Raw genomic sequence first — 122,410 nt, 5'->3', positions numbered from 1 at the left:
GTTGTGCCGCCGTTTTTATTTTCCTTTTTTGAAGGGGGGGGGGGGCGGTGGGGGAGGGGGCAAGCCATGATTGTTATCTTGCGCATACATCAAGCGAGTGATCGGAATTTAATAGAACGATAGGCCGGGAAGCCTTGACGAGAGGGAAGTGAAGGTTTACTCTACTTTTTTACCCTTGTTTTAGACGGTATTTGCGTTAGTGAAGACAAACAAAACAATAAGATATAAAGTCGCATTTAACACAACGAATATATGAAATTCATATATCTGAACTGGGATTATAGAAACGTATTTGTGCACGATCCTCGCAGTGAAGAGCATTGTTTAAGCAATAGTGAAAATCAGACCTGAAAAAATTTATGCCGGTACGGGATTCAAACCACTGACCTTTGCGATACTAGTGCAGCGCTCTACCAACTTAGCTAACAAGCCAACTGGGAGCAGGTCATGAAATTAATTCTATATAAACCCATAAAAGTCGCATTTGTATACCAGCCGACGAGATCTGTTTTAAATATTTGACATTAATCTCTGTAATATTGCATCTTGAATTATCTGAATAGAAGGTTTTATGGAGAAACAACTATTTCAATCCTTAGAATAACCCCCGTAAACAATATCTGTGTTGTTCGTACCAAGACTGTAGTCTCCCTCGCAGCCGTTTTTAGTCCCATCATGCAATGCTTATTCGCCTAGCGTGACGACTCTAGAAATGGCTGCAAAGCAGTCAAACCAAGAAGAGGACTCTCTGTTTCTTGAAAACTTCGAATCAAAAGTTGTTTTTAAAACACAATTTACAGATCTTTTCGCCATATCGCTTACTTCCGGAGGTTTATAACCCAACTCGGTTGTTCTGACAGTCTTGTATTGTTGCCACTTGGTTGAAATTTTTCACAATCGTCTGGTTATGTTTTGCAATAACATTTTCAAATATTGCATTATGAATTAACTTAGTAGACAGCTTTCCGCAAATAAAACTTTTAATTTCCTGAATAATCCCTGTAAAAAACGGAAAGCACCTGTAGAGCTCTTATTAATTAGTAAACTTAAAAACCCAATTGTTACAGTTTATAACGAAAACTTCGATTCGAGCCTTTTTCTTTGTTTTTTTTTTCTTTTTTTTTCCCATAATGTTAAATCTTCATATGGCTTATGCTCTGACTTGTTAAGTATAGTTTTCATTTGGTCATTTTCAGCGATGAACAGTGGTAGAGTTTATCAATTCTCAACATTATTTATCTCTATAGGAACCCTGTATGCGAGAACGCCTTTTAGCTGATCCTTGTATCTGAAGGTAGAAACGTCGAAAGTTAGAATTAAGGATAAACTTTTGGGTTGTTTTGGTTTCCTAGAAACGTTCTTTCTTCTGTCATGAGTGCATTGGTAAATATTATCGTGACAATAGCGAAAAGTCGAAGAGAACTCTATCGCAGTTTTTTCCATATTGCACCAAAAAACTTCTACATTTTTTAAGTGATTCGAGCTGTTTCCATATTTTCTTAAATTAAAAAGATTTAACCGAAGGGTTTCACGGTTTCTGCTTGTCATGATCGTTTCTAAGCAACAGTGTATACAAAATAAATTAAAAATTCATCTTGGTATCTGAGTGGTTTGAATCCGCACAATCTTTCTCTTTGGGTTTACGAGATTGGTTTCGAGACGGGACTACATAGCGCCTGTGTTTTCAAAAGTCGATTTGATTGGTATCTGGTTTTGTTTCACAACGAATTAGTCATCAACGACATTGTACATGATATTTGACAGTTTTCGTCACACGATAGTTAAGTGACATCTCGAGAAGAACTGCTCTAGATATAAAGCGTCCTTGGCTTATTGGATGTCACCGAAGATTTCGTAAATATGAGGCAGTAGTTTCCGTTTTTCTGGTGTCCATTTCGAAGGTCGATTGTTTGGAATGTTTTCCCGCTTTTGTGCGTCATTCTCCCGCAAAATGCTTGCTCTGTGGTGAACCATGGATCTTCATCTTGAGTAACTCTTCGATTTCCTGTGGCAAAGATGATTGCTCATAAAATCCTCCCGATATTTTCCTTGGTTTTCGCTAGTTGTGGGAAGAGGAACTACCTTCTTAGCGAAATGAATAGAGTTCGTTCAACCTTGGGTGAAAATTCCTTATAAAAATCGAGATCAACCGAACGTATTTTAATATGGGATGTGGTGTGTCGGTGGAAAATGGAGACGATTCGAGCGTTGCATTGGGAAAGTCAGAAATAGGTGAATTAAGTTTGCTTACAAATATTTTTCTAATCAGGTAGCGCGGACGCATTTATAGCAAAGTTTAGGTGAAGTTATGTGATCTTCGCGAAGAGAGGTAAGCTTGATCAACTGAACACGAAATTGTCTCGTAGCAGTGTAGTAGTAGAGACGACTTATCCTATCAAACAATGCTTCGTGTGTGTCACGCAGTATTGTGGATATTTGAATCCGCATCATTTTATTGCCTTCACTTGTAGGATTAAGACAGCATTCTCAACACATTGGCTTTATTTACATTCGTCCTCTTGGTGAAGGTTTTCGTTTCCCTCCAATTTTTATCACTACAGTTAATGTATTTATATTTCTTGCAGCCATACGTTCAGCGATCTTAATTCAGAAATGGTTCCGACGATATCAGGCTCGCATCGAAGCCCGACGAAGATGTACCTGGAAGATTTTCCAGAGCGTTGAATATGCCGGTGAACAAGATCAATTGAAGGTAAACTATGGTCAAGTCGAGAAGTTATTCAGGATCTGAAAACTGCGTGATCGATTAGCTATAGATTACCTCGCTTTAATTCCTCTCCTTCAAGTCAGGTTACTATATGGCGCGCGTTGAAAATATTCTCCTGAGTTATTTATCATCACTATTAAATTCTCGCCCATATCCAAACTTCGCCGCCCCAACATTAATTTTTCATTTTATTTTTATTCAGAGTTCCTCCATCAAGGTGGTAAATTGAAAGCGTGGTTTTTATTTATTTAGCGCTTGACGATTAATACTTGCTGCATTTTAAGTTGTTAATAATTTAGTGAGCTATTTTTCAGCTGTTTGAAATGAGACAGCCAAATTGAGGGAATTAGCGCGAATGCTCACCGCTTTAGGATAATCTGAACGATTGCTTTTGTTATGTTTTGAATGATGAATTGTGATTCAATGAAAAATTCATTGAAGTATTTTTTTAGAAATGAATCCAGCTTTTTAAAATGCTCAAATCATCGCAGTGGTAGGAAATGGACTCAGACAAATCATGTTTTATTTGAGTCATTATGTTTTTAAATGGTTTTCTTGAGTGGTTCAATTATACTTGGTCTAATGTTTTTTACCAAAGAGGCGCTTGAATTTATGGGCAAATTAAATTGAGGTGGTCCACTTCTGTGGAGAAATAATCTCCTGAAATATATTTTTTCTGTGATCCTTTTTAGTGAAGACATAAATTCACATCAGGTGAACCAAACAGAGATTTTACAATAGCCTCTTAAATGAGCTCAGGTTGATTTGTAGCCCATGTTAGATAACTGCAAAGTCGTCTGACTAGACAATATTGACCATGATGTAACGAAAACATGTCCAGTACAATGAAATAGCGGAACATCAAGATAGAGGAACAAAAATAATATAATAAATAAATAATAAATAAATAATTTAGCAAAGGACATTCTACTGGGTGGCTCTTCCTTGTCCACTGTTTCCAGATCAAATTGGAATTTGGAATGTTGGTTTTTGCAGAGGGAGGAAAACTGGAGAACCTGGAGAAAAACCCTCAGAGCAAGGACGAGAACCAACAACAAACTCGACCCACATGTAATGCTAGGTCCAGGAATCAAACCCGGGCCACAGTGGTGGGAGGCGAGTGCTCTCACCACTGCACCATCCCTGTTCCCTCAAATATAGATAAACAAAGCAGAAATGGCTATTTGTGTAAAAGTACTAACCTGGATTAGTGTTTACATAAAAAAACTAAGGAAAATCCACCCCCTCCCCCTCCCCACATGTAAACGCTTACAAACATTTGAATTCTAAAGGGTTATACCCATCAATGTAGTGTTGTAACCCATATTTTAAAGAAATCTGAGCTGGTAAAGTGGTGCTAAGTGTGGTGGGTTTTTCTTTCTTTTAAGTTAAAGTAAGAATTAATCTTTCTACTCTCTAAGGAGATGATTTGGAGTGGTTAAGGGAAGGGTTGGGAGTAACATCACACTTCCTGTGTTGGAGAATGCACTGAATTGAATTGTCAGAGGTTATATTTGACAATTGAAAGGCTTTCATTTTAATTTTAGCATTAATGCATTTTTTTTTATTTATTAGCTATTCAACTTCTTTAATGACATGCTGAACCATGTTGCTGATGGTAAGTTTTCTGTTTTATTTGATCTAGGAAAAAATTTTCTTTTGTAGAAGTTTTGATTTAAGTTGCTTTTGTTTTTAAATGACAATGTATTACTATTTATTTTGTGCCCCTTTCTATAGCCTTAACCAATATCACTCCTGATAATAGAAATCAGTGTTGAAAATTTTCTCCTGAATGAAAAATTACTCTGAATATACATATTGTAGTTAACAGGGAATTCAATTCAAGTATTGCAGTTTGTAGTAAATTTAATTTGTATTTTGCCGAATATCTTTCATAGGTGATAATAATGCTGTGGATATCTTACGTAAGGGTTCAGCAAGTAAGTGCATGGTTCTCCTTTTTTTTTTTTTTTAAGAGAAATATTCTAGATAGAGAAAGGCTAAACTTTTATCTCATGATCACTATTTTCGTCAGGGAAATTCAGTCCACTGCTAGGATGAAAGTGTCCAAAGAGGGGAACAAACCACAGCTCTAAAGGCAGTTGAATTAGTGGTGAAGGTTACCAACCTAGCAACCTGTGTTTTGGCAGTCATTCATCAAGTTGTTACATGATATTGTTGCATGATGTTAAACCTCATGTGTGGCGCTTGCGACAAATGAGATCGAAACTTCAAGGGGTATCGCTAAGGCGTGTTAATGCTAAGTATGAATGGGACTATCTTACAGGTCATTTCGTGCTTCAATTACCAGTAACCACGGAAAACCAAGGTTGATGGTTAATGGTGATTTATTGGTGATCAACGATACACAAACCATGATAGACGATGCACGATCACAATCGTAAACTGAAATAACAATGCAATGAATTCCTATCAATTTACTTGAAATGTTGCTTAGCTCGTGATAAAAAATGCTCAGAGCAATTAACATGCCTCCGTTGATAACGCGATCAAAAATAACAATAATCAACAGGAATTCATGAAGATCATAATAATCTACATCAAAATAACTCGAGATTTCAAAGTTGCCGGATCACAAGATTAACAATGTGGGCGTTCCTAGATCCTAGATTAGCGTCCATTCTTTGATTCACTCTCTTGCAGATTAAAAACAATAAATTGTACTATTGTACGACTCTGTTCGTTAGCGTGCTTCCACCCAAAATAAGAAAACTAAACAAAAGAGGAAACTAACAAAATGACTCACATATCGGTCCCGCTTGTGCCAAAGGTTAGGAACCAAAAATGGCGAATCGAACAAATAGACAAATGGACAAGGTGAAATACAATCACACACTGGCTAAAGGGATGTGAAACGAGGCTTTTAGGTGCGCATAGGGACGCTAAAATATCTGATTACAAACCAATAGAAAATAGACAAAGTAACCACATTAGTTAAGTTAGTTAAGCCCCTGGCTCCAGGTTGGAGCATGGGCCATCGACAAACTGCCGCCACTGACGCCTCTTTTCTGCCAGCTGTTGTAGCTCCTTCCAGTTCTTCCCGAGGGCCTTTATCTCTTTTTCCGTATCCCTCCTCCAGGTATTCTTGGGGCGGCCCCTCTTTCATTTCCCTGTGGAATCCACAAAATAACCACATCCGTAACTAAAATAATGCGTAACAAAGAGATCAAATTCGACTTAGGCTAAATGAATCGTTTGTAGTATCCTTAACTTCATGGGTTCAAATCCCATACAGGCCTGAACTTTTTTCAGATTTAATTTTCACTACTGCTCAAGTGGTTTTTATTGCCGTGAAGATCGCCTTCGTACATTAAATAACTACTGTATTTATTATGTATGACACACATCCTGCATATACAGCTAGGATTGGCAATATCTCAAAAATGAGACTCAGAATTTTTTCTTTGATCCATACTCTTAACAAGTTCTCTGACTAGTAAATTCTTTTTTTTTGCATCTTGTTATCTTCTCAGGCAGTTCTACATCAACTATATCAAAAACATCAGAGAAATTGGAGATGCTTACTGATCCATCGAAGATCACAGTTGAGGAAACTTACAAGGGACCTCATGTTGCACTACCACTTACGCTTCTCACTGTGCGCAACATCATTGAGCTCTATAAGTCTCACAAGGTTGGTACAGTGCCACTGGAAACTAACTAAAATAACCTGTCTTGACTCAAAACCTCATCTACTGACTCTTAAAACTTGTAAGAGCTGCAAAGGGTTGAAATTAAGGTATCCAATTAGGAGGCTGTAGTGTTGCTATGGTAATCCATTATATGTCCAAAAAAATGATCAACATTATTTGATAAAGAAGCAACAATTGAAATCTTTTATGTAGTGTTTTCCAATCAGTGAAGGAGATAGGTTATGTAACGGCTTTGATCCACTTTCATCTTCTTATTGTCCTGTTGTGTTTTTGACAGCTCCTTCATGTTAAGTATGTCCTCCTTATTCTTCGAGAAACAAGGGAAAAGCTCAAGGTATTACCTAACATCTACAGGGCTTCCACAAGGATCTCCAAACAGATAACAATTTGTGGTGAGAATAATGCAAGGTTTATTTTAACTTTTCAACAAGAAATTGATTTCAGGTGGTTGAGGTGCATCCGCTAGGATTTAAAATTAGTGTTTTGGACTCTAAATGAAGCAATTCCACAGCGTTTTGAATGTTGCTACCAAGTTAAACAAGCTACTTATGAGAACAAACCATGTGCTTGTGACTTACTTCATATCTACCGCAAAGGGCTGTTAGTTCTTGCAGTTCACCGCCTTCCTCTTAAACCTCTCTTCACACCTCCTTTCTCTATCCCTATGATGTAGCTGCACTGATGAAATTAAAGGAGGTTTGTACTTACATTTGCACCTAATGCTGTTTTGATTGATAAAGGATGTGTGAATTTTGCACTGAGGCTCCCATCAGCTGGGCTGGAGTGTTCAAATCTGGGTTAAGATAACCCAGGGTTAGTGTGAAATCTTACTGCAGATCTCAAAGCTTTAAAAGAAAATTCAGTACTGTAACAATTCTTTTTACCTACAATTTGATGATTGGATGCCCTTCAAAAAAAGAGAGAAAATTATCCAAAAATGCTTTTGAACAAAGGAATAATAAAAGAAACTCAGATTAAAATTTAACCCTGGGTTAGTGTCAATCAGCCTTTGCACAACTGGGCCATGGGGTATAAAGAAATATACTTAAAGAAAATAACAAATGAATACCATTTTGACTTCCTACAGGTGACCTTCATGGGAAACTGGATGACCTGTTTGTGATTTTTCACAAGGCAAGCAAATTATGCTGTGACTGTTTAGTAAAATAAGATTAAAATTAGAAAAGTGTAGATTTTAACAGTGGCACTTCCATGAAAGGGTATTAATAGTCATTTGCTGGTTTTCAGAATAAACTGGAATTTGAGCTGTAAGACTGAAAACCTGTAAACTCAGAAAAACCCCTTTGTACAAGGATGAGAACCAACAAAAAACTGGACCCACAAATGAATGCAGGTCTAAAAATCAAACCCACCTTAAGAATTGGTTTGCCATTTATACCCCAAGTTCATGAAATTTTTCCTTTTGATATGGATATTTATCAATGCAATAATTTTTTTGTACAGAATGGTCTTCCTTCAGCTGAAAATCCTTACATCTTCAATGGTGACCTTGTGGATCGAGGCCCTTACTCCGTTGAAATTGCCATCATTTTATTTTCATTTTTCCTGCTTTATCCCACTGGTGTTTACATCAATCGTGGTAATCATGAGGATCATATAATGAATCTCAGGTGTGTGGACAAGGACTGTGTTCTAGAAGTTACATGTAAAGAAACTTTTCCTGAGGCTTGGGAGATGCAGTGATCTAATAGTTAGCCCTCTAGACTCCTGGTGAAGACACTGTGGTGCAATCCCTTGCATTGTGTTCTTGGTAAAGACACCTTAAGGTGCCATTTATATGGTCTTGGGTACCCGAGACAAGCCCCTTCCTGCCCCCTCTGAGTTACTCTGGGGAAGCTGACTTTTCACTTATCTCTTTATAAAATTCAGCCAATCGATTACATGGGGTTGTGAACTTTTCTCAGAGGGGTTGGGGGGGGGGAAGGAGGGTTGTGAACTTTTCTCAGAGGGGTTGGGGGGGGGGAAGGAGGTGAGTTGTCTTTCCTTGGCAGGCAGGACAACTTTCTCTCAGGTAAACACCATGTCTTACCCACTTGACATGAGACAACTTGGACAGAAAATGCATGCCCACACTATAACTAGAGCCTGAGTGTTTTACAGCTATTCTTTTCCTGTCTTCTACTACTTCTTTAAATATGTAACCTGGCCTCGTAGTTACTAAAACAAGGAATGACCGACAATGACCTACAATGAGCTACAATGAGTTACCGTGGGGACAAGTATAAAATGATCCACAGTGACCTACAATGATTTACAATGACCTACAATGAGGTACAATGACCTACAATGAGTTATTATGAGTGTTACGAAAAATTGTGGCGTGACTTGCATGACTTTCTAGAATCGTCTGGAATTTTCTTCGTATCACTGACAGTGACTCAGCATTTTAAGCCACTTAGAGTTGGATATCAAATGTGATCAGTCGAGTGTGACGAGACAGCGTTTGTCAAGTTTGGTGAAGGCCATGAGTATGTTATTAAGTTGCTTGAATTAAGAGGCCTTGTGTATAGTTTTCAAGTTGTATTAAGTTGGTGGAGGCCGTGTAAGTTTACCGAGTTACGTGTTACTGTCACTAGAGTTTACTTCGTGGAAATTACCTTATTAGAGGAAATTAACAATGCACGTTGACAACGCGAAGACTGACATAGCCTCATGATGGTGTGATGACCTTTTTATTTTGCTGTCCAAAAATATCAATGAGTAAAAGGTGTTGACAGGTCAAATACGACTCAGCCTCATGATAGTGTGAAATTATGAGAAGGTTGGTTGTATAACACCCTCAAAAACATCTTAAGCCAAAGGTTTTCGCATTTCTTTTTATCATTATTGTCATTATACATGTCTCATTATAATACACCGTATTATAATGAGACATGTATAATTTGCCTGTTATTCAGTAGACAAAAAGCAAACATGTTATGTTAATGCACACATGTCTCCTGTTATTTTTTTTTTGTTTTGCTTTTTTTCTTAAATCTTCATCAACTTCATTACAGGGATCTTACAGTAGCTCATTGTAGGTCATTGTAGGTCATTGTAGATCATTGTAGATCATTGCAGATCATTGTAGGTCATTGTAGGTCATTGTAGATCATTGTAGGTCATTGTAGGTCATTGTAGATCATTGTAGATCATTGTAGGTCATTGTAGATCATTGTAGATCATTGTAGGTCATTGTAGATCATTGCAGATCATTGTAGGTCATTGTAGATCATTGTAGGTCATTGTAGATCATTGCAGATCATTGTAGATCATTGTAGGTCATTGTAGGTCATTCTTTTTTTTAGTAACTAAGAACTTGGCCTGGCCAAAGGAGGGTTAGCAAAGGTCAAATTTTATATAAAACTCTGTAAAGTTGTCCTGGGGATGGAGAGTTGTTTCAGGTACCTGAGACCATATGAATGGGGCCTTAGTCTTATAAAGCCTCTCAACCAACAATACAAATGGGTAGCACATGGCCATCTGTTAGAGAAACCTGATGAGGTAATGGAGGTATATAACCTGCAATGGATTACACTGCGTGGCAAAAGTAGCTGGTACAGTACCTCCCTTTAGCAGGTGCTCAACAACTCTTCACTGCATGTCTGTTTAAGAACTTTGCTCTTACATACTCAATTTGATCTAAAAAGTCAGTTTAATAAGAACTTTGCTCTTATGTACTCAATCTAAAAAGTCAGTTATAGTTAATCTTTGTGATTAAGTTAAGATGACAGGCTTCCTTACAAAGTGAGTAGTTTACTCTGAAAGATATTCACACAGACTATGTTTGATTATTTCTAAATTTCAATAGATATGGATTTGTCAAAGAAGTAATGGACAAGTACAAGGTAAATTGATCAGGCACTGTGGAAAATTTATTTTAATTTAATAGTCATACACCACACAAAACTGGATTAAATTCCACTAGTTGTGCCAGCTGGGGAAACAGTTGGTGAAGCTGACAAAATTCAGGCTTCAATTACTAGATTCAAACCTATGGCTCCCAGATACTAGTTGGTTGCTACCACCAACTGAGCTACAATGCTACAATTTTCCATTTCAACTTTGTTGATATATTCAAATTACAAAGCCACAAGTTGGGAACAAGGCAAATTTGAGTGGATTTTTCTTACCTGTGGAGGAATCTTCTTTTTGTCTTTGGAGTTTGCAATTGGCTGTCTTCTTTATCATCAAGCAATTCCCCCTTTTTGCTCCCAAAAGAAGTTTTATTAAAATTAGTGAAAGGATAGAAATAATCATGCGCTGAAACAAAATGCAATAGAACTACAAATCACACTAAATGCTACAACTATCATAATTGCATATGATCAGAAATGAGAGAGGCTGGGTGGGTACAAAGGTAGCTGGCAATCGACACAAATGAATTGGCACATTACAACTATAGAACTAACATGAAGCCATGCAATGAATGATGCCCTAGAATACAATCAATTTGTAGCCAAAATACGACACTGGCTGAGCCTGCTCAATGCTCAGGCTGCTCTAAGCTGGCTAGACTCTGTAAAAATTCAGTTTTGCCTTGATCATGCACAAGTATTCCTGATGGTATCTTGGCAGGAACATTCTTCAAAAGTCATGCAGTTGTTTGGAGATATCTTTGGATGGCTCCCCTTAGCTACGGTAGTGAACAACAAAATTCTTATCACTCATGGAGGAATATCTAATATTACAGATTTGTCATTCATTGACAAAATTGACCGTCACAAGGTTTGTACCCAGTTCTCTCTGTTCTATCTATCTTCTCAATGCTCATATTGTAAAAGGTTTTTTCAGACTATGTTGATTACATATTTATTGATGAACACCCACAGAGGAGCTTATATTCATAGTCTAGTGACAAAATAAAACCTTAAGTTGTCTATTGGTAGCACACAAGTAGTATCCTGAGATTGAGACCATGTTGTTTGTACCTTGATGATAACAATAGTGAAGGGGCCTTACGCAGTTACAATGACAAAACTGGGAAAACGTCATCTTAAAAGTGAAGTAACATTCATGATAGGAATTTCTTGAGAGGCCATATGTGTGTACTGTGCTTTATGTTGAAAGACTTCCTTTACATCTTAACTTGTCAAGGAAAAGCATTAAAAAAAATTGATATCAGGGATTTCTTCCTTGGAGTACATAACATTTGGCAATTTCACTTCTCATTCAACCTTTTGTTTACTTAAATTCACATTGCTGGTGTTATCATGGTTGTGTAAGATTGCTAATAATGTTAGCAGTAGTACTGGTGGTGGTGGTGGTGATGATGATGATGATGATGACAGAAATGGTTGTGGTCAGTGGCTTTGAAAAGAATGGGGATGGTAGTGGCATTGGTAGTAGTGACTACAATTGTGACAGCATGTGTTGGTGATAATAAAATTAATAAATGGTGGTCTTCTACAAACTCTAATTTGTTTTATCTTCTTATTATTAGTATGTGTCAATACTCAAGCCACCGGGCATGGACAAAGCACATCCAGATACTTTTGACTTGTTGGAGTGGAGACAGGTGATTCTTCTTTTTCACCTTTAGTTTTATGCTCGAAAGGCTTTTTTTTGTCACACCTTTCATTAGAGTGGTGTGGTAAATATGCTAATTAAAAATAGCTTCTCGTACTAAATTCATCACCATCTTATTTCCTTTTATTCTGTTAAGCTAGCCTTTTTATTGGGTCCAGGTTTTGGTCAGTTTTTGCCACCCTCTGCTTGTGAATTAAACTATTTTGAAATTGCAGGCCACCGTCTATTTCAAGTGCACCTCACTTCTAAAGCATTTGTTTATAGTTCAGTTTCAATCTTTGTAATTCCTTGTTATGCAGAAAGACCTGATTGTGGTTTCCACCTGTAGGTGTTGGATCTGCTGTGGAGTGATCCCAAACCCTTCCCTGGTTGTAAACCAAACACATTTAGAGGAGGGGGCTGTTACTTTGGTCCTGACATTACAGACCGCATCCTGAAGAAACATGATTTGGAGCTTCTTGTGCGTTCTCATGAATGTAAATTTGAAGGATATGAATATATGCATGGTGGAAAGGTATGGAATGGTTGAAATTTTCGAAAAAATGTGCTAAATTTTAGGCTTGCAGTCTGAAATAAGTTATCATATTTTAAAGCCTGGGAAAACTTTCTTATAATTGCCTATTAACTACAGATTTAAATCCTGTTTCTCTTCTATTTACGGGGAAAAAAGGTTGTTCTCTAATGAGGAGCATGATAGCATCCCATCCAATATTCATCATCACTTGTAATGAGGCTAGGATAAGGGTAGTTATGAAAACGAAGACCCCTTATGAAAAGAAAGACCCATTACGAAAATGAAGACCCCCTATGAAAACGAAGACCTGTTACGAAAACGAAGACCCCTACGAAAACAAAGACCCATCACGAAAATGAAGCCGAGATATTGCATGCTGAAATAAATAACAAAATAAGTTGAAATTGGTCATTGACTTTATTTTTGTGGTGGTTTCCAAAGGAGTGGTTTGTTGTTTTCGGCGCATAGTAAATACGGCTTACTGTTTATCCTCTGTGTCGGCATCGAATTCGTTGTCCTTCTCCTCCTCATCTGCTAGTTCTCCTGTTTCTTCTGAGTAGATAGCTTCATCTTCTGTGCCGTCTGGAGTATAGATCTTGCGAAAGTGTTTTAAGAATTTCGAAACTGACCAATCAGAATTGCCCATTCCCACGATTGGTAAACAAACTCGTCACATATTACAGCGTTGAAATTTGCAATCATGTATATCCTCTCAGCTTATTATAGCCAAGTACTTTCAATTTACATGTTTTAAGAACCTTCCCAATTAAAATAGACCGAAGTTTAGGGTCTCAGCTTATAGCAGAGTTGGGCTTATAGACGAATAAATACGGTAATCTTTGTCCACAAAGGTAATACCAATCTCTTGAATTTGTTTTAGTAATGTGTCTTCTTTTTCGTAGGGGGGTCTTTGTTTTCGTAATGGGTCTTCATTTTCATTATGGTCTTCATTTTCCTAGGGGGTCTTCGTTTTTGTAGGGGGTCTTCATTTTCGTAAGGGGTCTTCTTTTTTGTAGGGGGTCTTCGTTTTGGTAATGGGTCTTCATTTTCATATTGGGTGTTCATTTTCGTACTGGGTCTTCATTTTTGTAATGGGTCTTTGTTTTCATAGGGGGTCTTTGTTTTCGTAGTGAGTCTCGTGAACATAATCTTTGTCCATATAAAGGTAATACGAACCTCTTTTGAATTTGGTTTAGGAATTTGTATTCGTTTTTGTGATGGGTCTTCGTTTTCATAGGGGGTCTTAGTTTTCGCAAGGGATCTTTGTTTTTGGGGTCTTCATTTTTGTAACTACCTGGGATAAGTTGTAGCACTGAATTAAAAGTATCTAATAGTATATTGCTCCAAAGATTGAAAATTAAAATTATTAAAAACTTTCATTTTTTGTAGGTCATAACAATATTCTCAGCATCAGATTACTATGAGCAGGGAAGCAACAGGGGTGCATACATGAAGATTGGACCTGATATGAACCCTTACTTCGTTCAGTATCAAGCTTCAAAAGCTAAGAAGCATCTCACCTTGAAACAGAGGTCAGTATCAATAATTATAATGATCAAAGCTTCTTGCAGAAAAAATGGCACATAAATTCTTTTATCTCATGAGCATTATCATTTTTGTATACCTTAAAATCCTTTAATTAGTGCCTGGGGCAATTATTTCAAATTCAGGTTAGGATAGGGGAAGCTAATATTCAGGGAAAGGTAGAACATCTCATCACAAGAAATACTCAGATATTCTTGGTAATCAAAAGATGCTTTAGCTTGTGTCAAAGTCATTTTCACAGTTAAGTTTTAAAGGGACCGTTGTTATATAGTTTGTAGAGCTGCTGTAAAACCAAACTTTGATGTAAATTGCTTCAATTTGTTTCTATAGGATTGGAATAGTTGAAGAGTCTGCAATACGAGAATTAAGGGAAAGACTTTATGCTAACAAGATAGCCTTGATGGCTGCCTTTGAAGAAAGAGACAAGGGAAATACAGGTAAAATATCAAATATTATTGGAATATTACTGAAATGTTCAGAGAACCTCCCCCCCCCCCCCCCACACACAATTCTCTTTCATTGTATACACAGCAACTGATTTACAATGAGGGGGTAAAGGGAGAGGGGGGTCATGCATACTTTTCAGACAATTCAAAACGTAAAAAAAAACAGGTCACGAAAAATCGATACCTAATCAGGATTGTGAAAAGCAAAAAATTCACAGTTCATGGGTTTTACTTTTGTATTTCTAACAGTTATGAAAATTATGAACACTTATCCTGTATCATGCAATAAGCTCTTCCCCTCCCACCTCTTCAATCCACTGAATCCAGATTGAAAGTACTGGGGCCTGAGTACCCACTGTGTCAAGTGAAGGCCATGCCTTTCTCTACCAAGGATTATAAATGAGTAATAGCTGGCATACATATGACAAGATGCTTGGAAAGGAGGGGGGAGGGACCTTCAGTGAACTGCTATCAGATCCATGGGGGAAATATAGTTGTAGCATTGCTTCTTGCTACCGAAACTGAGATCAGCTTCAGTGGGATGCTTCTTTTGCATTATTATAACTTAGCCTGGAGCTATTTTTTAACCCTAACCCTTTTGATGCCTGTGAGTGATGAGCATCCAATTTCTCTTTTTAATATCACTCTTGAATCAAACATTCAGGTAAGGAGAATAAGGGGAAATGATCACAAACTAAAAAAGCACTCAATTGTTAAATAAATTCTCCTTGTTTGCACCTTAGGAAATGTGTAGAGAACAGTATGGAGAACATCCATACTGATCTATGGGTGTTGAGGGCTACTATAAAATTTATTTCTTTTTAAGTTTTATTTGGTGGTTTTGAGCACGGCCTTTGATGTAAGATATGATTGCGGCATTTCTTTTTAAGGATATTTGACTGCAACTCAGTGGGCAAGTGCAGTGGAGAGTGTGTTAAAATTAGATGTACCCTGGAACATGCTAAGACATCAGCTTGCCCATGTTCTGCCTGATGGAAAAGTGGAATACCGTTCCTGTTTTGACCAGTATATCATTGAGACAGGACTGCACAAGGTAAGTACTTATAAATTTTTAAGCTGATAATTATCAGGATATTGAATGAAAGGTAAGTTTTTTTTTAAATCTATTCAATGAAAACTTGACTGGAACAGTGGATGCCTTGTAGGAAAGTGAAGTAACATGTGAATATTAATTTTATTGGTTGGAGTATGAATGGAAATTATTTTAGTCCCAGAGAGGCCCATTATGGAAGGAGTTTATTACCCTTATAATGGATATCCGTAACTGATTTTACAATCAGGGTGTATCATTATGATTTCATCTATGCATAGTGAATTACAGTGGCATCAATTAGATGAGCATTTAAAGTTCTGTGCACAGAGTGAGCAGAGCTGAAAAAGGTGCCACCACCCTTTAAGATGACTTGGACAATAAGTAGGAGATAACTTTTCAGGAACTATTTAAGCAATAGAACACATTTTTCCGGGCTCGATAACATGATAAAACCATGCAGGATGTTGGGAGAACACAAGGAAGGCTTATAAACCATGAGCCAAAGGGGAGTGATCCATAAGTTTTTCACAAAATACATATTACATGGACTCTACCTTTGCCTCATAACCCTAATAGAACATTCGTTGTAATTCAGACATGGAACATAATACATTATTGCCTCATGCACAAATGCCCTCAATCTACACATACATAAATATTCTGTGTTTTAAGCAAAGGCTAAAGCAGTATACCAGTATTTTAAAACTAGACACATGGCACAGCTTTTCAATATGCATGCAGTTCTTTGTTTGTCTAATTTCAACTTTTCTGGTATAGAATGGCCCAAGCATTACTGAAACACTCTACCGACATAGGTCAAATTTGGAAACAATATTCCGCTTAATGGATAAAGACAATTCAGGTAAGCTGAATGTAGCAAGACTTTGTAATATTTATATGTCATGAACTGAAATAGTGTTATTGTGAAGAACAGCATCCCTGACTTTCAACTATTGGTTAACTGTTGGTATAAAGATTATCCATAGGTTAACCTACATATGTTACACACGGGGTGCCACAGGATACCTTTTCACTGCTCCCCCCCCCTCTTTTGACATGATTGTTTAGACTGTCAGAGAAAACTTTCTTTCCTAATTTCCTTCAACAGGGTTTGTTTCCATGGAAGAATTTGAGGAGTGTTGTCATCTCCTGAATGAGCATACAAACTCTAATATCCCAGTGGACTCTATTGAAGATTTGGCAAAAAGTATAGACATGGATAAAGATGGCCACATTGACTTCAATGAATTCCTGGAAGCCTTCAGGCTTGTGGATCATTCCAACTCTAACCATTTGTCTTTCAAAGAGCATTCTCCTGTCAATTCAATACACATTGTTTCATAGAATATGCAGCAATCAGATATGAAAGTTTTGTGAACTGTAGGTGAACAAGTGAAAAAAAATGTGCAGCAAAAGATTTCCTCCATTTTGATATGAATGAGGTGTAAATAACCATGCATACATGTACGTATTTATCCACACTTGAAGTGTTCATACTAAACATTTTAATTACTATTTATTATTCTGATTTGTACATACCAAATCAGTTTTTTTAAGAGCAAAGAAAAAAAATTTTTAAGGGCCCAACTGCATGGGTTTATTGCAAACCAATGGTTTAAAAGAAATTCTGAGTCACTCCTGAACATCCTCTTACATAGCAAAGCAAATGAGGGAAACAGAAAATTCAAGTGTTGAAGTTCTGCATGAAGATGCTGTCACACTGCATACAATGGAGGGGGGAGAGGAGATAAACGCATGGTTGATTATCAACTAAAAGCTGGTTATGGTAGAAAAAATCATTAGATTGTTAAGTGGCAATTGTGGTGTGATGAAGGGGTACTTGTTGCTTTAAAAAAGTCAGCTTTCTAAATTCTCCTGATAATGATAGGCGGAGGACCTGTGAAGAGATTTATGTTTTGAGTTTGTGTTCTTAGCATGTGATACCGATGCTTTCAATTCATTTGGTAACTTGACACAGTTCTTGTTCTTGTTCAAAATCTTTATGAAAGATTGGCTTTTCTATTAATTTTTTTTTTCTTATGATATCCAAAGCTTGGTATTTCAAATGACCACACCACTTCTGATTAATTTATGCCAAGCATGCCAGAGAGTTTGAAAGGAAATTTTGAAAAATAATGTAAAGTAGTGAGTTAATACTGTATTTAAAAATTTTAAATTAACAAGCTTATATTTGGGTACTGGCATTGGAGTAATATAATTCACCATCTACTTTGATAATGAAATAACATAATATTGCAGCCTCTTCAGGTTCCTTTTTTAACCTTATCCGCAAGAGATTGTACCATGTAACTGTAACTGAAATGTAAAGGGAGCAAATCACTTCGAGAGTAGGGGAAACACAACACTGCTGTGCAGGATGTTGATTACTAAATTAATAGGTATTATAATTGTCCCTTTACTCTTTTTGCCAATTCCTAAGATCAAATATGCAGGCCCTAGCTAGCACTGCTAAACCATTTAACTCCCATGAGCGACCAAAACAGAATTTCTCTTCACAATAGTGATACACTATCAACCAGACAAGTTATGAGAATAGAGGAAAATATCAAGAAAAGGATTCTCAGTCAATCCAAAACCAAATTCTTCAAACTAACAACATTAGCATTGTATGGCAGAGAGTAGTGAGAATTGCTAATGAGATCTGGAAGTGAAAGGGTTGAAAAAGAGGTCAAGTAGGATTGAGAATATCAAGTGTCTGCACAGATTCATAGAAATAACCTTTTTTCAGACACAAGTTGTTGATGTGTAGGCTTAGACTCCAGCTGTGGGTATGTCCCTCTCAAAAGGGTCCTGAAGTCCTCTTCTAAGGGTTATCATGATGGTTGCATTAACTGACTTGGGGTCTAGTGTTACTTCCTCTGGATAGTAGGATGTAAGTCAAACATACACTGTAAGCTGCTGTCGTGGGTTTCCCTGGCAATAAATTGGTTCCCATCTATACTCATGAGAAATCAGTACCACAAAAGGTAAGACTTGTGAAGTTACAGGTGAGTTAATTTGCATGGGGAAGTTTCATCAAAAACTTGATTAAAAATAAGAGTAATGCCATCCAGCCAATGTGTTTTTGCAACCTCAAGGGTCTGGGCCTTATTTTCCATTAATTTGGAGATTAGAAAATGCAGGCTTACTAAGAAATGTCAATATTAAATCCTGCTATGTTCCATTACATAATATGTACATGCACATGCATCTATGGCCCCTTACGCCATGAGTTTGACTCAATATTGAAATAAAACTTGTTGTGTCATTGGACTGGATTCTTCTGTTTTTTTACATCTCAAAACTCCAGTGCATTACAAGTTACCAATTATGAAGCACCCCCGAATGCTTTCAAAATGTGGGTTAGAGGGAAGACAAACCTGCTCTAGTCCACAAGTTCAACTAAAAATACCTAAGTACTCAGCCAGGATAACAGTACACAGCAGCTTTTCAATGCAACATGGCTCCATTCATGCAATTACTGAGACTGATTAAAACCCTAAAAAAGCAACTGAGGATGGAAAAAGTTCTGCAGCAATAATCCAATCCCTTTTATCCCTATAATTTGGATATATCAACAAAGTTGAAATGGTAAATTGGCCACCGTAATGATTACAAAAGCTGACGTTTCGAGCGTTGGCCCTCCTTCGCTCCGAAGAAGGGCCAACGCTCGAAACGTCAGCTTTTGTAATCATTACGGTGGCCAATTTACCATTTCAACTTTGTTGATATATCCAAATTATTTCGTTACTCCCACCGACGCAGCCCCAAACAGTTTCTTTCGAAACTATCAGCCTTTATCCTTTTATCCCTACTTTCACATGATGAGCACTGTCCTAAACATGTATGTTTAAGAAGCAATGGTATTAAGAAGAGGAATATGATATGCTATGTGAAACCTACCATAAGATCTTATAATTAATTACTACAAGATAATGCAAATAATATTTATAATCAAAATATTCAATAGTTATTTCATTTCTACAAATCCATGTCATGCTTCAAATTTCTTGTTTAATCTTACATTTTTAAACCAAAGCAAGAGTAAACTAAAAGTAAGCTTTAACCAGTTATATTAAAAATATGTCATTACAAAAATTATCTACAATATACTAGTACAAAAGATTTCATCCCCACCCTACAGGAGAACATTGATGGGGACTGGCTTAAAAGCCAAGAGGCTACATGTGAAATTTCCAAAGGGAGTAGGAGGTACTTGAGTAGTATGAAACTGTCATCCAAATAGCAATGGATATTCTCAAGAACAATACAATAAGAATCCACAACAATTTCCGTCTATTTGTCACAGCTGCCATTGAAATGAGCACTGGGCAATCACTGACAGTATCGTGTTTTCCCTTTGATAGCATTTGACTGGTCAAAAAATAAATTTTTGCTAGTCCAGTTTCCCTTAGTAGCGATAAGCTAGTTTTGGTAAAATTTTGCTCTGAAGAGTTCTTGATTTTTGTTGATTTTTCTAAATAAATGTATTAAAGAAAGCTGTTTTCCTCAACCACTAGAGACAATTTGCAAGGAAAATTAGTAAACTAGTGCAAATGTGGGTTTAGAGAAAATTCTTAATCTAAGTTAAAGCAGGGCAAGTGGTTTTTCCTGCAGCCAACTCTTAAGTGACCATTCTTTGCCTTAAGAAAAAGTTTCAAAGGTCACTAATTTTTTTCCAGGCTTCTTGTTGTGGATGAATCCTAATTATTCCATCTAAGCTGGCATGACTCTTATTTAGTGGATATGTATGGGAACTAAGAAGAGAGCAAAGTGTTGATCCATGATATGTCCATAATTAATGTCCAGGAAGCAGCTATTTACATTTACAGGTGTCTTTATCAAGGACCTGTTTTCCTCTGCAGTTAGGGGTAGGTCGGAACTTGCATGCGCAACCACACTCTTCAACATTCCATTCATGAAGAGGATTAGGGCACACCTTCTCAGCCTTGTTGCAGACACAGCCACACTTGTCTTTGTCAAACTAAACATTAAAACACGCAGTAATCAACACTGTAGTAACAATAAACAGTCACTATATATGCCCACATCATTGGACCTTAGAATTTAGCTATTTTCCCTAATGGTGGCTTTTTCTTAGTCTCAAAGTTCTATTTTTACAATAGTTGTACCAGTCAGACTGACTGAATTGGAATTAAATAAGGACAATATCTGGAAAGAGGAAACCAGTATTGTAGCAGTTAATTGTGCAAACACACACCTGCCTCTTAGGTTTTCTTAACTCTTTCCCGTAACTTCCCCTGAGCGTTCACCAGATTTAGATGAACTATTTCTCAGAAAGCACGACTCCAAACTGTATTTATATAATCTCATCTAAGCACACACAAATGTCATTAGGGACTTTAAGCAGTCAGGATGGCAACGCCACGCAAGACGTCGATTAAAAAATGAGTTTCTACTTTTAGTTAGAATTTCGAAAATGGCTGGATGTGTTCACCGTCTCATAGGGTGCCAGACCTCAAACTCAACATAACACATAAAAGTAGCGTTGAGTTCCAAATGTAAATTAAAATAACTTGCCGCCACGGTTTAGCTTCACAGACCACGCAAATTTTGGTGATTTCACGTTGTTGTTTTGCAAAGGACGGCTAAGAAATGTACAAAGTTTGAAAACGCACATCCTGGGGTATTGTTCTGCCAATTAGATCTATTGTTTTTCCACGTTCTCGTTGCCGTAGCCGTCATGGTTTGCTTAAAGTCCCTATTATCTCTGACAATGACTATACCTTAAAGGAATGTGGACATTTCACCACTGATTCTTGATATTCAGGCTTGCAATTACAACTACATGAGTTTTCATCCCACTCATGTTTCTTTGGATCACAAGACTCGGCTGTCTTAATACACTCACAGCCACACTTAACATGCTCTTCCATCAATGTAGAACCAAGAACATAAGAAATATCTAAAGGAAAAGATAGCTTGCTTAATGAAATAGAAACTTGATGATAGCCAAACTAATTGAAACAAAATACTGGTTTTCTAAATTTCCTGTCTGAAGGCAAAAATTTTGTTTTGAAAAAGAATAGTGTTAATAATAATAATTGATTAATTATTATTATTAATAATTAATAAATTAATAATTAAAAACATTAGTAAATTAATAATACAAACTGTAGTTTATAAGCTGAGATGACAGAGAGTGAAGAGGGTCAATGGTGGAAATAATTCAATGTATGGATTGCAAATGACAAGGCAAAGTTCATCGTCATATTGGTTGTCAGTTTTTTTTTTTTTAGGAGAGAAATCATTACATACCCCAAGGGTTTCCAGTTGGCATATAGATGGTGTAATGTTCTACTGCTGTCATCTTTTTTTCGCGAGGCTTGCAGGTCACTAGATCCCTTGCTAAGCAGCAACCTGTACAACGATTTAGCAATGCACAAGGAGGAAATATTTGTACCCCAAACTGTGGAACTGGAAGGCTAACCAGGGTTGGTCGAACTTTACAAGCCCACACTGATCCATCAGTATTAACTGTAACCAAAAGAAAGACAAGTAAAATGCATATTAAAAAAAAATAATCTACCAACTAGCTCTTATTTAGTTAGACAACCACCAGACCTAACCCTCACCTGCAGTTGAATGTCTGCCGGGAATACGACCATCAGGAAGGGTTCCTAGAAGTCATTAAATTCAAAATCAATTAATTTTCTTTTACATAAACCATATACATCACTTTTATTTCAGTAAGAACCACAGTTAACCAGGTCAGAAGTAACACTTTAATCGTAGATGTTAAGTGTAGATGCCTTCCCTGTTACTTACAAAAACGATGCGCCATTTAGAATCATTTCCAAATGTAAATGGCCTCACTTCCAAAAATTAGGTTGTCTAAAACTTTTCTTTTTGCTTTCATAATGATAAAGATTCATTTTCAAATTAAAGGCAGTCTGCACTAGGCCTAATTTCAAAACAGAGGATTTGTGCAATCTGAATTAGAGCCTATTCTCTGGCAACTTATGTCTCACGATTTTCTTTCAACACACAATAAGTTAGTAATTCAGAGTGAAAAATTTAGGGTCCAAAATGGTGACAAGCAGGTCACCAAAGAATGGGACTGGAAATTCCATGTTAGCATTTATTAAAGACTTCAAGACTTCAAGGCAACCAGATATAAGGCTAGCCTACCAGTAGGTAAAAATCATGATCCATGTTCATTGACACAGATGTCACAACCTTCCATTTAGCAGCTTCAAAGCTATGAGCTGGTTAACCTTCCAGCTATAACAAGGGCACATGGTACACAAGTTTGCATTTTCCTTTCTCTAAAACTCTGTTCACATGCTTTGACAAGCATTTAAATTTATATTTTCATTTACCATTGCGTGGAATCTTCTTGAAATAATCATAAAATGCCTGTGTTGAGTTGATCTTTCTCAATGCTGGAACATTATAAAATGAGTTGATACCAACAGGTATGATGTCAGCCTAAAAAAAAAGAAAAAAAGAAACTGGTGTCAAAAGCAAATTGACGTTGAAACTTTGATATGGAGAAAATCCAGAGTGACCAGTATCTTATTTTTTCCTTACAACAATATACTGCTGAATTATTCATAACAACCATGAGAATAAATGAAATGATTGCCAACCCAAGAAGCTTCGATCATTATACGACTTCCCCCTGTCAATATCAAAGGATATGTATGAAGAAGAGTAGGAGAAAATGGAGACTAAGGTGAGCATGTGAAGGGCTATTAAATGCATTGGATACATAGTAGCTTTGTACAGTAGACTCTAGTGTTAAGTTTTAGCTCATGCTAAGGGTAATTGGGGTCATGCCATCAAGAGTTTGGTAAAAGCTGGGAAAGGTTTGAAAAGCAACAATCAGCGACGAAACTGTTGACAAATTGCCACTTTCTATCCCCTCAAACTTCATTTTTATCACTTTTGCCTTGCTAGCTTTACATTTTTAACCCCCTCCCTCCTCTTATCTATGAGAAATTTATGTCTCTTTCCCGTGGGAAATTTTTCATTTATCATTAATCATTCTTTTTTTTTTCCCAGCCCATCAAATCGTTGTACATTAAAGTATTGGTTTTCGTTGTTTTGACAATAGGGAGGAGGTAGGAATGAGAACACGCCCTGACCACTCGACTTAAGAAATGAAAAATGCCTCAACTGATAGGTCATTTCCGAGTTGCATTTGGCCTCCTTTTTTAAAAACGAGGGCTGTTGTTCAACCATTCTTGTGAAAATGAGTTTAATTTGCATGTGAATGAAAACTTATTATCGTAGGAAAGGAAGCACCAGGACTCGCTTTGAAAAAGAGCTAGGGTAAAGGTAATTCGGAATTGAGTTCTTTAGAAACTTAGGTCATCCTCGGTGAAAAAAATTTCAGGCCTGTACGGGATTCGAACCACTGACCTCTGCGATACTAGTGCAGCGCTCTACCAATTGAGCTAACAAGCCAACTGGGAGCAGGCCATCAAATTAATTCGATATAAACCCGTAGATGATAAATCGAACAACAACAAACATATGAAACATATGAGTGAACTGCGGTTATGAGACGTATATAAGAACGATCCTTCGCAGTAAAGCACTATTTGAGCAATAGTGGAAATCAGACCTGAAAAAAATTTCAGGCCTGTACGGGATTCGAACCACTGACCTCTGCGATACTAGTGCAGCGCTCTACCAATTGAGCTAACAAGCCAACTGGGAGCAGGCCATCAAATTAATTCGATATAAACCCGTAGATGATAAATCAAACAACAACAAACATATGAAACATATGTGTGAACTGCGGTTATGAGACGTATATGAGAACGATCCTTCGCAGTAAAGCACTATTTGAGCAATAGTGGAAATCAGACCTGAAAAAAATTTCAGGCCTGTACGGGATTCGAACCACTGACCTCTGCGATACTAGTGCAGCGCTCTACCAATTGAGCTAACAAGCCAACTGGGAGCAGGCCATCAAATTAATTCGATATAAACCCGTAGATGATAAATCAAACAACAACAAACATATGAAACATATGTGTGAACTGCGAATCCCGTACAGGCCTGAAATTTTTTTTTTTTTTTTTTTTTTTCAGGTCTGATTTCCACTATTGCTCAAATAGTGCTTTACTGCGAAGGATCGTTCTTATATATGAGGTTTTCTTTGTTTCATGAGGTATTGTTTTGCTGTACGCTATTGTAATGTTTTGTTAATTGTCTTTTTTTACGTCACTCATGAGCTTCACAGGTTTTTACACCGAGGATGAGCCAGAAACTTCAGTCATCTGCCACTAGGATCTTCAAGGTGGAATCTCATTAAAAAAAAAAAAAAAAAAAAAAAGAATTTGGAAAACATGCGATGGAAAAATCGTTTCTTAGGGGTGGTTTTTCTCTAGAAGAGCATCCTTCCTGCCAAAATAGGTTGCTAGCAATTACAAGGTTAGCAGATTACACTTCGTCATCGATCGATTTATCGTCGAAATATGCCTAAAATTGTCACACATTCTAAAGAGTCACATGTGATGAAAGTCATTTCAAAATTGTAGCACAACATGGGTACAGAAAAAGCGTCCGACTGCTAAATTCAATGACCCATCTTCTCATCACGAAGTCCATACTTGAGGCTCGAAGGCCGTGGGTTCTCAATCTGTCATCACTTTGGCCTACGCAATTAAACTACCGAAAGCGTAAAACGAAACTCGCCATTTTCACTGTAAACCGGGTTGATAAACATCGATTTACGCAATACTGTTTAAACTCTGACTCCAATTGTCATGAAATTGCAAAATAAACTTTACAACTTTTCAAAGGGCTAACCTTTGGGGTCGGAGTAGTCGTACGGACAGCCTTTGTTGTTACTGGGGCAGGCGGCGGTCTCCTTCTTCTGTAGCGGCTGAGAATTCGCCTTAAACGACCTCGTCTCCCTTCACAGAAAATTACAGCCACCAAAAGCACCCAGATTAGCGTGGTTCTCATGATTCTTCTTAGTAACTGTTCTCTTTAGGAACCTTCTGTTGAGGATCTTCTCGTTAACTGCCACTCACTACTCGAAAGCACTTCGATGCCGTTCGGAATATGAGACAGGTTACTAATAAAGTGTTTTGAAGCTGGCGGGGTTGAATTACCGGAAATACGTCACGTAAACGTGTGGCCTTACCCTAACTTATTTCCCAGCAGGCACTCCCAGAGAAGTTGACTATCGCTGTGACATTACGTGCTTGTGACCTATGCTCGGATTCTAGCAAAGACTGATTTCGTAATCAATGGCAAATTAATTTGGCAAATGACATCTACCCTTGGGACAAGTGATCCTTCATGGACCCCTCTCGAAATTACCGGAAAGTTACGCATTTGTGAAAGAATTTTTTTGACATCCAACGGAAAAGATTGCCCTCTGATGGTCTCCAATAAATTAATTGTGGTTATAGTGATTCAGAGAAGAGGAAGCCGTCATGCTTTCACAGGGCGAAAAAAAGGACGCGTTCTATTAGAAAACTTACACTTTCTATTATTACTGATGACAAAGAGCTCTTCATGTCTTCTTTTTTTCACCTAGCGGAAAAAAAAGAAACTTCCGGATAAATTAGCTCAGCTTTTTTAATTATAGGCATTTTATTTTTAGGGTTGAACATTCTTTATCACTGAATGTTTGTTGTATAGTTGGGTGATTTCAAGAAATCATAATGATGAAACAAAATTCTAATTACTGGCGATGTAACACTCACGTTCGCTGTTGCTATTACATTGTCTAAAAAATGATGACCACAGGGAGTCGCGGGATTTTTTCTTCCTACCTCTTTCCCAAGAACAGAAGAGGCTTTGATTCCCTCTCCTCCTCCCCACCCCCCCACCCCCCCCCCCCACACACACACACACACACACACACACACACACACACACACACACACACACACACACACACACACACACACACACACACCGCTTTACCCAATTAAATGTATTCCTTACAATTCAAGCTTGACCAGACTCAAACTTCTCTGCTAATCCAGGGGGCTCCTGGCTGACCTCTATATCTGGGATATAAGGGACTTTGTTTGCTATTTTGTTGCGGCTTTGTAGTGGCAGTCTACCCCAGATCCTCTCGAGTCTAGATCAGTTGATACCAATTCTTCGCGGTCATATTTGTTGAATCGGTCCCAGCCTACTTCATAGCTCTGTCAAAATGGCGTCTGGAACAGTTGATCGTGAAATGGAGCAGTTTATCCTGGCCGAGAAGGAGAAAGTCAGATTTCAGAGTCTGGTTCGCTCTTTAACTGATGAATGTTGGGAAAAATGTGTGGAAAAGGTTGGGTCAAAGCTTGATTCCAAGACTGAGACTTGCCTTGTGAACTGCGTGGAGAGATTTTTGGACACCTCAAACTTTGTAGCCAATCGTCTGAGCCAGATGGGCGAAAGTTAGACAACGATAACCTTTCTTTAATCTTTGTTTGATAAGAATACGATGCTGAATGAGGAAAGTTAACGAGTTCTGCTTTTGAAAGTCTCTGTCGCGGTTTGAATTTCTGTTTTGTACTGGCCTTTAATTCATCGGTGAAGAAAAGTGAATGTTCCTCATATTCAAGCATGGATTGGATGAAGAAATCGGAACCTTTGCCTTACAGTTACAATACCCACCATGAATTAGGGCACTTTGCTATTAAAGTAGAATAATGTAGAAAATAGGCCCAATAATAAAATTTCCTATGAATTTCGTGAAGACGTCCTAGCTAGTTCTTAACTGCAAGTGCGCAAATGGTTATTTCACGACCAGGGCTCAGGGCTTCTTCGAGTTCCTTTTGGCTTGGTCACCTGGGCTGGCCTCTCTTAGGCTGAGCTTAGCTCACAGTCAGTGGAAATGACCTAAAGCAGAGGCAAGGCGAGAGTCGTTTCTTTTTCTTCTTCTGGTCATCCTCACGTCTTTCTCCTACTAGTCCCCAGAAACGGCAAGATTTCCGAATAACTTCCTACTTCATCATGCACATACAGTACTTGGATAAAAGTTGCGAAACAGAAGGCTCCCTTTAGGACAACGTGTTTGTTTTAGAACGGAATGTGTTTATATACATATCTTGCCCCAGAACTGACGGCTTGTAAGTTGCAGGGTTCCAAGCCAATTTTTTCTTTAAAACATTTTGATCTTTTCATAAGCTGATTAGATAGGATATATATTTTTCTCTATGAACACTTGACTTGATCGCCATGTTAACCATTTTACCATCTTAACCATGTTAACCATTTTGGGAAGATTGATTGGTCTGATTTTTCAGCTGGATGAAGGGGATGAAATATTTAATTAATGAGCAGTAGATAAAAGATGTTCAACTTGTGTCTCACATTGACACATCAATTTGATCATTGAGGCATCAGTGTGATCACTGATGCATCAAGCAGATCATTGACCCATCAAGTAGATCAGAGAGGAAGAAGAAGAGGTGACAAATGGGTGTATCAAACTTTCTATCCAATCTGGAAATCAAGTTGGCATTTGAGAAGAGTCTTGGTGTCTAGTTTCAAAATTATGTTAAGTCATTCTTGAAGTCTCACTTTTCTGTCGAAGATTTCAAACTTTGGACTTTGTTCTTATAACCAAGTATCTGAGCCTAGCGATAACTTGAGTAGCTTAGATATTTTGCTGCGAATTACAGAAGATTGTGAATTGAAAATAGACAAGTGTGATGTAGCTGATGATCTACAAAGCAAATACAAAAGAGAGTATGGTAACTGTAACACAGCACTTGCTTGTGATTATGTGTAATATAGTATCTTGCAATCATTTGAGTGGGTGAGTCTTAGTCTTGCATTATCTACCAGGCCAAGAGTTTCAGTAGCTTGCAAGTCTTTTATTTAACCATTTCCCACTGTGAAAGTAAAGGTAAAGAACCAACCAATCCACATCCAATGTGCAAGGTAATCAACAAAGGTGAAATTTTGTCACCATCAACATACACTGACAGAAAATTGAAGCGATGACTGTTAATGCCTCTCACATAACCATTTATAACTTGCAAGTGGGATGAATTTTAGCCACCAGGAAAGGAGGTTTACCAAGAAAAAAATTAGAAGTTTTTCAAGAACCCTCTAAGATTTGCCATCTTGCCTTGCTCCCGATGTATGGTTTTGTAGTTCGTGGTAGTAGTGCCCAGTAAGTGTTTGGAAGGCACACGTTTGAATGAGCGTAAAGCAATAGGTTACTCGTCAAATTATTGGTATGACTGAACTAATCATGGACAAAGGCTGATAGTTTCTGAAGAAACTGTTTGGGGCTGCATCGGTGGGGGTTACAAAATAATTTGAATATATCAACAAAGTTGAAATGGTAAATTGGCCACCGTTACGATTATAAAAGCTGACGTTTCGAAACGTCAGCTTTTATAATCGTAACGGTGGCCAATTTACCATTCAACTTTATTGATATATTCTAATCATGGACAACGTACAGGGCATTAATTTTGTGAATCCGCACATGGTTCAATGTATTTAGTACCTTCCCTAAGGTAAAGAATAAATCCGGCATGTAAACATGAGGTGCCATAATCGGGATCTCATTTTGCACCCTAATTTATCTCATCTATACCAACTCCCTGACCTACACCCAGTTACATCAGCAAGAAAGAACCTTGCAAATGGCATTGCCATATTACTGAGAAGCCAATTGCCCACAATGTAAAAAGTAAGAGTTTGAGTGAGTGTCATAAATATAAATGAATAAAGTGTGAAGGTGTAGTCTGATCGTCCTTGTGAGTGTAGTCCTGAGAAGGACTGTTGTCGGTGGTAGTGACTGACGTTTCGACAACCTGTGCGGAAGTCACCATCAGAGTCAAGTGAATGATTGTTGTCAGTAGAATGTTCTTATTCCAGTTCGTTTGAAATGATCGGTTGGTTTTGCCGTGATGTTATTGGCTGTAAGACTCAAGTGACGTAAGTCGGTCGTGATTGGTCTGTTTCGATCTGTCGGTAAAGCTAGGTCGTTCTTTTTCGGTCGTTTGTGATGTTTATGTCTGAATGAGTCGTTTGTATGGAGCGGGTAGTGGTTAACATTTGTCTAGGGGAGTCTGTTCTAAGTTAGTAAACCAGCTTTCCAGAGTCAGTCGTTGAAAATAGTCAGTGCTGCAGGTTAGGTATTGCGCAGAGTCCCAGTCAATGTTGTGGTTGGTAAGTCGATGGTGTTCAGCAATGTGATTGCTGACATCACCTTTCCTCGTCGCCCGTCTGTGTTCAGTCAGTCTTGTTGTGAGGTTTCTGCCAGTCTCACCGATGTAGGAGGCTTGGCAGTCGGAACAATTGATCTTATAAATCGTTCCCTGTCTGTTCCTCGGTTCGTCTTTGTCTTTAACGTTGGTTAGTAACTGACGTAGTGTGATTTAACTGAGTGGTTGTGAAGGTGAAACGTGAGAGTGAATGGAATGCGGTCGGAATCTTCCTTATGCTTATTCAGAGTCAATGTGCCAGTTTTTCGGTAAACGTGGTTACCCTGTTTCTGTCGTTCAAGCGGGTTACCACCGCGCTCAACATATTGATCGACATTCAGCACTACAAACGTCGCATAAGGAAGATTCCGACCGCATTTCATTCACTCTCACGTTTCACCCTCACAACCGGGTAGTCTGGAAAAGCTGGAATCCGGAATTCCGCCGGAATATTTCAACGTCTGTTTTTTTTAATTCAAAACAACTCCGATGATTTTCCGAAGAGTGTACGAGCTCCGAATATACTCCGATGATTAACCGAAAACTATCCGAGGGTCTCCGAAGTTACCCGGAGATCCTCGAGGAACCATCGAACCCCCGGCTTCATTTGTTTTTTATCGACTTTTTTTATTTCATCTTTTGTTTATTTTTAATTATTAACTTATCCATTTTTTAACGGCCGTGAAACTAAATAATAAACAGCAAATCATTCGTCAAATTATAGGTTAACATGGTCGAGATCTCGATTATTCATGAAAAGGGTACAAAGGAAATATAGCAATGCCTTAGTCAGTCTGCCATTTATCTAATTTAAATTCCGAGAAAGCACTGCTTAACGAAAGTGATAAGCTGTTCCGTTAGAGACAGGCCTCCCTCAGTTCTCCTCAACAGACCTTGCAAGTGGCCTGTAGGGAAACAGGGACGACGTGTGCACAGACATGCTGTGTTAATATGGTAGTATCTTCTTTGTGCTCTTCCTAACTTCCAACATTTTGTGCCATCTAAGTACAGATTTGGATACCAGTCCACCTCTAAACGTCCAATGACTGCCATGCTATCAACAGGTTTAGAGTCTTTTTGAAAGCTTCCTTTACATCCGTTACATTTTGAGATGTTTCCTTTTAGCTTCATTTAAAAGAAAGGATAAGAAGATTCAGGAGTGCTGGGTTTCGGCGGTAAAGGAAAACCTTGGGGCACGGATGGTTGGAGTGGACGCATACCGCTAAACGAATGCTGCTGCGACGAAGACATCGCCAGCGACAGCCTTTGGCTGAACATAGATGTAGTAAATGACTGTGGTAACGGCCCTGGGTATCCAAAAGAATGATTTTGACCAGCCTCCCCCCCCCTCCCATTGCTGTGGCCACGTGAGACGCCTTGCTGGTCAGGGCAAAAGTCTGATGCTGTGGCTGTAGATCTGATATTTTTATTCATAATTCAAGTTATTAATTCAAGCTTAACTCAAAAAAATAGTTTCGCGATCAATTTTTAGACAATGACATCACTAATGTATTTTACTGGATGTCAAGTCTTCACAAGGCCTGCGTTTTCGATCTTTCTTTGTTCTTCGGACGAGGAAAAAGGAGTGGGATATCAGGGTGGTTAATTGTCCAACCGGAAACAAACTGATTTTAATTTACCCAATATCCATGCCCTTTTCAAAAATCCGTGTAACTAACATAGAAATAGATTCTTCAGCGTTTTCTTAATTCCTCATAGGTGTTCAACCATGTTCATGGGGGTTCGATTGTTCCTCAGGCCGGATCCTCGAGTAACTTCGGAGTATATGCACAGCTCGTGCACCACTCGGAAAATCTTCGGAGTTGTTTTAAATTAAAAACAGGCCTTGAAAAATTCAGGGATCTTCGGGTAACTTCGAAAACCTTCAGATAATCTTTGGTTAATCTTCGAGTATATTGGAGCTCTTACGCTCTTCGGAAAGGTAAGCTGGAAAACCTGCAAGGTCTGTTGAGGAGGAATGAGGGAGGCCTGTCTCTAACGGAAGAGCTTATCGCTTTCGTTAAGCAGTGCTTTCCCGGAATTGAAATTGTGTAAATGGCAGACTGACTAAGGCATTGCTATATTTTCTTTGTACCCTTTTAATCGAGATCTCGACCACGTTAACCTGTAATTTGACGAATGATTTGCTGTTTATTATTTAGTTTCACGGCCGTTAAAAAATAGATAAGTTAATAATTAAAAACAAACAAAACATGAAATAAAAAAAGTCGATAAAAAACAAATGAAGCCGAGGGTTCGATGGTTCCTAGAGGATCTCCGGGTAACTTCGGAGACTCTCGGATAGTTTTCGGTTAATCATCGGAGTATATTCGGAGCTCGTACACTCTTCGGAAAGTCATCGGAGTCGTTTTGAATTAAAAAAAAACAGACGTTGAAATATTCCGGCGGAATTCCAGCGGAATTCCAGATTCTGGCTTTTCCAGACTACCCTCACAACCACTCATTTAAATCCATCATTCTTAAAAACTTTAAATTACTTCAAAACGATCCAGAGACAAGCACTATCTTTTCACAACCTCCGCTCGTTTCATTCAAACGCGACAAAAACATAGGCAATTTTTTGGTCAGAAGTTCTTTTCAGACTAATGACCAACCAGGCACTTTTAAATGTGCTCGTGCACGATGCAAAACGTGTCCTTTCATTCATAACACTGATAAAATATCGGGACTTAAACGATCCATTAAGATCACTGTTCACTTCACGTGCACCTCCGCCAATGTAATCTATTGCATAACTTGCACTTAATGCAAAAAGATATACATCGGCGAAACAGGCAGAAGACTAGGTGACCGATTCCGAGAATTAACACCTTCGAGACGTGGAAAGGAATGACAAGGACACATCGAAACCAGTCGCTGGGCATTTTAATTTACCTAATCATTCTAAGTGTAACGTTCTGGAGTTCGCTTATACAGTTCGCTTACAGTTCGCTTACAGTTCGCTTACAGTTCGCTTACAGCTCGCTTACTTGTTCGTTATCCTACTTTGTCTCACACCCCGTTCTTACTTTACAGTGCATAATAAATACTCGAGTAAATGTCTCCTGGGGCCTTGGGCGTGGTCTTGGAAGCCTGGACACTACACCTCCCCCCTTTTCTTTAGTGAGGCTTGAAGTCTCTGTAAATTGTTTCCCACGTGGACGTTCTGGCTCGTACTGATCTCCGGGATTCCGATGGCGCGATTGTCGGTCCCCTGTGCGTCTCTTGCATGACTATATTTCCTTCTCCAGGGAGCTCCCCTACTTCAATATGGCGGTTCGTTGGTCGCCTGTTCATCGGTTGTTGTTCTTTGTCCCAATCCAAATCGTCGCGCTCCTCCTTTCCAGCATACTTGAGTACCTTACAGTGGGAAGAATTGCGGGATTTGACTTCCTTTCCTCTTTTCACAGTGATCATGCTCCCTTTTATTCCAACGACTGCATATGGTCGTGGATCATAGGGCGGGGTCAACGTGTTACCCCTATTCAGTTTCAAAAGGACACGGTCACCAATTTTGATCGAGCTTTGTGATGTGTGTCTGCGCTCATCAGCATAAGCTTTCATTTGCTTCTTCTTTCTCTGGTCTCTTTCACGGATTAGTTCATGGCGTTGTTCTTCCTGGGGAACGACCCTTTCTGGCAGTTTCCTTCTTATCTCTCTCCCGAACATAAGCTTGTCGGGACTTTCTCTCGTCACAGGATGGGGTGTGGCACGATAGTTGCCAACCGTCCTTTGGATCTCTTGTTTAAATGCTTTCCCCTCAATCTTGGCAACCCTCGCGCTCTTTTTGACAGTCTGGATGAATCGTTCGACGTTACCATTTGCCTCCGCCCATCCGGGTGTGACTTTCCTGTGCCTGAACCCTTGTTCTTGGGCATATTTTGCAAATTTGGACCCATTAAATGGGGGGCCGTTATCTGTCTTCACCTCTTCTGGAATTCCATAAGTAGTGAAAACACGTGTGAGCTGGGGAAGTACAGCCTCTACAGAGGTACTTGTGACAAATTCTACGACAGGATACCTTGAATACTGGTCCCAGAACACTAAAGCCATGTCCATATTTGGAAAAGGTCCCGCAAAATCCACACTGATCTTCTTCCACGGACCTGTTGGTAGCTCCGACATTTGGAGTGGCTCTCTGGTGTGGCAAGGGATGGTAGCTTGACAAGCTAGGCAATTCCCAACGTGCTTTTCGACCATCTTACGATTCCGGGAAACCAAACGTGGGCACGAAGCAGTTGTTTCGTACGAACGATGCCCTGGTGACCCTCATGAGCAATTTTCACCATAGTTTCTCTGAATTCTCGAGGGACTATGATTCTTTCACCCCGAAGGACAAGACCGTCAGCCACAGCTAATTCATCGTAAATATTGAAGTACGCTTTCATGTCTTGGTTCCAGTGGTCGATCTTTCTCTCCCGTATACAGTTGATTAACCTTTTTAGTTCCTCGTCGTTTTCCGTTGCCTTTACCAGGTCCTCTTTGCTGATAGCCCGGGGAATGTCCCTTGGGACCACGAAATTCACGTACTGCTTGACATCGTTGGTAGTGCCTAGTTCCCTTCTAGTGCAGGTTTCACGAGGCAGCGGGTGCCTAGATGTATAATCGGAGATATTCGTCTTTCCGGGCCTATATTCGACCTTGAACTCATAATCAAGCATTCGTACCATTATTCTTTGCAGCCGTATTGACGTCTGATGCCTAGGGTTGTTCAGGATGACTTCGAGCGGTTTGTGATCGGTGACTATTTTGAACGGCAAGCCATACATGAATACATGAAATTTCCTGCACGCAAAATCTGCCGTAAGCATCTCTAGCTCGATTTGGGAATAGTTCCGTTCCGCATCTGAGAGGGCCCTGCTAGCGTATTGCACCACCCTCCAGCCTTTGTCACTCGACTCACGTTGGACTAAGGTCGCTGAGATTCCTAACGGACAGCCATCCACATGAACTTCATGCTCTGCAGCGGGGTCAAAATAGACCAAGACTGTGTCTGAGCTAAGGCCTTCTTTCAAACTCTCGAACGCTTCCTGATGATTTCTCGTCCAAGCAAAAACGTTGGCTTTGAGTAAACCTCTCAGAAGGTCGGTTTGAGGAGCATACTTTTCCATAAATCTCGCGTTGTATTGCACTGTACATAGGAATGAGTTCAGTTACTTCGCGTTGCGAGGAGGCTCGGCCGCCTTGATAGCCTCAACCTTTCGCGGGTCAGGGGATGCTCCATCTTTAGAAAACTTCATCCCGTAATACACACAACTTTGCTTATTGAATTCACACTTTCCCTTGTGGGATCTTCTTTTCTCTAGCCTTCTTGAATAATTTGTCTAGATTCCGATCATGTTCCTGTTGTGTTTTTCCGTACACAAGAATGTCGTCACTGATGTTGAGGCATCCAGGTATGTCTCGGGTGATCTCCTTGCTCACGGTGTCTTGAAAGATTTCACCCGCGGATCTCGTGCCAAAATTTAGCCTTTTGTATCTGTACAACCCGATGTGCGTTGAGAATGCGGTGATGTCCCGACTGTTCTCTTGCAGTTCCAGTTGATGATAGCCATGATTCATATGCAAGTGTGAGAAAACAGTTGCTCCATTGAGCTCATGTGTGATATCCTCGAGAGTAGGCATAATAGTATGGGTTCGCGGAATGGCTTTATTGGCCTCTCTCATATCCACCCACGTTCAGTCGAATTTCATTCGCCGTTCTCTTGGGTATAATCACGACTGGGGATACCCAACTGGTAGGCTCTTCGACCTTCTCGATTACATCATCCCTTATAAATCTCTCCAGCTCCGCCTCCAGTTTTGGCCTTACGCTGAACGGGATCCTCCTGTGAGGTTGAGCAACTGGTGTTACTGTACGGTCAACCTGTAGATCTACCTGCACTCCTTCCATTTTCCCGATCCCCAGGAACAGGTCTGCGTATTCCTCAAGTATGCTTGTGATCATTTCAGAATCAGTTCGTATTGCATTCGTAATTTCCACCAGGCCAAGACTTTCGACAGTCTGAATTCCTATCAAGGGTTCCGTGTTGGTGTTACCTTTAATGACGTGGAACGTTGCCGGGATGATTCTCGTGTTTGACTCTACGACTGCATCGAATTTGCCCATAACTGTTAATGGCCTGGACGGGTTTTCATTCGTTTGGTACGAGCGCAAAACACTTGTCGACTTCTCCAATTTGATCTTATTTGCCAGTAGCTGCTGAAAGGTGCATTCATCCATCACGTTAACCGACGCTCCCGTGTCGATCAGCACTTTGCCTTCGTGGTTTTCGATTTTTATACTTCTTGCTGGCCTGGGTTTTGTGTTACTTTCGACAGCCCCAACTTCTTCGATCCCACAAAGGGATTCCGCGTCACTTCTATCTGATTGCACCTCCTGACGGACTGTCTTTATGACACTCTTATTTACTTTCCTTTTACTCCTACAGCATTTGGCAAAATGATTCAGCTTCCCGCATGTGGTGCATTTCTTTCCCCATGCCGGGCATTTCTCCTTTCCTCCCGCGTGTGGAAATGCGCCTCCACAAAAGTAACATTCTTTGTTGATACCAGTCGGGCTCTTTTGCCTTCCTAAAAAGACTCTCTTCAACTCTTCCTCGGTATTGTTCCTTCGACTTTGTTACTCCATTTCCATTCTCTTCGCTTGTTTATCCGATAATTCCTGTGCTCTAGCGTAATTGTAACGCCTCCTGAAGCAAGTGCGGCTTACTGAGAAGCGCCGTCTAACTCTCTTCGATTTTCCCTTTTCAATTAGCTGCATTTGTATTTCATCTTCACGCCAACCCTCTGGAAATTCACACGGAGCCGCTGCTTGCTTTAAACGCGTGGTGTAATCATCGTACGACTCCTCTTCCTCTTGGGCTAACTGCCGAAATTGGTATATGCTAAAAAGATGATGTCTTTTAGGCTCAAAATACTCTAGAAGTTTCTCTCCTGCGGTTTCGAAGTCTTCTCCCGTATCCTCTAGTGTGTCGAAGATGTCCTGTACTTTGGGACCAACACAGTGTAGGAGTAGTGCTCGTTTTCTCGCTTTGTCCTTTATATTCATCGCTGCAGCGTATACTTTGAATCTTTCGAGATATTTCCTGAATCGAGTGCCGACCGATGTCGGATCTAAGTCCGGGTCAAACGGTCCGAAGTTGAGATTTGTATCATATGCGGCCATTCACAGAGATTTCTCGATTGAAACAATTCGATCGAACACCTATGAGATGATCTTCGTCGCCAATGTAACGTTCTGGAGTTCGCTTATACAGTTCGCTTACAGTTCGCTTACAGTTCGCTTACAGTTCGCTTACAGTTCGCTTACAGTTCGCTTACAGCTCGCTTAGTTGTTCGTTATCCCACTTTGTCTCACACCCCGTTCTCACTTTACAGTGCATAATAAATACTCGAGTAAACGTCTCCTGGGGCGTTGGGCGTGGTCTTGGAGGCCTGGACACTACACTAAGTAACATATGGCAATCTGTGGTCTTTCCTTACACTTAGGTAGCACGGAAAGCCGTAAAAATCTTGAACAAAAGCTCATCTTTCAAACCGGCAGTCTAAATCCCACAGGGATCAACGAACGCTTTTCTTTCCACTAATTTATTCTTGTTTTTCTCGTTGCCATGTTCCCACCAATAACGTGGCTCCATTTTCTGCCTTTAAAAGCACACACAACCCACAATTCCTTTATTCGCTCCGACGAAGGGCTAACGCTCGAAACGTCAGCGTTTGTAATCGTTGCGGTGGCCAATTTACCATTTCAACTTTGTCATAAATATAATTTATTTAGACATGTTTATCCTGTGGGTGACTGGGTAAAGTATGGAGGCCCAAATGTATTTCTCCACCTGTTAAAAAATTGAACAAGCATCCTAGTTTTTTCACCCTTGATTTGCTGTCTCCGTTAACGTTGCTGTTGTTTTATTTGACCTTTGTATTTAGAATTACGGTATTTTCCTTTAGAGCGGAAAACTCGCATTAGACCACCCTTCTCTTTTTCCTTAACAAAAAAATAATAGTGTCCTAGGTTTTTTCCTGGTTTTAATATATTGTTTTGTTATAAATTTTTTTGTTTTATCCTCCTTTGTTTGTTTTTTGTTTGTTTTATATGATATTTTTGTTTGGAATTTCTTCCCTCAGAGAAATCCCCCCCGAAGAAAATTTACGTTGAACAGCCCATTTTTTCTTCATTATTTGTTGTTGTTGTTGTTGTTGTTGCTTTTGTTTTTGTTTTTTTCTTCTTTTTGTTGTTTTTTTAACCCTGTGTACCTATCAATTTTCCGCTAGAATAACCTGTTCCCTCCAGGTAAGTGACCGTCGCGGGAAACTGGTTACAGGTCTCGGTGGACGTGACGTATTCATTTATTTGAACCGTCAAAGATGGCGGCCATAACTTGATCCAATTTATCTTCTTGTTTATGTTTTGCGCTCAGTGAACCGGACTTAAACTAGCCGTTATGACAACACAAAATCAGCCCCAGAAGAAGGTGAGACTTTGTTAATTCAAGCATTGTGGTGCATGGCTTTAGAATAAGTTTATTCTCGTCACTTACTCGAACAGATCAAAATTTTACAACTTCTTCGCGCGATTCAAGCCGAACAGCTTTCGAAGTTGCAGCAAAAGTATCAACTTGAACAAGACCTTCTTGAAGACGTCAGGTGAGTCGAATTCTTGGCCACTTTTTTAATCCTGTAATTTGCCAGAGCAACGCACTTTATATCCTATAATAAATGACTTATTTTTACTAGAACCTACACAAAGCAGAGGTCCACGATCGAGAGAGACTATGCACAGGTAAAAAACAAACTATTTGTTAGTTCTTGTGTCTTGTTTCATAAGAGAGAGAAATTCGTACAGACCTAGTGACTAACGTTCTTGGGCTTAGTTTGAAATTATTATTAAAAAAGTGCAACGAATTGGGAAGCTTTAATTAAGCTTAAATGAGACGGTAATGATTGGTTCGTGAGGTCGGCGCGAAGCAACGTTCACCAGCGTACTTCCTCAGTCTCTTTTCCTTGTCTTTCCCTAACGTTTTTTCACAGAGCAAATCGTCATTATTCTATTTTCAAGCAAAATTTGTATGAGATAAATAGTTCGAATTTAGTCACCAATGATATTACTATTTACATTAAAAAAGCATAAGCTTTCGAATTTCCGTTTCATTGCATTAAATCCTTTGAAGACTTAGACGAAGGCTTTAGACTGATAGCCTTACAACTTTTTACTTGAGGACATTCTTGCTGTAATTTTTAATTTTAACTCTGGCGGCTTGTATACTTTTTTATTATGATATTCCAGCAGCAGCTCGTATCAATCCTTGAATTAGTTTGCAAAATTTTGACGCTACTCGTTCAAAATTACACATGTAGTTATTTCTTGGCATACAAAAAGTGTTTAGAAACTGTCTCCCACCTTGCAAATGTGTGAGTTGGTGTGGGCAAATAAGCTATTTTTAGTAAATATAAAGAGCCTCTTCCTTCATGGTTAAGTTTTGTGGATGTTAGAAATATTTGATATTGTTTGCTTATCTCAATTGATCATGAAACAAAAAAATCCTATAAATAAACCAAAATTAATGTCAGCTTGTAATTGTGTTTTATCTGAAAGGTGAAAATGAAAACACATTTTAAAGTATAGGTGTTTCTTTACGTTTGTTTAGGTCAATAGTTTTGTAAATTCTCTCAGCAGTTTTATAATTAACATTTTTGAGAGTGAAATATAATGAAAAGTGCAAACTTCTTTCTTATGGTATTATATTATTCATAGCTAATTACTTTGGTAATTACTTTCACATACTGCTGAAGTATTTCAATATGCTTGATGTTGCATTTTATGGTAGATGTAACATCTATATGGTGTCTAATTTATAGCTGAGATAGGTTCAAGTAATCTATGATGACTGCTAGAATAGAGAATTTTAAACTGAGTGTAGAAAGTAATACTGGATTGCATTGCTTTTCCTTCACTTTGCTCTGTTATTGGTTCACAAAATTTGTACCACTCTCTCAACTAATCTAATGCAAAACTAAAACCATTCATTACTTGGTCACTCGTGGTTTTGCGCTCTTTAAGTTTCCTTTCTTCAGTTTAACCATTGGGATTATCCTTTGTGTTTGGTTTTTACAACACTCTAGCTTAATTAAGCTCTCTTTGGGTGTTTTGAATCTAGCCTTGTGTGACAGTCATCAACTGACAGGCAGTGCTGATTCGATAGATTTTTAAGAAATAAATTTAAGAATTTGTTCATGCTTAGCATGTGTATATATTAAGTTATGGATGCATGTGCGAAGTTTGAAGAGCACAAAATGCATAAGAGTAACTCAAGACGCAGCTGAGAGTTACTCTAACTTTTTGAGGTTCTCCAAACTTTCTGCGTGCATCCATAACTCGATATATACACAGCTAAGAGCATGAACATTTCTTTTATAACAGAGCGACAACAAGGATCTGTGCAAAGAAGCTTTTTTATTGTGCTAGAGTGCAAAATTCTCGCAATGCACAAAAAAAAGTAAATAAACTTCCCTATTGGCTGGTCAAAAACACGCCACATTTTATTCTTTGGTTTGAGCAAGAACATTTGATCCAGTTAACCAATAACTGTGAATGAAAAGCTCAAAATTAATGGGAAAAATGGAGAAAATCAAAGCTAAATGAACTCGTGTCACCATAAAATGTTTTAAAAATCAAAGACCTGTAACAGGATAGCAACTCTGCAGCCAGGCAAAAAAAAAAATGCTTATGTCATCTTATTTGCACACAGGCGTGCATAGATAAAAATTTTGTTCATAGTGGCTCAGTAGGACTTGTATAGGGCAAGCATGCATGCTATGTCATCAAATGGGTTGGGTTGTTTTTCATGAGGTTGTTTCTCTTGTCTCTGTTGTTACTTCTTATTATGACACTAACTATTTTGTGTCATGTTGGGGTGAGGGAGGAGGGGTGGGGTGGTGCAGTGACATATGTAAGCTATGTAGCCAAAATCCTGAGATCATAATGGGCTTGTCTAGCTAGCCCAGGGGATATGTTACAATTTCATCCAACTTGGGATGGGTAAACTAAGTATAGCAATAGACTGCTGGCAGTACCATGTCCATCTGGTTCAGCTACTAATGGTACTTGTTAATACTATCTTGAATTCTGGTTAAGTGAGGCTCAAATACATGTGATGAAAGTAATGTAAACCATTTCACAGAAAACCAAAATTTTTTTCGGTAGAAGGAAGGTTTACTATTCTTTTGATTGTTCTGTATTTGACAGATTTTCTTCTTTTTGAGACTGTGCATTTTTTTAATCTTTTTTTTTTTCTTCTTACTAAATCAGCATTCTCTTCACTTTTCCTAATAGGCATTACAAAAACTTAATTCCCAATTTCTTCAGAAAAAAGAGCTGGCTGCAGAAGACTTGACAACAGAAAATGGAAACAAGTAAGCAGTTTAAGGGCACTTCTCTTTATATTGAAGGTCAGCATTCAAGTCTTGGCCAGAGACTGGGTAGTGTTTTAGCTTTGAAAATAGGTCTGCCTCTCACCATCAAATATACCCTTTATTTGGCCACAAGTGCACTATTTTTGATAACTATGATAGTGTTATAGATATCACAATTTGATTATGAAATATAACTATTAAGAATATAAAATCTCTAAGGCAGGGATATATCAACTCAAGAATTTCTTGCCCAGCTCTCTTTAATCAGACATTCAAATGATCAAAGAGTTATACTAGAATTATTATGAATAGGTTATAAATATTCTTTGATACAAACAATAAGATTCTAAAGTTGATAATTTGGTTATAACTGTAGAACCCCACATGGAGTCTGGAAATGTTTGCTTGATGAATCAGAGAAAAAGGCTAAACGACGGCTGGCCATTTCAGAAGAACTTCAGGGACAAATGAGTGAAAGTATGAAGACTCTTAAATCAAACAAAGCACAAGTCTTTAAAAAGGTATGACAATATATTTTGCTTAACACTGCCTATGAGGGGAAATAGTTTTATAACCTTAATGGAAGGGTGAAGCTGACAAAATGAAGTTCTGTTTTTAAGCACAATGACAATTGCGTGTTTCAGACTTCTCTGTTCAAAACATTAATCAGTGCACTTCAGTTTTGTATAATCATATGTTAAAACTAAATACCTAAGTATGTGGAACTGGTTTGTTTGAGTACTAGTGAGAATTTGTTTTGCACTCAGTTCAGATTTTATGGGGGAAGAAGGCTGTTAGAACAAAGCTAATCAATGTATTAGGAACAAATAATTATCATGTTGTATTTTTCAATAGTTTATCTTGTCAGTTAATACTAATTCTAAGAATAGAATAACTAATGATAAACAACTAATTTTATTAATTTGGATATATCAACAAAGTTGAAATGGTAAATTGGCCACCATAATGATTGTAATCATTACGGTGGCCAATTTACCATTTCAACTTTGTTGATATATCCAAATTATTTCGTTACTCCCACCGACGCAGCCCCAAACAGTTTCTTTTGAAACTATCAGCCTTTATAATTTTATTAATCCCTATTTGAAAATGATTTTCAGCAGTTGACTAATTGTGACCCTAATTTGGTTTTATCAATTGGGTTGATAATGTAAATTGACTACCATAAAGAGTTTCAAAGCAGATCTTTTGAGTATTATAAAGGCACTTTGCCATTCACTCTGTCAAAGGGCTAACTCTCAAAAGTAAGCTTTGTTCAAAACTCTTTATGGTGGTCAATTTACATTTATTTATCAACTCAGGGGATGAAACCAAATTACCCTGTTACTCTCACGGATGTAGCACCACAATTTCTTTAGAAACTTACACCCTTTATTAACTGCAACCCGAGTTCACAATATTGTTATGTGAAATGTGTGAAAATTAATTTGGATTCATTTTCTTAAGTGTCAAGAACTTACCCAAAAAATTCATGAGGAGCTTTTTGAGACAGTGCGTGAATTATCAAAGGTATGTTGTACAAAATGATTAATCATTGTTATTGAATTGATCACTTTCTAGGAGTGTTTGAATGTTCAACAGAATAGTTTAACCATTGATTCATCCTAGGCTAAAAAGGGTTATGAAGAGATGGAAAAGTTGGCTCAGGTAGCACGAGAACAAGCAGCAGATGCTGAAGACAAGTAAGTCTGAGTCTTCAGTGCCCAGTGATCCATTAAAGAAAAGAATTAGCATTAACTAAAAGGAAATAACCCCAAGTGGAATCCACTTTGGTCTGTAATCATACAAGCTATCAACAACACTGGATAATTGTGAAGTGGGAGTCTGATTTGTTAATTTTGAGCATAATTACCCCCCAAAATAGATGACACTCCATCCTGTTGCCTGTTACTAATAAAACTTTACAATGACTTGTTGCTATGGTTACTATAATAAATCCAGTGTTTGGTGGGTTTATTTGAGATAGTATACTTGAAGTGTGACTAACAGAATGATGTAACTGTTAGATTATATGTGTCCAATAACACATCTGTAGAATAATTTGTAAAAAAAAAGCAAATCACAAAATTTTATTTGAGAAAGATGTAATGATATTGTAACATTGATAACAATAGTATTTAAAAGACTATCACAAATTATAAAATACTGCATGTCAAGTGAAAACATTAAGTATTCAGAATGAAGTCAAAATTTCTATGCTTTATTCAAGGGAAAATTCAGTGTTCAAATAACTGTAAAAGTATTTTCCCTTAATATATATTATATTGTTGATTTATGAATTTCTGTTGACAGGCTTAAAAAGAAAAATGTCAAGTTTTTCCAGTCCAAGCAATCATTAGAGAAAAACTTAAGCAAGGTATAGTGTAAAGATGATTTTTTTGTCTTATGACACATTGAATTTAAATGTGATGTGTACTACTGACAATTGCTTTCAATAATGTAAATTTCACTAAAATTAAAAATTCAGAAACTTAATGTCAATCAATGGAGAATGTTTTACATTGTTCTGTGAAGCAAACATGACTCTTACTCTTGTTTCACAGAGCTCCGGTCGACGTGAGATGTGTGAAAGAAGGACAGCAATGGCCAGAAATGACTACATCCTATCACTTGCAGCAGCTAATGCACACATGACAAGATACTTCTGCAAGGAGTTACAAGAAATTATGTCTGTAAGTTCATTATTAATACATGGAGGCGCGGGGGGCCTCATGGTTGGTGCACTCGACTCCAGATTGAGTGGTCCGTGTTTGAGCCCCAGTTTGGGACATTATGTTGTGTTTTTAGGCAAGACACTTTACTCTCACAGTGCCTCTCTTCACCCAGGTGTATAAATGGGTAACGGAAAATTTAATGCTGGGGGTAACCTTGCAATGGACTAACATCCCATCTAGGGGGAAGTAGAAATACTACTATTCACTTCATGCTACAGAAACCGGAGTTAAGTGCTGGCCTGATGGGCCACTGGCTCGTAAACAGACTTTACCTTTTTACCTTAAGTTTATCAATATGCTGGCATCACAAATCATAACATACTGAACATAGTACACGTTGTCTGATTTGTCAATTCAATTTTTTCGAGAATGAGATGTTCCATTGTATCAATTTTCATTAACAATTTTACGTGATTGTTCTCTACACAGACTCTAGATGGGGACTTTTTTGACCAAATGAGGGGATTTCTCACCACTCTTGGCCAAGTTGAAGTAGATGCATGTAGGGCTGCAATAACAGGCTTTGAAGCTTTGGTCTCTAATGCTAAAACTGTAAGTGGTAAAGGTTTCATACTATAGTTACCTAATGCATACTCTAGAACCAACAAACTGCTCTGACAATTCTGTCATGTATCGTGTCATTGTACATCAAAGTAGAGGCAAAGCGTTTAGTCAGTGTGAACATGTTAGCTGGGAATCAGGTAGTGTGTGATTGTTGCTATTATTGCCGTTGCTATGTAGTTCAATAACATCAAATTTCTCAGTAGAAATAAGTAACTGGACAACATTCTGTGAATAACCTTCATGCTGCAATACATATAACTATTGTTGCAGAATTTATTTATGGTGGATTGTTTTGAACCATTTTTTACACTTGTAATTTGTTCTGGAAGGTGAGTGTATAGCATAGAGTAAAATTAGTGGATGAAAAAAATTACCTAGGAGGTGATTATCAGAGTGATAATTGTGTATCATGTTCTTTGAATTCATTCCTTTCACTTCTTTTAAAAGCATTCAAGAAATGACAACTTTGAAAGTTGATGCCTTTGACTCATACTGATAATGTAATATGATATGAAGCAATCCACAAGTTGGAGCAATGCACATCCCTTTGGTTAATAAACAAATGTATCATACTTGCTAGATATAATTTAATGGACAGGTATAGTATTTTTGTTTTTTTAGCCCTATTTATCAAAAACAATAATTTCATGTCTATTTTGTGTTTCCTTTTCAGATTAATAGAGATACATCTCGTCAATCATTTTTAACCAAAAACAAAGTATTTTCAGAAGTTGTTCAATATGATTTTGAATCCTGCAAAAATGATAAGGTAACTCATTGTCTAGTCAAATGAACATATGTAGTCCTAGGTTGTTAGAAATGGAGGATGACAGGAGCATGTGTTTAGTATGATGAGGTGAAAATTCAGATACAATTAAAAAAAAAATAGTTCCTATATTTCTGCACCATGAATTGATGTAGTCTAGTCTTTAACTTTAATTTGTTACTTGAAACAGGTGTCTTGATTTTATCAGATATGAATAATTAGCTTTTAAAATTTTCATTAGGTAAGACAGTTAACACTTGAAAAAAATGCCGGCCTAGCACTCAACAAAGAAGCGAGAAGGCTGGCAATGAGACTTGCCAAGGATCAGATGACCTTGAAGACAAAGGTCAAACAACTTCAAGCTGTTAAAAATGTAAGCATGTGATAATCTGAGTGAGCAATTCTGTTGTCATTTTTTCAAACTTTTTAGTACAGTTTGAAATGTCAATAATTGATAAAGATACCTGGTTCAAATCTACAAAAATTAGAAAAAAAGGGACTGAACTGCAACATATGATTTGTTTTAACATATTTTATGACATAATAATATTGTTATTAAAATTGTGCTAAAAAGGTAAGCTTGTCAGTCAGTGATATCTGTTTTTGGACTGTTGAAAAGATGAAGATTTCCTTTGATAGGTGAGGCTTATACCAGATTAGTATAGCACTGAAATGTATAAATTACAATCACTGTAATACACATGAGTAACATCTTTGTTTCTTACTCCCTTAAATGACCCCATGTAAAAATTAACCAGAGGGAAGATGCAGTCATGATGATGATTGTAATACATGATTTATTAAATAGTGTTATTAACCAAATGGCTGTCATTTTAACTCATTTTGAAATAGGGTGAAGATGTAACCTCAACACCAGCTGCAGATGGAAATCAAGATGTTGAACAGAGTCCTGAGATGTTGAAGGAGAGCATTAGACTTATTGAAGTGGGTCTTAAACTGTCACTACACCAATGTAATACATACACCCTACTAACTGAGTTTGAAATAATTTGAATATATCAACAAAGTTGAAATGGTAAATGGGCCACCGTTACGATTATAAAAGCTGACGTTTCGAGTGTTAGCCCTTTGTCGGAGCGATTAGAGGAATTGTGGGTTGTGTGTGCTTTTAAAGGCAGAAAATGGAGCTACGTTGTTGGTGGGAACATGGCAACGAGAAACACACGAATAAATTAGTGGAATGAAAAGTGTTCGTTGATACCTGTGGGATTTAGACTGCTGGTTTGAGATGCATACTGTAAGTTATTAAGGACCAAGGTTTCCTGCTCAGATTTATGGCCCAAGAGTGAAGTGCGGGGGCAGTAGATGTGAGTGGAAAAAACAAGGCTCCAAAACTTACAGTAAGGACCAAGATTATATGGGTAATATTGCTGGGTTTAAATAGAAGGAGAAGATTTCAATTCAAATAAACTGTTGTATTCAACAGGCTGTCCAGTGAAAGACAGTAATATTATTCTGCAAGATTTACCTTAGGCATAGAGAGATTAATTAGTGAGGGAGACATTGAGACTTGCTGTGTTGTTACATTCAAAACTGAACTGATAACAGGTTGGAATGATAAATGAAACAGTGCCTGAACATTTGTGGAAAGAGGACATCACCCAATGAAACAGCTTTTCTTTTCTTTTATTTATTTCTAGACAAGCAAGTTAAAAACAGAGGCATGCTTGGATGTCTTGCGAGAGGCTGGAGGTACTGTTTTTAACAATAGATTTCAGGATAGTCATTAAAAATGGTTAGTTGTCACTGTACCCATTTTACAAGGAAAAGATTCAGCATATTTTGAAAAATGCTAAGTAGACAGTGCTCTATGACATATAATCAAGACAACCTTTTTCTCAAATAAGTTGAATGGTAAATGAAGTAGTGTTCAATATCTAGTCATAGGTAAATTACACTGACCATAAATTTGTTTTTTTCTTTTATCAGTTAATGTGGACGAGTGGATGAAGAGTGCTAATTCATTGTCTCCAAATGACATGGATGCTGGTGAGTTTTTCTTCAACTGTTTGTGTTGTAATTGTTGCGAGGACAGCATGCAGGTTTATCTTGAATCACAGATCATTTTAGAGGTTTGTTACATAAATTTGAAACTTGAACAAGAAGTGATCTGGAGGTAATTTTCTTTCTGTTGTTTTTAGTTTGATGTACTTGCACTTTAGTTATCTTTCATAATTTTGTGGAGTTTTAACAGCCATTGTTGTTTAACTTTCCTATCCTTTAGAACATAATGAAAATATTTCTTGGTGTTAAATGTCATACCCTTTAGATTTTCATGGAAGTGAGAGCTCTCTGAACTCATTCAGTGATGATTTTGGTGACACATTTAATGACGACTGGGAGGATCTTGATGATACTTTCACTGCAGACTACTCATCAGATGACGATGCACGAAGTGTTTCATCCAACTGCTCTATTCCACTTTCTTGCATCGCTTTGTACAACTATGAAGTATGTGACTTGCGCTTTTCTTACCTTTTCTACTTATTAACCTTTTCTGGCCAAATCCACAATCTTATTCTTTTAAGTGATGATCATACATTTCTCTGTAGATTTTTTTGGAAATTTTGGTGTTTTTGTCATTATTAACCCCAAGTGTAAAATTTCAGTTGCTTTGTGATAATGTTTGAAAATATTTCTTAAAATAATTGAGATACTACAAGAATCTGATTGGTCAAAAACCCTTTGTTCATTGCACTTGGAAGGTTTGTAAATCACTTGCCTCCAGCCCCACCTCCCGCATCTGACCACAACATCAGAACTGGCTGAGGTGTGAGTTCCCATTGGGACTCAAATTTTCCTTTTGTAAGTTCCAAGTGCAACATTTTTTCTCGTTGTTTTTTCTTTTTTCTCTTTGCATGTTCGGAGTCCATTTATTTAAGTCTTTTCACTCTGTAATTATACTTCTTGTTACATTAGTGCTTTTCTTTGTTACTTCATTGCCACCTTATGTCACTCTGTGCTGCCTGCATAATTTATCATGTAATATACCTGTTTTCTTGTTTTCACTAAGCACAGTTAAGTAATGTTTCTGTGGCCGTAACAATCTAACTAAGTATTTTATAGTCCTCTTTCCGTTTTGTTGTTTGTTATTTCTTTAGGTTGTATTTTGTGTAACTAGTGTAACTGTTTGTTATTTTCTTTAGTTTCAACCAACATTAAAGAATATTATGTTTTCATGAAAGATGCAGAGTTGTCATTTCTTAGCCACAGATTTCACATAAGTGCAGTTTCACCTTTGTTACATCCTCCTAACAATTTGTTCAGCTTCCTTCTTTCACTTAATGATTGGCATATTAATGGATTTTTTTTTTTTTTTTTTTTTTTTTACATTTTGTTTTAGGCAACAGATTCTGATGAGCTGTCCATTACAGAGGGAGAAGAACTAGAAATCTTGGAAAAAGAGGGTGATGGGTGGTGCAAGGTGACAAATTACTGTAAATTAAACAATATGCATGGTACCTGTCAATAATTAGGAGACAGAATGGCCTAAATTGCTTACTTAAGAGTCAAGAGGTGCAGGTTGGAGACCTGGCGAGATTTTTGTGCTGTGTTCTTGGACAAGGAACTTTGCTCTTACATTGCCTCTGACCTCTAAAGGTAAAGTCTGTTTGCAAGCCAAGTGGCCCATCAGGCTGGCGCTTAACTTTGGTTTCCATAACATGAAGTAACAAGGAGTATTTCAATGCTAGTCCTTCACATGGTTTACTCCCAGCATTGAGTTCACTGGTACCCATTTAAACACCTGGGTGAAGAGATGCACTGTGAGTGTAAAGTGTCTTGTCCAAGAACACAACATAATCTACCCAGCCAGAGCTCAAACCCAGACCACCTGATTGGGAATCGAGTGCACTAACCACGAGGCCACCATGCCTCACACTTAACCTTGCAAACTTTCATTATGTTGAAAGCCATTCGGCTCCACTGCACACTACTTGTTGATAGGACCATATAAGCAAAATTAAGAAAAGTTTTTAATTTCTATTTAATATGAAATTCTCATGACAGGGTAGAAACAAAGCAGGCATAGTAGGATATTTCCCTGAGTCATATGTTGAAGTTGGATCAACAGCCAATAATTCTGCACTTTCAAGAACAGCTGGTGATTCTCACACAGATGGTCACTATCAACTGAATGGGTCACCATCTAGTGTCTCGAGCCTAGCACAATCACTGTCTGCTTCAATGACAAAAAAATATAGTGAGTTTCTTTTACTTGTATTGTCTTGATTAAAAATCTCCAACATTTACTGGCCTGGTAAACGATACTCTTGACTCCTGTAATTTGTTTTAGCGTCTTCTTCGAATTAGGGGATTTTATGCCGTGTTCATCTTAACATGGTGATGCTCTTTAAAAACATATTAAGATACTTTATGTGAAAACTGAATGAGCCTTCTTTATGTTGATGTGTTAATGTACAATTAATTTAATAATTATTTTTATTTTAAGTTGTTCTGCTTTTCCTATTAACCAAGCTGGTGGATTACTGAGACTCTGTCTTGCCCTTCTCCTTACAGTCTGATCATGGTCATGTATTTTTACAACAGAGAGTATTTCAGGGCTTTTCTTAAATGGTTTTCAACAACAGGTTGATTTCAGTACTGTTGTTTCAGTTTAAGTAACATATACATGTCGAGTAAACAGATTCCATCTCGGTTATTACCCTGTGTCATTCATTACTCTTACTGGAAAAAAATGATGCAATACTAATATTATTAGCAATCACTACTCTCACTATGTAACTGAATATAAATTTGACCTTTTTCTTGATAGTATGTTATGTCAGAGCATTATATGACTATGAGGCAATGAGTGACGAGGAGCTATCATTCAAAGAAGGTGATATTGTTGGAGTGCTACAGAAAGATGACAATAATGTTGACGATGGATTCTGGTATGGTGAGTTCCAGGGAAGGAAGGGCGTTTTTCCATCCCTTGTGGTGGAAGACTTGCCAGATGGATTTCAAACAACAAATACAAACATGAATGTAACAGACTCCGTAACAACAACTTCATCCAGCAACACCAGAGCTGGAGATTATGTAACATTGCCGTTAGATTACCAGGCCAGTACCATGGCATCTGTGCCAAGTGCATTACAACCTGTAAGAAAAGCCCCCCCACCCCCTGCTGCCTCTCCGCAAATCCCAAGGAGCACAACCATGGCTACTGGGGGTGCAAGAGCTTTACTACCACCTACTGATCGCCAAAGAGCAAGAACTGAGAACTCTAAGACAATGAAAAAACCAGATCCTCCAGCATTTACAAGAAGTCCATCACTTCAGTCAAAACTGTATGAAAACATAAATCAGTTGGCACCTTCCTCATCAAAGCCTCCTGATTATGTCAATGTCAAAGATCTTCCATCAGCAAGAATGAATGGTCCATCATCTTCAGGAAATAGTTCTCTAAGTGCCCCTAGGCCTATGGCAAGATCTCGTCGACCAGCTCCACCCCCAAAGCCTCCTCCACCGACTGCTGCCAGCAGATCTGTATACAGATCACAATCATATGTTTGAAATTGTTCATCCTCAGAGAGAGGAAACTGGCCTCTTTTAGGCTTCAAAAGGAGAAGGCAACCTGCAAGATTGATCTTAAGATATTTACTGCAGTCCCTAAGGACCTTTTTCCAAAGTAGTAATTTTTATATTCTTTTATAATGAAATCACATATATTAGACCTCTGTCCCTAAACCACTTCTCAAGAGTTTTGTTTTAAAAAATTCAGCTTGAAAGGCAAATAGATACTGAGATGATAAAATGTTTCTTTACTTTTAGAATAACAGATGTTTGCTATTTTGAAGACTCTTTGTTCTGTTTGGCCATTGGCTTTACAACAGGCAGGAAAAAATTTGCATCTGTCAATTTTTAGCTATATTGATCAAAACAGTATTTGTGGGGATTTAAAAGTGGCAGTGTGTTGATTTGTAGAACTCAGTCCCCCTTAAACATTCTCTGTGCTGTAGAGATGTCTTAAGTGAAATTTAAAGCCATTGTTAATATTATTAATTGAAACAATATGTTAAATTGTTCAGTTAAATTCTATTTATTGCATAGAACCTTGATTATTCCAATGTAAATTAATTCATCAAAATAGACACTTAATAACCAAATAACAAGCTTGAATTAATTTCCTTCCAAGTTAAAGTTATTGTACAGTATAGATTGTTTTTTGTGACTCTTCAAAATTTGTCACAGGTAGTTCAAATTGTATCCATTCCAAGCACAATTCTCTAAAATTCAGCAATGCAAGGGTATAGCACCTTCTACATCAGCAACTTAGCAATTCCTAGCACATAATTTTCTTGAAAAAAATTAAGGACAGCACTGTGTGTTTCCTTCTTTATTTTTACTCTCAGAAAGCTACAATTGAAGGGGCCCGCATAGGGTATAAAAATTAATGTAGAATGGAAACAGTTTTGGTTAATATAGCACACAAGGTTATCTTTAGCCCTAAGTCTGTTTTCCTGCTCACCATCTCCATACCTTAGGACCTGAAAGGTTACAGGTGAATTTTTAATTATCTACTTAATAAAATATTTCTATTAAGTATCTTATTTTCTGGCTGTGCTAATTCAAATTATTTTTATTCTCATATGTTAAACTGAATGTCTGTGGCATATTTATTTCATTAGTTAAATGATACAAATCAGAACCATCCTTTCAGAACATTTATTACTATTGCAACTTTGTGAAAGAGAAACCTAGTTTGTTGTTTTTAAAACAAAATTACATTGATTTCATGTATAGTGAAATAAGTGCAATAATTATATGATATACTTGTCTTTTCTTTCTTTCTTTTTTTTTCCAAGTAACAGTATGAGTAGTAACAGTCATGTGAATTTCCAAAAAAAAGAATTTATTATGGGAGGTTGGTCCTAATATATTTCAATGCAGAGAACTAGAGTACATTTTAAGTTACTAATTGTAAACTAATATGCCATGGATGACTTTCTCACCATTAGCTAATAGTTTTTCATGTATCCAGAGTATTTAAACTGGATTTGATTTGTGGGCAAAGGTTACAGAATTTATCCAGATGCTTTAGAATATTGTCAGTAGACTTGCAAAAGTGTGCGATGTGTATCCTGGACCAATAGTTGGTCTTGAAAATTAGCTGGTCTGATTTTCCTTGCCAGGTTTGCAAGAGATTAGCTTAAGTGGTGCATGGATAGACTGAAAGGACTTTTGACTTCAAAGTAGGTGTTTTTTTTTATGAAAGAGGCAAAGTGTTCATAGAATGGAATAGGAATACTAATGAGACGAAAAAATTGTTTAAATCATAGCTGCAAACAATGTCATTTTTCTCAAAATTTCAAAATCTTTAATGACTTGAGAAGATCTTGGCTTGCCACTTGAAAATAGTAAAGTATCAGGATCAATTGTCTCATGACAGGCTCACTTAAGATGTGGATCATGAAATTTTGACAGCAGACTACTACTCTTCTTTCAGCTTCAAGGTCAACTGGTTGTACATCATCCAATGGGATGCCAGTTAACCTCTGAATGAAAAGAAGACATTCATGTAGAATGTCATTTTATACCATGATCTTCTTTGTACAGTGCAGAGGCCCAAATATTGAGACAAACCATAATACAGCACTATTTTTACACTTCATACTAAGGATAACCTCTTACATTTTCTGTGATGTTATCTAGGTTTATGTTTCAGGTATCAGTAACTGTTTTCTCTAAAGTGATTATAGCACACAGACCATTTATATTATTATTATTATTATTATTATTATTATTATTATTAATCTAGCAGATTGCAATTGAAAGGCAATGCAAAATTGATTGTTTCCAGGCCCTGTTTATAAATCACGCAATCACCCATTTTACTCACTATCAGCTCCTCTTCCCACAACTCCTTGAAAATGAATGTCATCTGAAGTACTACCTCTACACTATTATTGTATTATGAATAAACAGGACCTTGCATCAGTTGCTAAGCAAATGCTCTATGATAAAGTTAAATTCACTGGTACTGTCCAAGGAAGTGATTATTGTAAAATGTAAAGTGTATAAAGCTGTCTGGTTATAAAAAAGAGTAAACTTGCAATTTGAGAAATGATCGAGTCAGTACTCAGTGTAACTCTAATTTTTACTTAGAACAGACAAAAATGCACCCCTCCAGCAGTAGCCACATGGACAAAAGCCCCTTAAAGATACTAATCAATAGTTACAAAGCTGATGCTATTCAACCGATGCATTGAGAAAATAGTACCAAGATAGGTGCAGTTTTGTCCATACTTATGACAGACTGTAACTTTCCTGTAGTGTCTCCTGAAATCAGTAGTCACACTGACAGGCTGCTAACAGACTGCTAACAGACCGCTAACAGTCAAAAGGGAGGGTTGTCATTCACAATTGCTGCTAACAACAGTGGAATGTGATTGTCAGGATGAACAGGTCAACACAACTGTTAATGGTGAATGTGTTCGATATTTTAATGAGTAAAGTAATCTTCACTAAACTCTGATGATGACTTCAGCTCTAGTTCAGAGTTAGACATTTCATTCAATCAAGGATGAATGAATGTTCACACCCTACTTCCAGATTTATACTCCAAATTAAACCATTTGGTGAGTCACTTAAGAATATATGACAGCATTGCTGTCTTCAGCTGATTCCCACCAAACAATGCAAGCTTATCTCTGTCAGCTTTGGTTAAGAAAGGTTTCTTCTATCATCCAATATGAGGAGTCCTGATAACTGTTTGTTGTCTATTCACAAAGATCCTGACTCTATTTTCTTCTAAAGTGCAAATAACAAAGCTGTTTTCAGGAATGATTTGAATCTGTGAAACAAATTGAATATAAATATAAGATTCAAGTAAGTGAAAGTTTGCATTGGTCAAGAAGCTTATTTACATTTCTCATGGTATTTCATGTTAAAGTACGCATTGTTCATCCTAATGAAACACTAATGAGTTCACAACACTAGACTAAAACATTCTACTGTGGCCTTAAAAAACATGAACTTTGTTATTAATTTGCGTCTCAAGCTAAGAAATGATCCTCATCATAGACTGACTGCAATTTAAGCAATTGCCTAAGAGAAGCCTGAAAAAATTCAGCCTTTGCTGGGATTTGAGCTCATACTCTCCAGTCACTACTTGGGAACAATGTTCCTTCCACTCCATTTCTCTTGTGGGGGGAGGTTAAGGTTACATGTAGGCTTCAGTTGGGAACTACTACCAACTGAGCTATGGGAAAAATTAACCCTCTAAACTTGCCTCACTCCCATCATGGGTCATTTCGTAGTCCAGTTGGTAGCAGTGCCCAACTAGTGTCTGAGAGGTAAAGGTTGGATCCTGTCAAAGCCTTATTTTTTCAAGCTCTTTTTATGACTTAAATTACAGCACACCTGCAGGGATCATTTCTTTGTTTTTAGAATTTTCATCCCCAAGTCAAAATGAAATTTATTTCTGTCAATGAAAAAATTGTGATTTATTTGTCTTCATACCTGGCCATTTTACAGTTGTGTACTTAGTTGCCAAGCCTTTGATTCAGAGTGAGGCTAAAGATGACCTTGTTGTGATGGAGACCTGTATCTAGTTAGCATGATAACAAAGTGATTTACATTTGAAAGGCAGCAAGGTTTGTATCATAACAAGGTCATCTCTAGCCTCACTCCCATTCAAAGGCTTGGCAACCAAGCACACAACTGTAAAATGGACTATTGCTAAGGTCTTCTAGGCAACTGTTGTTGGGTTTCCCCACACAACATGCTCTCTCAAATTACACAAAGGAATTATTTACATCACCTCATTCCCTAATTAAACCTTTTTTGAATTATTTTGAAAGGAAAAGCCAAATCATGACTGTGAAATTTAACCTGCTCTTCTGGCCATTTCATTAATTACACAGGAAACTGAAATTGGAATGTAACATTTTTAATCAAGGCTTCTCTATGTTTGCCTGCTTTTTAAGTGAAAAGAAATGTTTAGGCAAGTTAATTTTTTTAAATGATGTGAATGTATTTACTTTTAGTCCTGGATGCTCCTTGTCGATAATTGTGGTTGCTTCTTCAGCATCCTGAAAAGAGGTTTAGTTGAAACTTTCAACTTTATGAGTCGAATAACTGAACTAATCATCATTAAAATAATACTTAAAAATTATTAATTTTTCCAAATTTTAAAATTGGTGACAAGATATGTTTTTATCGCGACAATCGGGGAGGCATGTGTAATTTAAGAAGAAAAAAGAAACAGCCTTCAGTAGTCCTGAAGTTGAAGTTCATTTGAAGTTGAAGTTCATTTATTTGTTTAAGCAGGTTGATTAATTGGCAGCTGTAATAGCTGATGTGGACCTGCTGTCGTAACCCACCTATCCCACCCCAGGGGAGGACATCTATCACACAGTAATCTCGTGTGTGGGAAATTAACGTCTCCTACCCCAACCCTGCAGGAGACGGGACCTCCATTTATTCGTCCCTATCCGAGAAGACTAGAATATCTAATTATTTCTTGATGTTATAGAAAGGTAGCAAATTCTTCTCAATTATTTTAAGGCCTTGAGTGTTGGTCCGGCCGGGGCTCGAACCCTCGACCTCCCGCACTACAGTCCAGCGCTCTATCCACTGAGCTAACCGGGAGGCCTCAAATCAATAAGTTACAGCTATCTCACCGTATTTGAACAAAAGGTCACAATATTCATATGTTTTGTCGTCACGAGATTGAAAGCAGCTTGCGTTTATTTACATTCGTTAAAATGGGACTAAAAACGAATTCAAACATTCTGTACTACCTCTCAAAAGGGACTGAAAATAAAGCTTGGAGTATCAATCGATAGCCTAGATTAACTTTACTTTAATAATGCATGCACTGACTTCATTATTTCTCGCTGCATGCTTGATAAAAACCTCACGGTACTTACCATGTTTCATCATCAATCATTGAGTTATCTTCATCGTAAAGACGCTGAGACAAAACTACTTGATTCGCTGATAGATTTGAACTAAAAATTTAAAATTTTCCGAGGCTTGAAACACTGTCCCCTCGCTAGAAAAAGGTATAACCAGGGAGAGCTTACTTTGATGTGCTCGTTTTCACGAAGTGCATAACTAGCCAACCTTTTGGTTCCCATGTCACCGGCAAAAAATATCTTAAAATTGAAGTTTGTTACCTTTCCTACAAGTTCTGGCCATTCTGTCTTGGAGATTCTTTGTTTTTCCTTCCATCTGAATAATTTATTTCTAAGAAAGGACATTTTAGGTTCGTGGTTTTGTACAAAATCATTCGCATAAAATCGATGTAAACAATGACAGTCAGACGAGTCTCATTCTGATATCGAGGCTATTTTTGGCGGGAAGGGGAACAAGTCCTTTTACCTCCCCTGTTTTTCCGAGAAAATGAAATCCGTTCGCTTCAAAATATTTTCCGTTTCTGGCTACAACGCTGATTACGGCTAGGTTCATTCTTGATGTACAGTTTCAAACTTATAGTTGTCAGGAATCTCAGATGAATCAAGTGTAACCTTTTAGGTGAGACAAAACCTTGTAGGAATGTACGCGGATGTACACTAGCATTTTGCCACAAATAATTGCAACGAAATCCACGATATTTCTTTCATGAGGATTAGCCGAAGCGATCCATCCATTTTATATTAGTATTTCTTATGTAGTGATTCATATTGTACGTGTAAAAGGGTGAAGTGATTTTAAATGCAACGTTAAAAAAGAGATTCAATATTATTCTAAACACACAGTGGAAATGCCGAAAAAAACACAACTCAAAACAATATTGGGTTATATCAGCTCAGTTAAAATTGTAAATTGGCCACCGTAACGAGTTAAAAAGCTGACGTTTCGAGCGTTAGCCCTTCGTCATTGTTTATAACAACTTTATTGTAATAATCAATACAAAAGCCGGGCTGCCATCAGAGAGGAACTGAATCCTCATGACGAATTCGAAGGGCTAACGCTCGAAACGTCAGCTTTTTGACTCGTTAGGTGGCCAATTTACAATTTCAGTTTTAACTACGCCGCATCACAGTAACTTTCACCCTTTATTCAAAACGACATTTGTTTGTTACTTGAGTGAGATCATTATATAAGTTAATAGAAGTGACAGAAAATTGAAATAGCAAACCCAAATATGGGTTTTTCATTTTAAGGATTATCACATTACTCAAACAATGACGTAAGTTTGATACTTAGTCGGAAACCACCTACCCCTCCCCGGAGCGTTCAATATTATTCGCAAATATATGCAGGATCTAGTTTCAAGGCTGGCTGGATAGGTTTACTCTCGTTCTTCCGAAGACAGGTCATCTAGTCAGCTGCGGTTTTTGTTGATGTATACTTATGGAGAACCAAACTTTTGCAGCAAGTTATCATCGTTACGGTAGCCAAGAGCAGCTGGTTACAGAAATGAACGACAATGATGAAGAAGATGACGATTTTGATGAAGAAGATGATGAAGATCTCGAAGACTGCGAGGATCTGAGAGAACAGGCGTACGACTTTGTTCAAGTCGCTGTTTCTCCTAAGCATATTCATTTTGTTACCGACGCTTCTCTCAGTTCGTGGAGTGATCCAGAGGAGGTCTTGGAAAGAAGCACTCGTTTAGGGTAAATACTTAAGTATTCAGGTGTAAAACTTCCTAAAAGATTAAGTCACATGTACTAACCATCTGCCTCAGTTGTTTCGAATTGTTTCTTAGGCGCGCGGACAATCTCTCTAGACATGCACATACAACAGCCATCATAGTCTCAATGTAAAGAAACAATTAAGATTAAACAATTGAAAGTATACAATGCGATTTATTAATCTTTAAACATAACCTGTTCGGGATTAATGTAGTGTTACACTTACGCTTTACATGTCAGAAACTAATTTCCTTATAAATAATTTACATAATAAGTGCTGCCAAGTGAACTTTGATGAGCTGGATTGAAATAATTTTGCATCACGATGGCAAGAAATCAACAAATTAAAACTGGTGTGAGCTATAACCTTTGCGTGGGCTTACACAAATTTTGACTGGTCGCATGATGAACGTTTCATCTCAATTAGTATTAGAAGTATCTTTTGTTGCGCGCCACTGGACGTCGCTTTCTGCATTAGATGAATAGTTCCTAATTTCATTCCATTTCTTTCTGTGTAACAGGTGGTGCTACAGTTTTTGTTGTATCAGTCATAAATCGAGTGCCACCACTGATCTACAGGAAAAGACTAGCGCTATAAAGTGCTACTGAAACGTAATTTTCATATCCGAGATTTTTGCAATATAATAGAGTTTGAACGTTATTTGCAAACGCTGTGTACTTTTTTTTGGCCAACGCATAGCCGAAAGTACATTTTTAACCATTCAAAGTTGACCGGCTGAGATCAAAATTGGCGGCCATCTTGGCGCGGCCAAAACAGCCCTGTGACGTCACTGGTTGTGTACTTCTGTGAAAGAAGGGTGAAAGCATGGACTGTGGCTTGCATGTTAGGAAGCCGAAAAAGAGGATTTCGGGCAAAATGCCATCCTCATCTTCTTCATCGGCCGCCATATCGGCATCTTGGCTATCTGCGAGAGGTTCGCCTAGATAGGGAGCAAAATTCCCAACTGATACCGAGAACGAATCTCTACCAGTCTATTTAGTTAATCGGCAACTGACGAGATGCACAAGATTAGGATCGAAACCGCGGTCTTGCCTGACCATCTGCAGAAAATGTCGAAAGACATTATAATGGCAGATGGGCTACTAAACGCCCCGGGCCAAAGCAATGCCATTCAGAGAATGAAGAAAACATGGAAGCCTCATACGACACCGCCACTGAAGATGATCTACTTGGCAAGTCTGAGCACAGGCGGCCCAAGCTCTCTTTGAGAACCACACAAGGAACACAATTTGCATATCGATTTATAAGGATTTGTATGGGATTTTCTACAAGATGGCCATAGAGATAGTTAAAAGTGAAAATATTAAATAAAAATGGCTTACCTTATTCCATACGTGTGTTGCTTGCTCCTGGTGTCGTTATTTTACCGATTTCACTTGATTTAATTGGTTTTTTTTAATCCAGGTTTTCTCTTCTTAAGAAGAAAACCAGGATTAAAAAGAACCGCTTAAATCAAGTGAAATCGGTAAAATAACGACACCAGGAGCAAGCAACACACGTATGGAATAAGGTAAGCCATTTTTATTTAATATTTTCACTTTTAACTATCTCTATGGCCATCTTGTAGAAATTCCCATACAAATCCTTATAAATCGATATGCAAATTGTGTTCCTTGTGTGGTTCTCAAAGAGAGCTTGGGCTGCCTATGGTCTGAAGATAACGAACAAATCCCTCTGTACCAAATGCCAAGCAGAACATGCCCAGAATCCCTACAATAGAGGGCGAGAGCCAAAATAAGAGCAGACGAGGATTTCAAAAAATGAGATAAAGCAAATCCTTAAAAACGCGGAGCAAGAAACAGTAAAGGCGATAATGTGCTTCTATGAACGTGAAATCGGTCGTTTTAATACTGAAATAAAGAAAAGGAAACGAGCCAAAACGGCTGGAACACTGAACACTAAGAACTATAGTATGATCAAATAAGGGCGCGTGACGCAAGCTGAAAGCAATCAAGACAACTTAACGATCGTGACAGTCAAAAAAAAATAGCTGTAAATCTACAAGGCGAACGATTCGAAAAAGATGCAATCCCTGATGTGCGTACTCAGTGCCACACATAAAGCAAATTCTCATGAAAAACTGGCATTTAATAGAAACACAACCACTACTGAGCGAACTATACAAAAATCCGCCGCTCGTATCTTACAAAAGAGGGCGGTGGCTCAGACATACTCGCGAGGGCTAAACTTTGAATAGGCTACTCTAAACACACGCTGGGGAGTCATGTAGGCCTGTCAACCCCATTTTACGCCACCATCTTTATCTTCGCTACTGGAGACAACTTCGCTTCGTTCAGAAGAAGATTCACTTGACAAAACTTCAATATCTGCCATCTCCTTCGCCCATGAATACAAACAAACAGCGAGTTAAATAAACCGCGCTATTGGAGTGAACACAACCAGTGACGTCATCAATCCATTTCGCTTGGTACCAGAACCCGGACATGGTTTTGTGTTAAAGTTTTTGATTTGAATGGTAAAAAAAGATATCTTTCGCTTCTTTTTGGCCAAAACAAACTATCTCATGATGATCAGCATATTCAAAACTACAGAGCAAAAATTTCAGATACGAAAATTTCGTTTCAGTAGCACTTTAAGCCATTAAGACTAGCGCCTAAGCCATTATTCGAGCATCATTTCTCAGGAAATCTTTATCTAATCGTCGGAATTAATGAAGAATTTTTATTTTATAAGACGTTCATTGAGAACCACATTTTCAGTATTGGGAGAAGAATCTTACCACGATTAAATATTTTACTGCAAAGCAATTGTTGAGAAAAAATAATTTTCCTTGTGTGATCTACAAGTCACAGTTACGCACACAATTCGTGCCAGTTCACTTCCCACAGAAATGTATGTGGATTAGAAAGAACAGATCGACTTACAATAACTGACAGCATTCTGCAAGCTAAACCTTTGTTTGCTAAATGCAAAGTAAACTCGAACATGAAGTGTGTCATGAAAAGTGTACCTTAGATTGTGACTTTCACACAAAATGTAGCTGCCAGCTTTATCTTCCTTTTTCTTTGGGAAGAACATTTTGTTTAATGACGATTGTAGAAATCATATGATGTAATTCTTCCTGCCTAGTAGGAAATTCAGACATCAAAATAATGGGTACATTGTATTGTTTGCAACTCTTCATAAACTAAATGTATGGCATGGGTTTCAATTATTATCAATGAATATTCCATATTTACACAATACTTTCATCAGTTTAATGATAGCTTGTTGTAGTTTTAGATGCTTTGTTTAACCCTTTGCACTGTAACATCAGTGTCCATATTCTCCATACTCTATATTCTACCGCTCTTCTCAATGCGTTTCCCTTGGTACTGACAAGAATTCATTTCACAATCAAAGCTTCTTAATTTGAGGATTATTTCCTTTCTTCTCCTGATCTTAATGAATGACTCAACAGTCTTGCTGTAAGGGGGAATGAAATGCTGGTATTTTTCATGGGGTAAACTTGTTTTTCGCACTGCTTACTGATTTTCCTCTCCTACTGCAGGAAATTCCGAGAGTCCCTCAAAAGAGTTGTGGAGCATTTTTGTGTCAGGTTGGTAATGAAGTATGACACAGAAATCAGTGGCAATGATCTGTTATAGATTTGTCTAATAGATGAATGTTTACTCGTTTGTCTCACTATTTTTGGTCTCACTATTTAGAGTTTCTTTTATTTTATATTTAGTCAACATATGAGTCATGTCTGATGAACAAACTCATTTTTTGTTTGTTTATATTTTTTTAATTTTATTGAAACATTTTGTTAATTTTGATTTGATTTCTGTTTGGCAGAGTGTTCAGTCTCCTATTAGTATTGGCAGATATTATTATTGTCATTGTTGACTTGGCCACTGCAGGAAAAGATGAAAGGGTAAATTATTGTTATATTTTGTACAAGAAAATTGAGAACCCTGAAGATAAAATTTGGCCGTAATTTATTAAAAAAAAGTGTTCTTTTAAGTAGCGTATTTATTCTTCTTGATCATAGCCTAGTAGTTTGTAATACTGATTTTGGAGAGCTCATTCTTTCCAATTTTTTTTACTACTATAACCTCGAATTTAACCCTTTGATTAACTCGGAGTGACCAGAATTTCTCCTTACAAAAAGAATTTGTCCTTACAAAATCAATACAGTATCAAGCAGACAAATCATGAGACTGATTGGAAGAAAAATATCAATTAGGGGATTATTAGTTGATCTACCAAACTAACTCTCCAAACTAACATCATAAGAATTGTATGGCAGACAATAAAGAGAATTACTGATGAGATTGTGGGAGTGAAAGGGTTAAAAGTTCAATTTGCCAGATGGCACACAGAACATTGCCGTGAGTAAGAGTCTCCCAGAAATACAAGTTATTTCAATTTATTTTAGGGGAGCTGGGACGGCATAGTGGGAGTACCCACCTCCTATTGCTGAGGCCTGGGTTCAATTCTCAAACCTAGCATCACATGTGGGTTGAGTTTGTGGTTGGTTCCTGTCTTTGCTCCAAGGGTTTTGCTGCAGTTCCTCCAGATTTCCTCTCTCTGCAATAACCAACATACCAAATTCCAAGTTAACCTTGAAACTGAGGAAACAAAGAGGCACCTTGTGAAATATCAACTGCTAAAGAATGAGCTCTCCAAAATCAGTATTACAAACTACTAGGCTATGATCAAGAAGAATAAATAAGCTACTTAAAAGAACACTTTTTTTGATAAATTACAACCAAATTTTATCTTCAGGGTTCTCACTTGTACAAAATATAATAGTAATTGTTATTATTATTACTTTATTTGTTATAAGTTTGTTTTATTCATTTATTTTTGTTCGCATTCACAACCATTTATGTTTTCCTAACATTCTTGTTGCTTATTTTGACAAAATATTTTTGATACACATAGATAAATTGATAAATGTCTTCTCTTCATCCAAACCAGTATTTTGTAACTTAGATTCTACCAAATTTGAATTAAACTAGTGAATTTTTTTATCTTGATAGACAGTGGACCCTTGATTTGAAGTCTTGTATCAATTGCATTTCTTAGCCCTATCTGGTATAGGGAGAAGATGGAATAATGATGATCAATTCACTTGACTGTTTCATTTTTCTGTATGTCATGTTACATGTTTTTTTTCCTTTAGATTCTGGAAATATTATCCATTTTAATAGTCACCTACTTCTTAATTGAGGTCCTTTTAAGGATTTTTGCTTTAGGGTGAGTCTAAATTCTTGAGCTTGAAGCAGGAGTCCGATTTATTTGTAGTTACAAACAAAATCAAAACTATAACAAAATTCTTGAACACAATTGGTTATTACCAGCCTGATTTGAGCATTACTAAGGCAGTGTATCTATCATGCTTAAGTAATTGGACAAAATACATCAAGTGCATGCTTGTACTTAAGAAATCGGACTTATGCTTCATGGTTGTGTGATTTTGTTAATCACTTGTAGACCCTTGTATGACTACAGACCAAATGCGATTTTACTCAGTCCTTATTATTTTTGTTACTTTTTTCAATGGTTTCACTTTAGATTTACTTTATTTCGTTGCAGGGAAGCCTTCTTCCACAGATGGCTTGAAATCTTAGATCTGATTGTAGTTGTGGTTTCATTCATTCTCACTCTGACCTTTTCTCTCCTGACACTAGAAGAACATGGCTATGCAAAGTGAGTATTCTGAATCAGCCAGGAACTAAGATGTTTCAGTCAGTGTAAAATATAAGATCTGAGAGAAACCTTTACAGATTGAAATGATTATCTAAATTACCTAAAGGCAATACCAAATTACATCATTTAGCTGGTTTTTCATCTTCCTTTTATCTAAGGGGGAAATGAGAGGTTTACTATAAACAATAATTTTTTTTTCTCCTGTTTTAGACTCATTATTACTGCCCGTCTTGTGCGGATATTGCTGTTTATTAGAATTGTCACAGGAAAAGACCAACTAGAAAGAGCTACAAGAAGAATGGTATGTGAAATGAATGTAGAAAACTACATCATTAGAGATATTGATAACCCCTGCCTCTTGATAATATGTTTAGTAGTACTGTGTATTTCCTGTTTTCTTGCAAACCAGGTATCACAGAACAAAAGGAGATATCAAAAGGATGGTTTTGATTTAGACTTGACCTATGTTACAGGTCTGTAAATGTAATGTTGTTTACTAATTGCTAGTTAATGGTAACCTAGAAACTTTAAGTTTCTGTTCGCTTAAAATAGAATGATAATTGGAAATAATCTGTAAATGTATAGCACTTTGACAAAAGGCAAACAATTCCAAAAAATTTTTGAGCTAGAGATTTCTTTTGCACGATAGGTGATGAGTAAGAAAGCAGGATCAGCTATCTCTGATAGAAATTTAGATTGAATCATCATCTTTTTTTAGTGTTTTAAAATCTGCTATCTGTTCAAAAAAATAACAAGAAGGCAGGCTTGTGTTTGTCTTTATTTTAGTTTGGTTTACATCCACACACTGTCTGGCCAGTACTATTTAATGGAACAAAAAGCAAATACTGTAGCATAGTCAATCAGATCACAACATTTAGACAGAATGCTATTAGATTTAAAAGTAAGTTGTGAGTGAAAATTTATTTTTGCCTGATTTAAGTTATCATAATCATAATTATTGTTCAATTCAGACAGAGTTATAGCCATGTCATTCCCATCTTCTGGAAAACACAAGTTATACCGCAATCCTATGTCAGTAAGTGAACTACTTGCTCCATCACAAAGCTGCAATGCACAACACTCTAAGAATTGTCCCAGACATACTTTTTCCTTTCGGTATTAATAATAATAATAATAATAATAATAATAATAATTTAATATTTATATTGCACAAATTAACATGTCGATATGATCAAATGCGCATCACAACACTGTTCGGGGGACTTTGGCCAGACTGCATCAGCAGTTTACAAACAATCGAAGGAAACTTATTTGAAGATGCCCCCTCCCCCCAATTCCCAGTAAACAGGCCAGACCACATCACAGTAATCTCGTGAGTGGGTTCTTTAACGTCCCCTGCCTAACCAAATTATCTAATTAATAGATGCAGGAGACGGGACCTACGGTTTATTCGTCCTTATCCGAGAAGACTAGAATGTCTATTCATTTCTTATTATAGAAAGGTAGCGCATTCTCCTCAGTTATTTTAAGACCTTGAGTGTTGGTCCAGCCGGGGCTCGAACCATCGACCTCGACCTCCCGCACAACAGTCCAGTGCTCTAACCAATTGAGCCAACCGGGAGGCGGTTAAACAGTATTAATACAGCTATATCAAGTAGACTAGTGATGAGATTATCATTTGTGACCAAATACGAAATTCTTAGAAATAAACATAATATACAGTGTATGGTAGACATTATGGAGGACTATTAAGAGATCTTGCATGGAGGGAAAGCATTAAATGCTAGAGATCACATTTTCTTTTTTAGTCTATAGAGCTTGTACATGTCATATGATAAATAAAATAATGCTTTCCTTTTTTCCAAGATCTCCATTATACAATTATAGTGTTAAATAAGAAAGAGAAAATTTTAAAAGTACTCAATTCAGTTCAAAGTATGTCTTTCTGATACACTATGAAATGATGTTTTATGTTTAGCAATTAAAGTAAGTGTTCTGCCTTTCTGTTCACAGGAAGTTGTGCGATTCTTGGATACAAAACATCCAGACCACTACAAAGTCTACAATTTATGCAGTAAGTTAGCCTAATGCACAGGTTGCTGAATTCATTAGATTATTAATATTATAATATTTGAATGAATTCCCTCTCAGCAATCTTAATTTTAGTATTAGCACATTGCTAGAGCCAAAATTGTCCAACCGGAAAGTCCACCTTACAGGTGATCTTTCAATTTAAACAATATTGCTTATTGTTGAAGATTTTTAACATGCTTATGTTGTATTTTTAAAAGCAACAAGATACTAGAAGTTAAATATTGAAGTTAAATATCTCAATATCCAATCTTCTACATTTTGGTGATTCAAGCATTGAAAATATGTTTGTATGTTAAACCATATCCTTTAGTTGATATTTTTCTTTCATTTATTCATCTGTCTAAAAGTTTATTGATATTGTAAAGGGAAACTTTTGGTCACTACCAGGATGTAAAATAAGGTTAAAAAGAATATTCATTATTTGGCAACATCTTTTTTTAGGTCTGTTGTCATTTGAATAGAAAATTTTTTTCCTTTAAGACTTAGAATTTAAAAATTAATTGAAAGAAATTTCAATAATATTTTTCTCAAGGTGAGAGAAGCTATGATCCATCTGTGTTCCATAACAGAGTAGAGCGAGTTCTTATTGATGACCACAATGTACCTAGACTTAGGTTAGTATGATGTTTGTGAATAGCAGTGAACCCAAAAACAGAAGATTTACCCTCCATGAAAAACTAAAAGGAAATTATAAAGAATTTAAAAGTGTATTGTTATTGCTTGTTTTAATCAAATAAATTCTCCTCTGTGTTCAGAGGATTGAAGTCTGCAAACAATAAAAATTTGGCCAGAGAACTGAGCTTTTCAACAAGACCAATGACATCTGACACTTAATTAGTTCACAGATTGAAACTTCAAATCAGGGCCCAATTCCATACTGTTGTTGTAAATTGGAGCAAAGCAATAGGACCTTATTAATGGAGGAGCTGTATGCGTCAGTCAAGTTTTTTGTCAAGTTTTCAAGTTTTTGAGGCCAGCAAAATTTTTATTAAAAGTGTGTTGTGTTTATATAATGTTATACTCAGGTAATGGACATAGTTGTGTTTGGTCATATCTAGGTGACTTACTTATAGGTAGCCAGTGAACACTTGAGAGAAACTATTAGCCAGTTTCTTCACTACTCTCTTATCACCCCAATGGTGATTACAAGGTCCACTGTACCAATGTTCATGTTTTGAAGCTCATAGCTGTGGTCAAATTAGTGACTTAAGTGGTATGGTGCAAAATAACAATTGTGACAAATGCATTTTATTTTTAACACATAAATGTCCCAGAGATCTTACTTGTGGATTTGTTGTTTTATTTTTCAAACCATTTACTGCATTCTGACTTTGTTTCAGTCAATTGTTGTATTTTACACATAATGTGAGAGAATGGCTGGACAGAGACCCTAATAATGTTATTGCTGTTCATTGTAAAGGAGGAAAAGGTGAAAATAACAATTTCAGTTCAGTTTAAATGCAATTTCCTTCCAATTTAATTTCATGATTTTGGGAAGAAGAGCCTGAAACTGTGTTACTTGACTGACACCTTACCATTTAGTATTGCCTGAGGTGTGTTTCTTGTCTTTTTCATGTAGTTTGGTAGCCACTTTACATTTTAATCAACAACTCAGTACCTTAAGAAAAAATAAGAAATGAAAAGATAGCATTTTTCTGTTGCTTTATAGAATTTTTGTACTCCTATACCACCATGTGGCCAAAAATTTGATCCTAGTGGAGAACTGAGTCTGAATTATCCAACTTCACAAACATTTCAATTTTATCAAATTGTGAAGGTGTAAAGGTGTAGTCTGATCGTCCGGGTGAGTGTAGTCCTGAGAAGGACTGTTGTCGGTGGTAGTGACTGACGTTTCGACAACCTGTGCGGAAGTCATCATCAGAGTCAAGTGAATGATTGTTGTCAGTAGAAGGTTCTTATTCCAGTTCGTGTGAAATGATCAGTTGGTTTTGCCGTGATGTTATTGGCTGTAAGACTCAAGTGATGTAAGTCGGTCATGATTGGTCTGTTTCGATCTGTCGGTAAAGTTAGGTCGTTCTTTTTCGGTCGTTTGTGATGTTTATGTCGTGAATGAGTCGTTTGTATGGAGCGGGTAGTTGTTGACATCTGTTTAGGGGAGTCTGTTCTAAGTTAGTAAACCAGCTTTCCAGGGTCAATTGTTGAAAATAGTCAGTGCTGTAGGTTAGGCATTGCGCAGAGTCCCAGTCAATGTTGTGGTTGGTAAGTCGATGGTGTTCAGCAATGTGATTGCTGACATCACCTTTCCTCGTCGCCCGTCTGTGTTCAGTCAGTCTTGTTGTGAGGTTTCTGCCAGTCTCACCGATGCAGGAGGCTTGGCAGTCGGAACAATTGATCTTATAAATCATTCCCTGTCTGTTCCTCGGTTCGTCTTTGTCTTTAACGTTGGTTAGTAACTGACATAGTGTGGTGATGGGTTTGTGGGCGACGCAGATATTGAAGGGTAGTAAGATGCGCGAGATGTTTTCAGACATGCCTTTTATGTACAGTATGGTTGCTGTAGTCGTAGGGGTTGCGGTGTCGTTTGTTTCGGTAGTGGTAGTGGGTCGGTGAGTGTTTCGTGGGATAAAGTCGTTGTTGTAGTTGTTCTTTGTAAAAACACGGTGAAGGTATTTGTTCTCGTGGGATAAGCTGTCTGTCGAGTCACATACTAGTTGTGCGCGTTTTGTTAGAGTTCTGATAGTTGTGGCTTTGTGTGATGTAGGGCTGTAGGATGACTCGTCTAGTAATCTGTCGGTGTGTGTCGGTTTCCTGCAAACTGTTGTCTGTAATGAGTTGTCGTTGTGGCTTACCAAGCATGTTACCCCCAGGTTCAAACCATTTACTGCATTGTGAAGGTGTAGTCTGATCGTCCGGGTTCGTCTGATTGTTGTTCGTCTGATTGTTGTTCGTCTGATTGTTGTTCGTCTGATCGTCTGATTGTTGTCAGTACTACTGACAACAATCATTCACTTGACTCTGATGATGACTTCTGCACAGGTTGTCGAAACGTCAGTCACTACCACCGACAACAGTCCTTCTCAGGACTACACTCACCCGGACGATCAGACTACACCTTCACATGTTACCCCCGGGTTCAAACCATTTACTGCTTTATCAAATTGTTTTGCCGCACAATAATGTAACCTAGTATCTTTGAGATCTCACTGTTTGTGAACCTGTTTGTATCAGGCAACTGCAACTCAGGGTGCCCACTGTGTACTGTTTTTTTTTTTTTTTTTTTTTTTTTACAGTATTTTCCATTGGTTTCATTTTTATCACTATTGTATATTTTATTAAATGTTGTTGTTTTCTCTAGGTAGAACAGGGACTGCAATATGTGCTTGGCTCATTGCTAGTGGTCAGTTTGAGCAAGCAAAGGTATTATTCCATTACAAATTCCCCCCCCCCCTCCCCCACCACCACCAAAATAATAATTATAATTAAATAGGAAATAAATTGGTCAACATTCAGTCATTTTGATGTAATGCTTGGTTATCAGTGCATGACTATGTGTTATTCATGGTTTCTTGTAGCACAGCCTGGAATATTTTGGACACAGGAGAACTGATTATTCTGTAGGAAATAAATATCAAGGAGTGCAGACACCCAGTCAGGTTGGTGTACATTGTGTGATTTACAACATGAATGTACTGTGAAAAACTGATACATGCCAAGAATTGATTTTGGTTAAAAAGTTTCTCTCAAGAGCTCCTCTGGATACATGCTCTTACTCAATATTATGTCATTTCAGAGTCGTTTTGTAGGTTACCTGGAACAAGTGTTTACCAAGTTAAATGGTCGACTTCCAGCATCTGTGTCGTATCGTATTAAAAACATCAAGATTGATGCAATATCTGGTAGGGGAAATGTCTATTCTTGTAACAGTATCTTTAGTTAATAGAAAAATTCAGTGCATACCATTCAATCTGGTATGACAGAAAATTCCATTAATGAATCAATCAGTTACTCACCCATACACTGTATTTGTGGCCTCTGAGTTTGTAAAGGGCTCCTAAAAGATGTTTTTAAAGTGGATTGATTTGGTAGAGCAACAGTGTTACACTGATTACTTGATTTCTATATTAACACTTTTACTCCCAGATCTCATTAATTTGGTAATTCTCTGTACTGGCTGCCATACAATTCTTATCATGTTACAATCCCCAATTGATATTTTTCTGTGTTCTCATCACTTGTCTGCTTGTGGGGAGAAATTTTTTCTTAATCTTTCTGGAATTTAAAGGGTTCATGAAGATTAGAAAGCTTACAAATTGGTATTGGCTAACAAATTGGTATTGGGACTGGGACCTAATGGTGGGCGGCCACGTTTATCATGGTGTCCTCGTTTTTCAACTTTTACTACTGTTTCGTGGCTCCTTTAGTGGGAAAAGACATAAAGATGATAACTTTATCACTCCCTTCAAGTCCACTAAAAGTTCCAGCCGACGTCACCATCTTGAAAAGCTGAAATTTCCAATTGTGAAAATTTCAAAACATGGTGCAACTGTATTGGCCTTACCGCTACATAACGACTGTCTTTGCACACTTCTTCTATCCTGCGGTGACATCCACCCTCAACCGGGCCCTTCTTTGTCTAATACATCTCAACAAAGTATATCAAGGAGCACAAGAACTCTATACTCTCTAACACAACTGAAACAAATAGGTTTGTCTTCGACCCCAAGTTGGAATTCCCTGTCTCACTCCTTGCGAGAAAGCCTTGCTCAAAACGAAATATTGTGTTCATCCAATCGTCATGATGTTCGTGGTTGAACTACCCAACTTATTCCAACACGTATAACTCAAATAAGACGAAAGCCAAATTACTCAGGAAAGAAAAATCTTCCAAAAATGCGCAATTCAAGTAACTGCATAATAATCAGCCCTGTTCACCGATGCGGCAACTCGAACAATAGTGAAAGCAACAATCATCATGCTTCATTAACTGCTAAACAAAAGCCTATTCCTACAAGAATTACGCAACTTAATATCTTCCATAATCAAGCCAGAAATAGTCTCTCAAGGCCAGCTCTTCATCTTATTAAACCTACAAATACGACCGCACAGAACTTACCACCAAATCTCAACTACCAAGCTTTTTGCAAGCAAATGTAAGGTCTCTGCCAGCAAAAACCGATGAACTTGCCTTACTGTTGACCCAACGAAACATCTCGATTGCTGCAGTAAGTGAATCTTGGCTTCATGGAAATGTACAAAGTACCCTGATCTCTATCCCTGGTTATACTTTATACCGCCATGATCGATCCTGTGGTCGTGGTGGTGGCGTCTGCGCCTTTGTATTGTCGGGCATCCCCTGCGAGCGCCGGTCTGATTTGGAAAATCCGCATATTGAATGTCTTTGGCTGTGGCTTAGACTACATCTACTTCCCAAATCAATTACTGGCATTTTCATGGGCATTTTTTACATTCCTCCGGACAGCAACGCCCAAGATCAACGTAACGCCACAAACTATTTAATCGAAACATTGAACTCTGTTCGTAGTGAACATCCTGACTGTGGGATAGCATTGTTTGGTGATTTTAACAACCTGGATATTTCAGATCTACTCAACAACCACAACTTAACTCAATTAGTTGACCAACCAACAAGGGGTTCTGCAATTTTGGACTTGATTATCACAAACATGCATTCTTACTATAGTAAACCGACAGTTTTGGCTCCTATTGGCACCTCTGATCACAATGCCCTTGTTTGGCATCCCAACCACCACCATCCTACTAATCATCTACCCAAAGCAACACATCAACTACGTCGCTTCCCACGCTCAGGACTTGATGCCTTTGGAAGATGGTTAACCTCCCAGGTTTGGCTTACTGCTTCTAACATCATAACAGCCTCTACATTCACATCAAATATTTCTCAAGCTATTGACTGTTTCTTCCCAGAGCGAACTGTCAAACTTCAGCACACAGACAAGCCGTGGATGACAGCTTCTATTAAACACCTAATATTAGAGCGTCAAGCTGCCTATCATAGTGGTGATCTCCATTTATGGCGTATTTACTGTGACAAGGTGCGAACATCTATTACACAAAGAAAGAAACAATTCTATTTGGAGAAAATCCAACACCTGAAAACAACAGACTCTCGAAAATGGTGGAACTGTGTTAACAAAGTCTCTGGTAGATCCTGTTCATCAGCTACCTCTACTAACAGTTTTGTTATCGATGGAGTGACTAAATCTCCTAACGAGCTGGTTAATGACTTAAATAAGTTCTTCCTTTCTGTAAATGAGGACATTCCTGCTTTAGATCCATGCCAACTCCCAGCCTACTTACCATGCTCTGAGAGAGCACTGTTCATCAGCCCACCACAAGTGTGTCAAAAACTGCTCAAGCCAAATCCATCTAAAGCTACAGGGCCAGATAACATCCCTGCACGTATCCTTAGAGAATTTGCTTTTGAGTTTGCTGACCCAGTTGCAAATCTGTTTAACTCAAGTTTAGCTTCGTGTATTGTTCCAGACATCTGGAAGGCTGCGAACATAACACCTGTTCCCAAAGAGTCTGTACCAAGATCCCTCAGTGACTTCCGGCCTATTTCACTCATGGCATGCCTCTCTAAAGTAATAGAGGAATTCGTCGCATGCTGGGTCCTCGAAGATATCTAGAGTAAAATTGATCCACGCCAGTTTGGTTGCTTGAAAGGCACATCTACAACCCTGTGTCTCATGGATATGCTCCACGAATGGCTATCTAGCCTCGATACCCTTGGTAACACTTTGCGTATTTGTATGCTGGACTTCAGTAAAGCCTTCGATAGGATAATTCTCAACATCCTAATGCTCAAACTTATTAACTTAGGGGTACGTAGGTCTTTATTACCTTGGATTTGTAGTTTTGTATCCAATAGAAGACAACGAGTCAAGATTATTGATTCCTTCTCTGACTGGTCGTACGTAAACGCTGGGGTCCCACAAGGGACTAAATTGGGTCCAATACTATTTTTAGTTATGGTGAATGAGCTTACTCCAACCAGTTCATTCTGGAAGGACGTTGATGACCTAACCATTGCTGAAGTTCTACCTCGAGAAGGTTCATCAACTATCCAAACCACCCTGGATGATATATCCATCTGGTGTTCTTCAAATTACATGAAATTGAACCCAAAAAAGTGGAAAGAACTCAGAATATGCTTCCTACGTAACCCTTCCACTCTATCACAGTTGACTATTAATAACACCTCAATCGAAGTAGTAGAAAGTCACAAGCTCCTAGGAGTGCTCATTCGGGATGATCTAAAATGGCGTAGTCACATTCTTAGCATTACAAAGAAAGCTGCTCAGCGACTTTATATCCTTCGTGTCCTGCGCCGCAATGGCCTTCCACCCAAGGATTTACTTAGTGTCTATACTGCTCTAATACGTTCTGTTTTGGAGTACGCATGCCCGGTATGGCATTCTAGTCTTCCATCTTACCTTGTGGACAATTTAGAACAGATACAAAGAAGAGCTTTCAGGATAATCGAACCACTAATTTCTTACAGAACTGCATGTAATGTTTTGAATTACCCCGCACTGGAAGAAAATAGGGAACGTGTTTGCCTCGAACAGTTCAAGAAAATTAAAAACTCACAGTTGTCATCATTAATTCCACAGAAAAGACTAGATGCACACGGCCGCCAGCTGTGCTCCAGCAATAACTTGACTCTTTTTAAATGTAGGACAAAACAATTTCAAATAAGTTTTTTTCCCGCAATGACGTCAAAGCTTAATGAATTATCGCAATAGACTTATATCACATTTGTAATAATTTGTTAATAGAATCTTGTGATCCGGTAACCCAGTCCCCCAGCAAAATTTTTTATTTATATAGTCTCATTTAATTTGTAAATATTTTTTGTAATTCTTGTAAATATGAAGTATTTCATTTTAGTGCTGAATTCATATCTAATAAACCATTACCATTACCATCGTAATCTCAAATGGCCATAACACAAACCTCTGCCTTGGTGATTCTCGTTATTGTGCGAAAAAAATAATTAATTGTTGTGTGAAATTATTACAAATGAGTGAAAACAAAATCCCCTAACTGGTAAATACTAAATAAATAGTAACATTATTTTTCTTTTCTCTGTTTTGCATCAGGTGTTGGAGATGGAAATGGAAAAGATCTTTCTTTTGAGATGATTATCAATGGTAGCACTGTTACTACACTAGATCTATCAAATTCACGTCAAGGACAGGTTAGAGAGTACTTCAGAATTGATCTACACCATTTTCATTGGCTTTTTACTTCTTTAGTTAGCAGTTAAGGAGATTCCCCCCCTCCCCCCCCTTCACCTAGAAACCTCTCTGTAAGACTAGGGCTTTTTTCCAGCCAGTTAAGGAGAAAGGTGATTAGAGAGATGTTAGAGCATCTTGAAAACTGAATTAGAGGGGAGGGATGGGCAAACATTTTTGTTTCTGATGATGGTAGAGACATTTCATTTGAGTGGTAATTTTCCTTTTTAATCATGCAGCAGAACATTAGGTTAAACCACTCTAGACTATTTTTAGTTTTTACTCACTAAGCAAACTAACTCAAATAAATAACACTTAATGCAGCTGTAGTTATATGCATGCAACTGACATTAACTTGACATAACATTCATTCTGAGCTCTCACTTTTAAACATTCTCATGAGCACATGATACACTACAATCACCTCAGGCAACTAAAGCAGGCATTTTTCATCAGTAAACTGAAGTTAATGGTGACTCAAAAGTAAACTCCTTATTAATAATTGAGGGTAGGCAACTATATCCTCAAAGTGTGAGTAAAAGTTAAAAAAAAACAGTTAATCAGAAAACAATCAAAGAGCCAATCTTCACTGTGCCTTTTGTTGTTTTCAATTGCTTATTTGATTTCGTATTCTTTGCTAGCTATTGAAATTTGATTTGATTTTTTTTCCTTTTTGACAGCTACAACACCTTAGAGATCTTGACAAAGTAGTCATTATTCTCTATGAGGCAGAATCCCCAACTCTCACAGGAGACATTAAAATGAAGTTTTACTCATCTAATCCAGTAAGCATTTCATCAATGTAGTATTAATTTTATAATAGGGCTCCAAGGTGCAACTGTTTCAGAATCCACCTCAACTAAAGACAAAGTATTATTGGCATGAAAATTACCTATTTTGTGATCTGTGCCCAGGGATCGTGTAATTATTACAAAGAGTTTGTTATGTGGGATGCTCTAAATGAAAAAGATGATATAATTCAGGGTTGTCATTGGGAATTGTAATGATGGTGTAAAATCTGAAATGAGTTAGTGGCTGAATTCAAGGATGCTTACATAGCAAGCATGACATGTTGCAAAGCAACACAATTCCTTTTCAGTGGTGTGGGGTCATCCTCCTATTAAAAATTTTGTAATTTCACTCTTTGAGACAGGATTTATAGTACTCCAGGATATGGGGAATAGCTTTTTTTGGCTAGACTATGATGTTAGAATCAGTTAAAAAAGACGTATTTTGTGTCTTTAATCACAATTCACAAAGTAGCTGGCAGCTCCTGGGTTTCTGCCCTTTAATTGTAATTCTGTGGGAGTTTTTCACATTTTTAGATTGGTGTCAAGTTGTGTGAACAGTTTGTCCATAACATTATAATATTGTATATAACTTTATAGTAACGATTCTTTATTGTCTTTTAAAAGTTACGGATAAAACCAATCAAGACCTTGGCAAAATAAGTTAAAGATTGTGTGCCAATTAGTTTTCAAATCGTGTCATTTTTTTCTGTCAGAATGTTCCAAAAGAGTATGACCAGTGTGCTTTCTTCTTTTGGTTTCACACAAGTTTCATTGAGAACTCCAGGTAAGGTGATTCATTGGCAGATCTCCCCCTGAAATAATTTTTTTTAGATGGATCAGTGCAGTTAGTATACTTAGGCAGTAACATGATTCTAAGTGCAATTTGGTGTTGATAAGCACAAGTAAATTTTCAAAGACAACAAAACTGCACAAGCCAGTAGGGTGAGGGCAATTTGTAGTCTTAGAAAAAGTTACAAATGCTTGTTTACACCAAATTGCATGAGAAATCATGTTCTTAAAGTACTTATTAACCCTTTCCCTACCAAGGACATATATACATGTATATTTCAAGTTGAAACAATTAATTTTTAAATGTAATTAGAAAAAATCCGAGCCCCAGTTGGGACTTGAACCCATGACCCTCTGTGATCTAGTCGGATGCTCTAACCACTGAGCTACTGGAGACTCTGGTGAGCAAGGGTCAATTTGCGGGCCTCGACTGGAACCGCATCGCACGGCTACGCAGCCAAGTATCGGTCAGGCGCTCACTAACAGCATCATGCTGTCACATTAAAGCATATCAAGATGCGGCCAACCAACATCCATGAGCATGTGAAGATGAAACAATTTTTAATGTAATTAGAAAAAATCCGAGCCCCAGATGGGACTTGAACCCACAACAACAAGCTAAGACATTTCCAGTTGCTGAGAAAAATTCAATATGGCTGCCGGTTGGAGAGGGTGCCTGGCTGTGTTAGGGAAGGGGTTGATAATTCACATAAAATTTGGCACCTCAGGAAGTAAGATAATTTGTACTTGTGTTACAACATTGCACTCATGTTACATGAAAAATGCAATCACTTTCAGCCAATCAAACAATCATACCAGTAATAATTACAACAGCTGTTGGACTGTTTTACCCAGTGTTATCAAATTCTACCAATTCTTTTTGGTTATAAAGGTGGGTCTTTGTTCTTGCAGATTGTTTTTACGTCGTGGAGAGTTGGATAATCCCCACAAACCCAAAACGTGGAAAACATACAAAGAGAATTTTGCTGTGGATATTACTTTTACAAAACTTTGAAGACAGCAAACTAAGACAACTTAATGATGAAGATATGGAGTGAGTGAACAATTTGCATCAAGAGGAAGCAAATATCATCAATTAATTAGAGGGACATGGATTAGTTGGTTAATATGTAACAAGATATTCTGAACATGAGATAAATCATGGTGTCAGAAAAAATTTCTTCATTTTCTTTGTCTTTATTACAGTACCTCCTTTTTCAGGAACATCATGATATCAGGGCTACAGCCACTACTTTCTTTTCTTTTTTTTATCAGGTGGTGTATCACATGATTTCTCCTTGCAATAGTATACTTAAAGTAGTATAAACTTACTGCATGACCTTGACTTTCATTAGCTCTCAGCCATGAGGCAAACAGTTGGTGTGTGAAAAACAGCAGGGGTCAGGCAAAGAAAACAAAAAAGGGACTGCAAGTGTTGAACACACAAGTACTACTGGTACTTGAAATTAACCACCCAAAGGGTATCCCAGGAGATTTTCTTCTAGAATGAGGTTTTGCACTAGCCATCTTATCTATTTTTTTCATGGACTGAGAGCTTGGAGAATTCTGGATTGTTATTAAAATTAAGTCAGGTTGCTGTTACATTGAAGTAACTACATCAGATTCCATTTCATTATGCAGTAATAAAAAACCCAGCCCAGTAGGAATTGGTTATTTGCAGTTGCTGTATTAAATAACTTCTATTTTTATATATAGAATGATAACTATTGAAAGAGGATTTATGAGCAGATAAAGTTAAAGTTTAGATGCGTAGTCAGGACTTGACACTGACGGTAGGCCACTAGCCATGGACTAGTAGAAATTCAGTTTTGGCTAGTGGTTTCCAGTTTCCACTAGCCAGTTTGGCTAGTAAACGAACTGACACTGTTGTAGCATCTAAGATGTCACCAGCCACTTGGCTAGTAAGTTGAAAAGTTAGTGTCGAGCCCTGATAGTGAATTCATCACTTATTTAATAAGTATTATAGTATCTATATAAATGGTAGTTAATTAATCAGGGTAAATCGAATTTTTACAAAACATAATTATGATTTGGAGTGTTTATTTAAATCAAGAAGACTTGTTAAATGTTCAGTTAGGCAACTTTTGTGTCCAGTAGTATTTTGTTCACACATTATCAGCTTTTACATTTTATTTACACTTGCAATGATTTGGTTTAATACTGTATCATTTCCTGGGGGATTTGAAGATGTTGTTTGCTAAGGAATGAAAGAGGATATTACATGCCTAACTTGCACATGCTCAGTAAGAAGTCAACTTCAATTTTTTTTCATTTATATGTACTGTTCATGAAATATTCTCATTAACCATATATTTTAATTTCTTCAATGTACCTATGAATAGGAATACTCGATGGCACCTCTGATATAGTTGTTAGGCTAAGTATTAATTTTTGTAGAAGTAATTATTTTTAATCAATATTTTGAAATAATAAAGTTGACCATTCTATCAAACAGAGTTTGTGATCCAGTGGGGACTGTCACTGATCCACATTTTGTTTCATTTGTTAATTAATACCTTTGGAGATACAGTGACTTTTCTAGTCTGCTGTTGTTCACTGACAGAAAGTCATTTCTCAGATGAAAAGATGAGGGAAATGTTTTGAAGAGAAAGACAAATGACTTTAAATTAACTGGTTTGTTCTAGCCATTATCAAAAGTCAGTCATTTGTAATCAAAGTATACTGAGCAAGGGTCAGTCATTTGTAATCGAAGTATACCGAGTCAACAGGTGACTAGCATCTACTGTCTCCTCACATTATAACCCCTGAATCACTGCATTTAAAGTCACAGGAACAACAAATGGTCACCAACTAAAGAAGCTCTTGATTATACAACAAATTCCCCTAATCACCACCCAAGAAAAGGCCAAGATAACAATATGGGAATATGCCTACTGATGTTAATGCATAAAGGGTTAGACACCACATAAAGTTACAATTAGTAAAAACTTGCTGTTGGTATGGGATATTAAAAAAAAATATGTCCCTATGAAATTTTTTTAAAATTATTCTCTTTATTTTGAGAAATTGGCAACAGACAGCTTCCTGCTGCTGGCGATAAATTACATTCTTAAACCACACACTCACAAAATTTAAAACCACAGTCTATTATAGCTTGTCCTTTTTACTTGTGTCTGATACAGAGACATCTTTGTATTCATGTTTATAACCTATACAGAATGATGTACATATGATTTTCGTTTACATCCATATTTAAAAACTGACCTTAGTATCATTACCACTTGATGTCCTTTTCCTTCTTTTTTAATGACTGACAACATGACTTACTAGCAACTCCCTACAAATAATGGTCTGCTCATGCACAACATATTTAATTGTCTCCTGCCCTCTGTTGAGAGAATTATGATACCTTCCTAAAAAAGGCATGTAAGAGTGATATCAATTGAAACAATATCTGACTGTTCCCCCTAAACATAACTGTGTCAAAAAAAATGTGGTTCTCAAATTATAGTTACTGTATCTAATAGCATACAAACTATTTCATGAATTAGGTAAAATCACTGTTACCTCATAGAACATACGGTATTCATTTGATAGGCCAGAAATAGAATCAAAAATGATCTTAAAATACAGAGGAATTTCTAAATAAAAATTTTAAAAATTTTATGTGTCACAGTTCAAGTCAGAAAAAGTTCATTTTATCCTCATAGAGCAATTGAAAAATGTTACAATCTTGCATGGAAAAAAATTGTACATGCACTGCATGCAAGGGTTAGTAAAATCATAAGATACATTTTGATTCAACAATGTTACTACCAATTAATATCTCATTATTAACCATCCTAACTGTCTACCATACATTTCTTGTAAAATGCTCATGCTGATCCCTAGCTAATGTTCTTTTTCATTTTTTTCATCACCTGCCTTCCAGACAATGTACAGATGCTGTAGACAGCAATTACTTATAAATCACTCTTAGCAGTGAAAGGGTTATGAGCACTGTTTGACATTATAGTCAACTGGAAATGTTCATAACAATCAGGAAGTGCGAGAAGCTTTCACTTTCAGCCTTCAGTACTTGTATAACAAGGCACTTGGATTCAGTATTAAAATGCCTTGTAATTAAATTATAAAGCACATATTTGACTCCTCAGAAATAAACTACCATAACCATAAAAAGACACTAGCAATTTTTTTCGGTGCCCACAATTCTAGATGTGTCAATACAATGAAATTTTGTTCGCAAATTTACTTTACACGAAGAACAAGAATGATCTTAACATAACTTACCAGATAATGCTTTTAACTGTCTAGCTTATGTACACCACTATCCAGGAGATATTAGCCAGTAAATATCTGACAACAAAAATTATCGTAGTGACTTCCACATTTATCTTACTAATAACAGGTCTCCTTCAGCACAAGAACTGTATAAATGTGAAGAACACCACTACCAGTCTTAAAAATGAGAATTTTCAATGGTGAAATTGCAGGCCGGTAACTTTAAAACCCTTCTCACATGTACACAATGGAAAAAGTCCAGGAAATGTCTAGTGTGCTGTAAGTAATCACACGTTTCTTTGTACAATGTAAGTTCGCCAGCTAGGAATGTTTGGCCCTCATTTCAACAAACATTTTCTTCTTGTAGCATTCTTCATGAAACTGTTTATTGTTGTCATTAATCCACTTGCCTGAAAACCCATTTTCAGGATCAACACGAATGACATCAAAGCAAGCACTACAACGTGGTCCTGCATATTGAATGTAGCATTCCTCATGATACTTGCAGCCATTATAAACACCCCACTTTCCAGACAAGCCTTTTTCAGGAAATGCAATCAGGGCAAAACAACAATGTTCACATTTTGGTCCCTTGCTTTTCATATAGCATTCTGAATGATAAGCCTGAAAACAGATCACACAAAAAACCAAATTATTACTTAAGGCACAAGAACTAAGATGGAACAGTTTGAGTTTCTAGAAACAGTTGGGGGGGGGGGAGAACAGAGGGGAGAAACTACTTCCCGTGCCCTGCTCCTTTGCCTTCTGCATCTTTGACCAATCTCCTTGCCAACTGAAAACACTCCAGCTCTATGATTACCAGTAACAAATGTTTACATTTCTTCATTTCTATTCCATTTTCCACCCTTATGAAGTTTCCATCTTCAACCCCTTCTATTCAGAGGGCAGAAACTACTTCCCAAGCCTTGCTCCTCTGCCTTCTGCATTTTTTCTAGATTGATGATTAACAAGTGTTCACATTTCTTCATTTGTATTCCATTTCCCACCCTGGTAAAGTTTCCACCTCCAACCCCTTTCATTTTTAATCACCCACACCCATCCTGCCTCCCATTCCCCTACCTTCTACCCCACAGTTGCCCTCCTGCATGTGTCTTTTCAAGACTGTTTATGCTGTCTTCAAGCAATTCATCTTAAATGTCAATCACTTTATTAAGTGATGTACACTCCTAGTACTGGCAGAATGTACAAAAGCTTTTTATTTTAATTTTTAATTTTGTTTTGTTTTGTTTTTTTTTTCTCTCATCACATTTAACTGTAATGCTTTCCCCTATATCCAATCTTTAACACATATTATACTAATGTTGATTGCCAGTATGCCTTCCAACAATGGTGGTTCTGATTTATACCTAGAGTAACACACCACCATCATTGAAATATCCCGTAACAACAAATCTTACTTTATTCTTCACCACAAAAATCAAAAGGTCTGGAATTTGATTCATATTAAGCAACTCAGATTTATGCTTGTAAAAACAAAATCAAAACTCTCTTTGACATTATTCAGTGCTGTCTGTGTCTACTCAATTTAACCGAGCACGCGGGCCATACTGGGAGAATATCGGCCTGAGGTCTTGACAGTACAGACCGACCGCAGCAAGGTCCATACAAAAAAGACCGAGGGCCAATATTCTTCCAGTAGGGTCCCGAGCAAGCTTGGTTAATAAGAGATTTATTATATGACTGAAGTTCAAAGGGACACAAGTGCGGTATCATTCGGGACCATTCGGGATAGTGCCCGGTCCAATACTGAGAGGATATTGACCGGCAATAGAGCATTTTGATTGGTTGATTTTAGTTATGGGCCCTCTGACTTCCCGAGTCATGTAATAAATTTCTATATCACACAAGGCAGTTAATTGTGTTTGAACAAAAAGGTGACACAAACTGAAGGATGATGATTGTACCAGATGTTGAACAAAACATACATATTAAGCAATGACAAAACACAGTGCAACTAACACATACACTTGGCATGATGAGTTTCTTCCCTCAAGCCTTGTGAGGATTTTAGGTCCAAATTTGACTTTATTTGATTTTATATTAACATTTATATGAGATGACACTAAAGTCAAGTTCTGAAACAAATTTCTACTCAAGGATTGGGAAATGCTGAACCTTAACATATTTAGATAGTAATTTTGACTCAAGAAAGTTTGCCTCAAGAAAGTTTGCCTCGTCTTCAAAATAAAAGGAATTCTCATGGAAAAATAACATCATCACAATCTTAAAATTAATGGTCTTGTCGAATCACCGAGCAAATATCACACATGTCAAAATGATGGAGTCAAGAGGCTTTAATAATTTTCCCCCTGATAAAAATTAAAGACAAATAACTCAATCGATGATTCGAATTGTAACCGCTTCGAGTGACATGTGCGTTTAAAGGGAATCTGCTTTTTAAGGTTTCAAATATTTGTCCAACCAATGCATACTCTTGGTACCCTTGGCTCTCTAGCCTAGCTGATAATTCCTTCCTTGGAATTGGCATCGTTCTAGAATCAAATATTGAATATCAAAATGGAATTAACTAGATCATGTTTTCTGCTTGAGTTTGTCTATTTTAATTATCTAATCTAGCGTCATTTACCTTTAGACCTTGCCAAATCATCTCTCCGCTAAATCCTTCGCTCTTGTCAGGGCGAATTGGATCAAAACAGGCACAACATCTCTCGTCTGCATGGTCTGGAAAGACGGCCTCCAATTCACCCAAAAGAGTGTCTTTCTCTTGGCTAATATACGGAGGGGGAAGTGGCGCGGGTAAAGCCATAGCTCCTTCTACAGCTTCGGAATAAGGTGGCGGAGCATCAGCGTACGCTGTAGAGGAAGTTGGAACTTTCTCTTCTTTCGCAGCGGCCATTGAAGAGTTTTGTCGCTGAAGTTTTTGTCTTGCTAGCGCTAGATCTCCATTACACTCACGAAGAACTTTCTCAGCAAGGTCTCTAGGAGCACCTGTTTCTTTTGTTAGCGTTGTCAGTGTAGTTTCAAAGTCGCTGCCGCCAGGCTTGAAAAGTTTTTTCCACATTTTACGTTCGATGTAAGCGGTGACTGCTCAGAAAGCAGCTGCTTGCAAAACTTCAGAGGTCTGGGTACTAAATACAGCTTTTCCTGGAACTCGTGATGCCCAGGGTTTCTCGTGAAATCTTTTGCTGACTTTACAAACAGGCCTACTGATATTGTGATTTCATCAGTTTTTTTCTACACAAAGATGAGGTCCCGTAAAGTATTACTTTCGATGTTTACTTTTATGGACGTAAAATAAAAAAAAAAACAGAGTCAACTTTTTTGTCAACCGTTTTTTAAACGATTAATTTTCCCCATTCATCCTAAGGAAGTATCAGTAATATGGATTCAGACGATGGGGTCTTGGGGAGTGGGGGTGGGGGTAGCCTTTTTCAAAACGCTTTTGCTCTCACAGACGAGAAAGGAAGCGCGGGAAGAGGTAGGATTACTAGTCCCATTTCCCAGCTTATTATTTTCTAATACTACTTTGCGGTTTCCAAAGCAGATTCCCATTCGTGAACTCGTAGGTTCACATATTTTATATCGCTAAATTGTTGACATTTGTGGGTTGACAATGTTGTTGAATTTGGACGACACAATCAGCCTTTCGCAATCCACCTTTGGAGCGACGCAACCTTGTCTAAGTATTATTTATGGGAGAAGTAATAACCTCATCTCACTATTCCTTGTATAGTCTTTTCTTTGGCGCAGTCAGTGAACAGACATGGCTCACGGTGACGGTGCTTGCCAACTGAATGAACCCGGCTCAGCATCTACGCTGATTGGCCAACCTGGCAACTCCATCGGTCAGCCTGACTTTACTACTAAGCCACCGACCTCTGTGCCTGCCTGTTCTGACCAAAAAATTAGGGTGGAATTGGAGAAGATAAACTCCAACATGAGGACTATGGCTGCCGTACAGCTCGATTGATGGTTCTTCGCGCTCTTCGAGGAGAAGAGGCCAGAGTCCATCCTCCTCGCAATCTAGAGTCCGAGGAGAACGAAGCGTATTCTACGCGTTTCAAAAGCCCTATAAACGAGGACGATACGAAAGGCCTTGCAACACCTGACAACTGACATCGCAAACCTCCTAGACACGAGACCAAGCATGCCGATGGTGGGAAAAGCCACAAAAGGAACTCCGGGGGCATTTTCTGTTGATGCAATCACCTTTAACTCGTCTCGCTCATTACAATTTGTATGCATTTCCCCCTTTCAGAGGTGATCGCAGAATTTCTACAAAAAGTTCAGGAGATGCAGTACTGATCTACGACAGGTTTACTTAAGACCCTCCAAAAGCACCGTGCAGATGTATCTCACGGCACAGCCCCAATAAAACTGGGGCCACAAAGATACCCCTGGGGCAGAGGTATCTTTCGTACGACCTCCATATATGGTACACAGGCTGATCATTTGTATGCCTCAACACAGATTTACGAGATATACAAGTTGGGGATTGGTGTGCTGGAAGTCTGGCACCAATAATCAGTGCTAAACCCGATGCAAACCTCTTGCCGTCGAACTGATAAAAGAGGGCCTCGCAGGCTGCCGCAAAACTAGCTTATGATAAGCGTAAGCATAGTTTAAAAAGTTTCCTTTCGGTTGACGTAATAAGGCTTGTACAATTGTGGTTAGTTTCCATAGGGTAATTTGGTATATCAACGAAGTTGAAATTGTAAATTGGCCACCGTAACGAATTAAAAAGCTGACGTTTCGAGCGTTAGCCCCTCGTCAGAGCGAATGATGTCATTCGTTCGTAATTCGCTCGGACGAAGGGCTAACATTCGAAACGTCAGCTTTTTACTAGTTACGGCGGCCAATTTACAATTTCAACTTAGTTGATATACCAAATTACCTTGTTACCCCCACCGACGCAGCACCACAGTTTCTTTAGAAACTTTCACCCTTTATTCGTTAGTTTCCACATCCTCGGAGACCCTGGGGCTGTGGGTCGATTTCAAGTTAGGGCATGAAGAGCCCCTGGGGACATTGTCTTACAAGACCAGTTCCAAACGGTCGCAGTCGCTCTGCCATCTGATTGATGCCAGAAAATCTTTGTGTTTTTCTGCCCAATCAGAGTAAAGTGTGCTCTAGAGTCCTTTCGTGTGTTTTAACACGGACATATACTAGTAGCTCAGTTGCTCACTATGTTTGTTTGGACCGTGCGACGGAGATTTACTTGACGTGAAAAGTTTCAGTCTTAGCACACAATGTAAGAGAAATCGATCAGATTGTCCGCGAAAATCTTACCGGAAATTATACTGAATACTTTCGCAGGTATCACTAGAGAACGTGTTTTAAAGTTTGCGAGGTTTGTATACAACACGATGGTTGCAGTCATTGATATGTCGCTTTAAACGTTAAACGAGATTGAAGCTTAAATCGGTTCTGTCCTCGTGTACCGGTTCACAAGAGCCGATACAAAAGACCGAACACTGCAGGTCGAGGGTTCGAGCCCCGGCCGGACCAACACTCAGGGTCTTAAAATAATTGAGAAGAATTTGCTGCCTTTCTATAACATCAAGAAATGGTTAGATATTCTAGTCTTCTCGGATAGGGACGAATAAATGGAGGTCCCGTCTCCTACAGGGCTGGGGTGGGAGACGTTGATTTCCCACACACGAGATTACTGTGTGATGGATGTCCTCCCCTGCGGTGGGATGGGTGGGATATTGGGCGCACTTGATTTGGAGCCTCCCTCTGTTGTGCGACCCTCACCATACTCTGGTAAAAGTGATTAAATGAACAATACACAACAGCTAACCAATGACTCCTAAACAAAGAAAGAACAATGATAATTCCCTTGTGAACCGGTACACGAGGACAGAACCCTTAAATCTGTCTAGATTTTTTGCATAATCCCGTGAAGTTATTTCGTCGCACGGGCCACGCAGGTATGTCGAGCAACTGGTACTTGCGCAACTTTCTGTGCGTGCCAAAATCTAATCTCATCTTCGCTTGCAAAAAAAGAAAAGCTAAGCGTGGAAACTTTTGCTTATTAGATGTGGGTAGGTGACCCTGTACTACTAAGCTGACATTTGCGATGAAGCAAACCCGCCCTTTCCATCCAATATTTCTTGGTCTTTGGTTTTGTTTTTCCCATTGAAAACAGCATCGGATCGATTCTCAATGATCAAAGGTATTTAACTTGGTCTTAAACAATCGACAGAAGAGGTGAAATGACAATGACCAAAGGACAAGAAGAGAATCCGTGGCCTTCCTAGCTCAAGAATTTCAACACTCTAGACAGCAGTTGACAGATTAAACTCTTTCCAAAGCCCTTCGGTAACTGCCCGAAAACATCTCTCCTTCTCACGATGTTCTCGTTAATCAGTTTTTGTTCAGATTTTAATTAGCTAACCCGAAACGCAGCTGAGCTTTCTCTTAGCACTTGCTGGAGGTCGTCCACGAACTTAACGTTCTCTGCAACCTTGGCCGTATTGTGAACGACTTTACTACTAAGATTAGATTTTGGCGCGCACAGAAAGCAGAAAGCTACGTAGTCGAAAGCGCCAGTTGTATATGTCTGTGTTAAAACACACGAAAGGACTCTAAAGTACACTTTACTCTGATTGGGCAGAAAAACACAAAGATTTTCTGGCACCAATCAGATGGCAGAACGACTGCGACCGTTTGGAACTAGTCTTGTAAGACAATGTCCCCAGGGGCTCTTCATGCCCTAACTTGAAATCGACTCAGCCCCTGGGTCTCCGAGGATGTAGTTTCCATAGATGGGCTCCGTAGCATCTCAATGGCATCGGCGAACCAGCAAACCGCGAAAGGCGCGGGGGTTTACAAAAGGCACCAAAATAGAAACAACTACTCGTAAAAGAATAATTTAGATAGCTATCGTCTTAAATGACGAATGAAGTCAAAATAAGCTAAATGTTGGTCTATTTTTATCGGTTAATTAGTCTATTAAACCAAAGTGACGATTACAGCGGTTTGTGGAGCTTCTACCACAATGGTGACCAGACAGAACACGTCTATTTATTATTTCAAAAATACTAAAATACCTAAGTTATTAGTGTGTTATTTGTTCACATTTCCTAAGGGTTTATGAGCACGCTAGATTCAATACTATTGCAGTGTAACTTAGCCCTTTTTATAATGATCTATTTTCATCAGAAAATATATAATCTAGGCGACGATCTATCTGACCTAACTCTTTTAATGGTGATCCCTCAACGCAATGCTGTGATAGGAATTTAATTTCAGAGAAATACCAATTTTCTAAGTCTTCAGTATACAGTTGATCTTGTGAAGTATTCAGTCGGTTAAGTATGATTTAGTCATTCGTCTATATCAAGCCTTTATTACTATTTGAATTCAAAGTCGGAAATATTTTATTAGGTTAAAGCAGCCATCGCGACGAGTTTCCAAATTATGTCTGTTTTGTCTAACTTCCAATAGTGCATAAAGTAAGTAAGTAAGTATCTTTATTTGAGTGTCAAATGCATCTTGTGTCATAGTTAAATGTGAATAAAATATTAGCTGTTACATAGAATACACGACTTAAAGCCACTAGATTCTAAAAATTGTTAGGTCCATCTTACGAATGTTTCTTTTAAAAATAGCGCTAGCTAAAGATGACGATTCCCTAATTTTCTTAGATCATTTCGCCCATGGATGTGGTCCCAAGTACCTAATCGAACGTTATCTAAACCTAACTGTTTTAAAACTTGGCAAATCAAAGTCGAAGTTTTAAGGTAATTTGGTAATATCAACTAAGTTGAAATTGTAAATTGGCCACCGTAAACGGAGTTAAAAAGCTGACGTTTCGAGCGTTAGCCCTTGTTACCCCCACCGACGCAGCACCACAGTTTCTTTAGAAACTTACCCCCTTTATAAGGGTTAGATTCAGTCAACCAGAGGTACCTAGATGTAAGTAAAAGATTGTCTGCGGAGAGAACTGAGAGATTAAAGAAAACTGAAAAAGACAGGTCAAGAGTCCTTTGCGCCTTTTGTGAAAACATGTTGCGGTCTGTAGCTAGTTTCCCCATCAATGCGACCTAACAGGAGAGTCTAACAGGAGAGTCTAACAGGAGAGTCTAACAGGAGAGTCTAACAGGAGAGTCTAACAGGAGAGTCTAACAGGAGAGTCTAACAGGAGAGTCTAACAGTAGACAGGATCCACAAATACTTCAATTTAAGAATGAGGTAGAAAATATTCATGTTCTTGTTATAACATCGATTCAAAACTGTCCAACGCATCTAACGAATAACTAATACAAACTTAAGTATTTTAACAGAGCTTGAGCGGTTATTCAGGTCAACCGCTAACTGAAGAGTCTGGAGAGGGCGTAAGTTTTCTTGATGCACTACTCAAAATATGGTCCTTCAGATTAACTGGATTAGGGTGACTTTGAAATTGATTATTTTCTTTTAATAGAAAATAAGATTAATTATCTATATTGACTCTACTTATTGAATAAATTGCGTTAATTCTGACGCGTCAAAATCGAAATGTCTTTTCCCTCTTTCATGAACTAAAGACCACTGAACCGACTCATTGATCTTAAAGAAACCCCTGTCTTTCTATTTTCAGGTCTCTTTGAATAGAAATGATCAGCCAATTTTATCTCCCGCGGTTATTTCTGTGTACTCGGGTGAGGCCATTAAATATATTGCTCATACCGGAAAGTTGTTTAGTAGAATTTTTGTTTTGTTATCAGATTATGATATAATCTTCATACTTAATTTGTTGCGTCAATATAGAGCTGACGACGGACAACTTATCTAGGAAAAACTCTCAAGGGGTAACAAAGACCTTCCCAGAAACTCCATCAAAATACTGAAACTGGAGAGCGATTTTTTCTTCGCTCGTCACAAAGATTTGCAAAAAAATCTGGGGCAGCTGTGGAAAGAAAAAGCTAAAAAAAAGGATAAGAAAGCGCCTGGTACTCTTATGTTTTTTAACAATGGTTGACTGATCTTTGACAAATAAAGACCAACATCGATCTGCATAAGAAAAGCAAGGGCAAGGTAAAGTTCAACACGAGTTGTATGCCTTGACGATGACGTTCATATGACGGCGAATGAATTGGTTTCCCTTCATTTTTTTTTTTGCGTAAAAGCAAATGCCAGTTACTCTGACGTCATTCGATTTCAATGAAGAAACATCCGCTCGGCAGCCTTTCAGTGCAGTTTACGAAAGGAAAATTTTCACACACAACCTTGGGAATAAAACTTTCTGCAAGATCTCATGTCTAAAAACGGAGACATCAGTTAAGGAACATCACATCTGTCATGGGTAGCGTATGGGTATTTGAAACTCCCTCTCCTTCTCCTTTCCTCACTCCCATTTTTTTCTTTAGGGGTTCACGTATCTCGTCCATTCAGGCGCTTTCCATTCCAAAAGAAAGGTTTTGTTGAGGCCAAAGGAGAATAAAAAAATTAAAAATGAACTTTTGCCCGCTCTTATTACTTTCCCAAAATACCTTCGCATGACAACTTTGTGACCAGTAAATGCTCTTTTGTTATTTTGATCGCGCCTGTGATTGGCTTTCAAAGAAAATGCGCGAGTTTTCATTGGACAAGTCATTGCACAATTCTCTTTGTCGTTGCGGGGTAGAGCAAATTTTGCGAAAAGGAACGAATGATTCATTTAGAATCTAGCAGTCTTTGAATCATGAGTCTAATATCATCACTAGGTTTTATTGGGGGAGGAAAAGCAGCACAAGTTCTTGCTAAGGGGTTTTTATCCGCTGGAGTTATCAAGGCGAATGAAATTTTCGCCAGCGCTCCGTCAGAGAGAGACTTGAATCAGTTTCGCACTATGGGCTGTAACGTGAGTAACGATAATAAGTGGGTAATGAAAGAAAGTAACTTTGTGTTCCTCGCTGTTAAGGCCAAAGTTTTCCCTGATGTTTTCAAAGAAATTTCTCCTGTGGTAACGAGAAATCATTTACTAGCATCCATTGCGGCTGGAGTCACCTTGGATTATATGCAAAATTCCTTGCCGGGACGAAGTCGGATTGTTCGAATGATGTTAAACACTCCGGTGCAGTTTCGCGAAGGAGTCACAGCTCTAACATTCGGTAAATTTGCCCGTGAGGAAGATTACACCTTTGTACACCAGCTGATGTCTTCTGTGGGATATAGCTTTGATGTTGACGAAGAATTGATGGATGTGATGACTGCTCTAACCGGTGGTGGGCCAGCCTACCTGTACATGGCCATCGAAGCTTTGGCCGATGGCGCTGTTCGGGCTGGATTGAATCGCCAAGAAGCCATGAAATTAGCGGCAAAAACATGTGCTGGAGCGGCTAAAATGGTGTTAGAAAGTGGACAACATCCAGGAGAACTGAAAGATGCTGTGTGTTCTGCCGGGGGGTCAACAATAGCTGGAATAAACGCTCTCGAAGAGTGTGGTTTTCGAGGAGCTTTAATGAAGGCTGTACACGCCGCAACCGAACGTGCTAAAGAACTCGGAAAAAACGGCACACGGTGAAAGTAGCGAAAGACCGGATAAATTAAACTTTGCAACGTTTTCCTAGTCAAAATATATGCTGAATTACAAGGGAACTGTTGCCATATCGACAAAAAATATATATTTTTATTGGGAGATTCCGCGGCTCGACTTACGCCACGTGGCTATTATGTTTACACCAGAGTTACTACGTCACTCTTAGGGCCAAATGGTCACCAACTATTGTTTAACATTGACTTTCTGGTGGGATGACACTAAAACAATAACTTCATGAATGATTAGCAGTCACCCGTATTTGTGTTGCTTCATCGCCTCATTTTGAAAAAAAAAATTTCTGAGGAGAAATCTATTGATGTCTCCATTCTCCAGGTGAGAAAAATATTTTATTTCTAGAGGTCGGTAAAATTGGTTTCTTCGTTCAGGACTACATTCTAGCACAGAAAATGCCAACCTCAGCTTTATGAGCGAAGATAAAACAAAATTTTTATTTGGTTAAAATTTTATTTTAAAGTTATAAGCCTTTGGCTTGTTTACTCGACGTCTGTTCAGTCAAAACACTTGAATAGGTCCATGTAGGTCATGGAGTAGTAACTCAAAATTGTTGTAGAAAGGTTATACATTTGAAATGTTTGATGCAAACCAAGATTTGGCACAGATGAAATGTAGTGCTTTAAATGATACTCGATGGATAATCCGAAATATTCCTCTACAAACTTGTTTGAAGAAAAAATAAATTGGTATAACCAAATGATTGTATTGCACTGACTGTGGAAGTTTGATTTATTTAGGTATTGCTTGATATGCGAGATACAATGTCTGGTATTTATGCAAATCTTACCACTTTCACTCCCAGGATCTCATTAGTAATAACAATAATAATAATATACGTTAATTGAGGCTCCCCCTTAGGGGCTTTTCAGCCACAATGTAGACTAACTAAGAGCTTAAAAATCCCCACTGGCAGGAGGCAGACTAGTGGGCTATTTACAGAGCGCAGCCCAGGAGTTGAACTAGGGGCATCCGAGAACAAATCCAGTGAGTGGCAGGGTGGAGGACTTAAACCCGGGACACCGGATTACAAGTCCAGCACCCTAACCACTCGGCCACGCCACCTCCTCCGAATTCGTAGTAATTCTCCTTCCTGCCAGCCATCCCCTCTTGTGATGTTAGTTGGTATTGGACCAACTAATAATCCCTTAATTTTTTTTTCCTTCCCCTCACATGTCTGCTTGATATTACTTTTACATTGTAAGGAGAAATTGTTTCTTGGTCAGTCATGGGAGTTAAAGGGTTTTAGGAAAATTAGCAGTTTGTTTGTTTTATGTTTCTTTCGCATCAATTATATAAAGTGATGACTGACAATAAACAGTCTTGTTTCTATAAACTCAAATTTGCAGTTTGAAGAAAAGAGCAGGGATCTTACATTCTTTTTTTTTATAAGAATTGTTTTTAAAGATGGAGCTTGTGACATCAAAGAATTTAGAGCCCTTATGAACCCTTTGACCTCCAAGAGTGACTTACATTCACTTTCTCCTTACAATAACTCCACTTTATTATCCAACTACAGTCCATATAGTACAAATAACGTCATAGACGACTACAAATATCACATGGTATTTGTACTCCAGAGCACCAGTTAAACAGGTTTTCTCGCATCGCGCAAGCGAAGAATTGAATTGAAGTTACAAAAAGAAAAACTGGCGGACAATTTGAATCATATTTCTGATGACGAAGAGTCGGAATGACTGGTAAATATAGATCCAAGTTTACTTGACGAATCGAGCGAAGAAAAACAGCTAGATGACCAGGAAATTTCTTCATTTACTGAAGAAAATAGAAACAGCAGCACGACAACGCATCAATTCTGTTCCGCTTCGCATACTTCTGTCATGCACTCCCCGTAAGTAAATAAATATCTGCGAAATTCGCCCACACAGAAATAACAATTTGGGGTGTTGGATTATAAATAACTTTTAGACATTTTAATACATGAAATGAGTGACAATAAAAGCCATCCCCTGGAACATCCACTGCTAAATTCCCATTATCAATAAAATTATTGACTCACAGTGGCCTATGCTCTCTATGGCCCTCCATTTTCAAGAGGTTGAACTATCTCCTTTTGTCCACTTGCAACTGGTTCAAACAGATTGATGAGCAAACACTGACAAATCACAATAACAAATATATTTTCCAGTATCAGTATTCAATCAAGTTGCTTTTGATTACCAAGTTTGCTGTTCATAATCAGTCTTGGAAATCTCTCTGTAAAAGCTCAGGAAAATAGTCTACCATTTACTAAAAGCCTTTGGAACACAACTACATATTCAAGAAGTGACATTTCACTCTGCATGAGGAGACCATTAACCATTTAAAACTAGTAAGAGTAACCAGCATTTAACTTCTCCTGACAATACTGCTCAATCATTCATTAAAGACAGTTTAAATTTGTGCTGGAGAAAAAAAAAAATGAGGTTCATGCACAAGTTAACCCAATCAAGAAACTTGATATGGCAACAATTTGTTTTATTTTCAAAATTTTTATGAAAAGCATTAAAATTTCAAGCTTTTAGAGGTTTCCACCCTTTCACACGTAATATATTGCTTATCAAATAAACTGAAGCTACTGGCATGTACCATCAGCGAAACAAAACACTCAAAATGCTATTGACTGGCCACACAAATGGTGAGATAATGTAACTGATTCAATCTCAACTTCATAGAAGCCACCTTTTCAGATGATCACTTTTATCAATTGTTCAAGTTACCTTGAAATACCCCTCCTGACAAAGCACCAGTTTCTTTACAAATTTTACCCCTTTAATCACCTTTTCAAGAATGATGAATTTGTCTTTTTAAAACAGAAAATTATGAATTTCAGTTATGATGACTTTTGTGGTAATTTTAACAATTACTCGAAAGGAAATGAAATTCTTACTGTTGAAATATAAATATATCTCACTTGCGCATAAAAAATCCTTACTATATACTCAAATTAAAATGCTTGATAGAGCTTTAGATACTTAAAACGATAAATACCTAGACAAATGTAAGCAGAAAATACAAACTAAATAGCCAAATATTTTATGCCTAGCCAGGTGGAAATGAGTAAAACAAGTGAGTTCTGTACGGGATTTGAACCACTGACCTCTGCGATACTAGTGCAGTGCTCTACCAATTGAGCTAACAAGCCAACTGGGAGCAGGCCGTTAAGTTGATTTGTAATAAACCAGTTGGCCTGTTAGCTCAATTGGTAGAGTGCTGCACTAGTATCGCAGAGGTCACTGGTTCGAATCCCGTACAGGCCTGATTTTTTTCAGGTCTGATTTTCGCTATTGCATAAATAGTGCTCTCTACTGCGAGGATCATGCATCATACGTATCTAATACCGCAGTTTAAAATATTTGAACTTCATATATTCATTGTATCTGATTTATCATCACGGGTTTATTACGAATCAACTTAATGGCCTGCTCCCAGTTGGCTTGTTAGCTCAATTGGTAGAGCGCTGCACTAGTATCGCAGAGGTCAGTGGTTCGAATCCTGTACAGGCCTGATTTTTTTCAGGTCTGATTTTCGCTATTGCATAAATAGCGCTCTCTACTGCGAGGATCGTGCATCATACGTATCTAATACTGCAGTTCAAAATATATGAACTTCATATATTCATTGTACCAAATAATAATAATATTAACAATTTAATAATAGTATCATGCTATTAAAAATAATAATATTAAAGATTTAATAATATTAATTTTTATACCATAGTGCACAACTATAGAAGTTTATTAAAGGATGTCATTGTAATATAATTATAGTCACTCATCACTCATAGCAAAGAACAGCATTGAATATCTTCAGCACTGTTTACTATGCATCCACTTGAAATGTAAATGTGAAAAAATACCTAAATTGAGTTAACCCATTTTGAAAAAAAGGCCCTTCTTTTTATGGTATTGAGGTGAATCCACACAATGTTTTCCCTTCTTTTAAGTGCTTTTTCACCTCAATGACATCACTAAAGGAGAATTTATAGCTCCATTGACATCAAGTTTGAGAAGACCAAAAGAATGGTTATTATTAAAAGAAAAGAATTTATTTAATAGAATTTTATCTTACTGTGTACACTTCTGCGAGGACATCTTCTGAGCACATGAACTCTACGGCTGTCATTATTACAAATAAATATTGCATCATTTGATATCTTTAAAATAGACAGAAAATTCCATGCTTACATGCATGGGTTGAAAATTTTACATTCTATTACTTATAGCATCTTTTAGAATTAAGTTCCCTTAGCTTACACAAGAGAAATATTACTGAAACTCAAACATAACATTTGGCTGTATACACCTAGCCATGCAACATCCACCAAATATTACAAAGTGAGCAGGGTGATTTAAACATTTTCTAGCAATTTCTGTGTTCCTTCATATGCCACAAACAAAGCTCCACATGCTGGAAAACATCGCACCAGTGTTGGTCCAAGGCCCTTGTACAAAGCTCTTGGTCCTGTAGAAAAATAATCAAAACTAAAAAAGTGAGAAGAAACCTGTAGTGTTATCAGTAAGTTACTGTGGATTAGCAAAATGTACAATTCCTGAATTAACCCTAAACCATGAAACATGAAAATTGTGTAGGGTCCCGGAGTAGATTTGGAATGAACTTTTATCTTGCATGCCTTTTTATCTGCAGGGAATCATTTCTGCTGGTCAAAAAAACTTCAGACAAAAAAATTGCTCAAATGTGATGTTTGGTGTGTTATTTTAAATGCACATATTTACCTTCATTCCGAACAATCTGAAACATTGTCTCAAAGAAGCCTGGTACTTTGTCAGAGCCCTGGGTCAGTATCTGTGCAGAAAGAAGTTATCAACATAGGTTTGATCACATAGATCACCTTGCTAAGTACAGCAGCTCACAACCCTTCCACTTCATAAAATGATGAACATGTAACTATTCCCTGAAATATCCAACATACATTATCCAGCAAATAGGTAATGACAGTACTCAAACTTATCTGGTACGAGTTGTTATCTTGATCTACAACCAAATTCTTTTTACTAATTTAGAAGGAAATGAGTGGCAGTGAGATAGGTGACTGCATTAACAACGTCTTTTTTAACAAGAAAAGGTATGGCTGTTTTGCTGGGCCAAAAATAGTAATAAATAATAATAAATAGACATTATGATAATAACAAGGTGAACACAATAACAAGGTGGCTCTAAGGCAAGATTCCACTGTACAAAGAAAGTAGAGTGGCCATGATGCCCTGAATAAAATGGAGAGAGACAGGATACCAGAGTATCAAGGAACAGCACACGTTGTGGTCAAAATACCTGAATACGAGACTTGATGACATCAGCAGGAAATACAGCAATCCAGAGAGATACACCAGCAATACCACCACAGAATATAAGATGCACAGCACCTGCAAAAAATATCAAAAGCATAAATTTCAATCACTGAAACTGTTCAGACTGCGTTACACATTTAATGCTGATATTGGAAATGACAAGCCTAAGGCTTGGTAGCATGACAAGAAACATGGGGACATAAATAATTTCTTTTTCAATTCTTTAAATTCAAGAAATTATTTATGATTGTGTAACTTCTCCCTATAATATCTCTACAGTATCTAGCAAACATGTTTTAAGAAAATGTGTGGCAGCAAGGAGGGGGGGGCAGGAATTACCAGTCAGATCTCGGGAGTTAAAGAGTCCACTTGTGAGATTTCCTCCACAGTACTTTTCACTTCTAATATTCCTTCTTGATCATGAAACCAAACTTGGCAAGACTGTTCAAGTTGTACCTCTGTGGTTGGGATAAATAGCTCATTTGGGACAATTTCAATTCCAGTAACAGAGATCTTGGTGGTATAAACTGAGATCACAGTGGCTAGGAACATATCTCAAGCAAAGACTAGTGAGGTGATATATAAAAAAACTAGGCAAGTCCACTTGATATATGGAGAGGAAAAATGAAAAGACATCTTAATTCCAGGTGAATTTCACTTTACTGCCACCACACGTGTATCATTTCTATCTGAAGGACACTTTTCTGAGTAACATAGTGCAACCACTTTCACTGTCACTCAAGAAAAAAACTGACCAATCTCACTACAGAAAGCAACCAGGGCCATTCATCAAATAAATCTAACCTCAAAACTTGGAAATTTAACTGGGAAGTGTTTGGAGCATACTTAATCCTTTAAATATTCACCATATTCTTCTCTGTACATTTCCTTTGGTAGTGACAAGGAGAATTGTGCAATCATTTCTATATTTCCATCATTGTCAGTAATGAATGATTCCACAGTGTTGCAATAAAGAAAATCAGAAGCTGCTCCCTTTTATAGTTGAAAGGGTTAAACAAACTCTGGACTTCTTCAAACCTCAGCGTTGATTCAATGTATAATATACAATCATGCTGTCAAACTAAAATGTATACATTTCATTTAAATTGAAAATAAATCATACCAAGATCATCAACAGTTTTTCCCTTTGGCTTGAGGAGATATCGGCTCAACTCGTAGCCCCCAAAGAAGAAGAAATAACCAGGTACTTCACGAACCAACGTTGATGTCATTCCTCGAAAAAGGCCCAAAAAGCCATCCTCACGAATAATCTGCATTGTAACTTGTACTACCCCACTGTGGAGGAATAAAAATGCCTTTTTTTCCAATCATTTGCAGGGATTTAAATGAAAAAGAGACTTCTTACTACCATCTGTAAATATTTCTGTTCATTAGATTTGTACTACCTCTTAGTCACAGCCATTTGTCACACTGTCAGCAGCCACTTCTTAAAAAAAAAACTATACTTGTATTTTTAATATTTCTTGGTTATTTAAGTAAATTAACCCTTTAACCCAAGACAGAATTTCTCCATACAATATCAAGCAGACAAGTGATGAGAATAGAGAATAATATCAATTCGGGGATTTGATTGACCTAATATCAAATTCTCCAAAGTAACATCAAGATTTGTATGGATAAAAGTAAGGGTATTGGCCACTTTCGCCCCCTATCGAGTTTATCCCTAACTTTTGCCGTGTTCACCCCCACACTTCAAGTTTGACCCCACCAAGTTGAGTTTGCCCCCAGATTAAGTAATGTCTAAATTAGTCTACAGTTGTTTTTGGTAACCCCAGATCCCCCGCAGATTCCATGCAATTGACGAAATTCAAAATGGTCATCACTGACTTGACATTTGGCACCTATATTCTGCTAGTGCCTTCATCACAAATCAACTCATCTGGACATCACTCAATCAAGGGGCAAATTTTACTTGGTGGGGTCAAACTTGAAAAGTGTCAGGGGGCAAACATGGTATAAGGTAGGGACGAACGCCATGCAATTCAAGTAAGGAGAATTGCTAGGGAAATCTTAGGAGTGAAAGGGTTCTGTAGATGTAGGTTTTTACCTCTTAGCTCCAGTTTTTCCAGCCATAACATTCATTTGGTGTTGTGCTTGAAGCCTACATTTCACTAATTCTGTTGGACATAGTGCAAACGAAGAGAACACTGCTGCTCCACTCCCGGCAAAAGCGCGGTTTAATACACTCAACTCTTTTTCATCTTTCTTCCCCACAAACTTTTTCACTACCGTTAAACACTGACCATAAAATAAGAACAGGACAGAATTTTCCGCAATGTTTGCAGCCAATGAAGGGATTGTTCCGGCATATAATCCACGAAAACCCTCCTGTTTTAACGTTTTAACACCACAATCAATTGCAGTTTTGAAAAGCGATGGGAATGTCTGCATTTTGACTTTAATTGTGTCGAAAGGTTGCCCAGCCATCACGCACGCAGTACCGCCAATAGCGCCAGCCGTGAAGTCCTTTACCATTCGCTTCATAACACTTAGATCAACATTCATTGCGGACGAGGATTCCACCATATTTTTCCCTTCACTATCAGATTTACTTCCGCGATGCTTCAAACCTTTTCAACAGAAGTGTGGTTAAAAATTTTTTGCGCACGTGACAGTGTGGGGGATTCAAAAAACTTCGTCAAACAACTAAGTTGTGGGCAGAGGTTGCTTGAAAATTTACCCCCAGGTGTCGAAGGTAGATGTTGTGCTCCTTGATTATATCAAACACACCAATTCAGCGACATATGCAGGGAAAACGTTACACGAAAAAGTCTGAAATATTAAAGGTTGCCAAACAATATTGCAGGTTTATGTAATGAAGTACATAAAAGCCTTAGACAAACTTGGCTTCTGGTTGAGAACAGGCCAAAATGTTTCTATCAGATAAAGTTCTTTAAACGCCTGTTTCGTAGAGCCTCATCAAATCCCTCGTAATTGTCCTTAATACAGATCCAGATGATTAATGCTAACAAATCACGGGAAGCCAATACAGACCACACGTACTTTTTCAGATAAATGAGCACCATAGTACTCGTGCTTTTAACCTCTGGCAGTCAGTAGGCTCATAATTGGGATCCAGTCCCTTTAAGCTCAATATTTGAAGGGGAGAGTTCTGAAGTTTTCCCTATAAAAAAGGGTCTCCTAACTGATTAATTTTACTATTAAAATCTAAGTACATTTTTACAGTTCATAATCTATGCGTGCGACATGTACAAAAACAGCTCTAAAATGAATAATAATAGTATTAATAAAAACAACAATAATAAAGAAAAGTAGGGCAAAGGGGACAGTAAATTCAAAATCATGAGCTTTCCCCTCTGCAGTCACCGTATGATTTTAAAATATATATTTATTCGAACGAAGTATTATTATTATTATCATGAAGATCGTTAAGACTGAATTAGGAAAAAACACTGGATCGCATATGGTAAGTTTTCATAATTTTATTTTCTTCGTTTCTTGGCACGTCATATCAAACTTATCCCATATAAAGCTGAACATTTGCCTAAATTGGTCCCAAGCCCCCATATTACTCACCTGACATGCGCAGTTAATTAAATAATATGCAAAGAGCGCCAATTTTCAAAAATGGCGGTCAACAAGGCAAAGCGGGAGTATAAGACTCCGAAGAGATTTATTGACGAATTCGCCGAAGTTAAGCCTAAGAAATGCAAGAAAATACAAATTACGGATAAGAATATTTATCCAGTTGAGATAACACAGGTCGACAAAGCGAGAAACATGGTTAAAATTCATTTTAAAGGGTACAGCGAGAAATTTGACGAAATTATGGAGGCCATGCGATGGAAATAATTTGCCCGTAATGCGATTGGAACCGATGTCACAACCGAACAGTGATTCCTTTAGCGATCACTTGCAAACTTTTTGTGAACGTGTGTACAGGGAGATCAAGCGAAAGTTGTACTCAGGGCGCAGGGAGGACCCCGAAGTTCTTATTGAAATTCAAGTCGATGACGACGTTTTTAATGAAAGTCTGGGAAGGATAACGTCCAAAGATATCAGAGGAATAAACTCATATATGAAGTTCTTTCTAATGAAACTCTTGATTGTTATTTCGGCACAAAGTGGAATGAGCGGATCACGAATGAAAACGGTGATTTTGCCTATGTTGTACCAGGAACTTTGAGATTTTGGTTGACAAAAAGAAACCCTATTGTGGAATTTAAATCAATTGGCGATAAATACGTGAGATCTGAAATAAAAGACGGGCATCAAGTCGTTTTTACATTTGTCCGTGGAGATGGCAACAGATGTGGATACAAAAATATGGTCCATCATTAATATATTTGATTTAGCACGTGTTCATTTATTTTTCTGTATCTGAATGGTTGATTTCAAATAATTATTTTACTTGCCAGTGAATTATTTACGTAAAATGTAAACATGTAGGTATAAATGACCCATATATTTCAGTCTGTGATTCTGTTGTAATCAATACAGTAATCGTGAAAAAGACTACTTGAATACTGCATACAAGAAACATTTCACAGGCATAGCAAAATTATTCTTCACAACATCTACTAACAGTTATAGGGTAATACACTCCTTTAGCACATTGATATATTATATGATTACTGATTGATTAAATCACATCTTGGCTTCCATTTATCACCTATTTTAACAAGATGTGCACAGAAAGTAGGAGCATCACATTTGTTGCATTTTGCAGTACATGTTTTGATGGTATGGCCAGAAGTTGAACAGTGTCCACAGTTGTAGCTTTCCTTTACTCTTTCCAAACCAGCAGCTTCCAAAAGCTGTATTCTGTGTTTTTTCAAGAAAAGTTGCTTTAGTGCAGAAACCCCCCTATGGTTTGATCTATAGTAGTCCTTTGATACATTATATTTCTCCATACCTTGCTGAGTGTAATATGCTAAATTTTGGTAAAGCTTTAAAAATTCAGGCACATGAGCATACAAAGAATGCATATAAGGTGTCACATCTTTTGCTTGGTAAAGGTCAAGAAATTTTTAAAACCATTTTTTACCTTTTCTTCAAGGATAGAGATAGCATCATCAGTAGTATAATCTAGTTTGAGGTCACCAATAATATCTATGAAATTACCCCATAGGGCTTGCAGCTTATCTGCAACATGACCTTCTGATAGTAGTGCCTGAAAATTTATGTGTTGAAAGAGCAAGAGTTTTTCAGGTCCAGTAAGATCTCTGTACTCCAACCTCTTGGTATCCTTATCAATTTTCCATTCAAAATTAATTCCTAGCTCTTTTACAAATTTTTCGTACCCAGCTATGTGTTTATACTTATTTCAACAAAAAGCATTTGAAAAAGTATATACCTTGTCAATCCCATCTTTTCTGCGAAGTTCCCTGATAAGAAGTTCAATTAAATTATCAGATATTCTCAAAAACAAATGTAGTGTGTCAATTATTACATGGTCAATAGGAATAAAATTAAATAATGGATTGGTTTTACAATTATATTGTTTAGATTTTGCATGCTTACCTATTTCTTGTGAATCTCTTGTCCCCCAGAGATTTGTCAGTTAAAGACCACTTTTTACTGATGTCAAACATTTCATGTCTTGGGCACTTACACCAAATACAGGCAAAATTTTGATTTGCAGCTCCTAGACCACAGACACAGGCTAGAAACGTCCAGTCTCCTAAAAAATACTCAATGCTATACTTAGGATTATTTACAGTTATTTCTTTTAAATTAGACATTTCACTGTTTAGATCAGCAAGGCTTTCTTTAAGATTGTCATAGTTCTCTGTTGTCTTAATTATTGCTAGAACATAGTTCCCTTTTTCATTCATTGCTGCATCCTTTTTATTCAAATTTGTGTATGTTACATTTTCAAGTTTAAGCCTCTTCCCAATGTTGGTACCATCACCACTGATCTTTACTTTAATAGTAGTAGCCTCATCCAATACTCCATTTTTCTGCAGCCTTTGTATCTGTTCTTTAAGACTATCCCTGAAAGAAATCTGTTTTCCCTCTGCCTCCCCTGGTGTTTTTTTAAGATTCCAATTGGAATTTAGCTTATCTAGATGTTTACATATCTTATATTTTGTGGGCATGTCTTTACACTTTATGGCCAACTCACGCCAAGCTTCATTAGAGATATTAAATTTGTCTTTTAAGTAGACCCACATATTAATATCATCAATATCATTGTCAGTCAGTTCTTTTGGCTCAGTTTCTAGTAGTTGAAATTCTCCCTCTTCTACCAATGAAATAGTTTCATATTGCTGGGTGTCATTATTGAATATCAATCAGAGAATCGGCACTTTCGTCGTTCGGCTCTTGGTCAGGCTTCTTCGACAGGGAATATATGAGATAGCTGTTAAAAAAAAAATCAATTCGATGAAAAAAAAAAATTTAAAAAAGAAGAAAAGAAACGGGTTTAAGTACACTTCGATTAACGCAATTTTACTTACTTGTTTATTTCGTAATTAAACCAAGGCAATTTTTCCCCTTTCGGACCACTTGATTCTTCACCAAAATCGTTTTGTGCATCTACGGCCACTGCGAGAAGAGTCAGCGAGGACAAAATCACCAGTGCGTAAACTTCAAGTCCCATTTCCCGAACTCAAACAATATCCAAACCTCATGTATTATACATCAAATCGCACCAAATTTATTCTTCTTTTCATATTTCGCGGTAATGACCGGTTCTGTGCATGCGCTTTAGAGTTCTAGCCCCAGACTCTATGGCCAGTGCTTGCATCTGGCATAAACCCCTCTTCGAAATGTCTGAATTGGTAACCAAAAGTTTAAAAAACCCGAACGAAATGTTGTCATGATTACCTTCAAATACAGCGTTATAGAAAGCTTATATACGATAGTTTTATAAACTGAAGGTAAGAAAGATAGCGATTCAAATGGAATACGCGAAAACGAAGAAAAGAGTTATTACGTAACAGACCTTTGGTCTGTGTCTGCCAAATTTGAACTGGAAAAGGCTGTTTGTTGTATTCTTTGCTGAAGCAAGTGTACGGGAGAAGGTCATAATCACGATTTGAGTCTAACATGCAGAAAATTGACAGTTACGTTATCATTTGTGATCAAAACTAGAACTAATTCTCGAAAGTGATTGGTTGTCATCAGCCCGATTTGAGCAGTGATAGGAAACGCGTAATGCTTGAAATTGAACAATGTACACGTTATGGCTGTATAATTGGACAGTATGCGTCATGTGCCCGCGCTTTTGTCGCGCTATTTACCGTACTAACTGCTGTTTTTATGAAAGCGTATAACCTATGGTTAGTTTGTTTCTTAAAATTTCGCGTAGTTTTGGTAACAGGACTTCCTGGTGACAGGATCACGGTCGTCCGATTTTGTTAATCACTCGTTGTATGATTACAGACTGATTTGGATTCCACTCAGTCGTCTTACCATTACTAACTCATGAATAGAGGAGGTAAGTCTCCAAAGAAACTGCGGTGTTGCCTCGATGGAGGGTATTACAAGAGTTGATAACGTGGTTAGCCACGGTTTTTTGCGGTGCTGCCTCGATGGAGGATATTACAAGAGTTCAGTGATAAAGTGGTTGACCACGGTTAAGAGATTCTAAAGCGAACGTTTCTCCTCTGACCAGAGGTTAACGCTCGAACGTCTGCTTTGATTTTATAGTTGCCATTTCCCAGTCACATTACCAACTCAGTTGATAACACTCACTGAAATTACCATATATATCACAGGTTGATCCCTAATGCGTAGAAATTAATGCGTTTCATCAAATGATTTCACCCGGTTAAGAGACACCTTATTCCACGAGTTACATGTACTTTTACCGACGAGAACTATTGAAGTTTGCTGTTGGTTACCGTAGTTGTTGTTGTTATTATTTCGGTGTTAGAAAGCGTGACTATTCCCAGCTATTCCGGCTGATTTTGACGGATTAGCAAATAATCCAACAGAGAAAGGCAAAAGACGTATGAATAAACATTGTAGAAGTATTAAAGGCTTTATTATTACCTAGAGATAGTTTTCATCCTTTCTTATACAGAGAAAAAATGCTGACGTCCGATCTGAGTCGTTTGAAAACGAGACAGGAAAAGGGGGTGTTTGGTACAAGTTCGATGCTTTTCTTGTGTTGTAGAGTATTTTAAAGGATTGCTATTTCGAGTATTTTTAGGTTTACCTTTAGTTTTATTGAGTGTCGCCTTTTTGCGTCTACGTGTTATTTTGGTAAATCTATAATTTTGATCTTTTATTTTTAGTGCGTGCTTGAACTTGACTCAGTTCGCGGATTTCCTTCTTACCGTGCTAGACATTTTAATCGCTTGTTGTGGTTGAAAAGAATTAGTTTCATAGGTGGTCATGTTTGGTAAAACTGACCTTGAGCTTTACCCACACTAAGATCCTATTTGTGCGCGTGATTTTCGTGCGCAGCTCGATCATTGGCGTTTAATTGGTCACAGTTCTTTGGTGCTCGCCACGTGCTTCGGAGCGAGCCACCCAATTTCCCCCTTTGAAAAACAACGAATTCACTATGGAAACCCCCACGGTCAGCAAGCCCAAACGTGTCTGTGATTTTTGCATTTAATGCGTGGTCACTCCTTGCTGAAGGTAGAAGAAAAGTAATAGAAGAAAAGTAGCAGCAGTAGAAGAGAATAAAGAAGAAAATTACAGAGTCTTGGCACCTCTTGTTAATTCGCCAAGCGAGTGGCAAAAACCCTCAACAAATTTGGTGTTGGACCCGTCTTCAACAAATTTGGTGGAGCACCCGTTATCTACAAGTTGGTAAAGTACGCTTTTGGAATTCCTACAATTGTGAGTGGAACTTCGCTTTTATCGGCATGCTTTCCGTTGCAAGCTAATTTGACTTTCTAAATCTGAGTGACAGTCGAGTTCTTTTATCATGGTCTAGTCAGCGTAGAATGTAACAGTTTATTTACAGTATAGGTCAGTTAGCTTCTGATTTGATTATCGCCGGCTGTTAATGATCAATTTCAAGGTTTGGATTTTCAATTACGTGTCTATAACATTTTCTCTTTATTAGTACCGTTTTAGGTTACGTTGCATTTACTTTTGGGAAATCCGGCTCATGTAGTATCTCTTAAATATTCATCCTGATTACTAGGCAGCGAGCGCGAGCCTTGGCTGAAGAAGCCGTTCGCCAGGAAAATTTAGCTGTAGGTTCGGGTTCGAATGAGTGGCCAGCCCCTCCTCCACCCGTTCAGCAATCTAGAGTACCATTCTTTCGTTCACTTTTTAAATCAGCTAATAAATCGCCGAGGGCTGACGCACAATCAAAGGCGTTCAGTGGAATTCCTACTCCTAGTGAATGTTTTCTAGTTTCTTCTTGTACCGGTAGCCAAAGTTTTGACTCCGAAGAGGATCTTATTATGAGGGCGGAGAGACCAGAGAAAATCTTTCCGATCGTGAAAATGTAAGCGAAGATTCTCTCGAAGCTCGTAATGACTCGATTGTTAATAATCGACATAATTCTTTACACCCAAATCAATTGTCTCTTGCACCAGCCTATGCAGAAATGGAAGACCAAGTTAGTCAGTTATGCCAAGCAGTCGAACGAATGCAAGCTTCGGTTAATCCACAAAATAGAAGCTTCGGTGTGAAATCATCAGTTACGTTTCCAATTTTTAGAGGTGACGAATCCGAAGACGCTCATGAATTTGTTAGGAATTATAAGAGGGCCGGTAGGCTAAATGGCTGGGACAACGATAGTTTAACATTAGGGCTTCCTCTTTATTTAAAGGGCTACGGTAGCGCTTGGTTTAAAACTTTACCGAGGACCGACGAGATGTCTTTCGAAGAATTGTCTGAGAAGTTAATCACGCATTTTGCCTCCGGTGCTAGTGAGTGGCGCGTAAGACACTGGGCGCTAGGGCAACGACGGCAGTTAGAGAAAGAATCGATTGCAGATTATGCCTATAGCCTTCGAACACATTGTGCGAGAATTAATTTGCCTAGTTCTGAGTGGACACACTATTTTGTCCAGGGTCTCATTCCCGAGATTCGCGAGTACGTTTTTTTGCAACAACCTGAAAATTTGGAATCGGTGGAAAACTTCAAACTTCGCTAAGCTAAAAGAGTCAGTATTACAAGGGTCGAGTCAACGCGCAGACTTTAACCCTAAGGAAGTATCAGCGAGAATTTTGGAAGAACTCTCAAAAGCGATTAACCCTAAGGATAAGTCAATTGGTGCTGTGGGTCCAGCTTCAGCTCAAAACCCTCAGATGAGCAAGTCTGAGATGAAACAAATTATTACAGACGAGTTGCGCGAATTAATGGGAACCGATATCAATACTAGACCCAGTGGTCAGTAATCAGCGCTCAAACCATACTTTTAAGCCAAGGAGTTTCCGGTCTCGTTTTAGCGCATCCTCGGAGACCCAGGGGCTGAGTTGATTTCATACCTGCGGGCCACGCAGGTATGTCGAGCAACTGGCGCTTACGCTTACGTAGCTTTCTGTGCGCGCCAAAATCTAATCTTCGCTTTGTAGTAAAATCTTTCACAATATGGCCAGGATTGCAGAGAACGTTAAGTTCGTGGACGACCTCCACTGAGCAAGCGCTTAGAGCGGAAAGTTTAGCGATGTTCCCGTTTAACGAATTAAAATCTGAACAAAAACTTATTATCGAGAACATCGTGGGAAGGAGATGTTTTCGGACAGATACCGACGGGTAAATCTTTCAACTGCTGCCTGGAGTGTTCAAATTCTTGAGCTCGAAAGGCCACGTATTCTCTTCTAGTCCCTTGGTCATTGTCATTTCGCCTCTTTTGTCGATTGTTGAAGACCAAGTTTAACACCTTGGATTAGTGGGAATCGATACTGCTTTCATTGGGGAAAACAAAACCAAAGACCAAGAAATATTGGATGGAAATGGCGGATTAGCTTTATTGTAATTGTCAGCTTTGCACCAGTTGCTCGACATACCTGCGTGGCCTGTGCGACGAAATAACTTCAGGGGATTGACAAAGTTTCAGTAACAGCAAATTATACAAAAAATCTAGAAAGATTCAAGCTTACATCTCGTCTAACGTTTAAGCGACATATTAACGCTTGCAACCATTATGTTTTATACGAACCTCGCAAACTTTAAACACGTTCTCTTCTGATACCTGCGAAAGTATTCAGTATAATTTCCGGTAAGATTTTCGCGGACAATCTGATCGATTTCTCTTGCATTCTGTTCCGAGATTGAAACTTATCACCTCGAGCAAAGCTTCGTCACACAGCCCAAATAAACATGGCGATTAACTAAACTTCTTGTATACGTCCGTGTTAAAACACACGAAAGGATTCCAAAGCACACTTCGCTCTGATTGGGCGGAAAAACACAAAGATTTTCTGGCACCAATCAGATGCCAGAACGACTGCGACCGTTTAGAGCTAGTCTTGTAAGACAATGTCCCCAGGGGCTCTTCCGCCCTAACTTGAAATCGACTCAGCCCCTGGGTCTCCGAGGATGGTTTTGCCGACGCTGTGTGCTATAATTGTGGTCGAAAAGGACATACTTATTTTTTTTGTCGCTCAAAACCTGATCCTTGAAATTTTCGTCGTGGAAATGGTAGACAAAATTTTTATCAAAATAGGGGTCAAAATACTTCTGAGTAGCAGTCTAAGCAGCAGGGAAACTGAAAAGTGCCCCTGTCTCGTTAGAAAATGAACCCGTGGTGGGGGCGTCAAATACTGTACAAAAACCTTTAATGGAACTTGTAGACCAAAATTTATCGGGAGGATCGTGCAGTGCTGATAAATTTGCTTTCAGTAAAGCCAAGCCTGCCGATATTTCAGTAGATGAGAGAATTAATTTAGCGCAACATGTTATTGTTGAGGATAATTCTCAAACCTCGCCAAAACATTCATCTAGTCACCCTCCGCAGAGTGGTAGACAAAAACAAGGCGCGCGGCGCTTGTTTGGAGAGTAGTATCGTTATTATTTTGTCCATCATTTTAGGTATCGTTATTAAGGTACTTGAATTGTTTGAAGTAGCCATAACAAGTACCGTGGAAGTACTTAAACGACCCCCGGTGCCTAGCAAAGGACACGCGACTTTAGTTTCAGGCGCTAGAACGCCGAAATGTTCTGTTTTGTCTATTCAGGATAAAACTCCTGAGTGTTTATGTAAGGTCTCAAAGGAAGAGCCTCCAAGTTTTAAAAGTGCTGTTGTTGAAGAAAACAGCCTAGTTTTTGAGCAAGCAGATATTTTTAATGATGATATGTTGAGTAGTGACGATATTGTTATTTCGGAGGTCATGTCACACCACAACGCTAACGAAAATAAGGTACCTGATAGCAACGAAACTTTAGGTAGTGACTACTCGCCTTTGACTGATAGTAATTTAGAGAATAGCGAACAGGGGTCAACAAGTTTATCCGTCTCGAGGACTTTGAATAGCTTTAGCCGCAGAGCTGAAGCGGATTCTTTTGTACAGCCCGTTAGTAATTATGTAGAGGACTAAGTTGATAATATTTCTATTTCTTCTGCGCTTGGAAGTTCTCTTCTACCTGTTAGCATAAAGGGTTATGATTTTCAATGTTTAATAGATTCAGGAGCTGCCGTCACAGCATTAAGTGCTAAAGTGTGGCGCCAATATTTATGTGACGCTTACCCAGAACTTAGTGTGCCTGATTCAGAAAGTGTGACTACAGTCAATGGTTCTCTTTTGACTACTATAGGAAAGACGTTAATGGAATTTGTTATTGATTCTCGTGTATTTACTTTCGAAGTATGTGTGATAGAGGACCTGTCTTTTGATGTTATACTGGGTAGAGATTTTCTTCAACGATTTTGCTACTCCCGGGAGGAGCAGCGTGAAAAGAAAAATCTTACCTATTTGAACTGCCAGGAATCTATAAAAGCAATAGAACAGCAGATTAAAAGAGGTTGATCCACGACGGAAGTTTGTTTTCTTTTAATGTGGCTTTCGAGAAGAGCAAAGTTCATCTTTGCCTGGATCTGAGATGTTCATTTGTCGCCGAGAGCGGACGGCTTTTCACGTGGTACTGTGGGTGAATTAAGTTCCTGATTGCGCTCGCTTGAAACAGAGTTAAAGTAGTTTGCTTGTTTGGCGTCTTTCATCGAGTTCTTAATCTGTCACTAATCGAGAATTCCATCTTGTTCCTCACTGTTTTCAGTTTCGAAAGTAGGTTGTTTTCCATGACGATTGAACCAATAGCCGGAACCATGTGCCTTACGCCTCAAAAAACAAAGCCATCGCCGTATTTTGGAATTACTCAGAATCTTTCACCAATCGTAGTTTTCTTCGCTGGATTGCAACTGAATGTAAACAAGTGGATACCCCTCAGATCCCCAGGTGTTTGATTTCCATTTTTCTCCCCCAAAGAAATTTTAAGGAGTTTTTCTCTACTTTATTTTAGCTATTGAGATTTGATTGTTTCCAATATTTTGCTATTCTTTTAGATTTCGTCCCCCACTTTTGCTAATCTTACAAAAATGTCATATTCTTTAATTTAGAAATTCCGTGGCCCCACAACAGATTACTTTGGCAGGTATAGCCCCCGTAGAAAATAAGTATATTTTTGATCATTGCTTTCAGATTGATATGGAAATTTTTACAATACCACACGAAGTTGTCTCATTTGATGGAAACAAATTGCAATTAGGATCTTCTTCGACCCACGCTTTATATGTCTCTTTGATAAACACAATTCCCTTTTTGAATTTTACGAAAATTAAGGAAAGATTCATTCGATCAAATCTCCTAAATCGATACCGATCCTTACATTAATTATAATTTTAAAGCACTTTAATAGCAATTCTAAACCGTGCATTTTTCCTGTTACAAAACTGGTAAAAACATATTTAAAGATTACTAGAGATAATTTTTTTTCTGTTTCTTTTAACTTTTGCTTGCCCAATTAAACCAACATTTGGAACAGACAGAATTTATAGTTAATTGATCGGTTTATTCCGACTGGTTACCGCCAGGAACAAATACAACAAGGCAATTTGAAATGAAACAACCTTGCAAATGTCTTTTTCGTTAAAGTCTAAAGGAGAATTTCCTTAAATCTGGCAATGTGTTCTCCTTTTCTGTATAGGCCCATTATTATGTTTGTTATTTATAACTTAACTATCAGTGTCACTTTAAAAACGAGCAAAACCATTGCTCTTTTTCCTCGTTTCTTTCAATAAGTTTCATGTAATTAAACGATAGATTTAGACCATAGCGGAACATGGCTGCCATGGAAAAATTGTAAACCACAAACAAGAATATAACCTAAACAGTAATCACCTTTCAAGTAACAGAAAGTAGATCCAATTAATTCGTAACTTTTCAAGTTTTTAAATTAAGTTTTTATTCCATCTCTTAAAATTAGAAATGCCCAGTCATTCAGTAGACCGAAAAGAATCACCAGCTTTGCAGTATTATTTCAACAGAAGGTTGGGTTATCTAAATCAGGTTTAGAGCGAAAATATGTTCTTGCGTATTTCAGCCAGTTAAAAAAAATGACTTCTCATTAAAACTGCTACGTCCAAGCGACATATTTCAGAGACAAAGTGAGCACTAAGATTCGATTTCCAATAAAGGTGGATTAAAGTTAACACTCATCAACGATAAATTTGTTCCTTCGAGAAAATTTAATCCTTCGAGAAAATTTAATCCGAGAAAGTTTTAAATTAAATTTCGATTTATTTCCTTAAAAAACATCTTAATCCTTCAAGAAAAAATAATTCAGCTGATTGATTCCTTCCTATTTTTGGGTGTTGAAAAAGAAAGTTAAAATTTTTTAATCTTACAGCCATGCAAGGAGCAAACATTTCTGTCCAAGGTAATTGTTTTCGATAATGCGGCTGTCTTTGATTCATTGATTACGGAACGTTTCCGCTTGTTACACCGTGCTTCGATAATTGCCACAAAAGGCTGATATAAGTTCGTTCGTTTATCGGCTCATTCATTTTTGAAAAGCACAGAAGTAGCATATCTCTTCAAGCGTGAAACCAAGATTAATTGATTGATCAGTTGTGCTGCAGTGAAGGTAAAAGGAATCAGATGTAACGCCACAAATAGTTAAGATTTCAATTTAAAAGTTCACTTTCATTTAAAATTAAGAGAAATTTCTTTAGTTGTCTTCCTCAAATTCCTTCCAACCATGATGCCTTTGACCTCATAATGCTATGTGAGCGGTTATTGATTTTCCCTTCCAAAATGGGAAATAGTTAAAAGGAGAAGATAGCTACACCCGGCGAAATTCATGGAAATTGTCAAACATCATTCTTCATCTAACTGTAAGAAACTTCAATGAACCGACCAAAAAAGACTCCTCCCATTTGAGTAGATATTTACTCTGAATTTAACTAGTTTTATAAACTGTTTCCTGGTAATCATTATACCTACGGGCCTCGCGTTAACTCAATCAAAATCGATCGACCGGGGATTTACGAGACAAATGTTACTGTGCGTGAACGTTCAGGAACTCGAATCCTTGTTAACCCGGACCACGCGCCAACTCGAACCAAAATCGATTAGACGGAGACATACATTTACTACAATCGATTCTTCTTGCTGTTAAGCGAATCCTCGCTAACCAAAACCTCGTTATGCCATTTCTCGAGTCAAAATCAAGTCAAGAGTCAAGTTCGAATCAACGCTCTTTTGTATTTTATTTTTTTCCTGAGTCCTTGTTTGATGTCTGTTAACTATTGATGCACCAGGAATAGAAGAACACCTAGTTTTAAACTAAAAACTTGCTTTTACGGCTGTCTGCAATGCGTTGCTGGGTACAGCTTCGTGAAAAAACTGGAAACATTCCGGGGCATGTAAGAGTTATCGTCACGGATTCCGACTTTTTTACTGACTTACATCTGAGGGAGAAGTCCCATTTTAATGGCAAACCGTCTAAAGTTCCTTGGAGTGAAACTACAATCTCAGCATTTTTCGCACTCGACCACAGGGAACCATGCAAGAACAGCGCCTCAAATTAACCATTCTTTCCGCGGCCGGTGTGGAGAAAAGATATCAAATGTTCCGTAAAACTTGTTTCAACATAATGATGATATCCACCTTTCCTTGATTTTCTCATGACATACGGGTTTCAACTGCTCAAGACTTTCAGAGCATCACAAAATTTTATATACTGTTACATAATGCGTGGAATGCATAGTGTATGAGACACGCTGTGACGAATACGTGATTGGAAGGTGAATTCCAACACTAGTCGATGACCGCGAATTTTATTGACCTCACTGATATTTCATTTTGTTTTGCTTTTGACAGCTACGATAATAGTTGTTTGTCTAATGTCATTATTTATACAGAGGGAAAAATTTTGAGTTGACTCCAACTTGACTCATGACTCGCACTTGACTTGTAACTCGTTCTTGACTTGGGCTCGAAGTTGAATCGTACATTGGAATAACCCCACCAGAGTACCTCGTGCCACCGTCACTCGAACCAAAATCGATTCCACAGAGAATTCGTTTGCAATGATTTTGCCATGAGCCAATCAAATCGTCGCTGATCCGATACGCACGCCAACTCGAACTCAAATCGATTAAAGGGAGATTTCCGTCATTAATTTATATTAATTTTAACCTCGGCCACTCGATTTATCGCTGACCCGGACTGCGCGCTTACTCAGAGTAATTTGCTCTTGCCCACATATCATTTTCAATATCATAATTCCGCTCGATAACTAGAGTCACGGTTGTCAATGCAATGGATGACAATTTAAAATGTTGAATGTTTTTTTAAGGAGCCTTGCATTCGTTGTCTCTGGCCAGGTATTACACAAAACCACGAAGAAACTTGGAAATATCAACAAAGTTGAAATGGTAAACTGGCCACCGTAACGATTACAAAGGGTGACATTTCGAGCGTTAGCCCTTCGTCGGAGCGAAAACCACGAAGAGCCTTGTTTAAGGGCCACTGATCATATATGTTGAGAATCCACCGACAGTTGCAAAATTTCGTAATTAATTTTATTTCCGCTAAAAGTCTCTTTTGATGAACCTTTTTCAAAAATTGTATCAAAAAGTTCGAGAATGCGCCATAGAAATGCATCATTATCATTATCGTTAACATTTAAATAAGGCTATCATTTCTTTTATAGGCAGCTGTTTTTTTTTTTTCATTTTGTCACACGGAAATCGTACAAGGGAATTAGCAAAAAATTAAAAAGTTTCTGATTTTGTAGCATGTTACCGCGCGACTCACGCTCGATTGGCTTGAAATCAAGCTTCTCCGAAACTCCTAAGAGTAGAATAAAGATAACATTCCTTTTCTCTGTCCGCTCGTTTCCACCTGCTAAATGGAAACGGGAAAGACGGCTTTGCAGGTTAATCAACTGGAATTCGCGCTGTTAATTTTTTCTGTTTTCCAGAAATAATCCCGAGCTCTTCAATAATGAAAACCATGTCCGTTATTTTCTCTTTGTTAACAGATGGAGTGTGCCATAGTGTTTGTTCTTCTTCTGGTTGCTGCCTTGCCATCATCAGCCCTTCCCACTTCCTGTAATCAGTGTGACGTGGATTATGACCTCTGTTCGGAAGCGTGCATAAATATTCCAGAGCTTGATTGTTCTGCCTGCACACCAATTCGGGAAGCTTGTATGGCAACTTGTTCAGGAAAATGAGCTGGTGAAAGTACTTTCAGGCTTCTAGAAAACCAAGGAATCGTCGAAATATATTACAAGTTCATGTTTTAGTGTGTTGTGTAAAATTTAGTGCCGCAACGACCGATTTCTAATATACATGGAAACTATAGATCATGTCAACTGGTAGAAATAAAAATATATCAAAAATTTAGAATTATACTCTCTTAAATTACATTCCAAAGCATAAGTCCTCGTTGGCAACCTTTTTCAATTCTGTGTACTGTTCCATTAGCCTCGTCCGTTAGATTCTTGAATTGAGTACGAGGCTGTCTCTAGCTGCGTAACAGTGAGTTGTTTTAGCAAATGTTCAAGGTGAGACCATGAAGAGTGTGTACACACCGCCAGCACATGACACCGGCTAACTAAAAGTTCCCGGCATGCCCGATTCGCACGGGATGGTACGCAACGCGTAACAGAACATTCCGTGAGAAATTAAACGATCCCATACCAATAGAGAAAACATAGGCATGCTACGCATGCAGGAGTTATTTTTTTGGATACGTAGGTTGAAATGGGACACTATATAACTGATGCTGGTGTCTGAATTGTTGGCAAAAATAAATTGCATTGGTACAACGCTTCCTGCAGTCCCCTCCACAGCCCTAATTTGAACTTGTCACGCAACGCTATCTCTCTCCAACATTGCATGACGAGACTAAACAACAACCTGCTCGTAAGTTCAAATTGTGCTTATTGCCGTTCCTTCGTCAGAGACAAAGTCCTAGTTATTATTCTGACCATTAAGGGCCAGAATCAGAAATTATGTTTGGTTTTCCTGTGCAAGAAAATGCACAGTAGCGTGCAGTTTTTAATTGGCGTAAAGTAATGTGGTGGCATATCCAGGGAACGAGGTTGAGTTTTGACATCGAGTGTCAGTCAGATTTGAAGTACTGGCCGCGCATCAACGATAAGCTTGTTACAGTTTATACTCATCTTTCGAGTGAACTTAACTATATTTATTTAAAGTGCAAGCCTAATACTGTGAATCACCACTATTGTTAACGTACTGACGAAAACAACAACCCTTGGCAACAGTAATACAACCATCTCATGTAAACGTTGGCGATTGAAACCATCCGTAAATAAATATTGCGAAATGAACAATTGTACTTTTCTCACCAAAAAAAAAAACTTGTGGAAGTCACTGCCACATACCTTTAATTTCAATCAGTCAAAAATCTTGAGGTCTATAAAATGCCTTCTGTGATATATCGTTCCGAGTCTGGTAAGACTGCCATAAATCTCCGAAAAAGGAACACTTTCGCTCGAAGGCGCGTCTGCCGAAGCCATATTTACTTTAACAGATGTCCACCATCCGAGGCAAAAAAAAACTTCAAAGGTTTGTTATTAGATGTAAGCAAGAGAAATCCTTGTAAATAAAGTCATCGCGTTCAAATACAACTTTTTATTGAGTGATCCCGCCTTTCCTCCGGCGATTTTAGTAATTCCAAATTTTCATGGATGGCATCAACTTGTTCCGAAGTCTTAGCCTCCATAACTCACCATGTGGACAAACCATGAAAAGCACTCGACAGCGATTTTGCTAAAACAGCAAAGCCTTCAATTCGAACCAATTCAATTCAATCCGCTGATCCACAAATCCGGCCCAAATATAGGCTCCGTGTAGCTTCTTGTTCAGTAACAGATGGTTGCCTCGAAATACTCTTCCATATAATTTTGCAGTGGAAAGCTCTATTTTATCTCTTACAGCCTCTGGACAAAGATATTTTCCGGTCTTCGTTCTTCGAACAAGTGAAAGTAGATTGAACCAAGAGAAAGTATCATTCTCCAAAGGATAATAAGGTGGGCTACTTAATTGGTTGTTGCCTATCTGGACTTTGCCCATTGCGTGCGAAATACGTGATAAAATGCAGGTTGTTTACAAGAAATTGACACGCAATGGGGTAAAGTCCAGGTTAGCTACAAGCGAATTTTATTGGTAGAAAACGTCTAAGCACTTGAGAGTTGCGTGGAAAATTAACCGACCGAACCATTCTGTCCCTTGTAAAATATTTTTCCATTGAGGTAGATTTATGTCATAAAATTTGCGTTGTTTACTGGAAAATGGCATTTCATCTAAAAAAATCTAATCCATACTGGCGAGTAAAAAGTAACACGCAGTTGTAACGGAAAAGTATTGTTTAAACAATATTTAATTCATGGAGGACTTTTAGAAGCAAAGAAACGGATATGTAACATGGCAGTCGACGCAGAAAGTAAATGTAACTTGGTGGTCGTTTCAACCGCTGCTAAAAGAACAACCATATGGCAAAAAAAAAAAGATTATCAATCAAATATGATTTACACAAATATCTTGCGCAAGATTTACCAGAGTCAGTAAAGCTAGCCTTTCCGAAACAACACGCTATAGCGCTAAATTCGTGTTAGGCCTCCAGCTGACGGTGTATGCGTCGTAAGTGAAGGAGCGGTACACAAAACATGCACGTTTTAACTCGCTAATCGGTAGAAAAAGTTCCCTGACGACCTTTCAAATCCAGACAGATCATAGCGATAAAATCCTCACGAAGGACATCAGCCATTACACTGAATAGATGGTCTTACAACTCTTGTAGATGTCATCTTACCTCGTTCCTTGAGCGAAATTCAAAATTGGAATCGCTGATTAACTCATATATAGCAATGAAATATCCTGAAGTTGCTCCTATCAACATCTGAAGTAATATTTGATTCAAAATTTTTCTCATGGTCCACTCAGTCTCCTTCAGAAGGAAGATTAAGCATAGTCGTACAACGATCACAACTCTACCACTTTCCCAACACGACTGATACATCTGCTTAATTCGCGAACCGCTCTCTCCGACTCAAGCGTTGATTCGCTGAAATTTGAAGACCTGTCAAACCACAAATTAGCAAGAACGCTCTGAATGGTGCGACATCGAAAAATACTACAATCTGATTGGTTTGTGATACACCAAAAAATTGGGCCAATCACATTGCGTTGAGATACACCAAAAAAAAGATGCGCCAATCACATTGCTTAGAGATACACCAAATTGCGCTGATCAGATTACACTACACCACAATACACCAATCTATACGCCAACATATAGTTTTTTTTTTTTTTAAAAATAACTCAAAAAGGCGACAAACATCTGAGCGGAAGTAAGTTTGTCATGGTAATGTGTTGTCTACGGAAGCAAATATCAAACACAACGAATATATGAAATTCATATATCTGAACTGCGGTTGTAGAAACGTATTTGTGCACGATCCTCGCAGTAAAGAGCACTATTTAAGCAATAGTGAAAATCAGACCTACAAAAAAAAAATTTTCAGGTCTGATTTTCACCGCTTAAATAGTGCTCTTTACTGCGAGGATCGTGCACAAGTAAGTTTCCATAACCACAGTTCAGATATATGAATTTCATATACTCCTTGTTTGATTTATCATCTTACGGGTTTATGTCGGACTAATTTGATAACCTGCTCTCAGTGGGCTTGTTAGCTCAATTGGTAGAGCGCTGCACTAATATCGTAGAGGTCAGTGGTTCTAATCCCGTACAGGCCTGAATTTTTTCAGGTCTGATTTTCACTATTGCTCAGATAGTGCTCTTTACTGCGAGGATCGTGCACCAATACGAAAGCAAATGCGTTAGGTTAGATTGAGATTGGGAATTAGCATGAAACGTTATGAAAACTTCAGATATAAGTATGTTGACGTATTATCCTTATTTTGTGTCATTTCGATCTCGATACTGGTAACAACAACAACAACAAAATAATGATTCTCTGCAGTTCCGTATTTGAAGCTAACGCGTATTTAAACATAAAATTTACTGCATAATTTTTTCAGTTGAACTGGTCAATCCTCATTTCTCGCCCCTATGGAATTTCGACTTCCTCCAGTTTACTTCACAGTAAGCTAAGCGAGCGGGATTTTGATACGACAACTGGAAAGAAGAGGAGGCCTGGGGTGGGTCACGAACAGTTCTGAGCCTATCGCCTCCCTCCTTAATCATAAAACAAACGTATTATACGCCTTCAAATTCTTTTCAGGCACCTGTCAAAAGGCTCTGTTTTATTCTAATGACCCCACCCTCATTGATACTTACAATTTTCATGATCCCCCCTCCCTTGGTGTCTATGTGCAAACACCAATATCAAACAGTACAATATATTGTACCCGTCCAGTACTTAAAAGCTCATAGAGGAGCCTTTTCATGAACGTACACAACTACCGTAGACAAACTGTACACGAATTATTAATCCTATCAGAAAACCGTACCTGCGTAACCAGGCTCCTGAAGAAGGGACAAGGAGGGGGAGGGAGGGTGAATGGGGGAAATAAAACACTACATTATCTATATATCCCTTAATACTCTATAAGAGACGACTGATCACCTTATGCTTTCCCGTATGATCCCCTCCTCGGGCAATAATTGACTACTGGTCCCCCGACGTTATATCTGATAACGTTTTGATACAATATGAACAAAATAAGACCGGTACAAAAGTTATCTCATACGATATGGGGTATAACATTACAAGGAGAAAGTAATTTTCAATTTTGGAAAGGGCAGAACTATTCTTATCCAAATCAAAGTTCAAAGATTTGTTTCAAGTCTGATATTTCTACACCCACGATTTTCGATTTAGTCTTCTTGATCTAGGTGCTTAGTTTACCCATTCCCCTCCCCCCCCCCTTCCTGTGGCTTCTTTATCTATGAATGTTTTGAAACTCATCGATAACTAATTAGAAGTTATTTCTAGAACATTCGCAGTACAGGTAGAAAGGATTCCCTCATTTTTAATGACTGTAAACACACACGTGCACAGTACAGGTAAAAAGAATTCCCTCATTTTTAATGACTGTAAACACACGCGTGCGCAGTACAGGTAAAAAGAATTCCCTCATTTTTAATGACTGTAAACACAGATTCTTGATTTCGGTCTGCAAATGAAACGTTGTGTATGATTATTGTCGAATCGCACCACTTAAAATACGCTAGAAGGAAATTGAACTTAAAATTTTCAATTTTCATTCGTATACGAACTTGAAGAGGTGAGTGTTTCGCGACAAGGGAAAAGAACCAGGTTATTTGATGTCCTCATTGTACAAGAATTTAAGAAGTGGCCAAGGAAAATCAAATATTTGAAGGGAATTTCTAATCTAGATCCCATACATGGCAATTTCCGCCAAGTCCATAAATTTCCTATTTAGCGCTTAAAATATCGCAGAAACAGAACTGAATCGCACGCACCAAGATTGATGTTTTACAATGTTAATTGCGTGAAAGTGTCCGATTTAGATATCCTAAAAAAGGGACTTAAAGAAGTAAACCTCGAAATTTCTCTTTTAGTGTCCGATTTTTATAATGCGCCAAGCATTTTAAGCTAGGTATCATTTAATTTGTATCAGAGTACAAAATCGATGAAGGAAAATTTGATTCATTTCAAAGATAGCCTTTGGGTCTAAAAACTTTTTACATCATTTTTTGCGTTTCGCGGATTCAAGACTCTGACCCATTTTGCTTAAAAAGGTAACCGGATAGTTTGACACACACTGAATGCTATCAAGCACGCAACTTAACAATTAAATAAATTAGTTTCGATGTTTTCTATTTAGATACGTCAGATTAAAAGTGAGTGGGACGAGGGACGCGTCGTTTCTTTGTTGTCAGAAGCAAAATTAGTAACCATAGTGTCAATTCTCTCTTTCCGAAAGGGATTATGGCGAAAAAAAGTTTTAGATCTGAAGAATGGTGAGCAGTAAGTAAAGGAGCCTTACAGTTGGAAAGAAATGATGCGAGGTTTGACAAGTGCTTAACAAGCTCGATTGAGTGGTCTGATTTGGGACATTTGGTCGAAGTCGATTTCAACTAGAAGCAAACATTGTGCAGAAAATAGTCCAAAATGATAATCATGACCACCACGTTGGAAAAAAATTGCGGCTCTGATTTTGTTTATGTTCGTTACCTTTTAGCTCCTATAGGACAATAGAAACGTCTTCTTCGTCAAGCGCTTTTTGTAAAGGTTGTATATCGTTTAATCTTTTTTTAAGGGTGACAACTTTTGTAAGATGGAAAATAAATAAAGTACCATTGTTCGCCTAGGTGATAATTGCTTCTCATAAGACCAGTGTGCGTAAAAAGCCTCTGATTAAAATGGAATTTGAATGAAAATGCTCAGCGTTGATTGAGTTTTAATGGGAAGCATAAGGAAGACTAAAAGCCCCTGTTAACTGTGTCAAAGTAATTATTATTTTATTTCGCAATAATAAGACGACTAGAATATATTATCACTTGGGAGCAAAATACGTCGTTGTGGAGATGACTGTCAATAATATCCGCTGATTTGTTTAAGTTAATGAGAGTTCTATTTTCTTTTTGCGGCTAAACACGTATAAATGTATCATAAATGACGAATTGAGTCCCAAAAATCACTGTATACTTACGAAAAGGGCTGTTAGCTTCGAAAAGTGCTGCACGAAGGGAATACTTGCACGAAAATAAGTAGAAGGTACATTGGAAGAATTGGATTCAGTGGTGCTTAAAGTCTCAATACCAAAGGGTTCAACGGCCGGGTTATCTCTCCTTTTTACCAGAATTTAGCCGTACGTCCCCCCTACTTGAAACGAAATCAGTTCGTATCCTGTGCCAATTAAAGTCAAGGAAATTGTAGTTAAATTGACGTCTATATTGCTGCTTCTCTTTTGATATGTTTAAAGTAATCTGTAAGGATTCAAAGCTGAAAAAAATCCATACAATTGAACAGCAGTTGTCAAGTCGCATTGGTTGTGAACGAAGAAAGTAATTTTGGAAGGTGTCAAACCAACTTGGTGAACGCTAACATATTTTCATTTTTATGGTATTATTTTTGTTTTAATATAAGAGAAAAATCGAGTTTCCAGATGGGATTTGAACCCACGACCCTCCGTGATCTAGTCGGATGCTCTTTGTTTAGTTTTTTTTTTTCTGTGTGTGCATGTGTGTGTGAAAATATCGAAGTTTTCACGTTCATTTTTTTTCTCGCAATTTTCAAACTTTCCGATTATCTTCTTACTTATTAGTGTGTTTCCCTTCGCGGAGATGAAGAAAAAAAGACATATATTGATGAAACATTAAAATTCTTTTTTAGTTTTACCATTACTGCAAAAGAAAATTACTGCGATTTTCAATCTTTTCATCCGTTTCCTTTTTTTTATCCAAATATCCTGTCACTTTTCGACATGAACTTTTCGGATGACAGTGCAACACATCAAATTTTGTGTATGCCTGTTTTTTTTTTTTTTCTGTGGGAAACACAATGATCTGATGATTAAGTTGTGTTCTGTCACGTTCTTAGGCAAATAGTGTCCTTCTCCATTCGGAAGTAAAAAAAATGGATCCCAGAGAATTTATGACAACATGTGGGGAGGTGATCTATTATGAAAACGTTTTTCGTTCTAGAGGAGTAGCATTTCTCCTCGTTGCTAATGGTTATACAAAACAGTGAAGGTTTTGGCAAGTTGAGCGAAGTAGTTGGGATGTAAACTTCACCTTTAACTTTTTTTACAATCTAGAATTAAGGATAGAAGTTCATTTCTTGTTAGAGGCAGTGTAAACAGATCGTGAACGTGTAAATTCTAATTTGGCTGGCTTTGATTTTCCGGAATACTGCGCAATCAATATTGACAGTAAGGGGGAAGAAGAGTCTTTGGAAAACGTCGAAGCACTAAAAATTGGCCAAATATCAGGGCGAAGATAATCTCTCCGAAAGCCCACTTCAACGCTATTATGGTGATGTTAACCATGTAAACAAATGCTAAGGTAGTGAGTAAACAACAGATGACTTGTGAAGAAACTTAATTGTGACATTCTATCAAAACTGCCTCAAAGGATATCTTCATACGACAAAGGCGGTTTCATATTTTTTGTCTGGGCGCTTTACTTTTATAGAAAGAGAGATATACCACTTTACATAAGTGTAAGTATTTCAAGTATCAAACGTCATCGATGCAGCTGTTCCAGACCCATCATCTTGATAAAGAACTTTCGGATGAGTTCGCGCCTAAATAAATGAAAAACACCCGCCACGAAGTAGTAACTTGTTGCCAAACTAAGCCAAAAATGGTCGATTATATTTCTTTAAAAAACAACGAACAGCTTTATCCTATAACCCTTCAAAACGATATTCTTTCAGAGATGAACTATCACATGCGTGTTAGGTCGGGACATACTCTTTCTAGTTTTTATGTTGTTCCAGTGTCTTCTCGAGCCCTTCACGCTCGAGGCTCGCTAAAAATTTGTGTATCGACCAGATTTCTTGCAGTTTAGTAGTTCTGTTTTGGTAGGCAAAAAAATAATTCAGACCACTTAGCACTTAGCAGAAGTCGCGTCATGGAATGGGAAGGGAACTAGAAAATTTCTCTTTTCGCGTTGTGTCTTGCTTGTCTCAAGCAGTTTTATCTGAGGTCCAAACAATGAGGAATAAAGTCTTCTTCTCCCTCCTCTCACTCTTAAATGCTAAAAGAAAACTGAGACAGTTGTTACACAGAGTGATCAAAACTCCAGTTGTGCAATTCTTCTACTTTTCTGAGATTTAACCTCTGCGAATTCTAACCATGCACTTCGTTCTATTGCTCTTTCATTTTTAGATGAAATCCGCGATAGTGTTTGTCCTTTAGTCTGGTGCCCTTCCCCCTTTAGAAATCATTATACCGTCGAGCCTCGCGTTGACTCGAATCAAAATCGATCGACTGGGGATTCACGACACAAATGTTACTGTGCGTGAACGCCTAGGAACTTGAATCCTTGTTAAAGTGGACCATGTGCCAACTCGAACCAAAATCGATTAGACGGAGACATACGTTCACTGCAATCGATTCTTTTTGCTGTTAAGCGATTCCTCGCTAACCCGAACCTCGTTATGCCCTTTCTCGAGTCAACGGAGTCAAAATCGAGTCACGAGTCAAGTTCGAGTCAACGCTATTTTTTATTTAATTTTTTTTCCTGAGTCCTTGTTTGATGTCTGTTAACTATTGATGCACCAGGAATAGAAGAACACCTAGTTTTAAACTAAAAACTTGCTTTTACGGCTGTCTGCAATGCGTTGCTGGGTACAGCTTCGTGAAAAAACTGGAAACATTCCGGGGCATGTAAGAGTTATCGTCACGGATTCCGACTTTTTTACTGACTTACATCTGAGGGAGAAGTCCCATTTTAATGGCAAACCGTCTGATGCCGAGTCTTCTTTCGCGTTGTTTTTCTCTTTCTGCCTCATTTAAGAACTCTTCGTTTTGGGACTGGTGGGCCGAGTCTCTGTTTGTATCCATTATTATCGCGAAATATTTAAGAATTTTAACAGAGCGACAACAAGGATCTGTGCGACGAAGTACAAAAAGGTAAACAAACGTCCCTTTCGGCTCGTCAAAATCACGCCATATTTTAATACTTTGGTGTTGGAGCGAGCGCATTTGATCCCGTTAACTGTGTAACAATA

At 37.9% G+C, this 122,410-nt stretch overlaps 9 protein-coding genes, 3 long non-coding RNA genes and 1 pseudogene across 13 annotated transcripts in view; 6 read left to right on the top strand and 7 right to left on the bottom strand.

Annotated features, from left to right (window-relative positions):
- Window positions 1-1,577: 1,577 nt before the first annotated feature.
- Window positions 1,578-18,763, top strand: LOC111322289 (serine/threonine-protein phosphatase with EF-hands pef-1). Its single transcript, XM_022925359.2, has 17 exons — window positions 1,578-2,232; window positions 2,586-2,713; window positions 4,304-4,346; window positions 4,627-4,668; window positions 6,223-6,383; window positions 6,680-6,794; window positions 7,490-7,536; window positions 7,867-8,033; window positions 10,214-10,250; window positions 10,981-11,130; window positions 11,846-11,920; window positions 12,260-12,445; window positions 13,835-13,977; window positions 14,321-14,427; window positions 15,327-15,490; window positions 16,268-16,352; window positions 16,599-18,763. Exons 1-17 carry the CDS (start codon window positions 2,166-2,168, stop codon window positions 16,832-16,834), a joined length of 1,953 nt encoding a protein of 650 aa, XP_022781094.1. The 5' UTR covers window positions 1,578-2,165; the 3' UTR covers window positions 16,835-18,763.
- Window positions 5,392-7,076, bottom strand: LOC148723616 (uncharacterized). The gene is made up of 2 exons (XR_015991584.1): window positions 6,981-7,076; window positions 5,392-5,859 (listed from the first exon to the last, which is right to left on the bottom strand). It is a non-coding gene; the product is annotated as an uncharacterized LOC148723616 (long non-coding RNA).
- A 674-nt stretch (window positions 18,764-19,437) lies between the features above and the next one.
- Window positions 19,438-25,556, bottom strand: LOC111322288 (uncharacterized). Its single transcript, XM_022925358.2, has 6 exons — window positions 25,277-25,556; window positions 22,834-22,942; window positions 22,087-22,131; window positions 21,770-21,988; window positions 21,238-21,416; window positions 19,438-20,474 (listed from the first exon to the last, which is right to left on the bottom strand). Exons 1-6 carry the CDS (start codon window positions 25,433-25,435, stop codon window positions 20,307-20,309), a joined length of 879 nt encoding a protein of 292 aa, XP_022781093.2. The 5' UTR covers window positions 25,436-25,556; the 3' UTR covers window positions 19,438-20,306.
- A 9,740-nt stretch (window positions 25,557-35,296) lies between these two features.
- LOC148723615 (uncharacterized) lies at window positions 35,297-36,814 on the bottom strand. The gene is made up of 2 exons (XM_088734466.1): window positions 36,273-36,814; window positions 35,297-36,071 (listed from the first exon to the last, which is right to left on the bottom strand). Exons 1-2 carry the CDS (start codon window positions 36,812-36,814, stop codon window positions 35,297-35,299), a joined length of 1,317 nt encoding a protein of 438 aa, XP_088590592.1.
- Window positions 36,815-37,973: 1,159 nt separating this feature from the next.
- Window positions 37,974-53,221, top strand: LOC111322333 (F-BAR and double SH3 domains protein 2). The gene is made up of 19 exons (XM_022925412.2): window positions 37,974-38,123; window positions 38,198-38,295; window positions 38,386-38,431; window positions 40,982-41,061; window positions 41,438-41,582; window positions 42,529-42,591; window positions 42,691-42,764; window positions 43,375-43,438; window positions 43,626-43,754; window positions 44,226-44,348; window positions 45,034-45,129; window positions 45,368-45,499; window positions 45,979-46,071; window positions 46,788-46,839; window positions 47,077-47,136; window positions 47,417-47,598; window positions 48,491-48,571; window positions 49,156-49,348; window positions 49,922-53,221. The coding sequence occupies exons 1-19, from the start codon at window positions 38,094-38,096 to the stop codon at window positions 50,665-50,667; spliced, it is 2,487 nt and encodes an 828-aa protein (XP_022781147.2). The 5' UTR covers window positions 37,974-38,093; the 3' UTR covers window positions 50,668-53,221.
- Window positions 52,446-56,517, bottom strand: LOC111322334 (uncharacterized). The gene is made up of 3 exons (XM_022925413.2): window positions 56,277-56,517; window positions 55,137-55,187; window positions 52,446-53,947 (listed from the first exon to the last, which is right to left on the bottom strand). The coding sequence occupies exons 1-3, from the start codon at window positions 56,358-56,360 to the stop codon at window positions 53,837-53,839; spliced, it is 246 nt and encodes an 81-aa protein (XP_022781148.1). The 5' UTR covers window positions 56,361-56,517; the 3' UTR covers window positions 52,446-53,836.
- An 820-nt stretch (window positions 56,518-57,337) lies between these two features.
- LOC111322290 (phosphatidylinositol 3,4,5-trisphosphate 3-phosphatase TPTE2) lies at window positions 57,338-77,771 on the top strand. The gene is made up of 18 exons (XM_022925360.2): window positions 57,338-57,722; window positions 61,274-61,321; window positions 61,561-61,639; window positions 62,894-62,967; window positions 63,307-63,420; window positions 63,631-63,721; window positions 63,830-63,893; window positions 64,392-64,456; window positions 65,395-65,455; window positions 66,008-66,089; window positions 66,816-66,904; window positions 68,792-68,853; window positions 69,009-69,089; window positions 69,227-69,332; window positions 73,584-73,681; window positions 74,399-74,503; window positions 75,223-75,293; window positions 76,211-77,771. The coding sequence occupies exons 1-18, from the start codon at window positions 57,457-57,459 to the stop codon at window positions 76,311-76,313; spliced, it is 1,659 nt and encodes a 552-aa protein (XP_022781095.2). The 5' UTR covers window positions 57,338-57,456; the 3' UTR covers window positions 76,314-77,771.
- A 542-nt stretch (window positions 77,772-78,313) lies between these two features.
- Window positions 78,314-82,654, bottom strand: LOC111322291 (uncharacterized). The gene is made up of 2 exons (XM_022925361.2): window positions 82,170-82,654; window positions 78,314-80,185 (listed from the first exon to the last, which is right to left on the bottom strand). The coding sequence occupies exons 1-2, from the start codon at window positions 82,602-82,604 to the stop codon at window positions 79,883-79,885; spliced, it is 738 nt and encodes a 245-aa protein (XP_022781096.2). The 5' UTR covers window positions 82,605-82,654; the 3' UTR covers window positions 78,314-79,882.
- A 6,483-nt stretch (window positions 82,655-89,137) lies between these two features.
- LOC111322340 (pyrroline-5-carboxylate reductase 1, mitochondrial) lies at window positions 89,138-90,775 on the top strand. Its single transcript, XM_022925422.2, has one exon. It carries the CDS (start codon window positions 89,214-89,216, stop codon window positions 90,033-90,035), a length of 822 nt encoding a protein of 273 aa, XP_022781157.1. The 5' UTR covers window positions 89,138-89,213; the 3' UTR covers window positions 90,036-90,775.
- A 1,411-nt stretch (window positions 90,776-92,186) lies between these two features.
- LOC111322351 (mitochondrial ornithine transporter 1) lies at window positions 92,187-98,435 on the bottom strand. Its single transcript, XM_022925436.2, has 5 exons — window positions 97,440-98,435; window positions 96,495-96,667; window positions 95,355-95,446; window positions 94,799-94,868; window positions 92,187-94,526 (listed from the first exon to the last, which is right to left on the bottom strand). Exons 1-5 carry the CDS (start codon window positions 97,916-97,918, stop codon window positions 94,414-94,416), a joined length of 927 nt encoding a protein of 308 aa, XP_022781171.2. The 5' UTR covers window positions 97,919-98,435; the 3' UTR covers window positions 92,187-94,413.
- A 422-nt stretch (window positions 98,436-98,857) lies between these two features.
- LOC148723614 (uncharacterized) lies at window positions 98,858-102,294 on the bottom strand (annotated as a pseudogene). The gene is made up of 2 exons (XR_015991914.1): window positions 101,815-102,294; window positions 98,858-101,717 (listed from the first exon to the last, which is right to left on the bottom strand). The product of XR_015991914.1 is annotated as an uncharacterized LOC148723614 (transcript).
- A 7,545-nt stretch (window positions 102,295-109,839) lies between these two features.
- Window positions 109,840-113,123, top strand: LOC148723613 (uncharacterized). Its single transcript, XR_015991353.1, has 2 exons — window positions 109,840-110,353; window positions 112,757-113,123. It is a non-coding gene; the product is annotated as an uncharacterized LOC148723613 (long non-coding RNA).
- A 5,939-nt stretch (window positions 113,124-119,062) lies between these two features.
- The window catches only part of LOC148723612 (uncharacterized), a 9,835-nt gene continuing 6,487 nt past the window's right edge, over window positions 119,063-122,410 (top strand). Inside the window, exon 1 of the long non-coding RNA XR_015991910.1 lies at window positions 119,063-119,449. This is a non-coding gene — a long non-coding RNA (uncharacterized LOC148723612). The remainder of the gene's footprint in view (window positions 119,450-122,410) is intronic.

This window comes from Stylophora pistillata, chromosome 9, assembly GCF_964205215.1.
Source record: "Stylophora pistillata chromosome 9, jaStyPist1.2, whole genome shotgun sequence".
Taxonomy (NCBI): Eukaryota; Metazoa; Cnidaria; class Anthozoa; order Scleractinia; family Pocilloporidae; genus Stylophora; species Stylophora pistillata.
The sequence above is the reverse complement of the archived record's forward strand: the minus strand, read 5'-3'. Positions and strand labels throughout refer to the sequence as shown.

Bases quoted from the DNA above. Each gene is read 5' to 3' on its own strand.
- LOC111322288 (XM_022925358.2), bottom strand. From the start codon at position 25,435: ATGAGAACCACGCTAATCTGGGTGCTTTTGGTGGCTGTAATTTTCTGT. The intron at 22,132-22,833 runs GTAAATGAAAAT...AATGACTTCTAG, and splicing joins CAAGAAGATTCCACGCAATG to GAACCCTTCCTGATGGTCGT. The intron at 21,417-21,769 runs GTATGTAATGAT...CTTTTCCTTTAG, and splicing joins GCCAACTGGAAACCCTTGGG to ATATTTCTTATGTTCTTGGT.
- LOC111322290 (XM_022925360.2), top strand. From the start codon at position 57,457: ATGGAGAACCAAACTTTTGCAGCAAGTTATCATCGTTACGGTAGCCAA. The intron at 63,894-64,391 runs GTCTGTAAATGT...TGTTCAATTCAG, and splicing joins AGACTTGACCTATGTTACAG to ACAGAGTTATAGCCATGTCA. The intron at 66,905-68,791 runs GTGAAAATAACA...TGTTTTCTCTAG, and splicing joins TCATTGTAAAGGAGGAAAAG to GTAGAACAGGGACTGCAATA.
- LOC111322340 (XM_022925422.2), top strand. From the start codon at position 89,214: ATGAGTCTAATATCATCACTAGGTTTTATTGGGGGAGGAAAAGCAGCA.
- LOC111322334 (XM_022925413.2), bottom strand. From the start codon at position 56,360: ATGTCCTTTCTTAGAAATAAATTATTCAGATGGAAGGAAAAACAAAGA. The intron at 55,188-56,276 runs GTAACAAACTTC...ACCTCTTTTCAG, and splicing joins GGCCAGAACTTGTAGGAAAG to GATGCTGAAGAAGCAACCAC. The intron at 53,948-55,136 runs GTAAATACATTC...TTTGTTTCACAG, and splicing joins AGGAGCATCCAGGACTAAAA to ATTCAAATCATTCCTGAAAA.
- LOC148723615 (XM_088734466.1), bottom strand. From the start codon at position 36,814: ATGGCCGCATATGATACAAATCTCAACTTCGGACCGTTTGACCCGGAC. The intron at 36,072-36,272 runs GTAACAAAGTCG...CAAATGCTGTAG, and splicing joins GCGAAGAGAATGGAAATGGA to GAGTAAAAGGAAAGTAAATA.
- LOC111322333 (XM_022925412.2), top strand. From the start codon at position 38,094: ATGACAACACAAAATCAGCCCCAGAAGAAG. The intron at 38,124-38,197 runs GTGAGACTTTGT...TTACTCGAACAG, and splicing joins AAAATCAGCCCCAGAAGAAG to ATCAAAATTTTACAACTTCT. The intron at 42,765-43,374 runs GTAAGTCTGAGT...TTCTGTTGACAG, and splicing joins GCAGCAGATGCTGAAGACAA to GCTTAAAAAGAAAAATGTCA.
- LOC111322351 (XM_022925436.2), bottom strand. From the start codon at position 97,918: ATGGTGGAATCCTCGTCCGCAATGAATGTTGATCTAAGTGTTATGAAG. The intron at 96,668-97,439 runs GTAAAAACCTAC...ATTCCTCCACAG, and splicing joins GGAAAAACTGGAGCTAAGAG to TGGGGTAGTACAAGTTACAA. The intron at 94,527-94,798 runs GTAAATATGTGC...ATTTTTCTACAG, and splicing joins TCAGATTGTTCGGAATGAAG to GACCAAGAGCTTTGTACAAG.
- LOC111322291 (XM_022925361.2), bottom strand. From the start codon at position 82,604: ATGTGGAAAAAACTTTTCAAGCCTGGCGGCAGCGACTTTGAAACTACA. The intron at 80,186-82,169 runs GTAAATGACGCT...ATCTGTTTTCAG, and splicing joins TGATTTGGCAAGGTCTAAAG to GCTTATCATTCAGAATGCTA.
- LOC111322289 (XM_022925359.2), top strand. From the start codon at position 2,166: ATGGGATGTGGTGTGTCGGTGGAAAATGGAGACGATTCGAGCGTTGCA. The intron at 4,669-6,222 runs GTAAGTGCATGG...TTATCTTCTCAG, and splicing joins CTTACGTAAGGGTTCAGCAA to GCAGTTCTACATCAACTATA. The intron at 15,491-16,267 runs GTAAGTACTTAT...TTTCTGGTATAG, and splicing joins TTGAGACAGGACTGCACAAG to AATGGCCCAAGCATTACTGA.